Raw genomic sequence first — 143,785 nt, 5'->3', positions numbered from 1 at the left:
GCACCTGTCATTGTATTCACCCATTGAATGGAAAATTATTCTGAGCCCATTCCTCTGAATAGTGGGAGAAAGACAGGATTTTCACCAACCAGCCACGACGCCATCTCTTATCTTTGACCCTCCCATGAACTAAGTTGACCTTATCCACCCTTTGCGTGCTCATCTGCGTGTTTGGATTATTTTGACCCCAGATTTATTGCCAAAATTTGCTGAGACTACAACTGTATGAATTTTCATTTGGTTTTAATTGTTTTCTTGTCATCCGGACAATTCTGCAGGGTTGAAGCTAACAAATCTTGTCTGAAAAAAGCATGACAATGCCCTGCACACCTCTTCGGCTCCATTGTAAATATTATTTTGGGTTAGGTTTTCATTTTAATTTTGTAAAAAAAAATGTTTTTCCATCTTAAGAAATGGACTGTCAGCATATGTAATATGTTGTCCTAAACTTAAAAGAGTTGGGTCAATTGGAATGACTCTGGTGTCTATATTGAGACAGAGAAGATACCATTTCAAAGTCCAGGCCTCACTTGTCCTTTGACTGAAGCATTTGCTTCGATGCCTTTACACAGACACAGTCTCAATCTTAAAGACACAGTCTCAATCTTAAAGATACAAGGGCAACATTGTATTTCCTTGTGCCATGTCAGTGAAGTACGGGTGAGAGCCTTTTATTGAGATATTTGCCAATACGGGTGCCAAATGAAATCGGCACTGAGCCAAAAGCCAGCCAGCCTACACACTGAAGCTGTGGTTGCAATGGGATGGTTCACTTCTCAATCCCATATCCCCCCCAAAACACTTATTTGTTTGAAATTTGACTTGACATGTCACTATATTCTATGCTGCCAGTCAATTTCCTGCTTTCCTCAGTGAAACATCTCAGAAGCAGTTCATTTTACAACATTACACTGTTGATCAATGACAACAGCAACTATCAAAAGGGAATGAAAGTGTATTTTTATTATCAGTTTATCTGAGCATCATTCATTAATAGATTTAAGGGTAATGACTATTTAATGTAACTGTAGTATTGTGTTTGTAAAAAAAAAAAAAAATCGGTGAGTTGTGTTTGATGACTCGTGGACTACCAGTGAAGTCAGCATTTCAGTGTTAATATATTGAATTGTTTTTTAAAGATTATTTTTGCGACAGCAACAGCAACAAAGAGTCATTATAAATGTTCATTTTAGCATCACTTGTCTTCTGTTCCTTTATTCTCCTCCACCTCTACTCTCTGTCTCATTGGAGTGAAAGGTCCTGAGTTGATTAAAGTGCATGCGATATGCTCACGGAAAAGTTCATTTTCTAAATGGGGTGCTGAATCTTAGCTTATGAGGTAGTCCATTAACAATTAATATGACAATACTCTCCAAATCATGACCGGTTTTATTGTGCATGTTCTGTCTGAGTGCTGTTCTAGTTGTTGTTCAAAGTCTTGAGTAAAAGCCAAAGCGAGCATCTAAGCTAATTTGTAGTTCTAGTACAGTGGCGTGTGGGCAGAATGTTGTAGTGTTATCTGTTTTGTGAAGCTGTGAAGTTCTTCACAGGCCAGAACCAGTTTGGGAAGTTCAATTAATCTTTCCTTGATTTTTTTGCATCCTCTCTTCTTGCCTCCTTCTCAAAACTCATTGGAGAAGGTCAGAAGGGGGACCGGGGACCTTCTCCAAAATAGTTGAGAAGCTCCTGAGTGGGGCAGCGGTCAAAGGCACTGCATCTCAGTGCTAGAGGCATCACTACAGACCCTGGTTTGATTCCAGGCTGTATCACATCCGGCTGTGATTGGAGTCCCATAGAGCGGTGCACAATTGGCGCAGGGCCGTCCGGGTTAGGGTTTGGCCGGGGTAGGCCGTCATTGTAAATAAGAATTTGTTTTGAACTGACTTGAGTGGTTAAATAATAGGTTAAATAAAAAATAAAGGAGGTAAGGAGATAGGACACGAAGAGGATTCGCGGAAAGACAATTGGGATAGAGTCATAATCCATCTTTGTCCCTCCAACATCATTCCTCCTGCACCATGGGACATCCTCCATTAACAATAACTTCTAAAACCAGAGTATAACAGTAATTGATTTATAAAGCGTTTTTCATTACATCTCAAAGTGCTAATTGTTACAGGCGCTTGAAGATTTTATAAGACAACACAGAACAAGGAGGGGTCTACTTGGAAGGCCAATCCTGTATAGGTGCATTTTGAGGTCAGATTTGAAAGAGCCATGTTCCCTTGAGGTGGACGGCGGGGAGCACATTCCAGATGCGAGGATATGTGGTCTAAAATGGCTAGCCGCTAGCTTTTCTCATAGGTCAACCTGGCACAATAGGCCACTATGCTGAGGATGACCAGCTGAGAACATAATTATATCCGGTAACAGAATAACGAAACAACGGAGCAGTGACCTTACAGGGTAGAGCCACCATCCAATCACATTTGTTAAACCGGTGAACTTGTCCACCAGAGGGTTATTATAAAACCTCCAACTTCAAGGTAAGTGTTTGAAACCCTTGCCTTAGTCTAAAAGGTGGAGTGTCACAATAAAAATGTCATGATGCTTCTTTATGGGCTACTTACTCAAATTTCAAAAGGCACGTTTTGCATATATGACTAAATTCAAAGTTGTTGCTTACCATTTCACATGCATCCATGTGCTTTTACAGAGAAGAAAACATGGAGGATTCTACATCAGTTTTGTTGACGTTGAGGTAGAGGATATTTTCCTGGCACCACTCTGCCAGGGCCCTCACCTCCTCCCTTTAGTCTGTCTCGTTATTGTTGGTAATCAGGCCTACTACTGTTGTCGTCTGCAAAGTTGATGATTGTTACCGGTTAGAAATATGTGCTGGGCTGGTCATACTTAGGCCAACCTGGCTCAATTAGCCAATATGCAATGAGAAAAGCTAGCCATTTTAGACCACAGGTCTAAACCTCGGTCTAAGCAAAAGTTTGAGAGTACGGTCCCACTGAGTGTGTCTGGCCAGGTGGCTGAGCAACCTCCATGAATGAAAGATATTGGCTGTTCTGGTTACTTTGTAACTTTTATGTCTCATCCAATCTCTAAAGTTATACGAAAAGCTGAAATGAGCTTCCTTTTGTAAATTAAGCATTTGATGAAGGTGTTATTGGAAAGTCATTCAGTAACATGGCCTGGTAGTAATAACAGAAAACACTGAAACAGACGCACCGCACCGACAGATGTTTTCACCATGTGTGAAGACTAGAAAATAGCTGTCAAAAGCAGTACAGCAATATCTGGCTGAGGGGATACATTCAACAATCATTTAATCTAGGCCTTCAGAAAGTATTCACACCCCTTGACTTTTTCCACAGCCACAATTTAAAATGGATGATTAAATTGAGATTTTGTGTCACTTGCCTACCCCATAATGGCAAAGTGGAATTATGTTTTTAGATTATTTTTTTATTTTTACATATGAATTAAAAATGAAAATATAATCTATTTTAGTCAATAAGTATTCAACCCCTTTTCTTATGGCAAGTTCAGGAGTAAAAATGTGCTTAACAACTCACAAAATGAGTTGCACGGACTCACTCTGTTTGCAATAATAGTGTTAAACATGATTTTTGAATGACTACTTAATCTCTGTACCCCACACATACAATTTATCTGTAAGATCCCTCAGTCTAGCAGGAATTACAAACACAGATTCAACCACAAAGACCAGGGAAGTGCACCTATTGTTAGATGGGTAAAAACTAAAAAAAGCAAACATTGAATATCCCTTTGAGCATGGTGCAGTTATTAATTACATTTTGGATGGTGTCAATACACCTAGTCACTACAAAGATACAGGCGTCCTTCCTAACTCAGTTGCCGGAGAGGAAGGATTTCACTTAGGGATTTCACCATTAGGCCACTATATATGTGCAAACCGATCTCATGTGCTTAGGGCATAATATCAAGGAGAAGGTCTCCCCAACTCCCCACCTACACCCCATAAAGTTAAAGGAAGCAAGTGTGGTACCATATATTTCAAGACAGTCTTATCTGGATGTGTAGAAGCATTTGATTCCCTCTGTGGGAGAAGGTAGTGGTGGGCTAGAATGATAAAATCATGTTGTCAAGGTAACGGGTGGTACAGAGTACTTTAGAATGTCACACTGGGGATGCTCTTGCAAGGATTCAACTTGTAGACCTGGCAACTCCTAAACAACTCAAGATCTGCAATGCACCACCATCAGGGCGACCAGGTAAGTGCAAGCTGTGGTGATATTTTCTATTTAAATCAATCAAAATGTTCAAAACCCACGGCAAGGTGACTCGGGTCAAAGCTATTGCAAAGAATTATTGGTGCCCCCATTTGTGTCATTTCAAACCCTATCACTGCAGCACACAGCCAGATTCTTAAGATGGTACTGTCTTGCAACATGGTGAAAGGAAAATAAAGGTGGAGAAACTACTGCAGAATCAAGAGGCACCCCTTAACATGGCTCCTGATGTAACCATGGAAACCTTTATTTCATGGTTAGAGTGATTCTTTGCTGGAGTGCGATTGAACGGGTAGATATCTCTGCAGAGCCATTGTAATACATTATATTTTACATGGTTCTTCACAATACTTATTAAAATTATTCAAACTTGAGCTTCTGTCCAGATACAGTATTATATCATCATCCCTAATTGTCTTTATACATCCAAACTTGTCCTGAATTTATATCATTTTGATTGTTTAATATGAGCAATGTATGATGCTAAATATATGATACATGTGTGTTGCGCATAATGATAGTATGGTAACTTTCAGGCAAATCAATATGAGATTTTAAAAAACAACAGCCTAGTTCTAGGAGGTAACAGATAGCCTAACACACGCTAGACATACCGCACTGAACCACTGAGCTTGAGCAAATAAAAATGTAGACTTCATAGCAAAAAATAGGAATGACCCCATCTCTGATTGAACAACTGACTGTCAAGCACATGAGCCCGTCTCCTTTGCAATATACTCCAGTGCCATAGGGAGCACTATTTCGCTACATATGGATTCAAGTCAGATGTTCAATCTTCAGAAGAAGATTCTGATATCAGAAAAAATGCTTAAACGCTAACAAATAGTCTTCATATAACATGACTGCTTTATGTTCATAGTCGCTACAGTTCATTCTTATTTATTCTGAGATTATGACTAGTACAGGTTCCAGTTTGGTTACTAGCTAACATTAGCTACTTCCTTAAGACAATCGCAACATTCCATGTTGATTTTCAGGATGGCACTGTGGTGTATAAATGCCAAAGAATGGGACATGTGGCTGCTCAGTGTGAAGGAAAGGAAAGATGTGCAAAGTGTGGAGGGGAACATGATAACGGTGAATGTGGAAGCAATGTGAAGGTTATGTGCTGTAATTGTGGGGGAGAACACAGTGCAGGATTTGGTGGATGCCAGGTGCAGAGAGAGGCTAGAGAGACTCAGATATATAGGCTCAGTCATGACGTACAATATCATATGCAGCCTTATTCTAAAATTGATTAAATTAAATGTGTTTCTCATCAATCTACACACAATATCCCATAATAACAAAGTGAAAACAGGCTTTTATACATTTTTGTAAAGTCAAACAGAAATACCTTATTTACATAAGTATTCAGACCCTTTGCTATGAGACTTGAAATCGAGTTCCGGTTTATCCTGTTTCCATTGATCATCCTTGAGATGTTTCTACAACTTGATTGGAGTCCACCTGTGGTAAATTCTATTGATTGGACATGATTTGGAAAGGCACACACCTGTCTACATAAAGTCCCACAGTTGACAGTGCACATCAGAGTAAAAACCAAGCCATGAGGTCGAAAGAATTGTCCATAGAGCTCCGAGACAAGATTGTGTCGAGGCACAGATCTGGGGAAGGGAACCAAAACATTTCTGCAACATTGAAGGTTCCCAAGAACACAGTGGCCTCCATCCTTCTTAATTGGAAGTTTGCAACCACCAAGACTCTTCCTAGAGCTGGCCGCCCGGCCAAACTGAGCAATCGGGGGAGAAAGGCCTTGGTCAGGGAGGTGATCAAAAACCTGTTGGTTACTCTAACAGACCTCCAGATTTCCTCTGTGGAGATGGGAGAACCTTCCAGAAGAACAACCATCTCTGCAGCACTCCACCAATAAGGCCTTCATGGTAGAGTGGCCAGACGGAAATAAAAGGCACATGACAGCCAGCTTGGAGTTCGCCAAAAGGCACGTTAAGGACTCTCAGACCATGAGAAACAATATTCTCTTGACTGATGAAACCAAGATTGAACTCTTTAGCCTGAATGCCAAGTGTTTCATCTGGAGGAAACCTGGCACCATCCCTATGGTGAAGCATGGTGGTGGCAGCATCATGCTGTGGGAATGTTTTTCAGTGGCAGGGACTGTGAGACTAGTCAGGTTTGAGGGAAAGATGAACGGAGCAAAGTTAAGCCAGATACTTGATGAAAACTTGCTCCAGAGAGCTCAGGACCTCAGACTGGGGTGAAAGTTCACCTTCCAACAGGACAATGACCCTAAGTACACAGCCAAGACAATGCAGGAGTGGCTTCGGGACAAGTCTCTGAATGTCCTTGAGTGGCCCAGCCAGAGCCCGTACTTGAACCCGATCTAACATCTCTGGGGAGAACTGAAAATAGCTGTGCAGCGATGCTCCCCATCCAAACCAACAGCACTTGAGAGGATCTGCAGAGAAGAATGGAAGAAACTCCCCAAATACAGGTGTGCCAAGCTTGTAGCATCATACCCATTAAGACTCGAGGCTGTAATCGCTACCAAAGGTGCTTTAACAAAGTACTGAGTAAACGGTCTGAATACTTATGTTAATGTGATATTTAATTTGTTAATTTGTTTATTTTTTGCAAAAAAATCAAAACTGTTTTCACTTTGTCATTATGGGGCATTGTGTGTAGATTGATGAGGGGGAAAAAACTATTTAATCAATTTTAGAATAAGGCTGTAACGTAACAAAATGTGGAAAAAGTCAAGGTGTCTGAATACTTTTCAAATGCACTGTATAGCAGGGATAGGCAAAAAGATTCAGCTGTGGGACGATTTTTGTTAAAGCGGATCGTTACTGGGCCGGTCCATAACAAATTTACCCCAACTTAGCCCAATAAAAGATTGTAATAATAATTTCATGCCTTGATTACATTGAGACATGATCACATATCCCACTGGGCACAGACATTTAATTTCAACGTCTATTCTAAATTATTTCAACGTAATTTCATTGAAATTACGTGGAAACAACATTGATTCATCCAGTGTATGCCCGGTGGGATGTCTATTTTTATTTGTGGGTATACTTGGGAACAGAGTTACCCAAATACAATTTTTTTGTTGCTAAATTCCTGGTGATTTTAGTCTCTTTTTCTTTCTTCTAAAAACTAGAATCACATTCTTTTGTTTAAAAAATAATAAATAAATCAACTTTGGGGGGCCAAAACGACCTCTGATGTATAGGTATAACACCAGGTATGACATCATGAAATGCATTTATTCTAATGCTGTTCCAGGTGTATAAGACACCAAAAACAAAATGGATACAGTTATCCAACAGAAGTCTCTAGGACTGGGGTATGTCAGTAATTAAAATTGAATGTGAGGTGCATTTGTAAATTTGTGAATACGGCCCAGTACATTACTGGGGCCTAGCTTCCTGCCATCCAAGACCTCTATACCAGGCTGTCAGAGAAAGGCCCTAAAAATTGTCAAAAAGACTCCAGCCACCCTAGTCATAGACAGGGCGGCAGGTAGCCTAGTGGTTAGAGTGTTGAGCCAGTAACCGAAAGGTTGCTAGATCAAATCCCAAGCATTTCACTATTTTTCACCTGCTTCATTTCACCTGTTTTATTTGGTGCATGTGACAAATACAATTTGACTTGATTTGAAATGATATGACAGCTGGATATACGCCTTTACTTGTTTACAGGTAGGCTGCCTTGTCTGAAAGGGATGCCTGGAGAGAAGCTTCCTCATTTGCTGTTGAAGTACTGTGAGAGAATCGCTGCTCTTGGTGCATTTGCTGGGAAGACTGCCATTCATGTGCTGGGGAACGAATACAAGCCAGGAGAGTGGATAATAGTACGGTCCTCAACATCATGTTAAGCCATTAGCACTGTGTGGTAATCACTCTGCTATTATTGTGCAACTTTGTGTGTGAAAATAAGTGTTCAAGACATTCCATCGGGTGCGGTACTGCTCTGCTTTTGTGTCATTGTGCTAATGTTGTATGTCACCAACACCTGGTAGAAGGTAGTGATTACAGGTTACTGTGTCACAGCCCCATGAGGACTGGCCTCTGTACCACCCCACTGTTACGACTATCAACCTGGGCTTGCTCCCACACATTGCTGGACTTCTACAGGCCCATCAGCTCCCAGGAGGTGAGCTCCACAACAGGTTATTGTCCTGCTGAAAGGGGATTTCATCTCCCAGTGTCTGGTGGAAAGCAGACTGAACCAGGTTTTCCTCTAGGATTTTGCCTGTGCTTAGCTCAATTGTCTCTTTTTTATCCTGAAAAACTCCCCATTCCTTAACAATTACAAGCATACCCATAACGTGTGAAAAATGGCGCCGACAGAGGGCTGCCATGCTTCTAACTCTACAAGCATTTCGCTACACCCACAATAACATCTGCTAAACACGTGTATGTGACCAATTCAATTTGATTTGACATGATGCAGCCACCACTATGCTTGAAAATATGGAGAGTGTACTCAATAATGTGTTGTATTGGATTTGCTCCAAACATAACACTTTGTATTCTGGACAAAAAGTGTATTGCTTTGCCAATTTATTTGCAGTATTACTTTAATGCCTTGTTGCAAACAGGATGTTGTTGATCCATCCTCAGTTTTCTCCTATCACAGACATTAAACTCTGTAACTGTATTAAAGTCACCATTGGTCTCATGGTGAAATCCCTGAGTGGTTTCCTTCCTCTCCGGCAACTGAGTGAGGAAGGACGCCTGTACCTTTGTAGCGACTGGGTGGATTGAAGGGATATTCAATGTCTGCTTTTTTACATTTTTACCCATTTACCAATAGGTGCCCTTCTTTGTGAAACACTCCCTGGTCTTTGTGGCTGAATCTGTGTTTGAAAGTCACTGCTCGACTGAGGGACCTTACAGATAATTGTATGTGTGGGGTACAGAGATGAGGAATTCATGTTAAGCACTATTATTGCACACAGAGTGAGTCCATGCAACTTATTATGTTACCTTTTTATTTATTTTTGCCTTAACTTAATTAGGCTTGCCATAACAAAGGGGTTGAATAGTTATTGACTCAAGACATTTCAACTTTCATTTGGTATTAATTTGTAAACATTTCTAAAAACATAACCCCACTTTGATGTTATGGGGTACGGTGTGTAGGTCAGTGACAAATCTCAATTTAATACATTTTAAATTCAGGCTGTAACACAACAAAATGTGGAAAAAGTCAAGGGATGTGAATACTTTCTGAAGGCACTGTACTGTATACAGACACTGTAGATGACATGCAGACTTACAGTATTACAAGAGGTTAGTATTACTAAAGTCTTGTCACTCACTGTGTCCCACGCCGGAGGTTCCACAGACTGAGGAGAGCCGCCGCCTCCTGTCTCTACTGGTGCAGAGCCTTCTCATCCTCCAGAAAACATGTACAAGCTCTTCCTCCACTGCATCCAGGGGACGCACCACGACTCCCTCACTGGCAGGGTGGCCAAACTGCTCGCTGCTGGGGCCCTGACAGTGGCCACACTAACCCTAAGCACCAGGTTGACCCTCACCAAAGTCATGAGGGCCAACCTAAGGAAGTAACATTTGAGGACTTGGAGATCTGCACTTGGGAAAACATGTACACCATGATACAGACTGATTTCACTGATTTGATTATGTCATTCATTGCCTGGATCCTTTATAAAATGTATGAATTATAATGCCAAAAGGCACTACAAAATACAAAACCCTAAGATGATTAACCTTGGATACCTTGATTCATGGTAACCTATTGTATGTACAGTACAGTATGTTTGATCAGGTGAGGTGTTATCCAAGGCTTCATCCGGCAAGCCCACATTTTCTGCACTTTTAGCTCTCTTTGTCTTAAAAATATATAATTCCTCACTTTCACATGAGGAATACGTCTTATTGAGCAAGGGACGCTGTTGAATGTACTAATCTTTTGCCAACCTGTCAATATAGTGACGTCAATCAACGTTGTGTGAAATGTTGCTGACAATTTCCCACGTCAAATCATCATTTCAGGTTTTGCTAGAAACTTGCTCACATGTTGTGCAGATAAGTATTTGACTTGTTTCAAGAGAAATGTTCCATTTTTCTTCATAATTTTTTGTTTTTTATATTTTTGTACAGATAACCATATACATATGTTAGAGATTATAGTATTTAATTTGTGGTTTTATCAGGCTTGTGGCAAAGATTTTCTTCATGTGGTCAAGTTATGCTTGGCGGTAAAGACATCCCTTTTCTTTTCATTATCCACTCAGGGTCGGGGGGACACGTGTAGCGAGTTTGATTGACAGCGTCAGTGGGCGTTTACTAACTTGGTTAATTTGGGTAACATCCTTCTTTCTATTTACAAGTTCACTCACTGGCACCAAGTCTTGGTAAGTAAATACCCCTAACATGTTGACTACTTCGGTGTTATTATAGTGTTAGTGTAGCCTCGTTTGCTAATATAAGATTTGCCTACTAACAGTAGATTAGCGCACTGCTAGTTAACCTTAGCTGCTTCCTGTCCAGGCAAGCTAGCTGGTTTGTAGGCTTGCAAAAAAGGACATACATTTCTTTAAACCTACATCCATTCTACAAAATATATTCATAGCATTGATGTTGTGTGGCTACCAGGCATTTGTCCGACCTACATTAGCTGTCATACTTTGTAAGCTAACGTTAATTTAGCTGGCTACATTATAATGGTCGGCCAATTAGCCATCTAACCAGCTGTCGTTGGTTTAACATTTTTTTTTAAGTATCATTCGCTGGGGTATCTAATTTAGGATAATTTTACTTTTTTTAAGCAGACCAGCCAATTTGGATACGTAAAAATTGTCTGGAAGGCATTTTATTGGCAAGGCGTCATTGGGTGAAATATTTGCAGTGGGTGTGTCCTCATGTGTCAACACTGAGTCATTAGCCTACACTGTTAGGTTTCCGTTATTCTTGAGATTGCCATATGCTTTCCATTATGGGTATTTATGACTCTATTAATGAATAATTAGGGCTATTTCAAACTACTTTAGAAACGAATACGTTTTTAATCTGTTTTTTTCCCTTCTACAGGTTGACAAATTCAATTAAATTGATTTAATTAAAGATGTTTCTGGCCAAAAGACTCATTGGTGGCATTCTTGATGTTGTAAGGTAAGGATCTGGCTATAGTACTAAGGACCTCTTCTAAATCATTTGCACTTATTATGTATAAACAATGTTTATACATAATGTAGTTAGTAGTGTTTTCTGGGCTTTGCCGAATGGGAAGGGGGTTGAGGCTTTTTAGGTTGTGTGGGTGCAAGTGGAATGAAAGTTGTCTAATCTCAGGACTTTGGCACTGCTTAAATTGGTTCTATCATTGCATAGACTTTCAGGTATGGATAATATATTCTCACTGTGCTGTTTTAATCAATTTGGAATCAAGAGAGAATACAAGGTGTTAATTGTTTAAGCTAAGTTGGACAGGAGCATGATTCTTCAGCTAGTAGTCACTGCAGCTATTACCACTGACCAAGTCAATCAATGCCTCTATATCTCTGCATTGCTATCACTCTTAGGAATGCTACCCAGTGACTAACCTATTCATCTCCACTGTGTCCCCTTCAGCAATATTGATCCAGCTGCTTTTGTGCCCTCTGACCCAGTGAGTGGCATTGCTATTTCATAATTTATCACCAGAATACACAGTTGTTATGGATAATTTCCTAACGTTATCCTGCAGCCTGCACCACGAAGGCCACTTGCATATGCAGAGCAGAGTGAGAGTGATGAGGAAAGACAGTTTCGCAAAGTCTTCCAGCAGTTGGCTGGAGATGTGAGTACGATATTTCCTTGCTACTACTCCCTCACCATATTCCTATTTTGGTTTAACTTCATAGTACCTCTGTAAAAGTAAACACCTTGTGGCAACCATACACCTTGCCATTAAAAAGGCACCGTGACTGCTGAAATGCCTTTGGTGCAGGATGATCTTCATTTAATGGCTCAAATTCACTACTGAATACTGTGAATAGATGCACTATGCATGCTATGCTTCAATGTTGGGAATAATTCAAATGAATAACTTTTCCTTCAGGACATGGAGGTGAGTCCCATCGAACTGATGAACATCCTGAATAGAATTATTTCCAAACGTAAGTCAGGGTTCTATTCTGTCTATTTCTGCCTGGATGTACACGCTTGCGTGCTTTAAGCAAGTCTCTACGTATGCCTGTTTATTGACAATCCTTTTCTATACTAGAAAGCCATGTTTGAGATGTAATATTCTTGATGAATTTCTCAGTGAGGCTGATATGTATTTGTGAATGAGTAAGGGGATGATACGCTGAGTGATCTGGCTGCTTTTTAATTTCAGATGGTGACTTAAAGACAGACTGGTTTAGCTTAGAGTCCTGCAGGAGCATGGTGGCAGTCATGGATGTATCCTTCCTGTCATGGATGTATCCTTCCTGTCATGACCTGTTTGTGGTGGAGGTCAGGGTCCAGGCTGTGACTTAACAAAATGTGGAAAAAGTGAAGGTGTATGAATACTTTCCGAAAGCACTGTAAGCGTCAGGTTTTTGTTAACCTTAACTCTGTTGCTGAGTGACAGCACTGGAAAGCTTGGATTTCATGAGTTCAAACACCTTTGGAACAATATCAAGAAATGGCAGGTGAGTATTTAATTTCCACCAGCTTGGTTAAAAACTATTTGTCTCATTATTTCTTGATTTGAATAATGAAGTAGTTTGAGAGTATTAGCACTATTAGAAAGTATGATAATGTGTAACCATGGAAATTGAATCAAATAAGTATTATACTACATAAATGTGTTTCAAAATAAAGGTTTTTGTTTTGTTTTCAGGGTGTGTATAAGACTTATGACACTGATGGCTCTGGGGTTATTGGTGCAGATGAGCTTCCCAACGCTTTCAGCGTTGCAGGTTAGAGATATCATACAGCACAGAAAGATTTATATCACTGTTTGGCAGACACTTGTTACAGCTCATATGTTCTTATAACATTGCACTGTGATATGAATACATTTTGAATGTCAAAACTTTTTAAGTGGTGTTTGAGATTGTAATCCTCTGTTTCCAGCTTCATAGTTAAATGTTTAGATATCAGCATTTCAGTTTTGACCAAGGATATAAAACCTAAATATGTATGTCTATGGTTTGGACCCAGGCTTCCGCCTCAACGACCAGTTGTTCCAGATGATCATCCGCAGATACAGCGAAGAGAATGGGGACCTGGACTTTGACAATTACATTGGCTGTCTTGTGAGACTGGATGCTATGTGTCGTAAGTCTGATTCCCTGCTCATTTCCATATCGTCGTCATGGTAGGGGTTCTTTTAGCTCTGTATAGAGTTTAAATATAGAAACCATATGCATTAACCTTTTGGTACATGTGTCAGCACAACTAATGGTACTCCGTTTGAAAATAATGGGGTACATAATCATTGGAATATTTTATTGGCAGTTTTCTCTATTCAAAAGTCAGTTGCACATCTGAGCTATCTTTTTTTGCAGGTGCATGGTAACAGTTGATAAGAAACCTGCACACTGCTCTTGATAGAGCCTTGTTGACCTCAAGGCCTTCATTAGAGCTGCCATTTGAATAGAGAAAACAGCTTTGCCAATAAAATATTCCAATGATTATGTACCCCATTATTTTCAAAGGAGTACCATCTGTTGTATTTTCCTGATTTCAGGTGCCTTCAACACCTTAGACAAGGATAACGATGGAACCATCAAGGTCAACATTCAAGAGGTAAGCATGTCACACTTACAAGCTGTACCAATGAGATGGTATTCTGAATGTAATTAGCCTAGCAAAGCTACTTTGGTTTTTGGCATCACTGTACAATGTGTTCCTATCACACAAGAGGTCAAAACCCACCATTGTACAGGGTTGATGTCAAACAATTGTTTTAATTTGTTTCTTTGCAGTGGCTCCAGTTGACCATGTATTCCTGAGCTTAGGACATGCCTACAGGTGTTTACAAAACCACTCCATTTCTATCTACTTGATGCTGTGCTTTAGACCACTCCATGGACCCCCTGTGCCAGTCCCCCAGTGTATGCAGGTTTCCATACATTATTTGCAACCTACACAATGTGAATACAGCTTTTTCATACAACAAAGGGGGAGTTGTAGACTAACGTGGGAACTAAAACCTGCACACACAGTGGTTCTATGGGCTGACACTGAGAACCTCTGGGCCACTCGATGCTGGTCTTGCATTCAACCAAGAGTATCTGCTTGTTTTCCTTTTGAATTGAAGAAAAGACAGCATTCACCTTTGTAGAGGTTCTTTCCAATAGCTCTCAAAAGGTAATCATTTACCAATCATTTTTAAGCCAGTTCTGAAAGTCTATAACTATGACATACATGGTGTCGCTACACATAATTGGTAACTGTTGCCATAAGTCACTGAAATGACCTGTGTAATTTTGTATGGAATTAAAGTAATCCTAACAATGTAGTGCTTGTGTTATTTCAACACCTCAAGCGTACTCATCTACAAAGTTGTATCAGTCATATGTACAGGATAAACATGGTATACCCTGTCCAATGAAATGCTTACTTACAGGTTCCTTCAACAATAAAAAAATAATACGAACATAAAGTAAATGGCTCAATAGAATAAGAATTTTAGCATAATACAGGAAGGCACAATTTAGAGTCCAATATTTACAAGTGTTTAAAAATTGTGCGGTATTTAGCAATAACATATCTGGTAGAGTGAATGTATGTGCGTGCTGAAGTGCAGGTGGTCAGCCCAGTTGAAGTGTTCGGCAGTCTATATCGGACTTCATGCTCCGATACCATATGCCCGACAGTAAGGGAGTGAACAGCTCATGGCTGGGGTGTGTGGGGTCCTTGATGATGCTGCGGGCTTTCGTTTGAGTAATGTTAGATGTCCTGGATGGCTAACATTTCATCAGTTTGTTTCACCCATGCTCTGGGAATACTGGTTGTGTTTACCTGATGGCTGGATTAATACATGTATCACCCGTCGTGGTTACCTTGACCACTGTTTCTTCATTATGATGAAAAGCTTATTAGCTACTTCTATATTACGTTTTTTTTAGGTGCTTGGGAAAGTTAACTAAGTGATTCCGTGCTTTTGTCATTTCAACGTATGATTTCAACAGCGCCATAGCTCACGCATTGTGGTCAGTCGCAGGACTTCTCATTCCAGAAAAAACACGTACTGAGCTTGCGTACAAACTAGCGCGAGACATCGGACTGTGGCTAGCTAACTACGAAGTTTTCGGACTAATCGCAGAAATCACAACCTTTCTTTCCCTCAAAGGTAAAACTGTAATGCAAAGCAATATTACAAATATCTAGCCTATTTTGGTGTTATTTTTCAGTCTCGTAAAATGAATGAAGAGGCGACATTGCGTGCGCAAACGTTTGCTAGCTACAATCTTGTTAAGACGTGACTAGCTAACATAGCTAGCTAGCTTACTTGTTCACGAAAAAAACGCCCAAAATGTGAACAATGAGCAGTAACGGCATTTTGGATGTTAAGGCATTGTTTTTAAAAAGTCCAAATATGTTACCATATTGCAGTTACTAACCGGTTTCGCCGCTATCGCATAGATAACATCCTAGTTAGCTAGTTAACTAACAAGTACGTTTTTTGGGTATGGGTAAGTTAACGTGAACTAATGTAGCTAGCTAGCAGTCTAGCCCGTAAACCGAGCTAAATCAAGAGAGCACTGACTGCTGTCTGACGATGATGATGATGATGATGATGATACTCGGGTTGCGTCTGTCTTCTTGGCAAGACAGGCTGATGACTGGTCAACAAAGGGATTGCGCTAGACTTTGACAGCTGTGCAAGTAATTTATAGGGTGCAAGGTTTGTATTCATGATTCTGTCATGCAATGTTGTGATTGGGGGAACCAAATTGAATTCAATTAACTAGCTAATGAGTACAGACGCTCATTTGCGGGCACACTTTACTGTAGCTGAATTTAGATGCACTTGCTGATTTTCTTTATCTTATCCACCTTATTATATTATCAATCAACAATTACTCAAATTGTTATTTTGTAATCTGATATTTGTATTCAGTATCAAATGTTTCCTTTTAGTTGTACGCTGTTGGGTATGTGATAGAGGTCCAGTGATGTATTATTATGAGTTACATTTTTGGCTCCAGAAGAGCTAGTAGTATCCCTACTAGGAGGACTGAAGGCAGAGACCAGCGAGAAAGAAGCAGACCAGAGAGATAAGAGGTATTGTGGAAGATGTCTGCCTCGCACTTCTTCAATGAGGACAGTGTCACGCGGTTCAAAAAGAGAAAAGCTCGCTTTACCTTCAGTGAGGTCCACATCCTCCTAGATGAAGTGAAGAAGAATCGGCACATCGTTGTCGGTATGTACCTCTGTACCCTGCAGCACTTCATGTTGATGTGATGATAAAAATAAAAAAATTGTTTAAAACTTTATCCCAATTTGGGTGTCATCCCAGGCTCATGCCTGTGTTTCTTTTCAGAATATAGACACGTGGTCATGCTTTAATTTTGCAGAGGCACAGTAACTCTTGTCTTATGCTCAAGTACCGGCTCCTCTTAGACACCAGTATGTATGGCCAAACAAACACCAGCATTTGATCCTTTTCTTATTAATTGTCCCTCTGACTCTTACAGGGAAGTTTAACCGCGGTGTACCAACGGATGTGAAGAAGCGCGTGTGGGCGGAGATCACAGCCAGTGTGAATGAGATCGGGGAGAGCCAGCGTGAGGTCATCGAGATCATCAAGAAGTGGTCCGACCTCAAGTGCGACACCAAGCGTAAGGTGGCCGCCATGCGGTCGGGGGCCAACTTCAAGGGGATCAACTCGCGGCTGTCCCGCGACCTCAGCCCCACAGAGAACATTGTGCATCAGATTTTGGAGCTGGATGGAAAGCGAAGCCGGGTGCCAGGTCTCCATTATGGGGCTTTCAAGGAGGGAGATGATGATGAAGGACCAGAGGAGGAGGACGAGGAAGAGGACATGGCGGGGATACACAGTTACCCCAATGAAGGAATAGACGTCTCGATGCCACCACCCTCCACGCTTTCCTCGGCAATGCCCATGTCCTTTTCCATGGGGATGCCCATGCCAGGCCCTGGCCACACACCCATACCCCCGGTTCAACCCAAAGATGACCATTCTATGCCAACCTACAGTGGCTCGTCCAGTGAGTTATCTAATTTGAAACTGGAAGGGTCTGAGTTGTTCAATTTATACACCACACACAACTTTCAAGGTGAGGGTTTATCGAGGGTGCATATTCACATATTAGATTTTCTGTTGCAGGAGATTCTTCACATCCCTCTTACGAAATGCAGTACGAGATACCCACTGGTGAAGGTAACTGCGTTGACCCAACATTCAACTCGCTTTATTTGTCTATAGGGTCCGATTTGTCTGGTATTGCAGTACTAGAAATACGCTTGTAAAATACTGCCGGATGTGTGGTATACGGGCTGGGAATTGCCAGGGACCTCACGATACGATATCACAATACTTAGGTGCTGATACGATATGTATTGCGATTCGATGTTCCAAACATATTGCTCACCATACAGTGCCTTCAGAAAGTATTCAGACCCCCTTGACTTTTTCCACATTGTATTTACAGCCTGCATTTTAATTGGATTCAATTGAGACACAACACATCACTGAGTACCACTAAATATTTTAAAGCATGGTGGTGGCTGCATCATATTATGGGTATGATTGACATTGGCAAGGACTAGGGATTTAAAAAAAATATATAAATTTAGATAACACAAAAAAAAGGGAATAGAGCTAAGCACAGGCAAAATCCTAGAGGAAAACCTGTTTGTCTGCTTCCCAACAGACACTGGGAGACAAATTCACCTTTCAACAGGACAACCTAAAACACAAGGCCAAATATACACTGGAGTTGCTTACCAAGACGACATTGAATCTTCCTGAGTGGCCTAGTTACAGTTTACTTAAATCGGCTTAAATCTATGGCAATACTTAAATGGCTTTGTAGCAAGGATCAACATCCACCTTGACAGAGCTTGAATAATTTAAAAAATAATTTGCAAATATTGTACAATTCAGGTGTGCAAAGCTCTGTTACTTACTCAGAAAGACTCAGCTGTAATCACTGCCAAAAGTGATTTTAACATGTATTGACTCTGGGTGTGAATACCCAGTTATTTCTGTATTTAATTTAATACATTTGCAAAATATATATATATTTTTTTGCTTTGTCATGGGGTATTGTGTATAGATGGATGACAAAAAAACAACTTTATCAATTTTGAATTCAGGCTATAATCAGGTGGAATAAGTAGAGGGATATGAATATTTTCTGAAGGCACTATATTACATGTCTGCTGCAGAGGGACAAAAGCCATGAGAAAACTGTTTTTATCAGTCATGGAAATAAGCTCTGAAAACCTATTTTAAAAGATGGAGAACAAGCTATGAATACAAAATACCGGAGTTTTGGTGCAGTTACAGCCAACTAGAGCAAAAATATTGCGACAATGTCAATACGATATTGTAAAAATGTATATCCTGATGTGTAACTATCGATTTCTCCCCCCATCACTATGTGGTATGTGTAACCTCAAACACACGCACAAGTTCAGTGTCACCTCTTGCCTTTCCCTAGACACTGAGAACCAGTTTGGGCAGACAGATGACGAGCGTCAGGACGAGCTGCCCCCTTCTACCTCACAGACGTCCAGCCTCACAGAGGACAACCAGGGGAGCGGCGGCGGACCACACCCCTCCACAGGCACCCAGCCCTCGCCCTCATCGTTTTCCGCCGCACCACCTACAGCAGGCCAGCCACCTCGGAACGCCAGGGAGAGCATGTTGCAGAGTGCCTCGCTGAGCATTCAGGAGCAGCACGCCACCAACACCGCGCTAGAGACGGTGTCGCGCTCCCTGGAACTGCTGTCCGAGTCAGTGCAGCAGCTGGCCGAGACGCAGCAGGAGTTTGTGCGCGAGTCGCTGCAGCTGCAGAGGGAGACGATGCACATACTCCGAGACTTCACCAGTGGGGCCCTGGCCCTCATGCATGACAAGCTCAATGGACGTCCGGCCCTATAGCCCAGACAATGCTGCACTATCTGCCCCTCCTGTGGAGCTGGACGGGTGTGTTCCTTTACACTGGGTACAAGGTTGTTCCATTTCTTTCATTGAGTCATTTACTCCAGACATTTTTAGTGGGTTGTGTTCCGAGTTACTGTATTTTATAGGAGTAACCCTACTGTCTGCGTAAATGTTTAAATTATGAACTGTGTGTTATCCCGCCAAGGGAAATACAGAAACTCAAAGCAGAATTAGGGGTTTCTTGCACAAATTAAGAGCCTATTTGTTTCTTCCCCCATTTCTCAGATCATTAAAATGGAGTCTAGTTTAAGGCTCAGAGAGATTCTAAAACTTGCCTAATTTTAGAGTGCGGTAATAATGTAATGTTTCCTAAAGTGTCCTGTTGTATCATGTTGAAAACAGGTTCTATCTGATAAACATGTTAGAGCGATAAGGCCCCGTCATTTGTAAAGGTGTGCATACTTATTGAGATTATGGACTGATTTCTGTATGTTCCTTTTTTTATGTGAGACAGTTTTAAACTAATTCTCCTTTTGTCTACTATGTTGATGTAGTCTCCTTATGTACTATTGTACGGAGATATTGTAGAACATGTAAATAAATATGATTGATAACTGCTGTAAACTGACTTTAAATTGCTCTTATTATACAGTAGGACCTTGGAGATACAAACACATTGGGAATGAAAGTCATTCAGAACCCTTAAATGTCTAACTTTCCAATAGCGTAGGTTCATAAAGGTGCCGGCAAATGCCTCGCTTACCCAAATGTCTGTATTGTACATTGCTCTGTTACACATTTGTGAAGTCATTAGCACAGTATACATGATGCCAATTTTGGCTTCAAGACGTAGGCAATTGGAGAAAATTTGACAAACTGACTTGTTGGAAAGGTGGCTATCCTATGTCGGTGTGCTACGATGAAAGTCACTGAGTTCTTCAGTAAGGCCATTATATTACCAATGTTTGTCTATGGAGATTGCATGGCTGTGTGCTCAATTTTATACACCTGTCAGCAAAGGGTGTGGCTGAAATAGCAGAAGGGGTGTCCACATAAACTATATATAGAAAAGTATCTTTATGCGCATTTGCCATTCACTTAAAATCCATATGGACAATTTCGATTGCATATTTGTTTTTTTTATCCTTAAGCCAGACACTGGTCTTTAGCACATGTTGGCAATGTTTAAAAGGCAAAAGTCCTTTACTTTGTTATTGCCCATTCGGTTGAATGGTCAGTCCTTAACTCCGGTCAGTCTAACTCTTAGGTTTGTATCTTTGACATTCTACTGTACATAAAAGCCAACCACATGCACCTCTGTGTGTACAAGTCATGTGCGGGTGCGAGTCGGACTGTTACCAAGGGAGAGAGCAGTGTTGCCAATTTAGCGACTTTGTTGCAATATTTAGCAAGTATTCAGACCCCTCTTGCTACACATTATCCCAAAAAAATCGACTGGCGACAAATCTAGCGACTTTTTCTGGTGTTATTGGAGACTTTTGGAGACTGACGTGAAAGCACATATCGTTCTTACTCTTCTCAACAAGCAGCGAGTGCTGCCGTGGGCCCCACCCCTGTCCCAAAGCACTCACAGGCAGCCCAGTCCTCGCGCAGCAGTCCCTCCCAGCTGCAGTCAGAGCAGGAGATGTTCACCCCTCTGCGTCTAGACTGCAAATGAATTGCACATGTGGGAAGCCGCAGCTGGCTGATCCCGCCCTGGCTTACATCCAGGGTGGGATGTAAATGTCAAATGTTCTTTGGTCTAAACTAAATCACTGCATTTGACTCACACAGCCTCAGTCACTTACTCACCTTGTCCAATGTGTGTGTGTGTGCGCCTCTCTGTGACATAAACTAAACATCTAGCTGGCTAGCTCATCATGTCTCAGTCTAAACTATACACTCAAAAATACAGAAAGGAGTGGGAATCAAACCCTGAATTCAAAGGCTGGTTGAAGCCGTTAATTGGAGATGATACACGGGCATACTGCCTGTATTGTAAGGCTGATTTCTACTCAAAAAATTCTCAAAAGGCAAACAAAGCATTATAACAGTTCCTGTGGATAGGGACTGACGATGCCTCTTATGACGGGGATTAACAATGGGGTCCATAAAGTGCTGGAGGAGGAGTATGGCCTCAAATATCTGGTTCTTATTCGCTGTGTGTGCCACTCTCTGCAGCTTGCTGTAAGTCATGCTTCCAATGACACCATCCCCCGTAGTGTGGAGTACTTGGTACAAGAGACTTATAACTGGTTCAGTGTCTCCAAAGCACTGGGGGGCCTACAAGGCCATATATGAGACCAACTGTGGGGAGAAACCTTTACAGATAACCAAGGTGTGTGCCACACGTTGGCTCTCCATCGAACCGGTGGTTCATGCATTTTGGACCAGTGGGAGGCTGCATTTCGCAGTCACCAAGTCCAGTGAACACTGCCACATGGCTGAGGTTTTATACTCCATGTACAGTGATCTTCAAAACATATTGTATCTGACTTTTTTGAAGTCAGTGCTGGGTGAGGTACAGTAGTGCTGGGTGAGGTACAGTAGTGCTGGGTGAGGTACAGTTGGCCATCAAGGCTTTTGAGGGAGAGCAAGTAGATCCTCTTAAGCTACTTGACAGCTTGGTTAGCCTGATCAAGTCTGTGAGCAGCAGGGTGCTGAATCCACTGGCAAATGTTGATGTACTCAAAGGGCCAATAGATGGATACCTCAGTCCCAAACCGTACCTTGGTTACCTTTTTGAATCAAAGGCAGCTGAGCTCCACCTTGCGCCTGAGGAGGAAAACAATGTCCGAAAGAGGTGTGTAGCCTTCACCATCTCCTTCACTAATGAGTTGAGAGTGAGACTGCCGGGCAACTTCGAAGCATTGCAGTACATGTCAGTTTTCAATGTGGAGGAAACTCTAAAGCACAATAAGAGCCCTGGAGAAATAGAAAAAAATAGCCAAGCTCCTTGGCTACTCCCCTGCAGAGATAGACAAGATTGTCCAGCAATGGCGTGCCATCCATCTTAGTAAATGGAATAAGACAAAAAACACACTGGGCTTCTGGAGTGAGATTTGGAAGTTCAGGGATGCAGCTGATATCAACCCATTTCATGAACTTTCCATGGCTGCTGTGTTTGTGTTGTCCTTGCCACACTCAAATGCTGAAGTCGAGAGTCTTCAGCCAGATGAGTGTGGTAAAAAGCAAACTTAGAAATCGGATGTCCTTGCATACCCTTAACTCCATCCTGTACATTCAATATGGACTGAAGATGTCTGGTGAGGCTTGCTATGAGCACCAGCTGCCTGATAATGTTTTGCAGCTTTTTGGCACATCAGCTGCTTACTCATTTAAGTCAGCTCCCTCAGTTGCTGAACCTGCCATAGAGAGCCTTGACCAAAATTACGATGACCCACTCTTTCTGTGAGCCAGCACAGCCTGTGTGTGTGTGTGGAGGGGGGGTCTGGAGAAGAAAAAAACAATTAACCTGAATTAGGGCCAGACTAGTTACCATGATTTTCTCACATTGCCATTGACATTTTTTTCTATTGTCTCTTTTTGGTCCATTTTGATTGTATACAAAACAATGTAAAAAATGTTATGATTAAAAATGTTTTACTGTTTACTGTGACTTGTTGTAGGCGCCGAAGTGGTCATAAGGTTAAACACCAAATGTAACAAAAAAATTAAAAAAAAAAAAAAGTAACTCCGCCAGAGTGTCTCTTTTGGGTCACTTTTGCCAGTCCCAAGCCTGGATAAAGGAGGAGGGTTGGAATTGTGACATAAAAAAAAGAAGAATCAACAGAAGAAAGTTCATTTGTAGTTCTAAACATATTTAGGGTATTTTTTCCCACTTTTTGTCTCTCCCATGACGCTATTCCTCTCTCCTACAGTGTCCATCACAATTACATGTACGTGGACATTTATGCAAATTAGGTGATGACGTCATTTAACAACTTCTAGCGACTTTTAGGACAGCCAATAGCTACTTTCCTTACTGAGGAGTTGGCAACACTGGGAGAGAGGAGAGTGCAAAGTAGCCTACAGTGGGGCAAAAAAGTATTTAGTCAGCCACCAATTGTGCAAGTTCTCCCACTTAAAAAGATGAGAGAGGCCTGTAATTTTCATCATAGGTACACTTCAACTATGACAGACACAATTAGAAAAAAAAATCCAGAAAATCACATTGTAGGATTTTTAATGAATTAATTTGCAAATTGTGGTGGAAAATAAGTATTTGGTCACCTACAAACAAGCAAGATTTCTGGCTCTCACAGACCTGTAACTTCTTCTTTAAGAGGCTCCTCTGTCCTCCACTCGTTACCTGTATTAATGGCACCTGTTTGAACTTGTTATCAGTATAAAAGACACCTGTCCACAACCTCAAACAGTCACACTCCAAACTCCACTATGGCCAAGACCAAAGAGCTGTCAAAGGACACCAGAAACAAAATTGTAGACCTGCACCAGGCTGGGAAGACTGAATCTGCAATAGGTAAGCAGCTTGGTTTGAAGAAATCAACTGTGGGAGCAATTATTAGGAAATGGAAGACATACAAGACCACTGATAATCTCCCTTGATCTGGGGCTCCACTTAAGATCTCACCCCGTGGGGTCAAAATGAACACAAGAACGGTGAGCAAAAATCCCAGAACCACATGGGGGGACCTAGTGAATGACCTGCAGAAAGCTGGGACCAAAGTAACAAAGCCTACCATCAGCAAGGGCATTGAAGATGAAACGTGGCTGGGTCTTTCAGCATGACAATGATCCCAAACACACCGCCCGGGCAACGAAGGAGTGGCTTCGTAAGAAGCATTTCAAGGTCCTGGAGTGGCCTAGCCAGTCTCCAGATCTCAACCCCATAGAAAATCTTTGGAGGGAGTTGAAAGTCTGTGTTGCCCAGCTCCAAAACATCACTGGAGGAGATCTGCATGGAGGAATGGGCCAAAATACCAGCAACAGTGTGTGGAAACCTTGTGAAGACTTACAGAAAACGTTTGACCTCTGTCATTGCCAACCAAGGGTATATAACAAAGTATTGAGATAAACTTTTGTTATTGACCAAATACTTAATTTCCACCATTATTTGCAAATAAATTCATTAAAAATCCTACAATGTGATTTTCTGGATTTTTCCCCCTCATTTTGTCGGTCATAGTTGAAGTGTACCTATGATGAAAATTACAGGCCTCTCTCATCTTTTTAAGTGGGAGAACTTGCACAATTGGTGGCTGACTAAATACTTTTGCCCCACTGTATATACAGGGCTGGGGAGGGAAGGATTACATGTATTCTGAAACATTTAAGGGATTACAAAAAGAAAAACGGTAACTGTAATCCGTTACAGCAAAAATCTTGTAATCAGATTACAGATACTTTTGAAAAACTGGATGATTACTTTTAAATTCAGAAAGGATGTTTGTGAAAAAAACAACGATTTGACACTGTTCTCAATGACATTCAAATCAGCATTGAAAAAAGGCACAAATTTAAGTTTGTTCCACCTGAGCGAGTCTGACCACAAAATCAGGGACCACTATGATGATACACCACATGTGTTTGATGGAGAGCAGGAATATACTTTTTTAGGCTACAGTCCAAGCTATGTCTTCCAATTGTGCTATTGCTGTCAGCATCCAAAGATTATCCAATTTGAATAAACAAATTGGTAAAAATGACAGTAGTCCTGTAGTCTACGGCGATACGGATATCACTTATAATTTATTTATTTCTACATTGCGCATTGATGTGAATCACACTGCTACTCTCATTTTGCTATTTGCTCTTTACGGATTGTGGATGGCTGTTCACAAATCTAAATGTGTATTTCAAACCAATAATGGTTGAATTCAAGAAGTTTAAGCTGCCTATCAATCATTGTTTTTGAAACCAGTGGACAGCCAGTGAAAAAGGCGCTCTTGCAACAGCTGCATAGTGCGGATCCAAGCCTATGGAATAAAAGTGGGGCTAATATTGCTCAATCTAATTCATGCTGCTAAAAAAAAATTATCCATAGGCCTAATGGATACATGCTCAAACTTGCACACTTTTTATAGAATTAAAAAGGGGCAATCTGTAGTTGCTACATCCATTGGACTTATCTCCATTGATTCTTGAAGAATATAACTTAAATGCCTCATGAGCTTAGTTCAACTGTCAGTCACACACCATGAGAACCCAAAATATAAGCGTGTTTTTCTTCAATGTTTATAAACATTGTAAATGTAAACAAACACTGTATAGCCTCATAACATGGTTAAAACAATAATGTTAATATCATGGATGGTCAGTCCTTGCATCCATAGCTCTGTCTATTAATCTGAGAGTGGTTACATCCCACAGCTTTTTACCAAAACAGAGGCGGGTCAACCATTTTGTTTTATCTGTAAATGTGCCCTTTAAACAGCTGCATATCGTCAAGTTATCAAAGTGTCACCAACAAAAAAGGTCAATAATAGGCCTATAGCAAATGCAGCATATGGCATTCATTTTTCACATGTAAATAGCACTTTTCAGGAGTGCTCAAAGCATGCCATTCCATGAGCGCATTATTTATTTTTCAACTCGAATCAAATGAGCCCAATCAGTCCTCCAAAATCATAAACAACAGGGTAGGGCTGGCTAATAAGTCCTTAGTTTTGGGGTCATGCTCAGGTAAAACAGGCTAATCTATACTTCCATCTTTCCAAGTCCTATTCTTGAAGATCAAGGGGTATAACGTTTATTGGAATGAATAGAATTCTGAGCATCAGACCATAGCATCAGACCAAACATTACTCACTCTCCCCACAGGTGTGATTACTACCTCTGAGGGTTTAGAGCTTGAGGTAGTCACCTCATACAAGTACATTGGAGTATGGCTAGACGGTACAGTGTCCATCTTTCAGCACATATCAAAGCTGATTCAGATGACCATCCTACCCATGCTAGATTACGGAGACATAATTAATAGATTGGCAGGTATGCTCTCGAGCAGCTAGATGTTCTCTCCCATTTTTGGCCATCAGATTTGCCACCAATACTCCTTATAGGACACATCACTGCACGCTATACTCCTCTATAAACTGGCCATCTCTGTATACCCGTCGCAAGACCCACTCCCCCCTATCTGAGATATCAACTGCAGCCCTCATCCTCCACATACAACACCCGTTCTGCAAGTCACATTCTGTTAAAGGTCCCCAAAGCACACACATCCCTGGGTGGCTCGTCTTTTCAGTTCGCTGCAGCTAGGGACTGAAATGAGCTGCAACAAACACTCCAACTGGACAGTTATCTCAATCTCTTCATTCAAAGACTCAATCATTGACACTCTTACTGACAGTTGTGGCTGCTTTGCATGATGCATTGTTGTCTCTACCTTTTTGCTGTTGTCTGTGCACAATAATGTTTGTACCATGTTTTGTGCTGCTGCCATGTTGTGTTGCTACCATGCTGTGTTGTCATGTGTTGCTGCCATGCTGTGTTGTTGTCTTAGGTCTCTTGTTGTGATGTGTTTTATTTAAAAAAATATTTAAAAATGTATCCCAGCCCCCATCCCCGCAGGAGGTCTTTTGCCTTTTGGTAGGCTGTCATTGTAAATAAGAATTTGTTATTAACTGACTTGCCTAGTTAAATAAAAGTTTAAATAAATAAAAACCAACCCATGAAGTAACATTTTACATCCATAAACACTACTGTTCAAAAGTTTGGGGTCACTTAGTTTCTAGCTATTTTGCCAGAAACGAAGTTCTTAGTTTCTGGCCATTTTGAGCCTGTAATCAAACCCACAAATGCTGATGCTCCAGATACTCAACTAGTCTAAAGGCCAGTTTTATTGCTTCATTAAATCAGGACAACAGTTTTCAGCTGTGTTAACATAATTGCAAAAGGGTTTTCTAATGATCAATTAGCTTTTTAAAACGATAAACTTGGATTAGCTAACACAACGTGCCATTGGAACACAGGAGTGATGGTTGCTGTTAATGGGCCTCTGTACGCCTAGGTAGATATTCCTTTTTTTTTTTTTTAAATCACAAAAAAAAATCTGCCATTTCCAGCTACAATAGTCATTTACAACAAATTTCTGATCAATTTGATGTTATTTTAAATGGACAAAAAAATATGCTTTCATTTAAAAAACAAGGACATTTCTAAGTGACCCCAAACATTTGAATGGTAGTGTATGGCCAGCTATGTAAACTTTACCATTGATTTATCCTGCAATAGATGTCATTCAATTGATAGCATACAGTTTTTTCTTCTTCTAATGCCCCTTAAGGGGAAAGTAATCTAAAAGTAATGGAATGTAATCCGATTACGTTAATGAGTTTGGGTAATCCAAAAGTTACATTACTGATTACAATTTCAGACAGGTAACTAACGGATTACATTTAGAAAGAAACATATCCAACCCTGCCAACATTTTGATCGACGACAACACTAACTAGAGCTGGGTCAATAAACAGAAAATGACGGACAGTGACTTTGCCATCCTCTTACCGAAGTAATTTTGTGGCATTGCGTGACAACATTTTAATTTACCCAGCACACTGTGCACCAGTGTAATGATCATGCTATTTAATCAGCTTCTTGATATGCCACACCTGTTAGGTGGATGGATTATCTTGGCAAATGAGAAATGCTCACCAACAGGGATGTAAACAAATTTGTGCACAGAATTTGACAAATAAGCTTTTTGTGCATATGGAACATTTATGGGACATTTTATTTCAGCTCATGAAACCAACACTTTACATATTGCGTTTTTATTTTGTGTATTTTAATGTCTTACTTTGGACTGGATAAAGTCAGTCGAGCCCTCCTGTTTAGCTACCTTGCTTTGAAGTATAGCCATTTTATACCTTATTCATTGAATGAGGGAATAATTTTATTAGAATTTTTTGTTGTATGCTAATGTTACAGCATAATACCTCCAGGAGAGCTACTGGGTGTGCAGACTTTTGTTCCAGCCCTACACCAACACACCAGATTCTACAACTCAACAGAACCTTGTTAAGCAGACTCCGATGTGTTTGAGTAGTGCTGGATCAAAAGGCTGCATACCCAGTGGCCTAGCTCTCCAAATAGAGTTGACCACATGTTTTATACAGGAACACTGCTGTATATTTTACTAAGGCATTTTTCCGACAGTGGTACTGATATGGTATGGAGTATCATTACACTAAGCTGGTATTGATATCGAAGCCAAAATTCTGAACACGAGTTTGATCTAGCTAATGATCAGCCCATTGGGGTAGCCTAAACAAATAAAGATGGGCAACCCCATGCTTCAGCCATCTATAGCCTAGCCACTATGCTACTACATCCATTAGGCTACAGGATTATGCTCATTGCTAAAATAGCACACCAGCCTGATAATATGAGCCATCTAGGCTATAGCCCTAAAAATGCAACTTTTTGCCAACACGGGCTGATTCTTGGAGAGGAATATTAGCAGGTGTGTGGTGCGCGGAGACCCCAAAATTGGTATTCAATTGCACTCCAAAAGGCATTAAAAAGCTCTTAAATTCATGGGACCTGTAAGTAAGCCTTGTCCGAGCCAGAACGGCTCATAGGGCAGTTGCGATTTTCCTGATTCTGTAGCATGAAGCAGCTTAATGCACAAGTACACACCCTGGACAGGACTTTAGTCTATTACAGGGCCTAGTTTTAGTTTTCATGCTCACCTTTAATTCAAGATTTAAATCTGATTAACTTCAGAGTTCTCTTTATTTTGCACATTGTTGAATACTTGATGAAAACAGAATGGGGAGACATACCTGTCAAACTTGGCACACAGAGCGTACAATACTGCTTATTTGAACATAGGAAAACTCAGGGGGAATACCTTTAATGCAGAAAGTAACAGACTCCAACCGCTTCTGTCCTTCAAAAGAAACCCTTACTAATGGACCCCCGTGCCACCCTCCACTCTGAGGGGCTCAGGGACTGAAGCTGTCCACCAGGTGTTTAGAGTTCCATGGACCTGCGTTGTTGGACAGGAACTGCTGGTTGACCACGGTCTTGGCATTCTGGTAGGAGTGAGCCTCCACCTGCAACAACAAGGTTCCACAAATCATTCACCACAGACTACATATATCAATGGCTCACATTCATACCTTCAAAAGAAAAAGTCAAATCGTCAGTCAAATAATCCAGCATTACATGATAAATGACACATCCCTGCCAATTATAAATATGTTCATTCAAACTGGGAGTAGCTTATACAATTCAGGTTACATTTTCAATGATTAGCAATTAACACACACACATACTTTGGCACTGTGGTACGTGGGGAGATCCTGTAGGCAGCGGTATCCTCCCAGAGTTGCAATTTTGCGGAAGTTACTGTAGAGGGCCCTCTTGCACAGCCTGCTGGAGAAGCCAGAGCCACTCACAAACGGGGAACTGAGGGACAGAGAGAAGACTAAAAACATTACCATCCCTGAGGTACCAAAGAAAACTCTCACCACAATGCAGATGTCTAAAGTACTAATCTATATCTAGTAAGTAGTAGAATGTAAGATTGCACCCTACTGTGTCCTTTGCCCTGATATAACCAACATCCCAGGCCCCAGGACCTGCTCTGCTCTGACATACCGGTCCACAGTGAAGCCATTGGTGCTGTCTAGGACCTCGATGCTGGTGTCCCCGAGGCACCAGTTGATGCTGAGGTCTGTGCAGTGGGCAGGGCTGAGTGGAGGCCCCACCCCCTCACTGCTGAGGAAGAAAATCTGCTTCCTGCTGAATGGCGGGGCCAGCAGCTCCTCCCAGCCCCCCTCGCCCAGGCGCTTGTTGATCGTCTCCGACACCTTCTCCGAGTACTGGCTGGAGTCACCTGAATAATAGAGACCAGTATATCTAAGTTTTTCATTTCTGTGGGTCTTTCTTTTTTCAATTTTAAAGCCATTGGCTTTTTTCAGTTGCAAAATGTTTACCCAGCACCACACTGGTGATGTACAGTGGTTGGACGAAGTGGCTAAGCAGCGCGCCCTGAATCCCAGTGACAGTCCAGCGGCACAGCTTGTCGCTGTCGGACATGCAGCAGACACGGGCGCCCCACACACTGGGGTGGAGGAAGGCCACAGGAATCAGGGAGCCCTTGGCGTGGCACTGCAGCTTCAGAGAGGAGTAGCTGCTGCTCAGAGACTTCCTGTGGGGAGACAGATAAGAGTATGTACAGGACATAGTTAAAAGAGATGGTGGGGGGAATCGATACATTAGAGTATCAAGAGAGAATTGATATATTGTCAAATAATATTACTCCAAGTAACGATCATCTTAGGTCTTCCTATAAATAATGGGGCCGACGTGTGACATTTGGATTAAAAATTCTAAATGGTTTGAAACAAAAAATTATTTTCATGCAGTTCCACATGTATACTTAGAGAAGTAAAAGTGAATATATGCAAATTGACCCATGACTCACCTATCCAACAATATAGGCCTAGGACTATACAGAGCCTTCAGAAAGTATTCATACCCCTTGACTTTTTCCACATTTTGTTGTGTTACCGCTTGAATTTAAAATGGATTAAATGTACATTGTGTGTCACTGGCCTACAAACAATATCCCTAATGTCATAGAGGAAATATGTTTTTAGAAATGTTTACAAAGTAATTAAAAATGAAAAGCTGAAATACCTTGAGTCAATAAGTATTCAACCCCTTTGTTATGGCAAGCCTAAATAAGTTCAGGAGTAAACATTTGCTTAACAAGTAACATAAGTTGCATGGACTCACTCTGTGTGCAATAAGTGTTTAACATGATTACCTCATCTCTGTACCCCACACATACAATTATTTGTGCGGTTCCTCCGTCAAGCAGTGAATTTCAAACACAGATTCAAACACAAATGCTTCCCAATCCCACGCAAAGGTCACCTATTGGTAGATGGGTAAAAATAAAAAGCAGACATTGACACCATGCCAAATATACACTGGAGTTGCTTACCAACATTGAATGTTTTTGAGTGGCCTAGTTAAAGTTTTGAATGAAATCAGATTGAAAAATCAATGGCAAGTCTTGAAAATGGCTGTCTAGCAATGATTAACAACCAAATTGACAGAGCTTGAACAATTTTTTAAAGAATAATGTATGAATATTGTACAATCCAGGTGTACAAAGCTCTAAGAGACTTACCCAGAAAGACTCACAGCTGTAATCGCTGCCAAAGGCGATTGTAACATGTATGGAATCATGGGTGGGAATACTTATGTCAATTATAAATGTCTGTATTTCACTTCAATACATTTGCAAAAATGTCTAAAAACATGTTTTCACTTTGTCATTATGGAGTATTGTGTGTAGATGGGTGAGAAAAAAAACAATTTAATACATTGAGTTCAGGCTGTAACAACATGGGGAATATGTCAATGGGTATGAATACTTTCTGAAGCAAGGACTTCCAGGGACTTTTTCAAGAACTTCATTTTAATTATCAAGGACCTCAATATATTCAATTGTGTCATTTATATAATTGTACATATAGGGCCTAATATAGAACCCCCCCGCCCACAAAGTGTAAAATAAAAAGTATGCCATTACCACTTTTTTTTGCCAAGACATTGATATTCAATTTATTATTACATTCTAAAATATGAGAATAATGTGGACATTGCCTGACTAAATAGATTTTTCTCTAGCCTATGTGGCCAACGCAGGCACAAGTAATAAAGCCAAGCATAGCGGTAGCATTAATTTCACCATCGTTGTTTTTATATTGGGAAGGTGACCAAAACCCAGGTTAATTTTTTAATAGAAGGATTTGTATTGGAAAGCCAAGTTGACGCCAACATTAGAAGTTATCGTCCTCAAAATAACAGCACCACCCTTAAATTGAAGTGAAGGAAACACATCTCTCACAAAATCTGATAGAAAATTAAGGGAGCAGGGAGCAGGAGAACTTATAAATTGGCTACAATAACAACAAGGACTTTTCACGCACCAAGTTGAGGAAATGTCTGATTTTCAGGGTCAGCCTATTCCAGTACTTGATTTTCTGAGCTCCACATTCAAGTAGGCTACTTTAAGGCCCTTGTATTGTTAAAATTGCAGGTCTAACGTGGAAGACATGTATTTGTCATGTTATTTCATTACCAGATCATATTGTGAATAAGGCCACTAGGCCATGTAATTTGTTGTCATTATATCCTGAAAAATGTATAGGAATAGCATTGGGTGTTGCGCAATAGCCTATCCTACAAAATGAAGCACTGCAGACTGTCCAATCCGAGGCACAAATACATATGAAAATATGAATTTGTTACCGTAACGCTTTCCTTTTAAATCTAATGAGATCCTGCTGTAAATCAAGCAGACTACAGATGATCAACATCAATTCACTAGGGATATAGATCAACGTGGATCCAATCACAACGGTCTTCACCGGAGTAACGCATGATACACCAAAATATTCTGGACATTACTCGTGAATACCTTTTTTCCAGCACTTAGGCTGTTGTTGCATCGCTTGCGCTATCACAACAGCTCTTTGTCACTTGACTGTCATTAAGAAAATTCCTTCCTGGAGCAGATGATGTGTGAAAATATCAAGGCGTAACTAACCAGCTGGAATCAAGTGCCTGCACATCCAACAAGTATTATGCATAATTATTTAAGGATCAAGGTACGGTAACTTTTTCGGTTAGAAGCATTCGATTTTGTATTTGTGTGCCCATGAAAACTGTTTTCACCCCGTAACATAAGTAGACACAAAATGTTAGGTCAGTGGGAAGGAAACCCTGTTCCTGGACAGCCACAGGATTTTGTTCCAACTAGGTACCACACCTGACCGACTGAGATAATTGATCAGTTCAGTGATTGCCTAAGTTCAACACACCTGGTCTTCCAGGTCTGTTAAACCAAAAACATCAGGGCCAGGGTTGCCTACCCCTATGTTAGGTAGTTACACTGCATTTCTGAGATCTCCATACAAAAGAAACTGACAGCTAGATCCAGGATTCTTACAAGGTTCAAGTTCAATGTCCAATTTAGCTGATTAATGCCTAATATGATATAAGGACAACTTACACTGCCATAAACACAAGTACAGAAAATGTTTTATGTCACAATGTTTAACAAATCTTTCAAGACACCAACCATGATAACAGGTTAAACTCATGAATTGTATTGACTATAGTTATGATCCCCTTTATATCTTAATGTAATGACATGATTTTTTTTTTTTTGCAGATTATTATAAATGACTTATCAGCAGCTGTAACAAGTTGTACTGTGTAGGAAATTGTCACTGGTACACTAGCTTATAGAAAGACCCACATATACAGTACCCAAAAATGTATACACACGCACTTTGACGTGAACAACACACTTACATGAGGATGCACTGAGCGGCGCCTTTTGGTGTCTGGTTGGTGTAGAGGTGCAGGTAAATCTGGGGCTTGAGCTGGAGCAGGTGACTGTCGGAGGTGCTCTGGTAGATGGAGCGTTCCTTGTGCTTGGGGTCGTGGCTGAAGAACAGCAGCAGCTGCTTGAACAAATACCTGTACATAAAAAAAGGAATATTAACATTATTTCCTGATATCCAGTAATAATGGCAGCGCTGAACTCAAAAAGAGAAGACAATGGATTATCAGAGGGATCCTATTAGGGTTGTGTTCATTAGGGCACAAAGGAAAACGGAACAGAAAAATTAGCGTTTCAAATTGGACAAGTCCAAGTAATCCCTCCCTGTTTCAGTTTGTTTATTCCATTTGGTGCCTAATGAACACGACCAGGATGTAGTCTACCTTTGGAGAGCCCGTCTGGCGATGACGATGGCATGACAGTCATGCACCACGGTGCCACTGAAGCAAAGCCAGCCGCTGTAGCTCGACTGGCCTGTGCCCAATGCCACCACCTCATAGCGCTCACAGGACTGGCCCCCGGTGTCAATCACCTCTGAGGATACACCAACAATACACCCCATAAACACACACTGTTGATGTAAGATTAGGCTGAACAGTGTTTCACACTGAGTATACATTTACCCAATGTGAAAAATGCAGTGGGTCATATTTTGGGGTGAATTCTTATTTTGGGTCTGGAATGAAACCTATAGTGAGCAGTATGGGAGAACTCACCTCTCTCTAGGACAAAGGCAGCCAGGTGGCTTTTGCAGCTATGGAACTCTGGACACTCCCTCAGGAGGCGCTCAAACCTCTCGCTGCACACTGCTGCCATTCGATGTTTATGCCAGTCTGTGTAACCTACTGGAAACACAGCTAGAGGAGATGTTCATTAAATTCTTTCTAAAGTGTGCTTAAAGGAATACTTCTGGATTTTGGCAACGAGGCTCTTCATCTAGCTACTTAACTAGAGTCAGATGAACTCGTGGATAACATTATTATGTCTCTGTGTCCAGTATGAAGGAAGTTAGAGATTTCGCGAGCCAATGCTAACTGGCGTTAGCGCAATCGTTGGAAGTCTATGAGTATCTGATAGCATACAGATACCCATAGACTTCCAGTGTTAGCGCAACTACCTCTAACATCCTTCATACTGGACACAGATACATAAAAATGGTATCCACAATTTAATCTGATTATGGGGAAGTAGATAAAGGGCCCCATTGCCAAAATCCTGAAGTATCTCTTTAACTATGTGTGCCTTTACAGAGAAAGTAGCCTGTTCCCTCAATTTTATTTATCCAGGAAGTCCCATTGAGGTCAGAAGACCTATTTTACAAGGGACACTTGGCCCCTCACCCACCTCCAACCCGCTTGCTTCTCTTGGGGCTGCTCTCCAGGTTGTCCAACTGGTCCAGGACCCCTTGTTTGAGGAAGCTGATGTCCCCCTCGGACCGGGGCGGTGTGCCTGGGAGAGAGTACCCGTCACAGTCATCGCTAAAATCCTCCAGGTCAGCTGGCATCAACCTGTGGCCCTGCAGAGGGAGCCTGGGGGAAGATGACCTCTGGACAGGCATGCAGTCTTCTGTCAGCAACGGCCCCAGCAGGTTTGGGGTCCTGGAACCACCACCATCAATACATAGGGTTTTGTCGAAGCCCAGAGGGTCATCGACATTACAGTCGAAATCTCGCCCCATGGCCCCACCACTGCTGCTGATCCGGTGGTGCATCCCCATACCGGGCTCGCCCTCTGAGGGAAAACGCTTCAGCAGAGAGGCCGCCATTCTCGGCAGCCGCTTGTTCACAACGTTATGGTCCACCATTGTATGAGACCTGCTGTAGACTGAAAGGTAACGCCCAAAATACTTAACACATCAGCCAAGTTAGCACAGGATTTCTCTGACTACAGCCCTATATATGATCAATGCACGATGAATGCCCATATAACGAAAGTGAGCTAGGTCGGAACTGTTATTAATCGTCCTTGGACATTACAGGAACCACAGCAAAAAAACGAACTAGCAACGTTAAGTTAGTGAAGCAAGATAGGTCGAAATGTTCTCTATACTGAATTTGCAAGCCAAACGATTCACCTGACCTTATCCAACAGGTTAGTGAATTTGTAAGCTAAACTATTTACCTGTCCTTCTTATCCAGCAGGATAAACTCACTTTCGTGATATGCCAAGAGTTCTGTAATGACAAGTTGTGACAAGCCTTGTTTGGCTTCCTAATGCATAGCAACCGTCAATCTTTCAATTAATTAGTGACATAGCGTTACTTTCACATTAAAGGTTCTAGCTGTGAACATAAAACTTAAATTGTTACCGTCACCCCGAAATGTCAATTGAAGGTTGACGTTCCCTCGATGGATTTGGACACGAGCAGAAGCTTCTGACGTGTTTGGGATAAAACAATAGTGTTGCTGTTTAGCTAACGTTACACACAGCTACAATCTTGATGGTGAGTCGTCGTTGAAGGGGAAATGTCATGTTCTACTTCATATTCATCATCTCCACCCCATCAACATATGAAAATTGCGCGTTTCTATATTCAATACAATAACTTTTTTCTCTTTGTGTTTGTTTGTCTAGAAATGTAGGCTCCTGCATGCAGTGGAACTGGGTTATTGCTAGATGGCATACATCTTGTCAAGTAGAATTGTTTTGCATTTTAGCAAACCTTAACTCTTTTCCTAACATTAACCCAATTCTCCTCACCTATTACGTTAATTCTCCTAACCTGCTACGAGTTGTGAATTCTGACATAAGATGTATCCCATGCCAATCATTTAGGCTGGCCTGTATGGAGTGGCATCTCTGGCATGTGTTTGAATTTGCAGGCAAGTGGTGTACAAAATCTAAATGCATGCCGATGCAAATACATTGATTGGTTAATTTATTGATTATGGTTATATTTGTATTTATTATGGATCCCCATTCAGCAGCTACTCTTCCTGGGGTCCAGCAAAATTAAGGCACGTCACAATACATTCACAGATTTCACAACACACTTGTGCCTTCAGGCCCCTACTCCATCACGAGCACATATCTACAGTACTTAAATCCATGTGTATGTATGTGTGTGTATAGCATGCATGTTATCGTGTGTGTATGCATGTGTCTGTGCCTATGTTTGTGTTGCTTCATAGTCCCTGCTGTTTCATAAGGTGTATTTTTATGTTTTTTTTTTAAATCAAATTTTACTGCTTGCATCAGTTACTTGAATAGAATAGAGTTCCATGTAGTCATGGCTCTATGTAGTACTGTGCGCCTCCCATAGTCTGCTCTGGACTTGGGGACTGTGAAGACCTCTTGTGGCATGTCTTGTGTGGTATGCATGGGTGTCCGAGCTGTGCGTCAGCAGTTCAAACAGACAGCTCGGTGCATTCAACATGTCAATACCTCTCATAAAAAACAAGTAGTGATGAAGTCAATCTCTCCTCCACTTTGAGCCAGGAGAGATTGAAATGCATATTATTAATATTAGCTCTCTGTGTACATCCAAGGGCCAGCCGTGCTACCCTGTTCTGAGCCAATTGCAACTTTCCTAAGTCCTTTTTTGTGGCACCTGACCACACGACTGAACGGTAGTCCAGGTGTGACAAAACTAGGGCCAGTAGTACCTGCCTTGTTGATAGTGCTGTTAAGAAGGTAGAGCAGCATTTTATTATTGATATACTTCTCCCCATTTTAGCTGCTGTTGTATCAATGTGTTTTGATCATGACAGTTTAAAATCCAGGGTTACTCCAAGCAGTTTAGTCATCTCAACTTGCTCAATGTACTCACTCATATGTCTTTATGTACATATTCTTTATCCCCTTACACTTGTGTCTATAAGGTAGTAGTTTTGGAATTGTTAGCTAGATTACTTGTTGGTTATTACTGCATTGTCGGAACTAGAAGCACAAGCATTTCGCTACACTCGCATTAACATCTGCTAACCATGTGTATGTGACAAATAAAATTGGATTTGATTTGAATTTCCACATGATTTATTACAGGATTTAGTTGAGGTTTAGGGTTTAGTCAATGATTTGTCCCAAATACAATGCTTTTAGTTTTATAAATATTTATGACTAATTTATTCCTTGCCACCCACTCACCCTAAAGATAACTGCAACTCTTTGGTAAGTGTTGCAGTCATTTCAGTCGCTGTAGTAGCTGACATGTATAGAGTTGAGTCATACACATATATAGAAACACTGGCTATACTCAACCAGTGTGGCATGTCATTAGTAAAGATTGAAAAAAGTAATTGGCCTGGACAGCTGCACTGGGAAATTCCTGATTCTACCTGGATTATGTTGGAAAGGCTTCCTTTAAAGAACACCTTCTGTGTTCTGTTAGACCGGTAACTCTTTATTCACAATATAGTGTCCATGCTGAAATTCTGTTGTCAATTTGTTTACTTGAAATAGCATTGTATCTGGCCAAACACAATGGTCCCCCGGATATTTGAGCTAGTAAAGTAGGCTTTACTATTCTTGGGGAGCGGACTGACTTTTGCTTCCCTCCAAGCCTGAGGGCACAGACATTCTAGTAGGCTTAAATTGAAAATATGGCAAGTAGGAGTGACAATATTTTCCATCCAAGTTGTTAGACCTCGGGGGCTTGTCATTGTTGATAGACACTAATAATTTTCTCACCTCTTCCACACTCACTTTACAGAATGCAAAATTACAATGCTTGTCTTTCATAATTTGGTCAGATATACATGGATGTGTAGTGTCAGCATTTGTTGCTGGAATGGCATGGCTCAGTTTGCTAATCTTACCAATGAAAAAATCATTAAAGTAGTTTGCAATATCAGTTGGTTCTGTGATGATTCAATGAGTTTGCCTTTTTCCCCAAAATTTAAGGTGCTCAAGCATTTTACTATCATTCTTTGTCATTTATCTTTGTTTCATAGTGTATTTTCTTATTTTTATTCAGTTTAGTCACATGATTTCTCAATTTGCAGTATGTTTGCCAATCGGTTGTGCAGCATGACTTATTTGCCATTCCTTTTGCCTCATCCCTCTCAGCCATAATTTTTTTTTAAATTCTTCATAAATCCATGGGGATTTAAGTTTTTAAAGTCATTTTCTTAATGGGTGCATGCTTATTAGTAACTGGAATAAGTAGTTTCATAAATGTGTCAAGTGCAGTGTCTGTTTGCTCCTCTTTACACACCACGGACCAACAGATATTCTTTACATCAACAACATAGGAATCACTACAAAACATATTGTATGACCTCTTATACACTATATTAGGCCCAACCTTTAGAACTTTGGTTTTCCTAGATATGGCTACTATATTGTGATCACTACATCCGATGGATTTGGATACTGCTTTCAAACAAATCTCTGCAGCATTAGTAATGATATGATCAATACATGTTGATGATTTCATTCCTGTACTGTTTGTTACTACCCTGGTAGGTTGATTGATAACCGGAACCAGGTTGCAGGCACTAGTTACAGTTTGAAGCTTTATCTTGAGTGGGCAGCCTGATGAAGGCCGGTCGATTTATTTAAATCACCCAGAAAGTTAACCTCTTATTCTACGTTGTGAATGTCTTAGAGGTCGACCGAATATGATTTTTCAACACCGATTATTGGAAGACCAAAAAAGCCGATACCGATTAATCGGACGATTTAAAAATAAAATGTATTTGTAATAATGACAATTACAACAATACTGAATGAACACTTATTTTAACTTAATATAATACTTCAATAAAATCTATTTAGCCTAAAATAAATAATGAAACATGTTCAATTTGGTTTAAATAATGCAAAAACAAAGTGTTGGAGAAGAAAGTAAAAGTGCAATATGTGCCATGTAAGAAAGCTAACGTTTAAGTTCCTTGCTCAGAACATGAGAACATATGAAAGCTGGTGGTTCCTTTTAACATGAGTCTTCAATGTTCCCAGGTAAGAAGTTTTAGGTTGTAGTTATTATAGGAATTATAGGACTATTTCTCTCTATGCCATTTGTATTTCATTAACCTTTGACAATTGAATGTTGTTATAGACACTTTAGTATTGCCAGTGTAACAGTATAGTTTCCTTCCCTCTCCTCACTCCTCCCTGGGCTCGAACTAGGAACACATCGACAACAGCCACCCTCGAAGCAGCGTAACCCATGCAGAGCAAGGGGAACAACCACTCCAAGTCTCAGAGTGAGTGACGTTTGAAACGCTATTAGCGCGCACCCCGCTAACTAGCTAGCCATTTCACATCAGTTACACAAGCCTAATCTCGGGAGATGATAGGCTTGAAGTCATAAACAGCGCAATGCTTGACGCACAACGAAGAGCTGCTGACAAAACGCAACAGTGCTGTTTGAATGAATGCTTACGAGCCTGCTGGTGCCTACCACCACTCAGTCAGACTGCTCTATCAAATAATAGACTTAGTTATAACATAATAACACACAGAAATACAAGCCTTGGGTCATTAATATGGTCGAATCCGGAAACTATCATCTCGAAAACAAGACGTTTATTCTTTCAGTGAAATGGGAACCGTTCTGTATTTTAGCTAAGGGGTGGCATCCATTAGTCTAAATATTTGTGTTACATTGCACAACCTTCAATGTTATGTCATAATTACGTAAAATTCTGGCAAATTACGCGGCCCAAACTGTTGCATATACACTGATTCTGCACAATTTCACCTGGTTAATATTGCCTGCTAACCTGGATTTCTTTTTGCTAAATATGCAAGTTTAAAAATATATACTTCTGTGTATTGATTTTAAGAAAGGCATTGATGTTCATGGTTAGGTACACATTGGAGCAGTCTCCTCGTGGAGTGCAATGGAGGCAGGTGGTTAGAGCATTGGACTAGTTAACTGTAAGGTTGCAAGATTGAATCCCCCGAGCTGACAAGGTGAAAATCTGTCGTTCTGCCCCTGAACGAGGCAGTTAACCCACCGTTCCTAGGCCGTCATTGAAAATATGAATGTGTTCTTAACTGACTTGCCTAGTTAAATAAAGATTTAAATAAAGGTGTAAAACCCAAAAAATCTGATTTGTTAGGAAAACTTGAAATCGGCCCTAATTAATCGGCCATTCCGATTAATCGGTCGACCTCTAGAATGTGTCATAAGATTTGTATTTAAGCAGTAGATACATTGTTTGTTTATAGGTTGCATGTGATTTTGTGGCCCATGCCATATACTGCCTGTCAAGGCAGGGGTGAAGATGACATAACATCGTCTGCACACTAGAGGGCAGCAAAGTAGCTACGTAAATTAGCGGCCTGAGCTGCAGTGTCGGCTCTTCTGCAAGAGTGTAGGTTTTCATTTCAGCAATCACCCCATCAAAAGATTAAGAAACTATATAAACAATTTGAAAATGGTGCTGAATGTTGCAGCCTCTACACAAGCATTTTAACACACATTGGCCCCAATTAAAAGCAACCTACAAAAACAGGTTCACTGTTATATCCAACTCTAGCTCACAGTTTGCCTTTGTGGCGAACAACCAGGCCTCATGCTAAATTCCTGGAAATCATTTTTGTCATTTGTTCCTTAAGTTAATTATCAACTTCAAGTCAGTCAATTAGTCTTAACTATTAGAAATAGGAGCCCCCCCCACACACAGCGGCAGTTAACACAGCCTTGCCTTGTTTTACAGCTCTTGCCCGTCTCAGTGGGCTAGTAAACAGCAGCCGGGGCTGGCTTATGGGGGGGGAGGGAGGAGTAGTATAGCATGGATGGTGCGGTCTGGAGGATGTGGTGGTGGGGGTTTCTATTCCTAATAGCTGAGGGGAGGGGGAGTCTAATGGGGGGCTGACAGGGGACTCTGAATGTGCAGCTGTATTCATCACTGTTGTTGGATCCCTTCTCCTTTAATTTTAGTAAGATAACTCAAGCCAGAGTGTAAACATGTCTGTTCCTGGATGGCATGTTTATATAAAGCAACACACGAATGAAATACGGCTTGACAACCTTGGCATCGGTATTCTAGCCTTTTTACATCTCCGATCAGAGTAGTGAGACAGAGATTCATGACTTGTTCTCCTAATCTGGATTGAGAAAATATTTTCAATACTTATTTACTTTGAACATGTTATGGGTTCTAAATGGAGGGTTCCTTCCTGCCAACAAATGATACTAAATGTTAAATTCCTTCCAATTTCCCTGAAAAAATGCACTACTCTGGTTTTGCTGATAGCATTATGGGGCCCGGCCTCATTCAATGAAGGGATTAAATGATGTCCCTATTCAGCCAAGTCAAACATGCAGCAGGAGGTAATGTCTGCACTGGCATAACAAATGTACAACCTTTATAGTCACAGGAAGAATCAAAAAACATTGGTGAGGGCCATTGCAACCTGAACCTAAGATATGTTACATTAACTTTACCATTCCAAGACAACGTTGTGTGTGTGTGTGTGCTCGTAGATTTCCAGTTGACCTCTCAAAAGAAGGTTGCCACTGGGCTATAGAGTTAACTGACATCTGGTGAAAAGAGTTGTGGATTTAGAGAGGCCAAAAGAAAAGTAAAATTGACTGATCGATTTCTCCTCATGTACCCTCCCCCGTTTCTTTTAGCCCCTGTTGACCTCTGCCCTTTTCTTTCTTCTCATTTCACCCCCACCTGTTCCTGTTCCCTTGTCCCTCCTGCCCCGCCTTTCATCTCCCATCTGCCAGAGTAGCTCCAGGAGGAGAGTGAGGGATATGGGGAGTGAGGGATCTGAGGAGCGAGGGACAGGAGGAGAGGGAAGGATATGAAGAGGAAAGGATATGAGGAGAGAGGGAGAGATATGAGGAGCGAGGGACAGGAGGAGAGGGAAGGATATGAGGAGAGAGGGAGAGATGAGGAGCGAGGGACAGGAGGATAGAGGTAGGGATAGGGGAAGCGAGGGACTGGAGGATAGAGGCAGGGATATGGGGAGCAAGGGAGGGATATGGGGAGCGAGGGACAGGAGGAGAGAGAGAGGGAGGGAGGGATATAGGGAGGGAGGGATATGGGGAGAGAGGAATATGGGGAGTGAGGGACAGGAGGAGAGAGGGAGGGAAATGGGGAGAGAGGGATATGAGGAGCGAGGGAAAGCAGGATAGAGGGAGGGATATGGGGAGCGAGGGACAGGAGGAGAGGTAGAAGTGAAAACTGGCAGATCTCGCTATAGTCTTATCCTGTATTAAATGATCATCATGCTACCACATGAAACAAAGAGGATTGTGAGTCACATTGTAAAATTGATTTCTGTTCCTCAAGCTGATAAACCATTTAATGTTATGTATTTCACTGCATTTGTTTATGATAACAATTATATACAGGAAGTGATTTGTCTGGAAGTTTAGACTTTTTGGAAACGGATAGTTTAGGATAAAAATATTTAAAGACAGGGAGGGATATCAATGTATTTAGCCATTGTTTTCTTGGACATGGCAGATGCAAAATGAAAAGACTAGAGACTTGCACATCCATGCCTCAAACACACAAATTACCCTTATTGATACACGCCTTACAATATCTGACAATGGAGATATTCTTATTGGGGTTGGGGATTGTGGCCCGCAAAGGACCTTGTATTACAGTATCATAAGACATGTCCTTACACACACATGAAAAATAGCTATAACATCACATAGACACACACATACTTACCCTACATACACTTAACCCACATGCTTGCACATGAGCAGCATATCAATGAGCACAACCTACCACACCCAGCCACATGCTCCAGCACAACCCCCACCCCTCCTTTTGTCCCGTCCCACAGTCAGACTGCAGTCTGGGGGTAGGGAGGTAGGAGTAGTGCCCAGAACAGCCTGGCTTTTCCCCTGAGGGTCTGGGGAACTTGGCCTGATTCTCTCCCAACTCTCCCGCTCTCCCTTTAGGGAAAGGGTCTCTGGGCAGCTGTATTGTGAACCAGGCAGATGCTTGTCCTTTTGATGGGAGGGCAGGGGTAACTCTGTGAATCCTCTTCCCAGGTTCCCATGCCCCATGGCAGGCTTGTGTCACACCCCTTGAGGGGATACAAATGAAACAGCACCAGAGAGGGAGCGAGACCAGGCACACAGTCCATCTGCTCCTTGACACAAAGACCTCTCAGATATACCTATAGATATGCACAGCATTGGTCCACATATAAAGACAACAGGTATGCTAACTTACTGGGGAACAGAGTGTGATATTGAAATAAGAATCTTTGACCTACTACTACTGTATATGATGAAAATGTAGCTATAAAACAGGGTATGAGAGAGTGAAATAGAACCATCATTACTGTATGTGAAGACAGTAGGATTATGTAATAACCAGAGAAATAATAACCAGGAAAACAATATAGAAATGGTTATGGTAATGTATTAAAAGCTGGAGTTAAAGACACAACTGGAAGCCTAACTTGTATTCCTAGAACTACAAAACACTAGGAACACCTTCCTTTGTTTGCCCTCAGAACAGCTTCAATTAATTGGGGCATGGACTCTGCAAGGTGTTAAAAGCGTTCCACAGAGATGCTGGCCCATGTTGACTATAATGCTTCCCCCAGTTATGTCAAGTTGGCTGGTAGTGGATCTCTACTACTATCTCTATGAATAGCTTGTTCCATCTCATCCCACAGATGGTCAGTTGGCTTGAGATCTGGTGACTGGGTAGGCCAATGCAGTAAGTTGAATTTACTGTCATGTAAGTGTATCCATTCCTGGACAATCCTATCCTTGTGGCATTGGGCATTATCCTGCTGAAGAAATCAATTTGCAGATGGATATACTACTGCCATGAAGGGATGCACCTGATTGGTAATGTTCAGATATCTATAGCATAGATCAAAGTAGGCTAGTCTTATCTGGTTAATATCCAGCACTAGTTTTGGGGCTTTTTTAGGAGGTAGTTACTATGTTTTAAGGCATTGGCAGCTAATCTTTATTAAATAACCATAACATTTGACATATACTTACTGTACAAAACATTAGCAACACCTGCTCTTTCATAGACTGACCAGGTTAATCCAGGTGAAAGCTATGATCCCTTATTGATTTCATTGTTAAATACACTACAGTTTGTGTAAATCAAATCTAATTTTATTTGTCACATGCGTCGAATACAACAGGTGTAGACCTTACAGTGAAATGCTTACTTACAAGCCCTTAACCAACAATGCAGTTTGGAGAAAATGCCTAAAAAATAAAATAAATAAATAAAAGTAACAAATAATTCAAGAGCAGCAGCAAAATAACAATAGCGAGGCTATATACAGGGGGTACCGGTATAGAGTCAATGTGCGAGGGCACCGGTTAGTCGAGGTAATATGTACATTAAGGTAAAGGTATTAAAGTGACTATACATAGATAAGACAGTATCAGCAGTGTAAAAGAGGAGGAGGGGGGGCAATACAAATAGTCTGGGTAGCCATTGCATTAGATGTTCAGGAGTCTTATGACTTGGGGGTAGAAGCCACTTGGACCAAGACTTGGCGCTCCGGGTACTGCTTGCTGTGCGGTAGCAGAGAGAACAGTCTATGACTAGGGTGGCTGGAGTCTTTTTGACAATTTAGGGCCTTCCTCTGACACCGCCTGTTATAGAGATCCTGGATGGCAGGAAGCTTGGCCCCAGTGATGTACTAGGCCGTACGCAACTACCCTCTGTAGTGCTTTGCGGTCGGAGGCCGAGTAGGTGCCATACCAGGCAGTGATGCAACCCATCAGGATGCTCTCTGGTGCAGCTGTACAACCTTTTGAGGATTTGAGGACCCATGCCAAATCTTTTCAGTCTAGGTTAGGAATAGGTGCCCTCTTCACGACTATCTTGGTGTGCTTGGACCATGATAGTTTGTTGGTTATGTGGATGCCAAGAATGGGTTGTGCTCGGTCCTCCTTTTCCTGTAGTTCACAATTATCTCCTTTGTCTTAATCACTTTGAGGGAGAGGTTGTTCTTGCACCACACGGTCAGGTCTGTGACCTCCTTCAAATAGGCTGTCTCGTTGTTGTCGGGGATCAGGCCTACCACTGTTGTGTCATCGGCAAACTTAATGATGGTGTTGGAGTCGTGCCTGGTCGTGCAGTCAGGAGTGAACCGGGAGTACAGGAGAGGATTGAGCACGCACCCCTGAGGGGCCCCCGTGTTGAGGATCAGCGTGGAGGATGTGTTGTTACCTACCCTTACCACCTGGAGGGTGGCCTGTCAGCAAGTCCAGGATCCAGTTGCAGAGGGAGGTGTTTAGTCCCAGGGTCCTTAGCTTAGTGATGAGCTTTGAGGGCACTATGGTGTTGAGCTTGAGCTGTACTCAATGAATGGCATTCTCACATAGTTGGTCCTTTTGTCCAGGTGTGAAAGGGCAGTGTGGGGTGCAATAGAGATCGCATCATCTGTGGATCTGTTGGGGCGGTATGCAAATTGGAGTGGGTCTACGGTTTCTGGGATAATGGTGTTGATGTGAGCCATGAGCAGCCTTTCAAATCCTTTCATGGCTACAGACGTGAGTGTTATGGGTCGGTAGTCATTTAGGCAGGATGCCTTAGTCTTCTTGGGCACAGGGACTATGGTGGTCTGCTTGAAACATGTTGGTATTACACTCCGATAGGGAAAGGTTGACAATTGTTAGTGAAGACACTTGCCAGTTGATCAGCACATGCTCTGAGTATACGTCCTGGTAATCCGTCCGTGAATGTTGACCTGTTTAATGCTGAAGGTAAAAATCTGTTATTCTGCCCCTGAACAAGGCAGTTAACTCACTGTTCCTAGGCCATCATCGAAAATAAGAGTTTGTTCTTAACTGACTTGCCTAGTTAAATTAAGGTAAAATAAATAAAAATATTGGCTGCGGAGAGAGTGATCGCACAGTTGTCCGGAACAGCTGATGCTCTCATGCATATTTCAGTGTTACTTGCCTCAAAGCGAGCATAGAAGTAATTTAGCTCGTCTGGTAGGCTTGTGTCACTGTGCTTCCCTTAGTAGTCTGTGGCTGTGCTTCCCTTAGTAGTCTGTAATAGTTTGCAAGCCCTGCCACATCTGACGAGCGTTGGTGCTGGTGTATTACAATTCGATCTTAGTCCTGTATTGATGCTTTGCCTCCTTGATGGTTCATCGGAGGGCATAGCGGGGTTTCTTATAAGCTTCCGGGTTAGAGTCCTGCTCCTTGAAAGTGGCAGCTCTACCCTTTAGCGGATGTTGCCTGTAATCCATGGCTTCTGGTTGGGGTATGTACAGTTGAAGGTGGAAGTTTACATACATTTAGGTTGGAGTCATTAAAACTAGTTTTTCAACCACTCCACAAATTTCTTGTTCACAAACTATAGTTTTGGCAAGTCGGTTAGGACATCTACTTTGTGCATGACACAAGTCATTTTTCCAACAATTATTTACAGACAGATTTTTTCACTTATAATTCACTGTATCACAATTCCAGTGGGTCAGAAGTTTACTTATACTAAGTTGACTGTACCTTTAAACAGCTTGGAAAAATCCAGAAAATTATGTCATGGCTTGAGAAGCTTCTGATAGGCTAATTGACATCATTTGAGTCAATTGGAGGTGTACCTGTGGATGTATTTCAAGGCCTACCTTCAAACTCAGTGCCTCTTTGCTTGACATCATGGGAAAGTCTAAACAAATCAGCCAAGACCTCAGAAAAACAATTGTAGACCTCCACAAGTCTGGTTCATCATTGGGAGCAATTTCCAAACACCTGAAGGTACCACGTTCATCTGTACAAACAATAGTACGCAAGTATAAACACCATGGGACCATGCAGCCGTCATACCACTCAGGAAGGAGACACATTCTGTCTCCTAGAGATGAATGTATTTTGGTGTGAAAAGTGCAAATCAATCCCAGAACAACAGCAAAGGACATTGTGAAGACGCTGGAGGAAACGGGTACAAAAGTTTCTATATCCACAGTAAAACAAGTCCTATATCGACATAACCTGATAGGCTGCTCAGCAAGGATGAAGCCACTGCTCCAAAATCGCCATAAAAAAGCCAGACTACGGTTTGCAACTGCACATGGGGACAAAGATCGTAATTTTCAGAGAAATATTCTCTGGTCTGATGAAACAAAAATAAAACTGTTTGGCCATAATGGCCATCGTTATGTTTGGAGGGAAAAGGGGGAGGCTTGCAAGCCGAAGAACACCATCCCAACCATGAAGCACGGGGGTGGCAGAATCATGTTGTGGGGGTGCTTTGCTGCAGGAGGGACTGGTGTCAGGTGTGGTCTGCACAACCCAGAGGGTGGTCTGCACAACGCATCACCGGGGGCGAACTACCTGCCATCCAGGACATCTACAACACTCGATGTCACAGGAAGGCAAAAAAAGATCATCAAGGACAATAACCACCCAAGCCACTATCTGTTTACCCCGCTTCCATCCAAAAGGCGAGGTCAGTACAGGTGCATCAAAGCTGGGACAGAGAGATTGAAAAACAGCTTATATCTCAAGGCCATCAGATTGCATGAACAGCCATCACTAGCACAGAGAGGCGGCTGCCACTAATAATGCCACTTCAAGAATGTGTACATATCTCACATTACGTATCTCATGTATATACTTTATCCTACACTATCTATTGCATCTGAGCCGCTCTGTCACTGCTCATCCATATATTTTATATATTCTTATCCCATTCCTTTACTAGATTGTGTGTGTTAAGTTTTGTGGAATTTGTTAGATATTAGGTTTTGTTGTGGAGTTGTTAGATATTACCTATTAGATACTGCTGCACTGTCAGATCTAGAAGCATAAGCTTTTCGCTACACTCACAATAACATCTGCTAACCATGTCTGTGATTAATACATTTTGATTTGATTGATTTGAAAGGAGGATACCTAGTCAGTTGTACAACTGAACACCTTCAACTGAAATGTCTTCTGCATTTAACCCAGGGTCATCCTAATGCTTTGTACACTCAGTGTATACCATTTAGCAGACGCTTTTATGCAAAGCGACTTAGTCATGGGTGCATACAATTTACGTCCCGGGAATCGAACCCACTATCCTGGCGGTGGAGCATGGCACTTGCAACAACTGAGCGACAAAGGACCTTTTTAAGTTTTTAATATTTATTTCTGATGAACATGTCTTTATATTTCTATGCCGTTGAGGACTCCTTTCAGTATGCTACATCTGTTGACTGATCTGTGCCCAACTTCACGGATTGACGTGAATTAGTGTTGTAAGCATAGAAGTGTGCCAGGGATAATGTGCGGTTCATTGACGCCACGCGCCCCTCGCTCGTTAGAATATTAATGTGCAAGCGAACAGCAGTGGCCCTTCCCCCTCTAAATCACACACACACTTTAGAGTGAAGCAATTTTTATGCCTCTGCTTGAAAGGGTTTGTTCTCAATAAACTGGTTACTTCAACATCTCTGCGCAATTTCTAAGAACAAATGAGTCTATTCTCTGTATAAAACGCACTCGGCTACACATATTATTGGTAGGAGATTATATAGTAGGCTAATAGTTAAATTGACTATATAGTCCAACATCCCATAGTAACTGTTTCAATATTAAGGTTATTGAAGTGCATGGTCTAAAGTAACGTATAGCTAAACTAGCCCACTGGGCACAGACGTCAGTTTTTGTTTTATTTGGTTGAGTTGTCAAACAACGTGAAATCGACCAAAAATGTCACCCTGTCATTGGATTTAGGTTAAAAGTTGCATGACAAAAATACGAAATTCCCTTACTTTGATGACTTTTTAATAAATCAGTTTCCCACGTTGATTGAACGGCATCACATTTAATTGTTTTGTTGAAATTACATTGATTCAACCTGTTTTTGCCCAGTGGCGGGCTACTGCCACTCAATATTTAGCAAATGTCCAATGTTAATAGACGCTATTGGGCAGATGATCAGTATTGATAGCCTGTGGTATGCATTTGAATAATTCACCCCCCTAATACAGTTTATGAAATAATGATGTAGGCCTATAGGCTATACTGGCAAAAGGCCCATGCACGACAGATGCTGGAAATACCACCGTTGGTACCCCCTAAATCAATATGCATTAAGAAAGTAGTGCGCAGTTGGGGAGGATGGTTCGAGAAAACAATAGTGTGTGGGGACACCGCACCGTAGACCATGTGCCATTGATTACCATACAGCTGTTCGCATGGAGTTCACACAAAGGCAACTGCCATGATATCCAAAACTCTAGCGCGAGTGCCCTCCACAATTCAACCAGTTAACAATAGACCCCCGAATATCCCCGAGGCGCACAATGAAAGGTCTTATCCGTAACCTGTCTGCTTTTGTCGGCTAGCACGCGTCTGAGCAATTATTTTGGGACTGAAGGGCAGACCATGCAATTCTTCCATACAGCCCTTCCATACAGCCTTCAGATCGATATTTAGCCTACCAAAAAAACAATAAGGGCAATGAATTATTATGCCAACGTTTTGTGAAAAAAACTTATTTGGAATATAAATTATAAGCCTAAGTATATAGGCTGTATCAAATAATAGGTTATAACCACCTATAACCACAAATGTAGCCTAGTCCGTCAGGTGATACTGTCTATCAATTAATAAACAATTTATTTAATACCAGTAGGCTAAAGTTCTTACATTAACAACTTTCTCTTTACATGTTTCCAATTTTGTATTTATTTTTTTTATGTCTGATAGAAGTTGAATAATTAAATATGTAGGTCTAAACATGCCGTTTTAGATGCAGTTGTCATTCTATTTCCATAGGCTAGCTAGCCCACAACTCCAAATTAGTGGACATTTGGCTATTCGTATTACTGTATAAAATTCATCTTGATCCAATCACACTTTAAATATGATTATGTTCGAAGTATAGGCCTTGTGCCTTCAAATTTTGCTGACAAATTTAATCAGCACCAAATACACACGCATCCCACATCTAATGGTTGTCCCTTGGGTCTTTCCCTGTCCCGCCTCCTAACGCGCGAAGGGGGCGCATCAGGGGTATAAAAGCCAAATCAATCTCATTCAGCACCAGAACCAAAACAAGTGAATACCACGACAAGGGAAAAGGGAAGAGCGATAACTTTTAATGCATTTTCACACTTATTTTATGGTGTGACTGCAAGGATATTTTTCTACAGCTTTAGGTATTTGATTTTTTGGGGAATAAGCGCGTGTCACTTCTATTGGACACAACGAATGCATACACCTGCGGATTGTTGTATAGCTACCAACCAAACAATTGACATAAATGGCCTCACTACCCTTTAGATGTGTCTTGGCTTTGGTTGTAATGCAAGTGGTAAGTACGAAACGTAACAATAAGGAACCGTTCAATATTGCCTTGCTTTACACACAGCTTAAATATGATTTCTAATGTCCAATTCGTTCTTCTCTTGGCAGGTATCGTCCTCTGGAGTGTTCGAGCTGAAAGTCCATTCGTTCAACACTGCCCACCGCATATGCAGAAGGCATAGAGACTGCCACATATTTTTCCGAATTTGTCTAAAACACTCGGAGGACGTTATCCATGCGGAGCCACCATGCACGTTTGGAACAGGACACACCAACGTCATCCGCGCAGATCAGACCTCGATTTCCAGCAGCGCTCCAATTAGAATACCGTTCCATTTCAAGTGGCCGGTAAATAACCGTTTATACATAAATATGAAATGTTAGACATGGAAATATAAATTAAGTTACTGTATATCATTATTGCGTAAACTTTAACCCAGGATTTACCTCTATTCCAGGGAACATTTTCACTGATAATTGAAGCATGGAACGCAGAAACCCCTACAGAATACACAGGTAAGGTGTTGTTGCTTTAGACATATTATAGCCTTTAACAGCCTACCTAAGTTCAAACATTCGGTATGTCAATAGGCTACTAAAATACACATGTTATTGTATATTTCAGACAACCAAAACAACCTTGTCAGCCGCTTGGCAACCAGAAGAAGACTGGCCATCGGCGAGGACTGGTCTCAAGACGTCCACTTCGGGGAGCAGAGCGAGCTGCGCTACTCCTACCACGTATTCTGTGACGAGTACTACTTTGGCGATAGCTGCGCCGAGTACTGCAGACCCCGCGACGACACTTTGGGCCACTACACCTGTGACGAGGAGGGGAACAAACACTGTCTGGAGGGCTGGAAGGGCAACTACTGTTCTGATCGTAAGTACAATCGAGTTAACGTCAATGACTACGTTACTGTCCAGACTCAGATGCTGTCAACCAGTTTGGACGGACTGCACTGTATAGGCCTATTGCGGATGGACTGCACAGTGCACGCAATTATGAATTGATCAATGAGGCTAATGTTATAGTTGGCATTCTCCTTGGTGAAACACAATTAATAATTTTTCACAGGGACAGCATATAGGCAGCATTTAGGCCTGAATGATTGGTGACAATAATTATTACATACAGGCCTAATCACAATAATTATTACACATAGGTCTACACAATCACACCAACAATGAAGCATGTGCAACACTTTAACTCACCCTTGTTTTATGAACATGTTTGTCAAGTTATTTCTAAATTAAGATTACGTCTCCCTAAAAGGATTTCACTTGAATCCTTTAACCAGCCGTTCTACTATTTTAGACAGGCATAATTGCAGGAGTCTTAAAGGGGCAAACTGCAGTAACTACATCCATTTTGTACCTATTGATTCTTGAAGAATATAACTTATAAATGCCCCATGAGCTTAGATCAACTGTCGTATCCCATCAGAAACCAAAATATCCCCTTTGTTTTACTCCAATGTTTGCAAACAAAGTAAATGTAAACAAACACTGTATAGCCTAAAAAAAATGGATGGTCAGTCCTTGCTTTTATAGCTTAGTCTATGGATTTGAGAGTGCTCCATTTTGGTGAAACAGTGGCAGGGAGTAGCTTTGTTATTGTTTTAACTGCTGATTGCTTGTGGAGTTCGAATGCTTGTGGAGTTCAATCTGCCTTTTGTTCCCCTGTAACAAAGGGAGAAAGAACCGTGACTGCCAGGGACACATGTTGGAGATGCTGTGTGTTGCGGGTGTGCGTGAGGCAGAGGGAGAAAAGAACTGGCTTCTGTTCCTGCGGTTGTGTGCTCACCAGCTGCTTGGTTTAATACTTAAACAGTTGAAGTCTGAGACGGGGCTGGGGAGGGGGGTGAGACGGTGTTGGGTGTCTGAGTGTGTGCATGTTCTGTGATATAAAGCGCAGGGAGGGGTGCCCAATCTGCCCATTCATTGTAATCACCCTCCCATCTCTCCCCTCCTCCCTCCAGCCATCTGCTCGGCGGACTGCAGCGAGAGGCACGGCTACTGCGAGGCCCCTGGGGACTGCAAGTGCAGGATGGGCTGGCAGGGGCCCTCATGCAATGAGTGTGTGCGTTACCCAGGCTGCCTCCACGGCACCTGCGGCCAGCCATGGCAGTGTGACTGCAAGGAGGGTTGGGGCGGCCTCTTCTGTGACCAGGACCTCAACTACTGCACCAACCACCGGCCATGTGCCAACGATGCCACCTGCACCAACACAGGCCAGGGCAGCTACACCTGTACCTGCCGCCCGGGCTACAGCGGCACCAACTGTGAGCTGGAGACCAACGAGTGTGACAGCAACCCCTGCAAGAACGGCGGCAGCTGCAATGTGAGTAATATTTCTGCTTGCAGGAAATAGGGGTTGTTCAATATTGGCTAGTTTAATTGTATGTTAAACAAACTTATTTTAATTAATTTGGAATGCCATGTTTAATTTTTTTAACTTAATTGTCCATTTGAGGGTAAAATGGAAATGTATCCTTGACACTAACACAGTGTAACAAACACATTCTAGTAATAAATATGTTCAAATAAGACAATGTCAGAAACATGATCAGCCAAAGCCCAGTCTAGGTGTCTCTAACATCCATATTCTCGACAGTACTCAAAAATACTCTCATGACAATACTCTCTCTCTTTAGGACCTGGAGAACGACTACTCGTGCACCTGCCCCCAGGGCTTCTATGGGAAGAACTGTGAGATCATTGCCATGACGTGTGCCGACGGGCCTTGCTTCAACGGGGGCACCTGCATGGAGACGCCAACGGGGGGCTATACCTGCCGTTGCCCTCCCACATACACCGGCTCCAACTGCGAGAAGAAACTAGACCGCTGCAGCAACAGCCCATGTCTGAATGGTGAGTCTGACTGTAGTGTATTAAGTTCAAGTAGTTTACTTTTTTTTTTTTTTTTTTTTTTTACATTTGCAAGTATTAAAGTGCAACTGAAGGCAATAAACAGCTTATCTGAAAAAAAGCCAGTGGCATCGATGTTATTCAGAAACATTTATTCCAGTGTCAAAATTGACTACAAAGTGTAAATAGTATAATTTTGTTCATAAAGTCAGTCTTGTCTAAAACAGAGTTTTGTAAGTGAGTTCGTCATGACTCACTTGAGGGTTGGGTTTTGATTTCGACAATGCTCTCTTGACCACAAACAAAGGATTCAAAGCAGCGGTGAGTGCGCTCTATTCAATTCTACAGCAGAACACAGACGGTGAGACAGACCTGCCTATCAACGCAGCGGATCTGACTCTGTTTACATAAAACAAAACGTCACACATTTTTTAAAACGTGGTAAGATCATAAACAGTTCAGTCATATGTGCTCAAGTGCCAAAAGTAGGATAAAAACAGCAGGCAGGTTCCTTGTTTTAACAGGCGGATTGCACCGGGATAAAATCTATTTTTGAACCTGGTAGTGGAGGTCTTGATGCTCCTCTATCTCCGCCTAGAATAGATGGTAGCTGGGAGAACAGTGCACTGGCTGCATGGCTAGGGTACCGTGCTGTCTTTTGGCCTCTAGTGTGGAATCTGTCAGCATAGATGGCCTCGATGGAGGGGAGGGCAGTGCCAATGATTTTCTCTGCATTGAACACTACCCTCTGTCTTGTGTGTTGGTTTTACCATACCACACAGTGATGGATCCTGCCAGGATGCTCTCTACCCTGACTCTGTAGAAGTTGACTAGAGTGCCTGTGCTCATGCCAAACTTCCTCAGTCGCCTCAGGAATTAGAGGCATTTGTGTTGGCTGACCATGTCAGATCGGACGAGATGGTTAGGCCCAGGAACTTAAAACAGTTCACCTGCTCCAAATAAATGTGGAGCAGGTGAAAGTGGATGGAGAGGAGCTTGTCTTGGTTCTGATGACCTCTATTGGTTCAAGTATGCACCTGCTGGTAGTACTTGCTAATGAAGTACTGGACTTGGCTGGTTGAACAATTAATTAATACATGTTTTCAAAGTATATCAATGCACACAACCTAAGCTCATCTTCCTGGAGAAAGTCAATAAAATGTTATTCTCGGAAACACAGAACTAAAATCTTGTGTAATTGCATCAGAGGGTTGATTAAGTTCTGGGGGAGGTGTGTTAAAAACATACTAGAACGAGAAGCGTAAGCTCCACTCCCTCTCTGCAGGTTTGGGGAAAGTCTATGGGCCAAATGTCCCCTCCCCTTCTGAAATTCGAAAGATGCGAGCACCTGCGAAATTGTGATTTGTCCAAATGATTAGTGACATGGGAACAAAAGTTCCTCGTTAGTCATTGCATCCCAATCTGTTGACAGAATCATGTTATTTTGATAAAGACAGAAGTCATGAAGTGGCAACAGTGTGATATCCCATGTACCCCATCTTGTACTACTTCAGAATGTGGTAGGCTGCAGTGTACTAAGTGGAGCCGTGTCATATGTTGTCTTTTAGGTGGTGAGTGTCTAGACCTGGGTCAGAGTGTGCTATGCCGCTGCCGCTCTGGGTTTACCGGTGCCAACTGCCAGATCAACATCGATGACTGTGCCTCAGTACCCTGCCAGAATGCTGGCACCTGCCAGGACAACGTGGATGACTACACATGCTCGTGCACGTTGGGCTACGCCGGCAAGAACTGCAGTGTGCGTTCGGACGCCTGTGGCCGCGGTGCCAGCGCCCAGCCCTGCCAGAATGGCGGCACCTGCTTCACCCACTTCACGGGTCCTGTGTGTCAGTGTCCGACAGGTTTCATGGGACCTAGCTGTGAGTTCACGCTGCAGCTCAGCTTCCAGCCCGCTTCCCAAATGACAAATAAGCCTTCCTCCGCCACCCTCACCGCCTCTTGCATCCTGGCGTTACTTGCCCTTGGCCTAGTGGCGGGCATCGTGGTGCTGCGGCGGCACCGGCTGCGTAATAGGAAGCAACTGAGCGACACAGCAGTGTTTAACGACCTAGAGACCGTGATCAACCATTTCCCTAGCGAGAGAGAGGCTTTCCTGGGGCCCAGTGGTCTGTTCAAGATCAGCAATAGCGACCCGCGCCTCAGCTTGGCATCGCTTGTATCGCTGAGCTCCCCAGACGACAGGACAGGCCGGGGACTTGGGGGTGAGCACCGTTCTCTCTCCCCTGGACAGGACTACCTCTGGAGGGGGGAGAGTGGGGCTGGGCTAAGATGAGCCACTGGTCTGGACTCAAGAAGGACAGAAAGAGGATACAGGACAGCCACTCACCTGGGAAGGGAGGGCGGGACAGAAATAGGGAGGAAGAACAGGGGATCGTCAGCACTTCATTTTTCTCTTTTTATGAAATGATAAGTGAATGAAGAAAAGGACAAATGCTACGAATGGTTGGATTCCTGTCATCATTTTTACGTTACAAATTTAAACAAACAAAGAAAACAACATGTTGGAAAACAACCTCTCGTCATGAAGAACAACAGTAAGTGACCTCTTGAAGTTCGAGAACTTTAGGAAATCTCCTCAGAGAAAGGTCTTCCACGTCAAATAACCCAAAGAGACGACTACCAATACCACATGACCACTTACGTTGGACACTGACCTATTTATTATTGCCCTTGCTGCAACACAGTCATATTCACCAAATGACTCGAAGAACCATTTAAACCAAATACAGGAAGACTTAATTCTCGGACCTGTATGTTTTTGGAACACCAGCGCATAATAATGACTTATCAATGACCTTCAAGGAGAGGATATATTTTCTGGATTGACTTCACTGTGTTTTTGTTTGTTTGCACATTTCACCAGAACTCTAATTTGAGCAATTCCAAAAGATAAAACATATTTTTGTCATTGAAAAATGTACTGTGATTTCTTCTAACATACATACATCAGTCGGTATACCATCATTTTATTTGTTATTTATTTATTGTGTAAAATGTTTGTCAAATCTTCACCTTTTTTGCCACAAATCCAGAGATATATTTATGTGATCCTAAATGACCAACCTGTAATGGATGTTCTGCATCTTTGTGTGTTGCTGTGTATTCTAAAAAGCCCATGAATACTCCAGGAAGAAACACAAAATTGATTTATGACCTGAAATCAATGAACATGTAACTTTGATACACAGATCTTGACATAAGTATTGCTGTTTCTGAAGAACAGCCAGTGTAATTTTATGTTCATGCCAAAGTTTGTGTTTAGTCTGGCATTTGCTCTCAAAAAAATGTTTTGTTGTTGTGTTTGTAATGTGTTGAATAAAGATTATAAAATCATCAGCTTTTCTAGCCTATGGATTATCAACATACAGTACGTTGGCCATATGATATAGGATTAAATGTTATTCAGTTAAAATAGTTGTTTTCATAGTGGTTTATGTAAGACAATATAGTAGAAACAAGCACTGTTTTCATAAGAAAATACAAATTGGGCATTAACTAGTATTTCACCGACTCTCAAACCTGAATCTGTGGCCCCATTCTTCCTTGCTGTCCTCACTATCAGAGGGTATGATCCTAACTGCTTTATTAGGCTACTTTCACCCATAGAATGTCCCTGTGTCCATTTGCCTGTGAATGTTAGTGGATATGTTGGCAAAAACATTGACCAAGGCCATCATTTTACATGTCTTCCATTTAGCAGGATATTGCCCTGTAAAGTAACCTAACTGCACAACGTTGCCCTGGGGAAACAAAAATCTATATCTTTTTTTGTATACACTATATATACAAAAGTATGTGGACAGTCCTTCAAATGAGTGCATTTGGCTATTTCAGTCACACCCGTTGCTGACAAGTGTATGAAATCGAACACACGGCCATGCAATCTCCACAGACAAACATTGGCAGTATAATTGCCTTACTGAAGAGCTCAGTGACTTCCAATGTGGCACCGTCATAGGATGCCACCTTTCCAACAAGTCAGTTTGTTAAATTTCTGCCCTGCTAGAGCTGCCCCGGTCAACTGTAAGTGCTGCTATTGTGAAGTGGAAACATCTAGGAGCAACAACAGCTCAGTCGCGAAGGGGTAGGCCACACAAGCTCACAGAACGGGACCACCCAGTGCAGAAGCGCATAAAAATCGTGTTCCAAACTGCCTCTGGAAGCAACGTCAGCACAAGAACTGTTCGGGAGCTTCATGAAATGGTTTCCATGGCCAAGCAGCCGCACACAGTGGTGTAATGCTCGCCGCCATTGGACTCTGGAGCAGTGGAAAGGCTCTCTCTGGAGTGATGAATCAGAGTGCGACGTATGTTTGTTGTTGTTGAAAGCTGTTGAACACTGAAACTGGAACTAAAGACCTCGTTTTAAAAGCTGAGTGTTTTTATATACTTTTATTTCATTTTGAATCCTACGGCTCTGTTGGGCTAAATTGCTGTGAGCGCTGCTATCTGTCCTGGGATCCTGCCAGATTCCGTACAGGGGAAACGAAGTACAGGAGATGCGAAAGCCCAGCTAGCCTAGCTGGCTCGGCAGTCTCAAATGGAGGCCGCTATTGAATGTTTCCAGCGTTGCAGGAGCTGTGTTTACTTTGCTTTGTTCTGGGACAATGTGGACCGTGCTGACTTTCAATGTAGCAACTGCTTGCTTGCAGAGGACTACAGGAGCGAAGTAGCTACTCTTAGCAAGCAAGTAGCAAACCTACATAAGCTACTGGGGAACCCACGCCCACCTACTTTTCCTTTTTCTTCCACCCCAGTAGCCGGACGCCGCTCTGGTCTAGTGGAAGTTGAACCGCCGTGTCAGCTCCCCACAGCCGACTGGCCGGTGCTAGGCAGGGTTCCTACCCCGACGGGGTCTCCCACTTCCCTGGAGAACAGAGCTGATCTTGACCCAACCAACCAGCCATGGAGGTATGTCACCTGCCGTGGAAGTCAAGGAAGTCGCCCTCTGGCAACGGGGTCTCCATGGAGATGTTGAGCCCGGAACTGACACAGACCAGAAACAGCTTTGCCGCCCTGGATCCAGAGGTTCTGGCGCCTTTGTCCTTTGTGGCTTCCCAAACAAGATTGGATCCGGAGGTACCTGCGTCTTCGTCCTCGGCTCGGTCTCCCTCTCTGGTGGCTTCTTCGGGTTTAGATCCTCAAAGCTCCCAGCCTCACCAGACTGTGAGGCTGCCTGAGAGACCGGCCCATTCAACATCACCAGCTGTCATTATAGGCAGCTCTATGGTGAGAAACATCTCGGTCACCAAGGCAAAAACCCTGTGCTACCCAGGAGCACGAGTTCAGGACTTAACAAGGCTGCTTCCGAGTGTTCTACCACAGATGCCGGGAGCTGACACTGTCGTAGTCCATTTGGGGTCAAACGACATCAGGAGGGCTAGCTCGGAACATTTGAAATTGATTTTAAAGAACTGATTTTAGCATTAAAAGACTCCAAAAAACAGCCAATAATTTCAGGTCCAGTACTGTAGCTCTGCTGGAGTCACTTTTATTGATAACTTTGACATCTTCTGTAAACAGAAGATACTCTACAAGAATGACTGAGTCCATCCAAATCATCTTGGCTCCTGGACTCTGTCCACACATTTCAAGGCTGTGTTGAAACAATGACTTGTAAATGATCCAAGACCAGCTCAGTTAATCCCTACCATTGTGACAGTGAGTCCTCATAATGCTGTATCAAATATACAGTACATGATATTAGGGGCATTGGCAAACACAATGTAAGTAATTTAATTGATGTACCCCCAATTGCACCGAATAGATCTGTTTATCCCACAGCTATTGTAAGCAGTAATCATGAGCCTATAAACCAGAGTTGCACTGAGGCAATGTGCAATAGTTGGAAGACCACTTAGTGCAGGGTGACCTGCATAATCTGCTCCAATGTAAATAACATGAGAAAGTCTACCTCTGATAAGCTTCCCAGAAGCTTGAAAACAATCAAGCGACCCAGAAAAGTGCTAAAAATAGCCCATATTAACATATGTAGCCTAAGAAACAAGGTTCATGAAGTCAATAACTTGCTTGTAACAGATGACATTCATATTCTATCTCTGAAACTCACTTGGATAATACCTTTGATGATACAGTGGTAGCAATACATGGTTATTTAAAGAAAAGACAGAAATGCCAACGGAGGCGGTGTTGCGGTCTATATTCAGAACCACATTCCTGTAAAGCTTAGATTCGATCTAATGTTAAATACTGTTGAAGTAATATGGCTACAGGTTAATCTGCCTCACCTAAAGCCCATTCTTGTGGGAAGCTGCTATAGACCAAGTGCTAACAGTCAGTATCTGGGTAATATATGTGTGAAATGCATGATAATGCATGTGATATCAACATAGAAGTATATTTTCTGGGTGATTTAAATATTGACTGGCTATCATCAAGCTGCCCACTCAGGAAAACACTCAGTTAACCTACCAGGGTAGTTCAAACAGCACAGGAATTAAATCAACAACATGCAATTAAATCAACAACATGCATTGATCACATCTTTACTAACGCTGCAGATATTTGCTTTAAAGCAGTATCCAAATCCATAGGATGTAGTGATCACAATATAATAGCCATATCTAGGAAAACCAAAGTTCCAAAGGCTGGGCCTAATATACTGTATAAGAGGTCATACAAGAAGTTTTGTTGTGATTCATATGTTGATGATGTAAAGAATATTTGCTGGTCTGTGGTGTGTAATCAGGAGCAACCAGATGCTGCACTTGATCCCTTTATGAAACTACTTATTTCAGTTACTAATAAGCACACACCCATTAAGAAAATGACTGTAAAAACTGTTAAATCCCCTTGGATTGATGAGGAATTGAAAAATGATATGGTTGAGAGGAGTGCGGCAAAAGGTATGGCAATTAAGTCTGGCAAACATACTGCAAATTAAGAAATCATGTGACTAAACGAAAAGAAAAATAAACTACAATATGAAACAAAGATCAATTATATAAAGAATGATAGTAAAAAGCTTTGCGGCACCTTAAATTAAATTTTGGGGGAAAAAAGCCAACTCGGCTCCTTCATTCATTGAATCAGATGGGTCATTAATCACAAAGCCCACTGATATTGCAAACCACTTTAATGACTTTTCATTAGCAAGATAAGCAATCTTAGGGATGACATGCCAGCAACAAACGCTGACACTACACATCCAAGTATATCGGACCAAATTATGGAAGACATGAATTGTACTTTTGAATTCCGTAAAGTCAGTGTGGAAGAGGTGAAAAAATTATTGTTGTCTATCAACAATGACAAGCCACCGGGGTCGGACAATCTGAATGGAAAATTACTGAGGATAATATCAGATGATATTGCCACACCTATTTGCCACATCTTCAATTTAAGCCTACTTGAGAGCGTGTGACCTCAGGTCTGGAGGGAAGCTAAAGTCATTCCGCTACCTGAGAATAATAAAGCCCCCTTTACTGGCTAAAAGATACAATGATATTCCACAGTAAATAAATTGACAACAGAATTTCAGCATGGACACTCAACAAGCACAGTAATTACACAAATGACTGATGATTGGCTGAGAGAAATTTATGATAAAATTATTGTGGGGGCTGTCTTGTTAGACTTGTCAGTGCAGCTTTTGACATTATTGATCATAGTCTGCTGCTGGAAAAACTTGTGTGTCATGACTTTACACCCCCTGCTATAATGTGGATAAAGAGTTACTTGTCTAACATAACAAAGGGGGTGTTCTTTAATTGAAGCCTATCAAATATAATCCAGTTAGAATCAGGAATTCCCCAGGGTAGCTGTTTAGGTCCCTTGTATTTTTAAATTTTTACTAACGACATGCCACTGACTTTGAGTAAAGCCAGAGTGTCTATGTATGCGGATGACTCAACACTATACACGCCAGCTACTACAGCGACTGAAATGACTGCAACACTCAACAAAGAGCTGCAGTTTGTTTCAGAGTGGGTGGCAAGGAATAAGTTATCCCTAAATATTTTTTTAAAACTAAAAGCATTGTATTTGGAACAAAACACTCACTAAACCCTAAACCTCAACTAAATCTTGTAATAAATCATGTGGAAATTGAGCAAGTTGAGATGACTCAACTGCTTGGAGTAACCCTAGATTGTCAAAACATATTGATGCAGTGGTAGCTAAGATGGGGAGAAGTCTGTCTATAATAAAGCGATGCTCTGCCTTCTTAACAGCACTATCTATCAACAAGGCAGGTCCTACAGGCCCTAGTTTTGTCACACCTTGACTACTGTTCAGTCGTGTGGTCAGGTGCCACAATAAAGGACTAAGGAAAATTGCAATTGGCTCAGAACAGGGTAGCACAGCTGGTCCTTGGATGTACACAGAGAGCTAATATTAATAATATGCATGGCTGAAAGTGGAGGAGAGATTTACTTCATCACTTATTTTATTTATGAGAGGTATTGACATGTTAAATGCACCGAGCTGTCTGTCTAAACTACTGGCACACAGCTCGGACACACATACATACCCCACAAGACATGCCACAAGAGGCCCCTTCACAGTCCCCAAGTCCAGAACCGACTATGGGAGGCACACAGTACTACATAGAGCCATGGCTACATGGAACTCTATTCCACATCAAGTAACTGACGGAAGCAGTAAAATTGTATTTAAAAAAACAGATAAAGAAACCTTATAGAACAACGGGGACTGTGAAGCAACACAAACATTGGCACACACACACGATAACAGACACATGGATTTAGTACTGTAGATATGTGGTAGTGGTAGAGTAGGGGCCTGAGGGCACACAGAGTGTTGTGAAATCTGTGAATGTATGGTAATGTTTTAAAAATTATTTAAACTGCCTTAATTTCGCTGGACCCCAAGAAGAGTAGCTGCTGCTTTGTCAGCAGCTAATGGGGATCCATAATAAATACAAATCAAGCTTCACTATCTGGCAGTGCGGCGGACAAATCTGGGTTTGGTAGATGCCAGGAAATTGCTACCTGGCCCAATGCATAGTGTTAACTAAAAAGTTTGGTGGGGCTGTTTTTCATGGCTCGGGTTAGGTCTGAGGGAAATCTTAACGCTACAGCCTACAATGACATTCTGGACAATTCTGTGCTTCCAACTTTGTGGCAACAGTTTGGGGAAGGCCCTTTACTGTTTCAGCATGACAATGCCCCTGTGCACAAAGCGAGGTCCATACAGAAATTGTTTGTTGAGATCGGTGTGGAAGAACATAACTGTCCTGCACAATCGAACAACCCCATCAAACACCTTTGGGATGAATTGGAACGCTGATTGCAAACCAGGCCTAATCGTCAAAAATCATTGCCTCACTAATGCTCATGGCTGAATGGAAGCAAGTCCCCAGAGCAATGTTCCAACATCTAGTGGATATGGAATGCCGTTTGGGTCTTTGCATGTCAAAAAGATACACGTTAAATAACACTATGTAAACTATATGCAAATATTGGCCAATCACTATATGAAAAACATTCATCATCACCAACAAAAGACTAAGTCATGTCGAACCTTGAAAACACGAGACTGCTTTTTAAATTTTGCCAGCCATGTGCAACCACCTTTGAACCACCCGATCCTCCTGGGGTGGTTGTAAAGGTAGGATTAATTCTGGTATGTTAGGTAATACCTGGCAAAAGTCAACATTTAACCGGCACAACTACCTAGTAACGTTAGCGAGCTAATGATTGCAACAGCTACCGTGGGGTGCGCGAGTATGGGCGGCATCGATGATGCCGAGTGTCATTATTGTAACTTGTATAACGTTTTCACATGTCAGATTTCAAACGTTCAGGAGACGGAATAATGCTGGAGTCCAAAGGCGGCAAACCGGGAGAAGCTGGTTGATAACTGAGGGTTTGCCTGATCGCTGACCCTACCATCCGGCAGCTGAACAGGATATGTACATTTTCCCTATATCCATGTAGTACATGAGGACACAGTGCGAGCTTTGTAAGTGAGCTAGGTGTGAATCTATCTTGTGATTAAACATAGACTTATTGTAGGTTATTTTACTGATTTAAAGATCATGGACTATTTCCCTGTTTTATATTAGGATACGTTTTTATTAGATTTAAATAATGTTTCCATATCTCAGTATCTTTAGAGTATCCTGTGAGGTAGATCAAAGTATCCTATGGCTCAACAAATTGTTGAGCCACCAATTCAACCACACCATCTCTGTCCTCCATTGTCTTGGCAGCAATCCTTTTTTTGTAGGGGAACTAGCCTCCCTCCTCCTGTCTGTCTTAAAGGCCTCTACATTTGGGGGAATGTTGAGCATGCAGGTGGCCTTGGAGCAGTAAGTCAACTCTGTCATAAATCTGTGAAGTACTTGTCATTACCTCCTCTAACATAAGTATTTTTAATCAGTCCCCCCCCTAAATCAATACACATCACTATATTGTCCTTAACACTTATTTTAAATATACATACCGTCTCTAAACCATAACACGTTCAAATACTGTCTCAACTCTCTTGGGTTACTCGAAGCATTGGGGAACCACCCGGACAGCCTCCGAGCACTTTTTGTGGACTCCATAAAGCCTCCCACTGCCAGGGACCTGTTTAAAGTAACCTATTCCATACCTGGCGGCAACCGGCGGTGTTTGGAGAACGACACCATCTGCCACTGGTTCAACTGGCTGGCTGAGGTGCAAGGTAAAATAGTAAATTGTGATTTAAATATGTATTTTAAATGTTTTACTGTGTACTCCTCAGACAGAGAATGTCCTCCTCTAACAGTGGCGATGGTGTTGGAGTTTGCTACTGGGGCAACCGGTGGTGCCACCCCTGGAGTTTGAGGACACCCCGACCATCGAATTCCGCCACACAGCGCGAGGGCATCTCGCTGGGCAGCAGAAGAAGAAAAAGTTCCCAGAGGCAAACACGTATGCTGTGACACTAAGGCTCCCTCTTCATAGCACCTTCAATACCTTTAGGGAATTCATGACCTCCGGTATTGTGAATTCCCCACATTTCGGTGTTGCATAAAAACATTTTTACGATACATAATTGTATTTAGTAGCACTAAATTACAGTAGCAATTGAGTGTTGGAAAATGTAACTGCACATCAACATTTAAGCATTTATCTACTTACATCTGTTTTGTTTGTACAGTGCATTCGGAATGTATTCAGACCCCTTGACTTTTTCCACATTTTATTACGTTACAGCCTTCTTCAAAAAGATCTAGTTTTTAAAAAAACACTTTACTGACACTTCACTAATAACCAATATCCTTTGCTGATGTTGACTGAAGTACTGCTGCCATATTGCAGCCAACTCATCCAAATCTGATCATTTGATGTCCTTCATTAAGAACAAATTAACTTCAGCCATTATCATTTAATTAGAACTACATGAAATAAGGCTTCCCATCCACTGCATTAAGTGACAGCTCCACTTCTGGGAACTGCACCTTCGTAGTGACTTATCGAATTTCAAATGCATTGATCCAAGAACTAGATCCATTAGTCCTAGGCTCTCCAACCCTGTACCTGGAGAGCTACCCTCCTGTAGGTTTTCAATCCAACCCTGTTCCTGGAGAGCTACTGTAGGTTTACATCAGGGCTCTCCAACCCTGTTCCTGGAGAGCTACCCTCCTGTAGGTTTTCAATCCAACCCTGTTCCAGGAGAGCTACCCTCATTAACTTATTAAGCAGGTAATTATTAAAATCAGGTGCACTAGATTAGGGTCGGAGTGAACCTACAAGACAGTAGCTCTCCAGGAACAAGGTTAGGAGCCCTGCACTAGTCCATCTTCAACCACGTCATTTGAGCTGTCACAATGTGTCAACAATGTTATGTTACTAACTGTAATAGGTTGCTGTTAATCACAATTATATAAAATGTAACGGGGCGAACCACTATCTTCATCGTTTATTTTTTAAACTAAAGGGCGTTCTCAACACTGATTTATTTTAACAATTTATAAAAGTCCCATTTGGGCATTACAAAAATGTTAAGTTGTTTTAATGTCCATTCGGTTGTTTTGTTGTCTTCCCACAGCAGGCACGCTCTGAAGGCTCCAATCCAGTGCTTGCAGTAGGCCTCTCCTGGGTAGTGTTGTACTGAGTGGAAGACAAATATTGTGTCAGCAGATGGAATGCTGTGCTAAAGCGCCATAGAGCAAAATACAATAACCATATATCTTAACAGTACCTGACTCTCTCCAAATATGGCCAAACAGAATTGTACTGGAATGGGGAGGTACTTAACTTTTGTTAAGGCCACCTGTGTCTAAACTCTGGTCCCCATCCGTTTAGAGTAGAAAATGTCTATCGTACCTTTCTAGAGACCAAATCATACAGTGTGTGAAAGAGGGGGAATGTTACTATTATACATTTTATAATACTTTTATAAAAATTAACTGATTCAAAGGAACGAGTGGCGCTGAAGATATAGCGTCCAATCCCTCATCCCAGTAGGGGAGTATCAGGGGTGTATGTAGAAAGTCAGGTTGGAGTAGGAACGAGTGGCGCTGAAAGTATAACTGCCATAACCCTCTGTAGATTGTCAACTCCCAGGCTGCCTCTGGGGCCTTCCAATGGAATTATTGTCCGCAACAGTTCCATCTGTGTGTTGCTGATGGTGAATTGGATTTGTGGCACAATCACCCATTCCGACCAATAAAGAGCTGTGGCGCCAGTGGTTGGGGGAGCTGAGGTGGTGGTTGAATTTGGGGCGAACAAATCCCTTACTGCTGTCAGATTGGCCATCTGCATTGCCAGGGAACCCAAGATGAACAACTGCAGAGGTGACTGCCGTTGTTCAGTCCTCAGCCCATGGTGGTTCCACTGACTGGCAAACACAGCAAGATCTCTGTTCACCTGTGGCAGGAACACAAAGTGCAGTGCCCACAGGTGCACCTCATTGTTGATGTTGATGACCTGCTCCAAGAAGGTGAACAGGTCATGGTAAATGTTAGAGACTCCATGCCAGATGTCCCCCCCCCACAGCCGCTCTATCCTCTGGTTGTGAGTGCTACTTCCTCTGAGGGCACTTCCCCTCTCACCACCCCTGAACTGCTCCATAAAGGCACAGATAAGGTTGTTTTCACCACCCGATAACATCTCACCCGGAATGGTACTCCGTAGCTGGTGATTGCTGCTTCGAATGACTCCATGACTGTGGCAATCCTGTTGTTGTCAGAGGCCTTCAGAAACACAACACGTCTGCTGTAACCATCCACAGCACCATGGATAACAATCCTCAACCTAAAAAACAAGATACATTTGTTTCTTATAGTGACGCCATTCTGTTTTCATTGATATCAGCTCTCTGATCCTCTCATCCAGCTGAGCGTCTGACAACAGTGAGTAGGACCTGAAAAGCTGAAAATGACTAAAAACAAAAATAACACAAAAAGATACATCAATCAGGAATGTGATCAAATCTAGAGATCTCCCTCGTGTTGCAATTGCTTTATTCAATTACGATAACTTACCTCATGCGCCGCTTGACCACAGAGTGCGACACATTGAGAACATCTGCCATTTGTCTGATGGTCATGACAATCTATGAGGAACTCAAGCTGCTCCTTGATGTGATACAGCCTTCCCTCCAAAGGTATTTGTTAGGATACTGAAATAAAAATTACAATAGATAATTACAAAATACACTCCTAAAAACTTTAGGTTTAAAGACTAAGATCACCATATAGAATTTAGGAACAGCAGTATAGGCCAACCAAATGTTTTTTTTTCATTGATTGACTTGACACCGGAGACTTAACACAGGACAAGTAAAATGATACAATCTCAGCCTTTGCCACACATGCTGTACAAAAACATTGATACAAATGTAACAACTTGCCATCTTCGTAAGGTTCCCGTTGTTGGATGTCATTTGCCTGTTGTAGGAACTTCTCTGCAACAGCAATTAGATTGCTGGCCATCTCTTCATCAATCAAATGACCGCTTGCCCACCGAAGGCTCCGCAACATGGTCTCTAGCCTGAAAAATAGACCGCAGACCCGATGGGTCCAGTGACAATTTATCTGTGTGTAGTTAACAACCCCTAAAGTGTTCTCTTGTCTAAACTGCCAACTCTGAGCCTCCGACCTATGAAGACAACCATGCATAGACAGCCGATGCAGTTTTAACTAACGCACTTTAGCTACAAACTAGCTTTAAAAAAAGTATCTTCATTCAACATCGCTAGCTAACGTTACTGTACAGCAGTAACTAGTTACCGTGTTATAGATTCCATAATTCACGTTAGATTATGAACAATTAACTTTAGCTAGCTATCTTGAGTTCAGTTAAATATCAATGGCAGACAGATCTAACGTTAGCTAGGTAACGCCGTTGGTAGTTAGGTACCGTTAGTGTTATATTATGTCGTTCAATTATTGTGTGACGTGAAGTCATATTCAGGTCCTGATTGGTAAAGATGCTTATTTGACGTGTATCTTTTTGACACGCAAAGACCCAAACGGCGTTCCATAAGTGGAAAGCCTTCCCAGAAGAGTGGAGGCTGTGATAGCAGCAAAGGGGGGGACCAACTCCATATTAATGCCCATGATTTTGGAATGAGATGTTCAATGATGTCCAACATACTGTAATGAAACAGCAGGGAGCAGGTCTCGGACCCCCGGCGCGCTAACAACTGTGCCGCAAAAAACACCCGTGTCGTTACACTACTCCCTCCAAAGAGCGTCCTCGCGCTAGCTTGAGACTCTACGTTTTACAGGAACGCGCTCACCGGTCAAGCACACGCACTGTCGTGGATGCAAGGTTCGATCACTCCTGAAACCAGTGTAATGAAACAGCAGGGAGCAGGTCTCGAACCTTCGAGCACGAGGTCCGGCGCGCTATCGACTGTGCCGCAAAAGCATGCTTGTGCGGCACGAGTCGATTTCCGCGCCAGGGTCGTTACAATACTTTAGGTCATTGGATTGTTTACAGACAATCACAGATTGTCATGTGTTGGGTGGGAAGTCACAATCTCTGGAAGTCACCCTCAGAGTTTAGTCAGCAACACGTGACAACGGAGGGCGCTCTGAGCGAGCTGGGATTGACATAGGGAGTCGGACTCCATTTAGCTTGGGAACCAGTCAGACCAGATATGGCAGCCAACAGGGTCGGAAGGACGCACGCAGATGAAGTCCACTCGTCAGATTTGGGAACGTCTCCGGAACACGGAGGCAACCTTCAGAAGAGACAAGCTCGAGTTACTGTGAAATACAACAGAAAAGAGCTACAGAGGCGACTAGACGTGGAGAAATGGATAGACGACTGTTTGAACGAGCTGTACTTGGGCAAGGTAAGTGCCGTCGTACCCTCTTGGACCATTACAAGGGCCACACAAAAGCCCCGTTTAAACCTGTGTCTTGTACTTTTCCGCATTCCGATTGTGCCCACACTTTTATGCTTAACAAGTGCTTTGAGATTATGTCTAATGAAATGTGCTATAAATGTTTTTAATAATAAATTATTATTAGTATTTTTAGATCTTCCTGAAAACATCCGGAGGTACTCAGGCACACATTATCTGGATATCATACAGCTCTGGATGGTCAAACCATTTACTCATACTCATAACGGCCTCAGGTAGCACCATTAAATTATGGCATCAGTAATTGTCCTAAAATAAATACATTCATATTATTGTGAAAGAATATCTGTTAAATAAAATTGCATACAGGGAGACACTAGCTAATCCGGTCACAATGTGGATGGGTAAGAGAGACTTTTTAATACAATGGGTAGACGTGACATACCTTGATCAGATACTGATTGGATCATATCGATCAGATCATAAAACTCGCATGTCAGCGCAAAGTGTAAACAAGGCTAAAGTGTTGTGCATGTGCTCAGGCAGTAGGTTTCAGATAGTAAAGAGATTTTAGGTATATGGCAAGTTCTTAACTTTTTAATCAGGCAATACTATCTGAAAGTTTCCCTTCCTTTAAGAATGAGAACTTTGCTCTTTCACCTTTGCCTGAATCAATAGAATTGGGGAAAAGGCTTAACTTTAAGAAAAAAAGAGGCTTAAGCTTTGAGTTGGATATTCATGTAGAAAAGGCCTGTTAAGACACTGTACATGATACATGGATCTCAACATTACAGATGAACACTCCTGTGAGACACAAACAATGTAGAATAAATACTGTAGTGTATATCAACACAATAACTTGCACACTGTCGAAATTACAGAGGCATTTCTAAACCAACTCTTCTGTGTAGTCCTCCTTAACAGGGCTAAACAGACTTCCGTGTGCTATGAGATTTATATAAAAGGTGTATACAATATGGATGTTATGAGAGTGCACAGTCCATTAAAGGACTGGAGAAGGTTGAAGGTGCACTGTGGACTTAGGCTCCATCTGAAAATGGCACCCTATTCCCTATATAGTGCACTACTTTTGACCAGGGCTCTATGGGTAGTGCACTAGGGAATAACGTGCCATTCCGGATGTAGCCTAAGTCTTCAGCCACTGCAGAGACATGGTGGCTGGGGAATGCTAACTCACTGCCTTACATGGGCACTTGGAAAAAGGGAATGGAACAAGAATGAAGGATGAGAAACAGGAAGGAAGATGTGCAGAGAAGGGAGAGTACTCCAGGGCCAAGGGTGGGGCTAATGCGTGATGTGTGCAGAGAAGGGAGAGTACACCAGGGCCAAGGGTGGGGCTAATGGGTGATGGGGTTAATACTCCCTGAGGGGGGTAAACATACTGCAGCTGGCCATGTGACATCACTAGCTAGATGTTCTGCTCTCCTGGGAAGTTTGGGAACACATACTGCTTCCAGTTCTTGTCTGCATTTGAAATGACACCCTAGTCTGTATGTAGTGCACTACTTTTGACCAGAGCCCTATGGTCAAAAGTAGTGCACTATGTAGGGAATAGAGTGCCATTTTGGATACACCCTTTGTAACAATACTGCATTGGTATACTGTAGTACAGTACCAGTGTACAGCAGGAGACTCACCCCTATAGGGCGACAAATGCACCATGGTGGCCTGTGCCGGATCTCAGCTGAGCATTTGATCAGTAGATCAATAACCGTCACCAACAACAGGGGAACCAGTCCGATCATTTTAGGGACTGTCTTCAAAATCCAACCCACCAGAAGTTGAATGTGTGCCAGGCAGGCAGTGTGATTCTTCAGAGGACAGAGAGAGGAGACTGATCTTCTATTGGTCTGTAGCTCGGTTCTGACTTGCCAGCCAACTGATCCAGTTGGATACACGGCCAGTGTTGTTATTATCCAACCATAAGCCCTCTGAATGAATCCTGTCAACTGTTCCATTTGGAAATGACATGTAGTAGGACTCAAAGCTCAACTTAATATATACAGACATAACTCAAACTTTTGCATAAGTCATGTATTGAGATTTGCACAAGCTTTTCCACTCTAATAATATACAGTATACGTGTGTGTTTTTAATGTGTTTGTGTTTTGCAGGAGGAAGACATGCCAGACGAGGTAAACATTGATGACCTGATAGATCTACCTAGCAATGAGGAGCGAGTGAAAAAGTTAAAGGTAGGCCCCGCCCACCCAAAGTTGTTCTGAACATGTACTCAGACCAACCTGACTTTGCCACAGAATTTAACTACTGGAATTTTGATACAATGATTTCTCTTCTCTAAACTCTGTTCATCATCAGGAGATCCTTCAGACATGCAGCAACAACACTGAGGTATGTTTTACCATCATTTATAATGATATGGAAGAATGATGCATATTAAGTCATACATTTTTATTTAGTCTCTGTACACACACACACACACACACACACACTGAATTGGCCTCCAATAGGAGGCAGTGGTGTCTGACACCTTCCATTGTCACGCCACATGCCCTACAATGGCCGTCTGTCCTGGTCTTCTCTCGCTCTTCTCTCCTCCCTCTCCTTTCTCTTCTCTTTCCCTCTGTTCCCTGCTACAGGACCTCTTTTGACAAAGGACAGGGCCCACAGTGGCTTGCTTAGGCACACACACACACACACACACACACACACACACACACACACACACACACACACACACACACACACACACGAGGAGGCTGGTGGGAGGAGCTATAGGAGGACGGGCTCATTGTAATGCCTGGAATGGAATAGAGGGAATGGTATTAAACACATCAAACATATGGAAACCACATGATTGACTCTGTTCCTTTATGCTATTACAATGAGCATATCCTCCTATAACTCCTCCCACCAGCCTCCACTGAGACACACACACACACACACATGTTGGACACATGTTGGTTTCAAATCAATATCACAAAAGATTGAAGAACACTAAGTGCTGGTTTCCTAGACACGGATTAAGCCAAAATGTCCCAATGAACATGCTTTTTAGTCTAGGACTGGGCTTAAATCCAGGTGTTCTAGAGACCAAACCTAGAGTGACTGGGGTTGAGGCTTCAGAGTCCTCCATTTTCAGTCTTCCCCTCTTATTTCTGTCTATGTAGTATCTAATGTGAAGGGGAAAAATATAAAACATTAGCTATATGATGCTACTGTGTGTCCCTCCCTGCCAGACCTTCATCGGCGAGCTGTTGGTCAAGCTGGAAGGCCTTCACAAGCAGGAGGAGCTGGCTACAGAGGGCATCGAACACCCCTCCCTTTGCAACCACCCCCAGCACCGCCATGAGCCGTACCACTTCAACGACCCCCACTGCCCCCGCACCCACACCCACACCCACACCCACCAGACCCTCTGACCTCACCACACAGCTGACCTCTGACTAGGGGTGTAAAATTCTTTCCCAAAATTACCTGGTTTTCCATAAATTCCTGTTGGAATATTTCTGGAATCAGGAGGGAATAAGCAGGTAGGAAATCCTCCAACTGTTCCCGGTAATCTTCCAATCGGGATTGCTGAAAAAGCTGGGAATTTGGGGAACGTTTCTGGAATTTTGTTTCCCAGCAACCCCATTTCATCCATTGCCCCCTCCCCCAAAACACCCTCGGACCACCCTCGGACTCGATTCACACACTGATCTTAACATGTCACATGAACAACATCTGTTGCCATGTTGTCCAGGCACTTGGGATCACATCCCACTGGGCCCACTTTGTCATTTCAACATGGAGAATTGGGTATTTGCTAGATATGTTGATCAATGAGCTTTCAAACCATTTTGAAAAAGACAGCCAAAAGTTTGAATTCCCATCTAAAAGCACAACCAAATTTATTTAGTTTAGTTTATTTGTCACCTTTTTAACAATTTAAAAGCACAACAAAGCTAAAATAGTTTATTTATAAAACAACTTAATGTGTTATCATTGTGCTTCATTTAATAGCCCAACCATATGACCTGAATTCCAGTTGATTACATTAAAGTACATGGTGCAAGTCATCAATGCCATTTGAGATTCTGTGCAGATTATTATAGTAATTGTGGAGATTGTCTATTTTTAGTTGAATCCTGGGCTGAATTTAAATAATAGCTCTTGATCACTTCCCAAATGCTATACAGGCCTAAATAGCCTCATTGATGATATATGATTGATAAAGTATAGTTACATATTTGCATGTTGCGCAAATCCATTTTTCTGGACACCGGATGAAGTAGGCCTAAATATTTATTTTTCATTTTGTTAAAGAGATACTTTATTTTGGCAATGAGGCCTTTTTATCTACAGTACTTCCTCAGAGTCAGATGAACTTGTGGATACCATTTTTATGTCTCTGCGGGCAGTTTGAAGGTAGTTAGCAACTTCCTTCATGATATCCACGAGTTCATCTGACTCTGGTGAAGTACTGTAGATAAAATCCCAAAGTATCACTTTAAGACATTCCAGGACTGGACTTGTCCAGAGTAGATAAATTACTTTTTCATCTTTCTATTTGTAAAATACTAAAGACATTTTCGGTCCATTTTTCAAAAGAAAATGTTATCTAGAATAAAAAACATAAAATCTGTAGACTGATCAACTCTAGTACTGTAGGAGGTGCTGTCCAGCCTATTGTTTTTTTCTTATAGTGGATATTACATTGAAGATCTGTTGTTGTTTTCAAAGGTACAAATTCAACAGATTTTATTCAAGGTTTCTCTGTTGAAATCCTGTGGTTGAAATGTTACACTCGAAAGAAATGCTATGTTTTTTCCACATAGATTCCACTTCACAATATGTTAACAAATTACATTGAAACAATGTTGATTTAAGCAGTTTGTGCCCAGTGGGATATCGATCAGGTCACTTCTGAGTAATGTATGTCTGAGTTGCATCCATCAAGTAAATTCATTCTTGAGTACTTAATTATTTATTGTTGTCAGCACAAGAAATGAGGATGGGATGAGATGTACAGTTGAAGTCGGAAGTTTACATACATTTAAGTTGGAGTCATTAAAACTCATTTTTCAACCACTCCACAAATTTCTTGTTAAGAAACTATAGTTTTGGCAAGTCGGTTAGGACATCTACGTTGTGCATGACACAAGTCATTTTTCCAACAACTGTTTACAGATGTGTTATTTCACTTATAATTCACTGTATCATAATTCCATTGGGTCAAAAGTTTACATACACTAAGTTGACTATGCCTTTAAACAGCTTAGAACATTCCAGAAAATGATGTCATGGCTTTAGAAGCTTCTGATAGGTTAATTGACATCATTTGAGTCAATTGGAGGTGTACCTGTGGCTTTATTTCAAGGTCTACCTTCAAGCTCAGTGCTTCTTTGATGTGCAAACAATAGTACGCAAGTATAAACACCATGGGACCACGCAGCCGTCATACCACTCAGGAAGGAGATGCGTTCTGTCTCCTAGAGATGAACGTACTTTGGTGCGAAAAGTGCAAATCAATCCCAGAACAACAGCAAAGGACCTTGTGAAGATACTGGAGGAAACAGGTACAAAAGTATCTATATCCACAATAAAACGAGTCCTATATTAACACAACCTGAAAGGCCGCTCATCAAGGAAGAAGCCACTGCTCCAAAACCGCCATAAAAAAGGCAGACTACGGTTTGCAACTGCACATGGGGACAAAGATCGTACTTTTTGGAGAAATGTCCTGATGGTCTGATGAAACAAAAATAGAACTGTTTGACGATAATGACCATTGTTATGTTTGGAGAAAAAAGGGGGAGGTTTGCAAGCCGAACGCACCATCCCAACCGTGAAGCATGGGTGTGGCAATATCATGTTGTAGGGGTGCTTTGCTGCAGGAGTGACTGGTGCACTTCACAAAATATATGGCATCACGAGGAAGTGAAATTATGTGGCTATATTGAAGTAAAATCTCAAGACATCAGTCAGGAAATCTTGGTTGCAAATGGGTCTTCCAAATGGACAATGACCCCCAAGCATACTTCCAAAGATGTGGCAAATGGCTTAAGGACAACAAAGTCAAGGTATTGGAGTGGTCATCACAAAGCCCTGACCTCAATCCCATAGAAAATTTGTGGGCAGAACTCAAAAAGCATGTGCGCGCAAGGAGGCCTACAAATCTGACTCCGTTACACCAGCTCTGTCAGGAGGAATGGGCCAAAATTCACCCAACTTATTGTGGGAAGCTTGTGGAAGGCTACCTGAAAGGTTTGACCCAAGTTAAACAATTTAAAGGTAATGCTACCAAATACTAATTGAGTGTATGTAAACTTCTGACCCACTGGGAATGTGATGAAATAAATGAAAGCTGAAATAAATAATTCTCTCCACTATTATTCTGTCATTTCACATTCTTAAAATAAAGTGGTGATCCTAACTGACCTAAAACAGGGAATTTGTACTAGGATTAACTGTCAGGAATTGTGGAAAACTGAGTTTAAATGTATTTGGCTAAAGTGTACGTAAACTTCAGACTTCAACTGTATCTCTGAGAAGGCCTGGCTTAATGGCCCACCAAGCCCGTAGGGGGCCAGAGAGGCAGAGAAAAACATTCATCAGCTTTATTTTTTTTTACCACAGGAGGCTGCTCTCAATGTTCAAAATACACCAGAGAGCATCATTTTGCCACAAAGGATCAATAGTTTCTTTAAAAAAAAAAAACAGTTATATCACAAGCACATAGGTAACTGCCAGAATAAAAGGAAATATCAACATAAAGTGTCTTATTAATAGGTTGTTGGGCCACCACGAGCTACCAGAACAGCTTCAATGCACCTTTTCCAAATACAATAGTTTGGAATGCAAATAACGACTGCTGAAAAGAAAACACATTCTTTGGAACCAGTATACTTTTTTTTCCCTAAACTCCCTTTTTGAGAGACCAGCAGTACTGTTTTTCGAAGTAGCTCATCTTGAGATATTGCCTCCTATGAGTGCATCGGGCCATCACCCGTGAGTAGCCTGTGGAGTCATCTTCATCATTGGGTGAGTCACTTTACCACTGGAAAGTTTATTTAGTAGCCAACTGCAGTGGTGTAAAGTACTTAAGTCGTTTTTGGAGGTATCTGTACTTTACTATTTATATTTTTTACTGCTTTTACTTTTACTTTACTACATTCCCAAAGAAAATTATGTACTTTTTACTCCATACATTTCCCCTGACACCTAAAAGTACTCGTTACATTTCGAATGCTTAGCTAGACAGGAAAATGGTCCTATTCACGCACTTATCCCTGGTCTTCCTCTGATCTGGAAGACTCACTAAACAAACATGCTTTGTTTATAATTGATGTCTGAGTGTACCCCAGGCTATCCACATAGTGAAGACATGAAAACTATGAAATAACACATGGAATTGCGTAGTAGTCAAACAAGTGTTTAACAAATCTAAATATATTTTAGTTTCTTCAAAGTAGCCACCCTTTACCTTGATGACAGCTTTGGACACTTGGCATTCTCTCAATCAGCTTCACCTGGAATGCTTTTCCAACAGTCTTGAGAAAGAGTTTCCACATATGCTGAGCACTTGTTGGCTGCTTTTCCTTCACTCTGTGGTCCAACTCATCCTATACCATCTCAATTGGGTTGAGGTTGGGTGATTGTGGAGGCCAGGTCATTCGATGCAGAACTCAATCACTCTCATTGGTCAAATACCCCTTACACAGCCTGGAGGTGTGTTTTGGGTCATTGTCCTGTTGAAAAACAATTGATAGTCCCACTAAGTGTAAACCAGATGGGATGGCGTATCGCTGCAGAATTCTGTGGTAGCCACCTATTCTGCGTCTCACAAAGACACGGCGGTTGGAACCAGAAATCTCAAATTTGCACCCGTCAGACCAAAGGACAGATTTCCACCGGTCTAATGTCCATTGCTGGTGTTTCTTGGCCAAAGCAAGTCTCTTCTTCTTATTGGTGTCCTTTAGTAGTAGTTTCTTTGCAGCAATTTGACCATGATTTCATGCCGTCACCTCGGAACAGTTGATGTTGAGATGTGTTTGTTACTCTGAAGCATTTATGCGGTCTGCAATTTCTGAGGCTTGTAACTCTAATGAACCTCTGCAGCAGAGGTAACTCTGGTTATTCCTTTCATGTGGCGGTCTAAATGAGAGCCAGTTTCATCATAGCGCTTGAAGTTTTCCGTATTGACTGACCTTCATGTTTTAAAGTACCTATTAAGGATCGGACCCTTTAAAAAAAAAAAAAGTGAAATATGACACACCCATATTCTTGATACCATTTGAATGGAAACACTGAAGTTTGTGGAAATGTGAAATTAATGTAGGAGGATATAAAACATTAGATCTGGTAAAAGATAATAGAAAGGAAAAAACATCTTTATTTTGTTTTTTTTCTCATAATCTTTGAAACGCAAGAGAAAGGCCATAATGTACTATTCCAGGATAGGTGCAATTTAGATTTTGGCCACTAGATGTCAGCAGTGTACTTGCAAAGTTTGATTCAATGAACCATTACATTTCTGTTCACCTCCTGTAGAGGTGTTTTAAAGTAATGATGGACTGTCATTTCTCTTTGCTTATTTGAGCTGTTCTTGACATAATATGGACTTGGTCTTTTACCAAATAGGGCTATCTTCTGTATACCGCCCCTACCTTGTCACAACACAACTGATTGGCTCAAATGCATTAAGAACGAAAGTAATTCCACAAATTATCTTTTAACGAGGCACACCTTAATTGAAATGCATTCCAGGCGACTACCTCATGAAGCTGGTTGAGAGAATGCCAAGAGTGTGCAAAGCTGTCAAGGCAAAGGGTGGCTACTTTTAAGAATGTATTTTGATTTGTCTAACACTTTTTTTGGTTACTAAATTATTCTGTATGTGTTATTTCATTGTTTTCATGTCTTCACTACAATGTAGAAAATAGTAAAAATAAAGAAAAATCCTTGAATGAGCAGGTGTGTCCAAACTTTTGACTTGTACTGTGTGTATGTGTGTGTGTGTGTGTGTGTATATATACATATATATATATATGTGTGTATATATACATATATATATATATATATATATATATATATATATATATACACACATACACACACACACACAGTGGGGCAAAAAGGTATTTAGTCAGCCACCAATTGTGCAAGTTCTCCCAGAGAGAGAGAGAGAGGCCTGTAATTTTCATCATAGGTACACTTCAACTATGACAGACAAAATGAGGAAAAAAAATCCAGAAAATCACATTGTAGGATTTTTTATGAATTTATTTGCAAATTATGGTGGAAAATAAGTATTTGGTCACCTACAAACAAGCAAGATTTATGGCTCTCACAGACCTGTAACTTCATCTTTAAGAGGCTCCTCTGTCCTCCACCCGTTACCTGTATTAATGGCACCTGTTTGAACTTGTTATCAGTATAAAAGACACCTGTCCACAACCTCAAACAGTCACACTCCAAACTCCACTATGGCCAAGACCAAAGAGCTGTCAAAGGACACCAGAAACAAAATTGTAGACCTGCACCAGGCTGGGAAGACTGAATCTGCAATAGGTAAGCAGCTTGGTTTGAAGAAATCAACTGTGGGAGCAATTATTAGGAAATGGAAGACATACAAGACCTCTGATAATCTCCCTCGATCTGGGGCTCCACGCAAGATCTCACCCTGTGGGGTCAAAATAATCACAAGAACAGTGAGCAAAAATTCCAGAACCACACGGGGGGACCTAGTGAATGACCTGCAGAGAGCTGGGACCAAAGTAACAAAGCCTACCATCAGTAACACACTACGCCGCCAGCGACTCAAATCCTGCAGTGCCAGATGTGTCCCCCTGCTTAAGCCAGTACATGTCCAGGCCCGTCTGAAGTTTGCTAGAGAGCATTTGGATGATCCAGAAGAAGATTGGGAGAATGTCATATGGTCAGATGAAACCGATATAACAGATATAACTTTTTGATAAAAACTCAACTCGTCGTGTTTGGAGGACAAAGAATGCTGAGTTGCATTCAAAGAACACCATACCCACTGTGAAGCATGGGGGTGAAAACATCATGCTTTGGGGCTGTTTTTCTGCAAAGGGACCAGGACGACGGATCTGTGTAAAGGAAAGAATGAATGGGGCCATGTATCGTGAGATTTTGAGTGAAAACCTCCTTCCATCAGCAAGGGCATTGAAGATGAAACGTGGCTGGGTCTTTCAAATCAAATCAAATCAAATTGATTTATATATCCCTTCGTACATCAGCTGATATCTCAAAGTGCTGTACAGAAACCCAGCCGAAAACCCCAAACAGCAAGCAATGCAGGTGTAGAAGCACGGTGGCTAGGAAAAACTCCCTAGAAAGGTCAAAACCTAGGAAGAAACCTAGAGAGGAACCAGGCTATGTGGGGTGGCCAGTCCTCTTCTAGCTGTGCCGGGTCGGGTGGAGATTATAACAGAACATGGCCAAGATGTTCAAATGTTCATAAATGACCAGCACGGTCAAATAATAATAATCACAGGCAGAACAGTTGAAACTGGAGCTGCAGCACGGCCAGGTGGACTGGGGACAGCAAGGAGTCATCATGCCAGGTAGTCCTGAGGCATGGTCCTAGGCCTCAGGTCCTCCGAGAGAGAAAGAAAGAGAGAATTAGAGAGAGAACACTTAAATTCACACAGGACACCGAATAGGACAGGAGAAGTACTCCAGATATAACAAACTGACCCTAGCCCCCCGACACATAAACTACTGCAGCATAAATACTGGAGGCTGAGACAGGAGGGGTCAGGAGACACTGTGCCCCATCCGAGGACACCCCCGGACAAGGCCAAACAGGAAGGATATAACCCCACCCACTTTGCCAAAGCACAGCCCCCACACCACTAGAGGGATAGACACACCACTAGAGGGATAGACACAGACAATCTGTAAATAGCACAGCCAACTACCTCATCCCCATATTGCTATTTACCCTCTTGCTCTTTTGCAACCCAGTATCTCTACTTGCACATCATCTGTACAACTATCGCTTTTGTAGAGTCAAATCAAATCCAACTTAATTCAAAGCACATTCAATGGACACTTTACATGTGTTTTAGGTTAGGGCATACTGAGACTCTACAGATGAAAATTCTATGGAAGTCGGACACCTCAATTTAATATATTTGGATATTAACGCTAAAAACAAAATCCAGGACCTTGATTTAACAGGCAGTTCAAATATTGTCTTTGTATGATTGCTAGACACTGGTCTGAGACAGCTTGGTTCTTCAATTAAATACAACTATATTTACCCAATCAGGGGCAATTAAGAAAGCCATAGCCAGATTATATCAACATCCTCAACTAATACAAACAACAGATATCACCTGTCGCAATTACATCCCCCTTTCTGTTGGTTATATAGGAAATGAGTGATGGTCCACAATTCCACCACTAGAGGGCACAGGAGGACAGAATGGATCCCTGGTGGTCCAAGAGTTGGAAGTCACTGCTTTTGAAGTTTGCATGGAATCTATTAGTATTGACATGCTTAAATCGTAAGTAAAGGTTTCTAAGCAAAGCAACCATCTTAAGAAATGTAACTAGTATCTTTGAATATGAGCTAAATATCAGTTCTAGATGTCTGACTCCTGACGCACTGTGGGCCTCAAAATACTTTGGATTTGTTATTGAAGATATGAAACACACCAGCCCATTATCTGTTCACATGATCTCTTCGACATCTATATTACAAACAGTTTTTGACATTTTCCAGAATATTGTATATGTTAGACTGACCGCATGTTGAGGCAGTGCAGGCGATTGTTTAAGTGCTTCATAGAGTACATTTGCTTGGAAGCCATTGAAGATACTCTCTGTTACTCAGGTCAATTCAGAATGTAAAAGCACCACACACTTATCAACTGAAGCTCAGACATTAATACAACACACACACACACACACACACACACACACACACACACACACACACACACACACACACACACACACACACACACACACACACACACACACACACACACACACACAGTTTCCTCAGGAAAAAGCATAATTGTCAGCTACAATACAACCAGTCAGGAAACTGGGTGAGCACAGTGCTGTCCTGAGCAACAGTGGAGATACACACACAGTGGATGACATTCCACTGAGACACTGCACAAGGTAAGAGGAATTAAGAATTTATCTTATTAAGGTGCACCTCTGATTGCTGTGCCTCTTGCCGTCCTTTCTCTAAATCTTTAAAGCCGATACAATAATGCATATAGCTTTGCATTACCGTTGTGATGGTGTGTTCTGGTTTGCTCTAAAATACTGTCTCTGAGAGTTCATGAGATATCAAAACGTTTGATTGAGAAGGATACCCTACTGTAGTCTGTCTGTCATAAGTATTATATTGTATCTTCAGGAAGTCCTTTAGACTTATAGCTCATAAAGTCTACCTTGTTACAAGGAAATAAAACATTAAGTGTATGCCACTGTGGATTGTTTTGCTGGTCTTCAGAAACAGGTAGATGTTTGTTTACAATCATCTATGGTCTATGCTATATGTACTTGAAAATAACAAGGTAATACTTTGTACTATTTGGTACTACAATTTGGTAACTAAATCCTAGGATTTGGTACATACAGGGTCATAATTAACAATTTCAATGTAGGCCTTTTCAGACACTGACAAGGTTTCCAAGGAACAAAAAGGGAAAAACAAGTTTTATAATCAATATGATATATTTCTAGACAGGGCTAGCAATTCAATTATTTTCATATACCTTTAATGTTTCCATTTACCAGGACTTTAAGACTAGTTACTATGTTTATTTCTAGAGATTAACCACTGTGTTCCACTTTATAATAAGTGTGGCTATAATACCTATACCTGTGCATTATACAGTAGTGTATGAGGACACATTGTTACATAGTAGTCTACAGTACTTAGTGCAATTACATACAGCAAACTAGTGTCCCAGGCAGCCAAGCACTAAAACCACTTGACCCAATCAATTCTTTCACCGTGAATTTAGGGAGGAATTTTAAGTGATTTCATCAAGACCGATGTTATATCAAGTTGTTTAAATACTTAAGTGCTTTAGTGAAACAAAATAATGTAGCCAGCCACAGACAGACACCGCTTTTTATTTCCTGAGTTAAAAAGAGGGACTTTACATCAAATCTCCTCATAGAGTGGATATTAATTCATGTGCAACGTCATTTCCTCCCCAATATTTTATTTCAATAATTAAAATAAGACAACTAGACTTAGCTTTTAAGTATTACCTACTAAAGAATTTCAAAGTAAAACTGATAAAATGGATTTTAACACACTTGTGTGAAACCCCATGCCATAATCTTCCCCCGGGGTAACTGGCCCCCCCGGAGTGGGCCAGTTACCCATACACATGTTCTACTGTCGGTAACTTGAGAACGCTGCTGGGTAATCGTCTGTGTTTGTATTTAATCGCTGAGTAAAGCCTATACAGAATAGCCTCATTGCAACAGTTCTTATGCTATTAGAATATTCTGTAGGTCCTCAATTACAACGTTACTCTCTCATTCATTCTGGTTTTAGCTGTTCTGTTCAACCTTTTCCAGCCCACACTCATATTGAGCTCTTGGTATTGCTAGCCTAACTATGATCTGTGATCTCTTTCTCTGTTCTAACTAAGTGGCCTTGTGTCCTTGCAGTATTTGATCCCTGAGCACAAGCATCATGCCCATCCTTAAAAACCTTCCAGGGAGGACCAGGAGTAATCATGGGAACAGTGAACTCATCCTGCCCAGGTTAAACATGGGCCTGAGTCCCTTCGAGGAGGTGAACCTGGAGGAGGAGAGGAATGAGGGCGACCCCCCCATTTTGGTGGGCCGTGGAGCAAAATCCCTCCAGTGCAGGTTGTCGCGAGATGGGGAAGAGGAGGAGAATGAGGTGAACATAGAGAAGCACGGCACCCCTAAAGGAGGAAGACCCCTGAGGGGGACTCTGGAGCGACTGTGCGGCTCTTCCCCCCTGAAGACCCTGGGGAAGTTGGGTAAGGGGCTGCGTATGTCGGGGTGCAGCGTGTGGGGGACCAGCCCATCCCTGCGAAGCCCCACGGACCCCCACTCGCCCCCGCCAGAGAAAGAGAAGAGGAAGGGCATCCGCAGGAGCTCAGAGGAGATCATGACCCTGCTACGGTAAGTGGGATGGAGGTTGTTGATCTAGGATCATATGCCTTTTAGATCATAATGAATAAGATTGCATGGACAGGGAGAACCATTTCCACTCTGAGACGCTTTATAAATACAGGTCCAGAGCCACAGATTAACATAAATGTAATGTCTCTCTATATATACAGTGCCAATAGAAAGTCTACACCCCCTTTAAGTTTTTTCACATTCTGCTGCCTTAAAATGTAATCTTAAAAGGGATTCAATTAATTTGTTTCTACAGATCTACACAACCTAGTCGACATTTTCAAAGTGAAAGAAAGTTTTTCTAAATTATTATTATTATTATTATTATTATTATTTTTACATAGATGTCTTGACACCCCAGAGTTAATACCTGCATAAATATTTGTGTAATTGTCTCTCTGAAAAATAAAACCCTATCCTAGGGTTAGGTTTTCAGAAGACTGAGGCGGGTTTTCTTCTAACTTGGGCTTTGCTCCTTTCATATTTATTTTGATCCTGACAAACTCCCCAGTCTCTGCCGATGACAATAGATACATTTTAGATACAATTTTAAGGCCGCAAAATGTGAAAAAAGTCAAAGGGGGTGTAGACTTTCTTTAGGCACTGTAATATGACTAAATTAGACACTATTTTGTAGCACTGTGATAGCTGTAACGAAATGACGGAAATGCTCACAGCATATAGCATAATCATTTCCTAATTGGTTATGGAATGTAAAAATTCACCATGTTTACGTGTGGAACTCCCTTTGTTTGCTAATGCTATCTTGTGTACCTAAGCATTGAGTGAATGGCACTACGTATAACCGGGACATTGTTTTCACTTTGACTGTTGCAGCCAGGGAAAGACAGCCATCAAAAATTCCAATCTGGATTGCTTAGAGCAGGGATGGGCAACTTTGATGGGGGTTGGGGCCACAAAAAATCAGAACTCATCATGATGGGCCGCAGTTTCTAACAGGTCTGTGTACCCACATCCATACCCACATCCATACCCACATCCATACCCACATCCATACCCACATCCATACCCACATTCATACCCACATCCATACCCATACCCATCCATACCCACATCCATACCCACATCCATACCCACATCCATACCCACATTCATACCCACATCCATACCCACATTCATACCCACATCCATACCCACATCCATACCCACATCCATACCCACATCCATACCCACATTCATACCCACATCCATACCCACATCCATACCCACATTCATACCCACATCCATACCCACATTCATACCCACATCCAACCCACATCCATACCCACATCCATACCCACATCCATACCCACATCCAACCCACATCCATACCCACATCCATACCCACATCCATACCCACATCCAACCCACATCCATACCCCACATCCATACCCACATCCATACCCACATCCAACCCACATCCATACCCATCCATCCATATCCATACCCACATCCAACCCACATCCAACCCACATCCATACCCACATCCATACCCACATCCAACCCACATCCATACCCACATCAAACCCACAATTGACTATCAGTGACTGACATAATGAGAAACTGCTGATGCACAACCAAATGTCGAAATGGCACCTTGTGTGTTCTACTATTCTAACTATTCTACTATTCTTAGTTGAGACCCTGATTGAGTTCCTGGGAAATTTGGAAATTTAACTGAGGGCCTTCAAAAGGGGGGCTGTGGCCCCCAGTTGCCCATCCCTGGCTGAGAGCTATAAGCACCTCTCAAGCATTTAAATATCTGCTTATTTTTAGCATATGGTAGGCTGGATATGGTAGTCACCTGTTAGCATTGACCCTTACAGTATTTGATAACACGTATGTATCCCATTCCATTTATATTTGAGATGGAACCTTAATTCCCACACAATATCTCTGACTCTGGGAATCCACACATAGCTCTTCTCTCTCTTCAATGCCATACTGTGAGGTTGACAGCGTAACAAGCCATAATATAGTTCCTATTCTCTCCTGATGGTTCTCTTCTGCTTCTAGATTTGCAGGGCGGCGGAAGCAGACACAGCGTAGAGAGAGCCTGCCCTGCGGGGACCTGGGCATTGACAGCGAGGATGAGTCTCGCCGCCGGCCCTCCTTCCTCAGGATGGTCAATCTTAGCAAACTGAAGAGGGAGTCCCTGTCGGACCACAACTCCCAGGAGGCCGAGAAGGAGCTGGAGGAGGAAGAGCCAGTGGTCAAACCTAGGGAACCACTCTCAGGTATACAAGGCACTCCAAAACAAACCAATCAAGTGGGGAGATATGGTATGTGTTCTGCTGGTCCAGCCAATCACAGGGCACATAATCTGAAACCTCTGAATCATGTAAGGATCAATGCAGGTTACCTCTGTCTGTGGCATGTCAGTCAGCATTGTACGTTTCAGTGTTCACATTACGAGTCCAACCTCACTTGAGTCTATTAAGTTGGAAACTCAGGAATTTCTTGGTCAGCTCCTGCAGTACTTCCTCCACCAATCCCACGCTGGTCTCTAATGAGCTGTGAGTGGTCCCCAGATCCCCCCAGTCATCGGGTTCAATCAGCACCAGACTATGAAAGCAGGAAATGACTGCACTTCCTCCCACTGCTGATCCCTTCAGATAAAACTTAATCCAGGGCTACTGTTCACAGAGCTCCGTAGGGAGCAAAGCAGACAAGGGACAGTCAAAGTATAGTATATAGCATGCCCAGAAAAAAAATTGCAGAACTCCACAAGTCTGGTTCATCCTTGGGAGCAATTTCCAAACGCACATTCATCTGTACAATCAATAGTGCGCAAGTAAAAACACCATGGGACCACGCGACCGCCATACCGCTCAGGAAGGAGAAGCGTTCTGTCTCCTAGAAATGAACGTACTTTGGTGCGAAAAGTGCAAAGCAATCCCAGAACAACAGCAAAGGACCCTGTGAAGATGCTGGTGGAAACAGGTACAAAAGTATCTATATCCACAGTAAAAACGAGTCCTATATCGACATAACCTGAAATGCTGATCAGCAAGGAAGAAGCCACTGCTCCAAAACCATCATAAAAAAGGCAGACTACGGTTTGCAACTGCACATGGGGACAAAGATCGTACCTTCGGAGAGATATCCTCTGGTCTGATGAAACAAAAATAGAACTGTTTGGCAAAAATGACCAGGTTGGTGAGGTTGGACTCGATTTGTTTGGAGTAAAAAGGGGGAGGCTTGCAACCCGAAGAACACCATCCAAACCGTGAAGCACGGGGGTGGCAGCAACATGTTGTGGGGGTGCTTTGCTGCAGGAGGGAGGGAGTGGTGCACTTCACAAAATAGATTACATTTTAAGGAAGTAAAATGATGTGGATATATTGAAGCAACATCTCAAGACATCAGTCAGGAAGTTAAATCTTGGTCGCAAATGGGTCTTCCAAATGCACAATGACCCCAAGCATACTTCCAAAGTTGTGGCAAAATTGCTAAAGGACAACAGTCATGGTATTGGACTGGCCATCACAAAGCCCTGACCTCAATCCTATAGAACATTTGTGGGCAGAACTGAAAAAGTGTGTGCATACAAACCTGACTCAGTTACACCAGCTCTGTCAGGTGGAATAGCCCAAAATTCACCCAACTTATTGTGGGAAGCTTGTGGAAGGCTACCCGAAACGTTAGACCCAAGTTAAACAATTTAAAGGTAATGCTACCAAATACTAATTGAGTGTATGTGAACTTCTGACCCACTGGGAATGTGATGAAAGAATTGAAAGCTGAAATAAATAATTCTCTCCACTATTATTCTGACATTTCACATTCTTAAAGTAAAGTGGTGATCCTAACTGACCTAAGACAGCAAATATTTACTCTGATTAAATATCAGCAATTGTGAAAAACTGAGGTTAAATGTATTTGGCTAATGTGTATGTAAACTTCCAACTTTAACCGTCTCAGCACCCTTCAGTATGTCAATGTTGAAAACATGTACTTTTTCTCCTCACTTACCCCACCCGTTCCTACACATATGGCAATACTCTGTACAAACCAATATACTAAACAGTTTGAAAGGGATTCCTCTATCTGTCCTTTCCTCTCTTCCCTCAGTGCTGGAGATCCTACAGCTGGTCAACCAGAGGGACCTCCTCCTGGCTGACACACACATCCAGGAGCTGGAGCACGAGTGCGAGCTACTGGCCTTCCTGCCACATCCCTCCACGCCTCCATCCACACCCCCCGGAGTGACCCCTCCTGGGTCCTTCGACAACCCCTCCAGTCCCAACGCTTCACGGGACGCCAGCAGGCGCAAGGCCAAGGATGTGGAGCTGCTGTATGAGGCCCTGCAGAAGGAGATGTGGGACGTGGTGAGGGAGTCCCTCCGCCAGCCAACGGCCGGGCCCAACCTGGGACTGGTGGTGCTGGTCATTCAGCAGGAGGAGCAGGCTGACATTTCCCAGGCCCAGAGAGAAGAGACCCAGACCCAGCCCTTAAGGGAGGGCCTCCAGCCCCATCATAGCCAGAGGCCGCGTCAGCTCAAGCTGAAATGGCGGCAGGCGGTGGCGGAGGCGGCAGACTGGAGCCTGCCGCAGCAGGTGGACACTCAGGCGGGGCAACTGGCCTCATACCTGGAGAGGTTAAGGGGACGCATGGTGGACGACCTGGACGCGGCACGGCGGAACGTGGTGTCGGTCTACCCGGAGGAGTTCCAGGCCTTCCAGGTGTATGTACATAGCTACCACCGGGCGGTGGCCAGACGCCTGAAAATCATTACCAGCTCCCAGCTTCAGATCACTGACGTCTACTCTATGCTGGACTGGTTCTACAACATCTACAACAGGTCAGTGTCAGAAGTCATAACATAACAACATTAAATGCACTCTTAGAAAATAAGGTACTACCTAGAACCATAAAGGGTTATTTAATTGTCCCCTTAGGAAAACCCTATGGAAATGGTTGCGCTTGAGCATATCAATTTTGTCAAGTCGCCTTTCAAAGTGTGTTACATTATGTGGATAAACATTTTCAGACTTGTGCCTACATGTCGACTGCATGAACTGCATGAACCACGTGATCAAAGGTTATGATGTTTTGACTGTAGTCAACTGAAAGTTCCGGCCGTTTCTCTTCATCAACTTCATCCTGCAGCCATCACCTGCATTGTTGGAGGCTCTATTGTCAACCAATCATCGGGGTGTTTTTGTTAGACCCGCGTGAAAGTCCATTGGTATACATTGGATATATACAAATTAATGATATATATTTTTTCGCATCAAGTTTTTATTATTTCTATTAATGTATTTAAAAACTCCCACCCCCCATCCGGCAATCTTATAGCATATGTAAAATCAATCATTAGATAAACAAAAATAAATTAATACAAATACATGAAATAGTAGAATAATGAATGAATAATACTCAATAATACATTACATTACATACATCAAAAAGAGTTACAAATCATAGAAACTCATTCATGGATGTACAGGTACTTTGGACAATAGTTCAGAAATGAATGTGATATTTGAGACCTCTCTCTCATCAATTGATTGTACAATGTACACAATGTGGCAGGATAGCCTAGTGGTTAGAGCGTTGGATTAGTAACCGGAAGGTTGCAAGTTCAAACCCCCGAGCTGACAAGGTACAAATCTGTCGTTCTGCCCCTGAATAGGCAGTTAACCCACTGTTCCTAGGCTGTCATTGAATAAGAAGTTGTTCTTAACTGACTTGCCTAGTTAAATAAAGGTCAAATAAAATAAAAACATATGATTTCAGTTTGTGATTGTGTGATCTGGGGGTTAGAGACATGCTTATTTTCATATTATAAAGAAACATTTTCACAAACAATGGCAACTACGTTGACACTAACATGTTCATCTAAGCCTTGCTGTAGGAAAACCACAACAGTGTCTGACATTTTCGGGTGTTTCAGATGCACCTCCCCTGACTGCTCTTGTCGACATTCGTCTACAGTCGGCTACGTTAGCCTTACAACTCAAACGCGCCCATTATCAATTTTTGGTTCCAGTGGAACACTTTCATCAATACAATGTTATACGTCCTTAGTAGAACCTGTTTCACCACCAAAGGGTTCACCTATGGGGACAAAAATATATATTTTTTAAATAAGAGTGTAAGATAAGAACATCAAGGAAGTCCATGTACGTGAATATTAACATAGATCTTTACAGGTATTAGTTCAGATCTGAAATGTGAGACTTGACTGGATAGTGACACATAGTATTTCTTCCTCACTCTCCCTCTCGTCTTTTTTAAGGGATGTCCTGGGCACCGTTGGCATGAAAACCCCAATTAACTACTCCCGACTGGAACCCCTACTGCACCAAGACACAGTGGACCAACTGGAACAGGACTGCCTGAACACTGTCAGGGTAAAATCACATTGCTTTTAAACTGCAATTCAACCTCATATTCATTATCTCCAGCACCATACTAGTGTCTACATGTGTGAAAATGGCGCATTTCTATGATCTGTGGTTAAAAAGACAAGGTCATAAAAAATGCTTCTCTTTTACATCACAGGGATAGGATTAAAAGTAAGAAAAACTGTTAGCTTTTCAAAACCTGTTTCTAGTCACTTTACCTTGCATTCATGTACATATCTACCTCAAATACCTCATACCCCTGCACATTGATCTGGTACTGCTACTCCCTGTATATAGCTCCACATTGATCTGGTACTGGTACTAACCTGTATATAGCTCCACATTGATCTGGTACTGGTACTCCCTGTATATAGCTCCATATTGATCTGGTACTGGTACTCCCTGTATATAGCTCCACATTGATCTGGTACTGGTACTCCCTGTATATAGCTCCATATTGATCTGGTACTGGTACTCCCTGTATATAGCTCCACATTGATCTGGTACTGGTACTCCTGTATATAGCTCCATATTGATCTGGTACTGGTACTCCTGTATATAGCTCCACTTGATCTGGTACTGGTACTCCCTGTATATAGCTCCACATTGATCTGGTACTGGTACTCCCTGTATATAGCTCCACATTGATCTGGTACTGGTACTCCCTGTATATAGCTCCACATTGATCTGGTACTGGTACTCCCTGTATATAGCTCCACATTGATCTGGTACTGGTACTCCCTGTATATAGCTCCACATTGATCTGGTACTGGTACTCCCTGTATATAGCTCCATATTGATCTGGTACTGGTACTCCTGTATATAGCTCCACATTGATCTGGTACTGGTTCTCCCTGTATATAGCTCCACATTGATCTGGTACTGGTACTCCCTGTATATAGCTCCACATTGATCTGGTACTGGTACTCCCTGTATATAGCTCCACATTGATCTGGTACTGGTACTCCTGTATATAGCTCCACATTGATCTGGTACTGGTACTCCCTGTATATAGCTCCACATTGATCTGGTACTGGTACTCCCTGTATATAGCTCCATATGGATCTGGTACTGGTACTCCCTGTATATAGCTCCACATTGATCTGGTACTGGTACTCCCTGTATATAGCTCCACATTGATCTGGTACTGGTACTCCCTGTATATAGCTCCACATTGATCTGGTACTGGTACTCCCTGTATATAGCTCCACATTGATCTGGTACTGGTACTCCCTGTATATAGCTCCACATTGATCTGGTACTGGTACTCCCTGTATATAGCTCCACATTGATCTGGTACTGGTACTCCCTGTATATAGCTCCACATTGATCTGGTACTGGTACTCCTGTATATAGCTCCACATTGATCTGGTACTGGTACTCCCTGTATATAGCTCCACATTGATCTGGTACTGGTACTCCCTGTATATAGCTCCACATTGATCTGGTACTGGTACTCCCTGTATATAGCTCCACATTGATCTGGTACTGGTTCTCCCTGTATATAGCTCCATTCTTGTGCATTTTATTCCTCTTGTGCTACTATTTTCTTTTTATTATACATTTTAACTCTGCCTTGTTGGGAAGGGCTCGTAAGCAAGCATTTCAAGTCTTCACCCATTGTACTTGGCCCGTGTGACAAATAACATTTTATTTAATTTTATTTGGAGGGTATTTTCTTGCTCCCCAAGTCACCGCAAATCACATACAGTAGTGTTTGAAAATCATTGTTTTAACTTTCGATGATATCATCAGGTAGAACCTTTTAACTGTATATATCTTTCTACAAAACATAGAAATTTGCCATTTTCACATCTGTAGAGACTGGTAATTGTGATGGCGATAATGAAAATTAGGTTGAAAAGGGGGGAAAAATCCCACCTACTGAGGTAATGGTTCTGGCACTAATCTAATGGTACTGAAACTTCCCATACTTGTTTCTTGGGTAGGCAATGGACTTTATGGTTGTGTGTGTTCTGTTTATCGCAGGAGAAGGTGTCCACAGAGCTCACTCAGGTTCTGGATGAGGAGGAGAGGCGGTGGGCCCAAACGCTGCACATAGAGGAGTACCAGTCCAGTCTGGCCCGCTCTGTCATCCAGGTCTGTCACACTATCACTCAGAGACACTACTGCACAGTAGATCTGTAGGTCACCATTGGACATTGTGGCAAACAACTCAAAGACATTTGTAAATCTCCCATTAATATTGGAGTGACCTATTTTGGGTGGTTGGATTTTGAAGTTCCTGCTCTGATCAGTATCTGTGTGTGGTTGTTACAGAGACTAAAGGTAGACCTGGACAGATCCACAGCTGTAAGCCCGTTTCTGGGGGCCAGGGTGGCCCGCTGCAATCTCAATGGACTGTCTGACTTCCTATATAGGTGAGGAGAAGATGTGTTTATAAAGACATGGACATTGAGTTCAGTCAACAACCTCAATGTGAATCAATATATGGATTTAATTTGATCATGTTACTATGTCCAGTTTCCAGAGAAAGGTGGAGATGTTCCATGAGACCCAGGCTGAGTTTGGGGACCGGGGCGATGGATACGTCTCCAGGACCATCTCTCTGGTCAACTGCTGCCCGCCTCTCAGGTAGATACCCAGACAGAGAAGTCATCTCCCGTGGCATCTGTGTTAACTGATGCTCCAATCAAATGCTTATCAAAAATGTGTATTTTTCAGTTGGTGAAGTGGTAAATGGGACCAGAGCGTCTCCAGTTAGCTAGTTAACATTGCTTAGAATTAGTTGGCAATCTTGTTAAAGTTGACAAGTAAAATTGTATTTGTCACATGCGCCAAATACAACAAGTGCAGACTTTACCGTGAAAAGCTTGCTTACGAGCCCTTTCCCAACAATGTAGTTAAAAAGTAGGACAATTAGCAAATAGATAAAAAAGAAAATATTAACACAATAAAATAACAATAACGAGGCTATATACAAGGAGTAGTGGTACCAGTGTCAGTATACTGGGTTGCGAGGTAGTTGGAGTGATTGATTGAGGTAATATATACATGTAGGTTTTGTTAGGTGATTGATTGATTGAAGTACTATGCACATGTAGGTAGGGGTAAAAGCAGAAAGTCTGGGTAGTTAGTTGATTAACTGTATAGCAGTCTTATGGATTTGGGGTAGAGGCTGTTAAGCAGTCTTTTGGTCCAAGACTTGACTTTCCGGTACCGGAAGATTTATAGGGCCTTCCTCTGACACCGCTTGGTATAGAAGTCCTGGATGACAGGACTTCTAGTGATGTACTGGGCCATACGCACTACCCTTTGATGCGCCTTGCGGTCGGATGCCGAGCAGTTGCCATGCCAAGCGGTGATGCAGCCAGTCAAGATGCTCTCAATGGTGCAGCTTCAGAACTTTTCAAGGATCTGAGGGCCCATGCCAAATCTCTTTAGCCTCCTGAGGGGGAAGAGGCATTGTTGTGTCCTCTTCACGACTGTGTTGTGTTTGCACCATGGTATGTCCTTAGTGATGTGGACACAGAGGAACTTGGCGCTCCACCGTCGTGTCGTCGGCAAACTTAGTGATGGGGTTGGAGTCGTGTGCGGCCACACAGTCGTGGGTGAACAGGGAGTACAGGTGGGAGCTAAGGACGGGGGGACCCAGTGTTGAGGGTCAGTGTGGCAGATGTGTTTTTGCCTACCCTCGTCAGAAAGTCCAGTATCCAATTGCAGATTGAGGTGATTGATCCCAGGATCCTTAGTTTAGTGAAGAGTTTGGAGGGCACTATGTAGTCAGTGAAGAGCATTCTCACATACGTAGGTGTTCCTTTTGTCCAGGTGGGGAAGGGCAGTGTGGAGTGCAATAGAGATTGCATCAACTGTGGATCTGTTGGGGCGGTATGCGAATTGTGGGTCCAAGGTGTCTGGGATGATGGTGTTGATGTGAGCCACGACCACACTTTCAAAGCATTTCATGGCTACATATGTGAGTGCTATGGGTCGATAGTCATTTAGACAGGTTACCTTGGCGTTCTTGGGCACGTGGAATATGGTGGTCTGCTTGAAACATATGTAAGACTGTAAGACCCATATGGGAGAGGTTGAAAATGTCTGTGAAGACGCATGCCAGTTGGTCAGCGCATGCTCTGAGTACCCATCCTGGTAATCCGTCTGGCCCTGCGGCCGCATCAGATGAGCGTCAGAGCCGGTGTAGTAGGATTTGATCTTTGTATTGACATTTTGCCTGTTTGATGGTTCGTCGGTCGTAAGGGGATTTCTTATAAGCATCCGAATTTGTGACCTTCTCCTTGAAAGCCGGAGCTCTAGCCTTTAGTTCAGTGCAAATGTTGCCTGTAATCTTGGCTTTTGGTTAGGGTATGCACGTACTGTCACTGTGGGGACTACATCGTTGATGCACTTATTATTGAAGCCGATGACTGATGTGGTAAACTCCTCAATGCCATCGGGTGAATCCTGGAACATGTTCCAATCTGTGCTAACGGAACTGTCCTGTAGCTCAGCGTCCGCTTCATCGGATCACTTCCGTATTGAGCATAATACTGGTACTTCCTGTTTGAGTTTTTGCTTGTAAGCAGGAATTAAGAGGATGGAGTTATGGTCAGATTTGCCAAATGTAGAGTGAGGTCTAGCTTTGCATGCACCACTGTGTGTAGAGTTTTTTTCTCACTCTATTTGCACAGGAGACATGCTGGTAGAAATTTGTTAAAACAGATTTCAGTTTCCCTGCATTAAAATCCCCGGGCCATTAGGAGCGCCGCATCTTCTTGTTTGCTTCTGGCCCTATAAAGCTTGTTGTGTGTGGTCTAGTGCCAGCATAGGGCTGTTGTGGTAAATAGACAGCTACAAAAAATATAGATGAAAACTGTCTTGGTAAATAGTGTTGTATGCAGCTTATCATGAGGAATTTTAACTCTGGCAAGCAGAACCTTCAGACTTGCACCAACTGCACCAACTGTTGTTGACAAAGGGACAAATAGATCACATGGTCAAATGATGTTATCCACATTATTAAGGTTGTAAATGGTTCAAACGGGTTTTCCAAGTCAGAAATACAAGTTTCAGATCATTCTTACACTACCTGAACTCACCAACAGTGTTTGCATTCCACTTTTTGTGTAGATCCTTTGTACAGCGTTGCAGGCAGTGTGACCCACAGAGCAATGAGGAGTCCACACAGAGAGCTAACTCCTCCCTGGACAGGATTGTTAACCAATCAGTGAGGGTTCTGACGGAAAGACTATTTGAGCACATCAGGGTGAGGCAATGTGCTTTTTAAATGTGTCCTCCTTTGGTAGGGTGCAAAAAATATTTTCCTTACAATTTATTGACACAAAACATACATTTATCTTAAAATCCCTTCCCCAATACACAATTTGTCAATTCCACACTCATATATGACTGATCAAACACAAACACACATGCTCTAACGTTTACACAGATGTGCATTTTGCAATAGGAGCATAATGTTCATCACTTCATGTGGGTCAAAGCTGTGTATTTCTGTTCCAGCCGTTCTTTGACAAGCTGGTGAAAAGGAAGTGGCTAAACAACACTGAGGCCTTTGAAGCCATTGAAGCAAGCGTCAAACAACACTTCAAGAAGTTCAGAAGAATGGACTGCCCACCTTATCAGGTCTCCACCAATGACCACATAACTAACACATGATAACATGTTGCACAAAATACATGCAATAAATATTTGCCATTTCTATCCCAATATATTTAGTTTATCAACAGTTACAGTGCCTTTGGAAAGTATTCAGACCCTTTGACTTTTTCCACATTTTGCTAGGTTACAGCCTTATTCTAAAATTGATTCAATTGTTTTTTCCCCCCTCATCAACCTACACACAATACCCCATAATGACAAAGCAAAAACAGGTTTTTAGAAATTTTTGCTAATTTATAGCAAATGAAAAACGTATAACACATTTACATAAATATTCAGAACCTTTACTCAGTACTATGTTGAAGCAACTCTGGCGGCGATTACAGCCCCGAGTGTTCTTGGGTATGACGCAACAAGCTTGGCACACCAGTATTTGGGGAGGCAGGGTAGCCTAGTGGTTAGAGTGTTGGACTAGTAACCGGAAGGTTGCAAGTTTGAATCCCCGAGCTGACAAGGTACTCTACCATAAAGGCCTGACAAATCTGTCATTCTGCCCCTGAACAGGCAGTTAACCCACTGTTCCTAGGCAGTCATTGAAAATAATTGCTCCGTTCATCGTTGCCTCAATCCTGACTAGTCTCCCAGTCCCTGCTGCTGAAAAACAGCATAATTATGCCACCACCATTATTCACAGTAGGGATGGTGCCAGGTTTCCTCCAGATGTGACACTTGGCATTCAGGCCAAGAGTTCAATCTTGGTTTCATCAGACCAGAGAATATTGTTTCTCATGGTCTGCGGGTCTTTTGGTGCCTTTTGTCAAACTCCAAGCGGGCTGTCATGTGCCTTTTACTGAGGAGTGGCTTCCATCTGGCCGCTCTACCATAAAGGCCTGATTGGTGGAGTGCTGCAGAGATGGTTGTCCTTCTGGAAGGTTCTCCCATCTCCACAGAGGAACTCTAGAGCTCTGTCAGAGTGACCATCCGGTTCTTGGTCACCTCTCTGACCATGGCCCTTCTCCCCCTATTGCTCAGTTTGGCAGCGCGGCCAGCTCTAGGAAGAGTCTTGGTGGTTCTACTTCTTCCATTTTAGAATGATTGAGGCCACCGTGTTCTTGGGGACCTTCAATGCTGCAGAAATGTTTTGGTACCCTTCCACGGATCTGTGCCTTGACACAATCCTGTCTCGGTGCTCTACGGGCAATTCCTTCGATCTCATGGATTGGTTTTTGCTCTGACATGCAATGTCAACTGTGTGACCTTATATAGACAGGCGTGTGACTTTCCTAATCATGTCCAATCAATTGAATTTACCACAGGTGAACTCCAATCAAGTTGTAGAAACATCTCAAGGATGATCAATGGGAACAGGATGCATCTGAGCTCAATTTCTAGTCTCATAGCAAAGGGTCTGAATACTTATGTAAATATGTTTTTTCGGTTCCAAAATTTCTAAAAACCTGTTTTCTCTTTGCCATTATGGGGTATTGTGTGTAGATTGCTGAGGATTCTTTATTTATTTTTTCATCCATTTTAGAATAAGGCTGTAACATAATGAAATGTAGAAAAAGTCAAGGGGTCTGAATACTTTCTGAAGGCACTGTATGTTATGATTGAGGGACTGAATGGTTGAGTGGTTGACTGTTTGATTGACAGATACTGGTGGGGGAGATACACAGGCGGGTTTTGGTGGAGTATTTGCGTGCGATCATGCGAGGACGGGTCATCTGCACATCATCGAAGATGAGGAAGAGGATGGCATTCCGACTGCAGGACGAGGCCAAGCAGCTCAAAGGGCTCTTTAAAGACCTGGTCAGTCATCCCTCTGATTTACGGTCGTAATGACCATAAACAACTACAGTTTAAGTCGGAAGTTTACATACACTTAGGTTGGAGTCATTAAAACTTGGTTTTCAACCACTCCACAAATGTCTTGTTAAAAAAACTATAGTTTTGTCAAGTTGGTTAGGACATCTACTTTTTGCATGACACAAGTAATTTTACCAACAATTGTTTACAGACAGATTATTTCACTTATAATTCACTGTATCACAATTACAGTGGGTCAGATGTTTACAAACATTAAGTTGACTGTGCCTTTAAACAGCTTGGAAAATTCCAGAAAATTATGTCATGGTTTTAGAAGCTTCTGATAGGCTAATTGACATAATTTGAGTCAATTGGAGGTGTACCTGTAGATGTATTTCAAGGCTTACCTTCAAACTCAGTGCCTCTTTGCTTGACATCGTGGGAAAATCAAAAGAAATCAGCCAAGACCTCAATAAAAAAATTGTAGACCTCCACACGTCTGGTTCAGCCTTGGGAGCAATTTCCAAACGCCTGAAGGTACCACGTTCATCTGTACAAACAATAGTACGGAAGTATAAACCACATGTGACCGTCATACCGCTCAGGAAGGAGACACGTTCTGTCTCCTAGAGATGAATGTACTTTGGTGCGAAAAGTGCAAATCAATCCCAGAACAACAGCAAAGGACCTTGTGAAGATGCGGGAGGAAACAGGTACAAAAGTATCCATATCCACAGTAAAACGAGTCCTATATCGACATAACCTGAAAGGCTGCTCAGCAGCATGTCCTCTGGTCTGATGAAACAAAAATAGAACTGTTTGACTATAATGACCATTGTTATATTTGGAGGAAAAAGGGGGAGGCTTGCAAGCCGAAGAATACCATCCCAACCGTGAAGCATGGGGGTGGCAGCATCATGTTGTGGTGGTGCTTGCTGCAGGAGGGAGGGAGTGGTGCCCTTCACAAAATAAATGGCATCATGAGGAAGTAAAATGATGTGGATATATTGAAGCAACATCTCAAGACATCAGTCAGGAAGTTAAAGCTTGGTCGTAAATGGGTCTTCGAAATGGACAATGACCCCAAGCATACTTCCAAAGTTGTGGCAAAATGGCTTAAGGACAACAAAGTCAAGGTATTGGAGTGGCCATCACAAAGCCCTGACCTCAATCCCATATCAAATTTGTGGGCAGCACTGAAAAAGCATGTGCGAGCAAGGAGACATACAAACTCATCCAGTTACACCAGTTCTGTCTGGAGGAATGGGCCAAATTCACCCAACTTATTGTGGGAAGCTTGTGGAAGGCTGCCCAAAACGTGTGACCCAAGTTAAACAATTTAAAGGTAATGCTACCAAATACTAATTGAGTGTATGTAAACTTCTGACCCTCTGGGAATGTGATTAAATAAATAAAAGCTGAAATAAATCATTCTCTCTTCTATTATATTGACATTTCACATTCTTAAAATAAAGTGGTGATCCCAACTGACCTAAGACAGGGAATTTTTACTAGGATTAAATGTCAGGAATTGTTTCAGAAAATGATGGATTGAACCTATCTGTTGATGGCTGATGGACAATGAGATGATTGACCTTTGTACTTATGCAACTCGTCCATATCAATTGTTTTACAAATGTTTATAATTACTTATCTTACATAATATTTCCTCTTTCAGGAGTCAGGATCCTCTTGGCTGGACAGTGTCCTCACTCACCTGGCTGACATCATTCTCCTGGAGGACACTCCGTCCATCCAGATGGAGGTTGCTGTTCTGGTGAAAGAGTTTCCTGACATACGGTAAGGGTTTTCATCATTTTGGGGAATACAGTATTGCGCAATGTTTTGAAAGTCCAGAGTTGGAAAACAATGAACAAATTTGGCAAATGTCGTTCATTGGTCACCATTTCCTATATACGCTATGCCACAGTACCCAGAACCTACATGCCACGGTGCAGTTTCACAAAGTGCTATTTCTGACATCTGGACAAAGGTAGCCGAATTTAAGTCCACGTATAGACTTTCTGTTGACACAATAGGTCAAAACAAGGGAAAAAAGCATGGGAACATACCATTATTAACCTTTTTCACTCCTGCCTGTATACAAGTTGAAAATGGCAAATTTGGGCACTGATAAACGACTAAATTGGAACGCAGTGTCTGTAAAATAACAAACTATACATGACGTCAGAGGTCTGGCTCTGAGTTCTTATGGCTGCAACCCCGTTAACGGGATGATATGACAACAGCCAGTGAATGTGCAGGGTGCCAAATTCAAAACAACAGAAATCTCATAATTAAAATTCCTCAAACATACATGTATTTTATACCGTTTTAAAAGTAATCTTTTTGTTAATCCCACCACAGTGTCCGATTTCAAATATGCTTTACAGCAAAAGCACCACAAACGAATATGTTAGGTCACCACCAAGCCACAGAATAAACACAGCCATTTTTCCAGCCAAAGATAGGAGTCACAAAAAGCACAAATAGAGATAAAATTAATCACTAACCTTTGATGATCTTCATCAGATGACACTCATAGGACTTCATGTTACACAATACATGTATGTTTTGTTTGATAAAGTTCATATTTATATCAAAATATCTTGAGTTTACATTGGCGCGTTACGTTCACTAGTTCCAAAAACATCCAATGATTTTGCATAGCCACATCGATTCAACAGCAATACTCATCATAAATGTAGATGATAATACAAGTTATACACGTGGAATTATAGATATACCTCTCCTTAATGCAACTGCTGTGTCAGATTTCAAAAAAACCTTACGGAAAAAGCATACCATGCAATAATCTGAGACTGCGCTCAGAAATATAATACAATTAGCCACCATGTTGGTCAACAGAAACCAGAAATTACATGCTAAATATTCCCTTACCTTTGATGATCTTCATCAGAATGCACTCCCAGGAATCCCTGGTCCACAATAAATGCTTGATTTGTTCGATAATGTCCATTATTTATGTCCAATTAGCTACTTTTGTTAGCGCGTTTGGTACATCTATCCAAACGCTCGTGCATTTCTTCGGACAAAAACTTCAAAAAGTTATATTACAGGTCGAAGAAACATTTCAAACTAAGTACAGAATCAATCATTAGGATGTTTTTATCATAAATCTTTAATAAAGTTCCAACCGGAGAATTCCTTTGTGTCTTGAGTAGGAATGGAATGCAAGTCGATATCATGTGGAATGCACGTGACCAGGAAATGACTCTCTGCCAGTAAGCTGACTCATTCAGCTCTTATTCAGTCCCACAACACAGTAGAATCCTCATTCAAGTTTCTAAAGACGGTTGACATCTAGTGGAAGCCATAGGAAGTGCAACTTCATTCATATCCCAATGTGATTTCAATTGGGCCTGGATTGAAAACCACCAACCTCACTTACTGTTTGGATTTCTTCTCAGGTTTTTGCCTGCCATTAGAGTTCTGTTTTACTCACAGACATCATTCAAACAGTTTTAGAAACTTCAGAGTGTTTTCTATCCAATACTACTAATAATATGCATATATGAGCAACTGAGACTGAGGAGCAGGCCATTTACTCTGGGCACCTCTGGGCACTTTTCATCCAAGCTACTCAATAGTGCCACTGCAGCCATACGAAGTTTTATCAACGCTGTATGGGTTTTGACTGATAGCCGGTCTGAACATGATCACCTTGCGCGACAAGAAGTTACCCCCATCCCTCCCACTAATTGGGCAACTTTTGCAAATGTTTTGTTGCCTGAGTGAGGGAAATGCTGTAAATTAAGAGGACTATAATAAATACCGCTTTGATTTCATACAAGCAAGCCAAACACCCATGAGTCCAAATGTGCACTTCACATTTCCATATCATAAAACTCAAGTCATATACAGCGTCAATGTTTATGATCATTATGTTTGATGTACAGTTACAAGATGACATGGCGTCATACCCTGGTTTGTTCTGAACAGAATTAATACATATGTTTGTCTATTGTGAAGAAAATTAGCACGGAACAAGCACTAACATGATCTGATTCCCTGAATTGCATTGTGAAAGCCTAACGCTGTAATATTGTATTTTATAACCTAGCTAGTCATGTTGGCAATAGAACAAGCTTAAAAATGATGCCCACCTGGCCCAGATTGTCACGCCCTGGTCAAAGTATTTTGTGTTTATTTTTATGTATTTGGTCAGGCCAGGGTGTGGCATGGGGTTTTTGTAATTGTGGTGTGTTTGTCTTGGGGTTTTGGTGGTGGTATTGGGATTGTAGCTTAGTGGGTTGTCTAGCAAGGTCTATGGCTGTCTGGAGTGGTTCTCAATCAGAGCCAGGTGCTTATCGTTGTCTCTGATTGGGAACCATATTTAGGCAGCCATATTCTTTGAGTTTGTCGTGGGTGATTGTCCTTAGTGTCCTATGTGTACTCGTTGTTAGTTTGCACCAGATAGGCTGTTTCGGTTTCGTTTATTGTTTTTTTGTAAGTTCGTGTTTCTTTGGTATATTAAACATGGATCGCAATCGACACGCTGCAGTTTGGTCCGACTCTCTTTCATCACCACTAGAAAACCGTTACAGAATCACCCACCACCAACGGACCAAGCGGCGTGTCAACAGGCAGGAGCAGCCGAAAAAGGAGATGCTTACCAAGGATTTCTGGTCATGGGAGGAGATCTTCGACGGGAGAGGACCCTGGGCTAAACCAGGGGAGTGTAGCCGCCCAAAGGAGCAACAGGAGAAGAGGCAACAGAGGCAGCAGCAGCAGGAGCAGCAGCAGCTACAGTGGGAGAGGTTGCACCACCTGGAGTTATGGACATGGGAGGAGGAATTGGACGGTAAAGGACCCTGGAATGAGCCTGGAGATTATTGTCGCCCCAAAGCCGAGCTGGAGGCAGCAAAAGCAGAGAGGCGGCATTATGAGGAGCTAGCACGGCAGAGCGGATGGAAGCCCGAGAGTCAGCCCCAAAATTTCTTGGGGGGCTTACAGGGAGTATGGCTATGCCAGGTAGGAGACCTGCGCAAACTCCCTGTGCTTACCGGGGGCTGGAGAGACCGGGCAGGCACCGTGTTATGCTGTGGAGCGCACGGTGTCTCCAGTGCGGGTGCACAGCCCGGTTCGGTATATTCCAGCTCCGCGTATCGGCCGGGCTAGATTGAGCGTCGAGCCAAATGCCATGAAGCCGGCTCTACGCATCTGGTCCCCAGTGCGTCTCCTTGGGCCGGCTTACATGGCACCAGCCTTGCGCTCGGTGTCTCCGGTTCGCCTGCATAGCCCAGTGCAGGCTATTCCACCTCGCCGCACTGGCAGGGCAACCGGGAGCATTCAACCAGGTAAGGTTGGGCAGGCTCGGTGCTCAAGAGCCCCAGTGCGCCTGCACGGTCCGGTCTATCCAGTACCACCTCCACACCCCAGCCCTCCGGTAGCAGCTCCCCGCACCAGGCTTCCTGTGCGTGTCCTCGATCCAGTACCACCAGTTCCAGCACCACGCACCAGGCCTTCAGTGTGCCTCGCCTGTTCAGCGCAGCCAGCGCTTTTCTCCTCTCCTGCGCTGCTGGAGTCTCCCGCCTGTTTAGCGCAGCCAGAGCCTTCCTCCTCTACAGCGCTGCCGGAGCCTCCCGCCTGTTTAGCGCAGCCAGAGCCTTTCTCCTCTCCTGCGCTGCCGGAGTCTCCCGCCTGTTTAGCGCAGCCAGAGCCTTCCTCCGACACAGCGCTGCAGGAGTCTCCCGCCTGTTCAGCGCAGCCAGAGCTGCCAGTCTGCATGAAGCAGCCAGAGCTGTCAGTCTGCATGGAGCAGTCAGAGCTGTCAGTCTGCATGGAGCAGCCAGAGCTGTCAGTCTGCATGAAGCAGCCAGTCTACATGGAGCAGCCAGAGCTGTCAGTCTACATGAAGCAGCCCGAGCTGCCAGTCTGCATGAAGCAGCCAGTCTACATGGAGCAGCCAGAGCTGTCAGTCCGCATGGAGCAGCCAGAGCTGTCAGTCCGCATGGAGCAGCCAGAGCTGTCAGTCTGCATGGAGCAGCCAGAGCTGTCAGTCCGCATGGAGCAACCAGAGCTGTCAGTCTACATGAAGCAGCCCGAGCTGCCAGTCTGCATGAAGCAGCCAGTCTACATAGAGCAGCCAGAGCTGCCAGTCTGCATGAAGCAGCCAGAGCTGTCAGTCTGCATGGAGCAGTCAGAGCTGTCAGTCTGCATGGAGGAGCCAGAGCTGTCAGTCTACAGGAAGCAGCCCGAGCTGCCAGTCTGCATGAAGCAGTCAGTCTACATGGAGCAGCCAGAGCTGTCAGTCCGCATGGAGCAGCCAGAGCTGTCAGTCTACATGAAGCAGCCCGAGCTGCCAGTCTGCATGAAGCAGCCAGTCTACATGGAGCAGCCAGAGCTGTCAGTCTGCATGAAGCAGCCAGAGCTGTCAGTCTGCATGGAGCAGCCAGTCTGCATGGAGCAGCCAGTCTGCACGGAGCTGTCAGTCTGCACGGAGCTGTCAGTCTGCACGGAGCTGTCAGTCTGTAAGGAGCTGCCAGTCTGCAAGGAGCTGCCAGTCAGCACGGAGCCGCCAGAGCGGTCAGTCTGTAAGAAGCCGCCAGAGCTGTCAGCCTATATGGAGCAGCTAGTGCCGCCAGTCTGCCCAGCGCCGCCAGTGCCCCCAGTCTGCCCAGCATCGCCAGTCTGCCCAGCATCGTCATCAGTCTGCCCAGCATCGCCAGTCTGCCCAGCATCGCCAGTCTGCCCAGCATCGCCAGTCTGCCCAGCATCGCCAGTCTGCCCAGCACCGCCAGTCTGCCCAGCGTCGTCAGTCTGCCCAGCGTCGTCAGTCTGCCCAGCACCGCCAGTCTGCCCAGCACCGCCAGTCTGCCCAGCGTCGCCAGTCTGCCCGGCGCCGCCAGTCTGCCCGGCGCCGCCAGTCTGCCCGGCGCCGCCGGTCTGCCCAGCATCGCCAGTCTGCCAGACTCTTCCAGATCTGCCAGTCAACCAGACTCTTCCAGATCTGCCAGTCAACCAGACTCTTCCAGATCTGCCAGTCAACCAGACTCTTCCAGATCTGCCAGTCAACCAGACTCTTCCAGATCTGCCAGTCAACCAGACTCTTCCAGATCTGCCAGTCAGCCAGGATCTGCCAGTCAGCCAGGATCTGCTGAAACCACCAGCCAGCCAGGAGCTGGTAGATCTATCTACCTGCCTGAGCTTCCTCTCACTCCTGAGCTTCCTCTCACTCCTGAGCTTCCTCTCACTCCTGAGCTTCCTCTCACTCCTGAGCTTCCTCTCACTCCTGAGCTTCCTCTCACTCCTGAGCTTCCTCTCACTCCTGAGCTTTCTCTCACTCCCGAGCTTCCCCTCAGTCCCGAGCTGCCTCGGTCCCGAGCTGTCCTTCAGTCCCGATCTGTTCCTCAGTCCAGTGGGGTTCTGGGTGAGGACTACTAGGCCATGGTCGGCGGCGAGGGTGGACTATCCAGGGACGAAGGGAGAGGGGACTAAGACATTAAAGGAGTGGGGTCCACGTCCCGCGCCGGAGCCGCCACCATGGACAGACGCCCACCCGGACCCTCCCTATTGTTTTGAGGTGCGTTCGGGAGTCCGCACCTTAGGGGGGGGGTTCTGTCACGCCCTGGTCAAAGTATTTTGTGTTTATTTTTATGTATTTGGTCAGGCCAGGGTGTGGCATGGGGTTTTTGTAATTGTGGTGTGTTTGTCTTGGGGTTTTGGTGGTGGTATTGGGATTGTAGCTTAGTGGGTTGTCTAGCAAGGTCTATGGCTGTCTGGAGTGGTTCTCAATCAGAGCCAGGTGCTTATCGTTGTCTCTGATTGGGAACCATATTTAGGCAGCCATATTCTTTGAGTTTGTCGTGGGTGATTGTCCTTAGTGTCCTATGTGTACTCGTTGTTAGTTTGCACCAGATAGGCTGTTTCGGTTTCGTTTATTGTTTTTTTGTAAGTTCGTGTTTCTTTGGTATATTAAACATGGATCGCAATCGACACGCTGCAGTTTGGTCCGACTCTCTTTCATCACCACTAGAAAACCGTTACACAGATAGCAATTTATATGGACTGTTCTTGGATTGCATAAACAACAACAGTAATTGTGTGAGTGCTGGGATGCAGGGTTGTGTTCCAAACAAAAAACCTCCAAGTGTGCTTTCTGTAGTTCCTCAACTGCATAGCTAGTAGTGCTGAAAAAACACCTTATAGTTGAAGAGTCTACTTTGAGTCGTGAAAGTGCATTAAAATGACTTAGGAACTGTGAACACTTTGGAGAGGTGTGTGGCCACTCTCACTCAAACCCTTGTAATTCGTTTTGGCTTATGTTGCACCTACCCCACATTTTCCAGGAATATTCCTATCATATTACTGAATGTATCCAGAGTATTGTGAGATTTCGTTATCAACAAATGCGACGAAAGTACAGTAAATGTAAAATGCACATAAAATCATTGGATTCATTATTGTGTCAGGTGAACTGTTGCGTCCTCACCTTTGTCCTAATAATTTTTCCATAATTTTCAAACGGTTTCCTACCATGGTTGTGCATGTGCATTTCATATGTATTCTGTAAGAAACATTTCAATTTAGTCCATATAGGTTGAGTGTACTGGCTTTATTCTTGGAGAGGACCAAGGGGCTGTTTTGAGTGGCAAAGGCTGGAGGGCCCCACAAGGTCCCAGGCCCCTCGTTGTTTGTGTGTTTTGTGGGGTCAGCTAAGGGCTGGCTAGCTGGCAGCGTACCCAATGTGTGACGCATGACCTGTGGCCAGGCAGACAGGAAGCTGCTGCAGAGTACTTCCTGTTCCTGCCACCCTGTGAGAGACAGTCTGGTGCCACGCTCTGGAATCAAAGGAGGGAGCTGGAGCAGGTCAAGACAACCTGGACACATGTTAACTCACTCAGGCACAAGGAGTCTCTGCAAGCATCACTCTTTTTTTTTTGTTACTAGCCGCCTGTATTTTCATAGATCAAAGTCTGCCGTCTACCACTGGGACACCCCCAAATGTCTATTTGGGGTGAAATATAATTGAAAAAATTATCAATAGATCAACTGAACATAATAAGTCATGGCCCTTTGCTCTACAACATGATTGAATCATGAAGCTACCTGAAACCACACTAACATCGGTCTCCATCTTCCCTATCTTTCCTTTCTCTTCCTCCCTTCATCCTACCGCAGGAAGAAGCACATCTCCACCCTGCTAAATGTGCGGGGGATGATACGTCAGGCAGAGCGCCAAGAGATCTTGAACGTGGTCCGAGACTTTGAGAGCAGCAACAGCTCTACCCTGCCATGCAGGGATCATGCCCTCTTCTCGGACATCCCTGTCACCTCCGAGGTACATTGCATCAACCTGGGCCTCATCCGTGTTGCCATGACCGTCGCCAACTGGTTCTCAGAGGCCCGGCTTCGACGACACCGTAAGAGAAGCACCAGGAACAGAACCACGCTGCCACCGGAACAACTGAAAGAGGACAAGGATATGGATTATGATTGACTTCAAGGAAATCGTATGGAGTTGATGCACATTAAGTGTTTGGTAGAACAGAGGCTCGCTCACCCGTAATTCTGTATCTATGACTACATGATACTGATGGAGCTTTAAGTTCGAATTGTTTGGATTTCTGCTTTAAATAAGAGAGGTAGATGTTTGTTGATGACGACACTTCGAAGAGTACTCAATCTTAAATTCTGTCATATTACTGTATGTGCTGCGACTACTACAATGGGGCAGAATCACAAACTACTGTGAAAGTTACTACTACTGATAAGAAATGCAAAGTCCCCATAGAAACATGAAATTAAATGTTTTTAATTCACCTGTAAATGATCTTCCCACTCATTTACAGACATTTGAATGGATAGCGATAAGAAGAACTTGACATCAGGTACCACAGATACAAGCCCATCTACTGTACTTCAAGCTCAGATTTTTCTTCATGTTTAGAATCATTTTGTAGACCTCATTGGGTAACACTTTACAGTAAGGTGTAATTGTATACATTTATAAGTAGTTAATAAACTGCTTAAAGATAGCTTACATGACTGCACAATTTTAACCAATGTGTTATAACTGTTTTAACTAACCACTAATGGTTTATAAAATACTTATAAACCTTTAGTAAATCATTTTAAGTACACCTTAATGTAAAGTGTTACCGATTTAAATACATTCTCTGGTACTTTAGAATACCTTTTAGCCAGTAGTTCTGAAAGGACAATTCATGAGCCAAAAGTGGTCCCCAGAAATTGCACACTGTCACATACAGTATGCGCAGATATGTGCACTACGTCATTTCTCTCACTCTCAAATCAAATCAAATCAAATTAAATTTTATTTGTCACATACACATGGTTAGCAGATGTTAATGCGAGTGTAGCGAAATGCTTGTGCTTCTAGTTCCGACAATTCAGTAATAACCAACAAGTAATCTAACTAACAATTCCAAAACTACTGTCTTATGCACAGTGTAAGGGGATAAGAATATGTACATAGAGATATATGAATGAGTGATGGTACAGAGCAGCATAGGCAAGATACAGTAGATGGTATTGAGTACAGTATATACATATGAGATGAGTATGTAAACAAAGTGGCATAGTTAAAGTGGCTAGTGATTCATGTAATTACATAAGGATGCAGTAGATGATATAGAGTACAGTATATACGTATACATATGAGATGAATAATGTAGGGTATGTAAACATTATATTAGGTAGCATTGTTTAAAGTGGCTAGTGATATATTTTACATCATTTCCCATCAATTCCCATTATTAAAGTGGCTGGAGTTGAGTCAGTGTGTTGGCAGCGGCCACTCAGTGTTAGTGGTTGCTGTTTAACAGTCTGATGGCCTTGAGATAGAAGCTGTTTTTCAGTCTCTCGGTCCCAGCTTTGATGCACCTGTACTGACCTCGTCTCTCTCTCTCTCGCTGTCTCTCTCGCTCTCTCACTCTCTCTCTCTCTCTCTCTCTCGCTCTCTCTCTCTCTCGCTCTCTCTCGCTCTCTCACTCTCTCTCTCTCGCTCTCTCTCGCTCTCTCTCTCGCGCTCTCTCTCTCGCACTCTCTCTCTCTCGCTCTCTCTCTCGCAAGATGTCACTCAAGCTCATTTGTCTAGAACTCAAATTGCTAGGGGCTAGCTCATGTAGGGAAAATGGCACAGCAGTCACTTTCAAAGTAGCGATGTCATCATAGCCGCGGGAAGTAGGGTGCTGAGGGTGCTGCAGCACTAGGGTTTCATTTTTTCACGCTATTTTACAAACGTGCCATCTCAAGAATAAATCATTATTCTCCCGGGTAACCTGGTATTTCCTGCCAAAACAGTATGTGTAATTCAAAAGCATTATAAAACATATACAGTGCCTTCGGAAAGTATTCAGACCCCTTGCCTTTTCCCACATTTGGTTACGTTACAGCCTTATTCTAAAACTGATATAATAAAACAATTTCCTGAGCAATAACACAATACCCCATAATGACAAAGTGAAAAAACGGGTTTTAAGAATTTACATAAGTATTCAGACCCTATTGCTATGAAACTTGAAATTGAGCTCAGGTACATCCTGTTTCCATTGATCATCCTCGAGATGTTTCTACAACTTGATTGGCGTCCACCTGTGATACATTAAATTATTGCACATGATTTGGAAAGTAACACGCCTGTCTATATAAGGTCCGCAGTTGAAAGTGGATGTCACAGCAAAAACCAAGCCATGAGGTCGAAGGAATTGTCCGTAGAGCTCTGAGGCACAGATCTGGGGAAGGGTACCAAAACATTTCTGCAGCATTGAAGGTCCCCAAGAACACAGTGGCCTCCATCATTCTTAAATGAAGTTTGGAACCACCAAGACTCTTCCTAAACTGAGCAATCGGGGGAGAAGGGCCTTGGTCAGGGAGGTATAGGATTAGCCCCCTTTTTCAATTTTTGCCTAAAATGACATACCCAGATCTAACTGCCTGTAGCTCAGGCCCTGAAGGAAGGATATGCATATTCTTGATACCACTTGAAAGGAAACACTTTGAGGTTTATGGAAATGTGAAAGGAATGTAGTAGAATATAACACAATAGATCTGGTGAAAGATAATTAAAAGAAAAAAACAACCGTTCTTGTGTATTTTTTTGTACCATCATTTGAAATGCAAAAGAAAGGCCATAATGTGTTATTCCAGCCCAGGTGCAATTTAGACAATTTGGCCACTAGATGGCATCAGTGTATGTGCAATGTTTTAGACTGATCCCACGAACCATTGCATTTCTGTTCAAAATGTTGCATCAAGGCGCCCAAATGTGCCTAATTTGTTTATATGTCTATGTCCTGGAAAATGTTCTTGTTACTTACAACCTCATGCTAATCGCATTAGCCTATGTTAGCTCAACCGTCCCGTGGAAGGGACACCGATCCTGAAGAAGTTCTAGTAGGTGTCTTGGATACTGCACACATTTTATCTGGTCTTTACCTACAGTGTCTTCAGAAAGCATTTAAACCCCTTGATTCTTCCCACATTTTGTTACGTTACAGCCTTATTCTAAAATTGATTCAAATGTTTTTTTCCCTCATCAATCTACACACAATTCCCCATAATGACAGAGCAAACACTGTTTTTTAGACATTTTTGCAAATGTATGAAAAATACAAAAAGGAAATATAACATTTACATAAGTATTCAGACACTTTACTCAGTACTTTGTTGCAGCACCTTTGGCAGCGATTACAGCCTCGAGTCTTCTTGGGTATGACGCAACAAGCTTGGCACACCTATATTTGGGGAGTTTCTCCCATTCTTCTCTGCAGATCCTCTCAAGCTCTGTCTGGTTGGATAAGGAGCGTTACTGCCACGCTATTTTCAGGTCTCTCCGGAGATGTTCGATCGGGTTCAAATCCGAGCTCTGGCTGGGCCACTCCTGCATTGTCTTGGCTGTGTGCTTAGGGTCGTTGTCCTGTTGGAAGGTGAACATTCGCCCAAGTATGAGATCCTGAGTGCTCTGGAGTAGGATTTCATCAAGGATCTCTCTGTTCTTTGCTCCGTTCATCTTTTCCTCGACGCTGACTAGTCTCCCAGTCCCTGCCGCCGAAAAACATCCCCACAACATGACGCTGCCAACACCATGCTTCACCGTAGGGATGTGCTAGGTTTCCTCCAGATGTGACGCTTGGCATTCAGGCCAAAGTGTTCAATCTTGGTTTCATCAGACCAGAGAATCTTGTTTCTCATGGTCTGAGAGTCTTTAAATGCTGTTTGGCAAAGTCCAAGCGGGCTGTCATGTGCCTTTTACTGAGGAGTGGCTTCCATTTGGCCACTCTACCATAAAGGCATGATTGGTGGAGTGCTGCAGAGATGATTGTCTTTCTGGAAGGTTCTCCCATCTCCACAGAGGAACTCTGAGCTCTGTCAGAGTGACCATCGGGCTCTTGGTCACCTCCCTGACCAAGGCCCTTGGCCTGGCGGCCAGCTCTAGGAAGAGTCTTGGTGGTTCCAAACTTCTTCCATTTAATTCCACTGTGTTCTTTGGGACCTTCAATTCTGCAGAAATGTTTTGGTTCCCTTCACACAGTCCTGTCTCGGAGTTCCTTTGATCTCAAGGCTTGGTTTTTGCTCTGACATGCACTGTCAACTGTGGGACCTTATATAGACAGGTGTGTGCATTTCCAAATCATGTCCAATCAATTGGTGGTCTGTTGTCCTTCTGAAAGGTTCTCCCATCTACACAGAGGAACTCTGGAGCTCTGATTGAGTGTCCATCCGGTTCTTTGTCACCTCCCTGACCTAGGCCCTTCTCCCGATTGCTCAGCTCTAGGAAGAGTCTTGGTGGTTCCAAACTTCTTCCATTTAAGAATGATGGAACTAATGTGTTCTTGGGGACTTTCGATGCTGCCGACATTTGTTGGTACCCTTCCCCAGATCTGTGCCTCAGAGCTCTATGGACAATTCCTTCGACCTCAACATAATCCTGTCTCGGAGCTCTATGGCAGTTCCTTCAACCTCATGGCTTGGTTTTTGCTCTGACATGCACTGTCAACTGTGGGACCTTCTATAGACAGGTGTGTGCCCTTCCAAATCATGTCCAATCAATTGAATTGACCACATGTGGACTCCAATCAAGTTGTAGAAACTTCTCAAGGATGATCAATGGATACAGGTTGCATCTGAGCTGAATTGTGTAGTCTCATAGCAAAGGGTCTGAATACTTATGTAACTAAGTGATTTTTATTTATTTTTTTGTAATATATTAGCAAACATTTCTAAAAACCTGTTTTCGCTTCCTCATGATGGCTTATTGTGTGGATCACTTTCCGAAGGCAAAGTATTCAGACCCCTTGACTTTTTGACTTTTTCCACATTTTGTTAAGTTACAGCCTTATTCTAAGCCTTATTCTAAATATATATATATATATATGGGTCTGAATACTTTTTACTCAGGGGTCTGAATACTTTCCGAAGGCACTGTATATATATATATATATATATACATACTTCCTCATGAAGCTGGTTGAGAGAATGCCAAGCGTGTGCGAAGTTGTCATCAAGGCAAACGGTGGCAACTTTGAAGAATCTAAAATCTCAAATATATTTTTGATTTGTTTAACACTTTTTTGGTTACTACATGATTCCATATGTGTTATTTCAACGTATTGATGTCTTCACTATTATTCTACAATGTGGAAAATAGTAAAAATAAAGAAAAACCCTGGAATGAGTAGCTGTGTCCTAATTTTTGTCTGGTACTTAAATGTGTGTGGTTTACATGGATTGTAAATGTTTTGAACACACTGTGAATGGACATATGATATATTCTGTTGCCACAGAGTAAATCGATTGGGTGTCAGAGTAAATAATCCCCAATTGATTTTGTGGATTGAACTAACTTCTCATTTAGTGGGTGGGGGGGAGCATTTATTTGATCATATAGAAGTACCTACTGTATTTTTAGCCACATATGGGAGCAAACTAATCTTTAAAGGTGTAATCCGCAGTTGAAACAACAACAAAGCCATTTCCCCGGTGAAATGCTAAGGTATGGGGCTGGAGAAATGTAACCACTCTCAAATTCATAGACAGAGCTTAACATGCAAGGACGGATCATCCATGATACCAACATTATAGTTTGAAGCATGTTTTGAGGCTATACAGTGTTTGTTTACATTTACCTTGTTTACAAACATTGGAGTAAAACAAGCTTATATTTTCGGGTTCTGATGCCGTAGGACAGTTTAACTAAGCTAATGAGACATAAGTTATATTCTTCAAGAATCAATGGGTACATATCAGTAATATATAAGTACAAAAATGTATGTAGCAACTGCAGATTGCCCCTTTAAAATATAAAATGTCCTGTGCTTAGAAGCATCTGTTTGATGACGGAAAGGTGGTGCCCTGCCCAAGGGAGGAGTGCTGAACATCTTCAAAACAGCAGTGTTGAACAATACAAACCAAAGGGCCGTCTGACAAACTGATATAGTGTCTGACGCAGGATATATATTTGAGCACCTACAGTATATATACACCTCTGTTGTTTGTCTCTCTGTATGCGTGTTATGGCAGCCATGTCCAATTGGGCTCCACTGTAGCTCTTGTATGGACATAGCTGCAGAGAGAAACTGAAGGGTTGTACCTCCAGAGTTGACTGAAGGGATGTTTTGCAGTAAACAAAGGCTTCCTGTTGTCCACCACCAAGGTGGCAAACGGATGCTTATATTGGAGCCAAGTTTACACCACACACTAGGAGGGAACTTCCTTTTCACTGGTCGGAGAACAGGTTCAGCCACAGCGGATCTTTATGTTTGATAAATGCTCATGGGCTGTTCAAAACAAAGTAATGCGACCTCAGTATGGGTTCTGTACTGTGTGTTCCCTTCACACACTCCCTATATTGGACTGTATCTCAAAAAGCATGTTACTTCTCACTACATGTAACTTTCCATGGGGAAATTACAACACATGGCAACCAATATAATATGCAGATAAGATGATTCACATAAACATCTGGGTTTTTCAATGCTTGCCAACAGTGCAGTGTGCCACTTCACCTGCATGGTCACCAGCATAAGTCCAAACAAGCCTCTTTATGTAGCAGCTTGATAAACAGGTACACCCTCTGGGCAGGTCCCTACCCCATATTTCACTCCTGACAGTGCCAAGCAGAGTTACATTTTTATAATATTTGGTGTTACTCAGCCAGGGATTGAACTCCCAACCTTCCAAACTCAGCACAGATACTCTAACCACAAGGCCACTGAGCTCCTAGGGTAGGGTGCACAATTCCGGCAACTTTACCAAAATCCTGGCTGGAAGATTCCTGGACTCAGGAGGGAATAAGAGGGAATCCTCCAACCAGTAATTCTGGAAAATGTTGGAATTTTGGGAAGGTTACCGGATTTTCCTCTTGAGAAAAACACACAAAAAAGTGCAAAAAGTAACCTAAATATTTTAAATAGTCAGTATGCGGAAGATAACATAAAACAAGTTACTAATACTAAGCTTGCGATTGCAGCGTCAGTGCAAGAATACATTTAAAACAGGAAATGTCCTCCTACATTGACCTAAGATAAATAATAGACAAGACTTTTGCTCACAATTAAAAGATTTTAAGCTTTGATCAAAGCTTCAACTCAGCCAGTCCATGTTGATTGGGGCTAACATTTTAGCTGTAGCCATATTAACTTCTATGCTAACCCTGTTGAAACATTTAAAGTGTACCGATCCCTGTGAGGCCAGGCTATTTGTTTAGGAAAGCACATTGTTTCATCCATTTAGGCAAGTCTTGTGAACACATTGAAGGACAGGAAGTAAATCAATTGAAGTTTGGCACTGCTTTAAATGTTGAGCTTGGCTGGCTGACTCAAACTCCTATGGATATCTAACGGCATCATCAGACATCCTTTAATATACTTAGAAGACTACTGACACGGATGCCACCAGTGTGTATTTCAGGCAAGGACCAACTGTTCTGGCAGAGGCAGTCAGGTGGGGGCAGAAGCTAAACAAGCTCATGTACATGGAGGTTGCCCCTGATCAGGCCCTTTAATGGTGGAACAGCAACAGAACATCACAATGAAGTCCCTGGGAAGCACTACCCAGCTTCCTCCTAATTAATACAGGCCAGCACTGGAAAACACATTGGACGTTAATCACCAACAATCCACTGTTTGTTTTTGGAACAAGGCATCCTCAACCGCCTCCCCCTCTCTTTTTCCGCTCAATCGATTATATTTTTAATGGTTTGGTTCCTCTATTTTTTTTGTTTTTGTTTGTTTACACTGGAGTGCCTTGGCTGTTTTGAGGAGAGAAGGTTTTGTTCCCAGGTCTGGTTCATTCCAGATTGGCCCAGTCTGGAGCACAGCAGCCCTCTATTCACATTGATTATAAATACAAGCTTCTGGTCTGGATGCGCCTCAGGGTTGTGTCCCCTCTCTTTTTCTCTCCTAGTAGGTGACGTCCCAGCAGGGCAGGGGCTTGGCATTGACTGCTTACAGATTGCACAACAACATCCCTATAAATTCCCATCACAATGCAGGCTGCAATAACACGCCATGGCACATGCAGACAGAGAGGAAGACTCAATATAACCTCATGTCCTCTCCCACATATACTGTATATGCCTCATCCACGTCTGTCAGTATGTCTACCCACTTCAATCAAAACAATGCGGCATTTCGTCAAACCTGATGGGATATCCTGATTTGTTATCACAGTGAATCCATCAGGTGACTCTTTATTAAGCCTCGTAAGAGACGTATGGTTCAGCACCCTGTGAACTAAGAATAAGACTCAGGGTGCTTCTGAAATGGCACCCTACCCAGCTAGCACATTTGGTTACTTGGTAGTTATGGGAACGTACGTTTTTCGTTTCCCATTGGTTCTGGGAATGAAGCCATACGTTTCCTGATCTGTAAAATGGAAAGCTTTTAAAACGTTGTAAGAACGGAAGTGAAAATTTCACGTGTTATGGGAAGATAGATTTTTTTGCTTGCAGGGTGGTTCTGAAAAAATTATACTATGGTACTCTGAAAGTTTTCCTGGGAGGTTTTATTAACGTTCCGAGAACGGAGATTCTAGGTTATTTTTGAGGTTTTTGAATAACTGAATGTTTCAATAAGACTTTTAGTAACACTGCTAGTTTAGCTGTTTTGAAATCTAAGCACATATAGAACACATGGAATTGAATTTGCTTAGACATTAATCATGCAAACATTTTTCTTTTTAATTGTGAGAAGGTAGCAGTGAGATTTGAACCTATGATTTACAGTTTTTTTAATCATTGGAATTAGTCCACTGCGCCAGCAGGATGGAAGTAGCATGCCATGTTTTTTAAACATACAAAGCTGTTCATTTTTGTCTATTAAAACAGACCCAATTTCAAAGGAAACAAGCACTCATTAAGATCAGGTGTGGCCAAGGCACCTGAACACACTTAACAAGATAGATGATAGAGAGCGTTTTGTTGATGCTGAGAACGGAATGTATATGTTTTTCAATAACAATCTTACATGCTGACCAAACCTCCTGCGTTACGTGTTTGAGTGTTGCAAAAATAAATGTACTGTACACATACATGTTATTCAATCATTTCATCTAAACTGCTTGTGTGTGTCCATGGTGACTGCTTAGCCAGGTGCTAAACTCAGCAAACATGCACCTGTGGAACGGTCATTAAGACACTAACATCTTACAGACAGTAGGAAATTAAGGTCACAGTTATGAAAACTTAGGACACCAAAGAGGCCTTTCTACTGACTGAAAAATGCCAAAGGAAAGATGCCCAGGGTCCCTGCTCATCTGCGTGAATGTGCCTTAGGCATGCTGCAAGGAGGCATGACGACTGCAGATGTGGCCAGGGCAATACATTGCAATGTCCATACTGTGAGACGCCTAAGACCTGGCCTGGTGGTGCCAGAATAACAACCTATCCCTCAACGTAACCAAGACTAAGTGGACTACAGGAAAAGGAGCACCAAGTGGACTACAGGAAAAGGAGCACCGAGCACGCCCCCATTCTCATCGACGGGGCTGTAGCGGAGCAGGTTGAGAACTTCATGTTCCTTGGTGTCCACATCAACAACAAACTAGAATGGTCCAAACACACCAAGACAGTCATGAAGAGGGCACGACAAAGCCTATTCACCCTCAGGAAACTAAATAGATTAGGCATTTGTCCTGAGATCCTCAAAAGTTCTACAGCTGCAACATTGAGAGAATCCTGACCGGTTGCATCACTGCCTGGTACGGCAATTGCTCGACTTCCGACCGCAAGGCACTTCAGAGGGTAGTGCGTACGGCCCAGTACATCACTGGGGCAAAGCTGCCTGCCATCCAGGACCTCTACACCAGGCGGTGTCAGAGGAAGGCCCTAAAAATGGTCAAAGTCCCCAGCCACCCCAGTCATAGACTGTTCTCTCTACTACCGCAAGCAGTACCGGAGTGCCAAGTCTAGAACAAAAACTGAACAGGTAATCAAATGGTTACCCGGACTATTTGCATTGTGTGCCTCCCCCAACCCCTCTTTTACGCTGCTGCTACTCTCTGTTTATCTTATATGCATAGTCACTTTAACTATACATTCATGTACATACTACCTCAATTGTGGCCACACCAGATACTGACTGTTACTTTTGATTTTGACCCCCCCTTTGTTCAGGGACACATTATTCCATTTCTGTTAGTCACATGTCTGTGGAACTTGTTCAGTTTATGTCTCAGTTGTTGAATCTTGTTATGTTCATACAAATATTTACAGATGTTAAGTTTGCTGAAAATAACGCATTTGCCAGTGAGAGGACATTTTTTTTCCCCCCGAGTTTATTTTAGACTCTTGATGCGCTGCAAGTCCCGCCTCTACCATTTACTCATTCGTTTTTAGGAGCATACTAACCCACATGGGTGATTGAAAGATTAACGATGTCCACACTCCAGTCCAGTTGGTGATGTAATGCACCTTAAAGGGTGGCCAACTGGCATATTTATTTAAATGTACCTTTATTTCAACAGGGAGTCCAATTCAGAACAAGGTCTCTTTTACAAGGTTGCCCTGCATTTTACAATTTACACATTTTATAGAATACAAACAACAGCTAATACACAAACATCAAAAATACAATCATAGATAACATCTACATCTCTCAGATGCCAGGTCTTCTATCAATATCCTAAATGTTGTGGGAAGGTTGTATGCAAAAATAACCACACTCTCACCAAGCTCCAAGAAACACATGGTTCTCTGAACGTTATGTGCTAGCTGGGTATTCCCTATATAGTGGACTATGTTTGACCAGGGGCCATATGGCTTTGGTGGACCACTCACCCTGGTAGTGTAAGTGTGCACTGTAAATTATCACCCTTGACTAGAAGCAGAGAAGCAGATGTACATTTTTGTTCACGGGGCATCCTGAGATAACCTTGATAAAATCTAAACTGACATAGAAGTCTTATGCAGATGTTCGCTATAAGACTAAATCAGGTAAAAACGTGCCTGTGTTTGTGTCATGAAATGCACAAAAATAAATATTAATTGTGAAAACGGATCAAAACCAATATGAGAACATACAGAAGAAGAAGGAAGATGAAAATAAACTCAAGGTGTAAAAATTAAATAATTGCTTTACTCTGTTAACAAAGAGTTAACATTTTTGCCCACACAAGATATATTTTGTCTTGAGGGCAATTCATAATCCGGACAAAGTGATAGAGATTGACAATATAAAAAATTATAATACAATCCCCCGAAACACAACACTAAATTGACAAAAGTATATGTCCCTATACAGTGCATTTGGAAAGTATTCAGACCTCTTGACTTTTTCAACATTGTGTTACGTTACAGCCTTATGCTAAAATTGATTAAATAAATAAAAAATCTTCATCAATCTACACACAATACCCAATAATGACAAAGTGAAAACGGGTTTTTACGTGTTTTTTTGCAAATGTATTATAAATAAAAACAGAAGTATTCAGACCCTTTGCTATGAGACTTGAAATTGAGCTCAGGTGCATTCTGTTTCCATTGATCATTCTTGAGAAGTTTCTACAACTTGATTGGAGTCCACCTGTGGTAAATTCAATTGATTGGACATGATTTGGAAAGGCACACAACTGTCTATATAACGTCCTACAATTGACAGTGCATGTCAGAGCAAAAACCAAGCCATGAAGTTGAAGGAACTGTCTGTAGAGCTACAAGACAGGACTGTGTCGAGGCACAGATCTGGGTAAGGGTACTAAAAAATGTCGGCAGCATCGAAGGTCCCCAAGAACACATTAGCTTCCATCATTCTTAAATGGAAGAAGTTTGGAACCACCAAGACTCTTCCTAGAGCTGAGCAATCGGGAGAAGGGCCTAGGTCAGGGAGGTGACAAAGAACCGGATGGTCACTCTAACAGAGCTCCAGAGTTCCTCTGTGGAGATGGGAGAACCTTCCAGAAGGACAACCATCTCAGCAGCACTCCATCAATCAGGCCTTTATGGTTGAGTGGCCAGATGGAAGCCACTCCTCAGTAAAGGGCACATGACAGAGTTTGCCAAAAGGCACCTAAAGAACTCTCAAACCATGAGAAACAAAATGATGTGGTCTGATGAATCTTTTTCTGTGGCAGGGACTGGGAGACTCATCAAGATCGAGGGAAAGATGAATGGAGCAAAGTACAGAGAGATCAGGACGTCAGACTGGGGCGAAGGTTCACCTTCCATCAGGACAAGCACACAGCCAAGACAATGTAGGAGTGGCTTCGGGACAGGTCTCGAGTGGCCCAGCCAGAGCCCGGACTTGAACCCGATCTAACATCTCTGGAGACCTGAAATTAGCTTTGCAGCGACACTCATCATCCAACCTGACAGAGCTTGTGAGGATCTGCAGAGAAGAATGGGAGAAACTCCCCAAATACAGATGTGCCAAGCTTGTAGCGTCATACCCAAGAAGACTTGAGGCTGTAATCGACTGCCAAAGGTGCTTCAACAAACTACTGAGTAAAGGGTCTGAATACTTATGTCAATGTGATATTTACGGGGCGGGGGGTTGTGATAGATTTGCAAAAATGTGTAGAAACCTGTTTTGCTTTGTCATTACGGGGTATTGTGTGTAGATTGATCGGGGGAAAACAATTTCATATATTTTAGAATAAGGCTAGTAAAAAAAGTCAAATGGTCTGAATACTTTCTGAATGTACTGTAACTATTTGGTTGGGTCTGAACTTGCATGATGTCACGGACACTGTAAACATCCAAAGCGGCTGGGATATTTTTTTTCCTTTGTGTAAATTGTTTTGACATTTGAATAATAGTGAGAAAAAAAGGGGGATGCTTTATTCGTCATGTGTGCGTATGCAGCTGTCTTTATTTACGTGATCACTTCCCCTGCCCTTCGAGACCTGGCTGCCATACAGGAGCACTATCTACACTCATCACACACAGGACAGGACACCTTACCTCACTTTCATAATGGAAACAGGGGCACAAATGCATAGAAATAAAGTACAATCTATTCTACAATTATACATTTCCATGCCCAAAGTGGGGTGGCAGGCTAGCCTAGTGGTTACAGCGTTGGACTAGTAACTGGAAGGTTGCAAGTTCAAACCCCTGAGCTGAAAAGGTACAAATCTGTCGCTCTGCCCCTGAACAGGCGGTTAACCCACTGTTCCTAGGCTGTCATTGAAAATAATAATATGTTCTTAACTGACTTGCCTAGTTAAATATAGGTAGAAAGTACTCAATAGGTGCCAACACTGTCTATTGCTTTATGTGTGTTCAACTCTTAATATTTTCTATATTTTATTTGAACAGACAGGGCAGTGACAGGAGACGTCGGAGAGATACAGTATACCAAAGAAATGGTGGGACCAGGATAGATCACACATGGACACATTTTATGTTCACTATATATACAAAAGTATAAGGACACCCCTTCAAGTTAGTGGATTTGGCTATTTCAGCCACACCTGGTGCTGACAGGTGTATAAAGCACACAGCCATGCAATCTCCATAGACACACAATGGCCTACTGAAGAGCTCAGTGACTTTCAACGTGGCATCGTCATATGATGCCACCTTTCCAACAAGTCAGTTCGTCCAATTTCCGCCCTGCTAGACCTGCCCAGGTCAACTGTAAGTGCTGTTATTGTGAAATGAAACGTCTAGGAGCAACAACTGCTCAGCTGCGAAGTGGTAGGCCACACAAAATCACAGAACATGACCGCCGAGTGCTGAAGCGTGTAGTGTGTAAAATCATCGGTCTTCGGTTGCAACACTCACTAATGAGTTCCAAACTGCTTTTGGAAGCAAGGTCAGCACAATAACTGTTAGTCGGGAGCTTCATGAAATTGGTTTCCATGGCCGAGCAGCCGCACACAAGCCTAAGATCACCATGCGCAATGCCAAGCATTGGCTGGAGTGGTGTAAAGCTTGCCGCTATTGAACTCTGGAGCAGTGGAAACGCGTTCTTTGGAATCATGAATCATGCTTCACCATCTAGCCGTCCAACGGATTAATCTGGGTTTGGCTAATGCCAGGAGAACGCTAACTGCCCCAATGCAGAGTGCCAACTGTAAAGTTTGGTGAAGGAGGAATAATGGTCTGGGGCTGGTTTTCATGATTTCAACCCCAATAAGGTTGTTAAAATGTCATATTAAATTCAGTAAAAATTAACCACAATTGTAATACAGATAACTTCCGATCTAGGTTTCCCTTTTTACCGGTCAGGAAATGTTTGGCTTCATTCACAGAACCAAGGGGAAACCAAAAAACATATGTTCCCACAACTCCCAAGGAACCAAATATGCTAACTGAATTTCTAGTTTCTCTCACACACACACACACACACACACACACACACACACACACACACACACACACACACACACACACACACACACACACATGACACACACACACATGAACGCACGCACACACACAGACGAGTGCGCGCACACACATACACACACACACACACACACACACACACACACACACACACACACACACACACACACACACACACACACACACACACAGAGAGAGAGAGAAGGATGAAGCACTGCTTGTGTGTGTGTGTGTGTGTGTGTGTGTGTGTGTGTGTGTGTGTGTGTGTGTGTGTGTGTGTGTGTGTGTATGTGTGTGTGCGCACTGTCTGTGTGTGCACGTGCGCGCTGCGTTCATGTGTGTGTGTGTGTGTGTGTGTGTGTATGTGTGTGTATGTGTGTGTGCGCGCACTCGTCTGTGTGTGCACGTGCGCGCTGCGTTCATGTGTGTGTGTGTGTGTGTGTGTGTGTGAGAGAAACTAGAAATTCAGTTAGCATATTTGGTTCCTTGGGAGTTGTGGGAACATATGTTTTTTGGTTTCCCCTTGGTTCTGTGAATGAAGCCAAACATTTCCTGACCGGTAAAAAGGGAAAACGTTTTTTTTAACATTCTGAGAATGGAAGTGAACATTTTGCCTGTTCTGGGAATGTTATTTTTGGGTTTCAGAGAGGTTCTGAGAACGTTTTACTATGGTTTCCTGAACATTTTCCAGGGATGTTTTAATTAAGGTTCTGAGAATGGAAATTATAGGTTATTTGAAGGTAATTAAATAATGTTCTGAGAACATTCTCTAAATGTTGTGAATGTTTTGAACAAAATGTAGAGCGTTTTTACTAACACTGCTAGCTTAGTTTGGGTTAACTGTTTTGAACTCCGAGCACAGATAGGATGCTTGGAAATGAATTTGCTTAGGCGTAAATCATGCAGACACATTTCTATTTTTAATGTGGCACAGCATCATTGAGATTAAAACCTATGATCTTCTCTTTTCTATCAATGAGTCTACAAAGCTGTTCTTTTTAGTCTATTCAAACAGACCCCATTTCAAAGTAAACAAGCACTCGTTAAGATCACGTTTGGCCAATTATAGGGTGTAGCTAACACACCTGAAAAACACTTAACAAGATAGAGGCTAGAGAGAGTTTTGTTGGCGCTGAGAACAGTATGTATATGTTTTAAATAACATCCTTAGAATGTTATTTGAACGTTACTAATGTTTTCTTCCTGTTTTTATGGAAAGTTTTCTTAATGTTCCGAGAACATGACTTTAAATAGAACCATATTTTGAACATAATGTTTCTGCCACTGTATCTTATGACCAAAAAGAGCTTCAAGGTATCAGGACAGCGATTACTCATCTCGTACTGGAAGAAGACTTTTTCTTTAATGAATCGGACGCGAAGGATTTACTTCAGGCACCCGACAAGGCCCTCATCCCTGTCATTCGTGGGAGAAAGAGATGGAGATATCGGGGACGTAGGTCGGGGTGCCTTGTAAGGATCTGACGGTGAGAGGGTAATCTGCCTTTACCATCGGTCCAATTAGCCAATGTACAATCATTGGATAATAAAATAGACGAACGACGATCATGTATAGCCTACCAACGGGACATTAAAAAACATAGTATCTTATGTTTCACCGAGTCACTGTATCGGCAGGATAGAACAGCTGTCTCTGGTAAGACAAGGGGTGACGGTCTATGCATATTTGTAAACAACAGCTGGTGCACAAAATCTAATGAAGTCTCAAGGTTTCGCTTGCCTGAGGTAGAGTGTCTCATGACAAGCTGTAGACAACACTATTTACCGAGAGAGATTTCATCTATATTCTTCGTAGCTGTCTATTTACCACCACAAACCAATGCTGGCACTAACACCGCACTCAATGAGCTGTATACGGCCATAAGCAAACAGGAAAACGCTCATCCAGAGGCGGCGCTCTTAGTGGCCGGGGACCTTAATGCAGGGAAAACTTAAATCCGTTTTACCTCATTTCTACCAGCATGTTAAATGTGCAACCAGATTGAAAAAAACTCTTGACCACATTTACTCCACAGAGACGCACATAGACGTGTACAAAGCTCTCCCTCGCCCTCCATTTGGCAAATCAGACCATTCTTGCGTACAAGCAAAAACTAAAGCAGGAAGCACCAGTGACTCGGTCAGTAAGAAAGTGGTCAGATGAAGCAGATGCTAAGCTGTAGGACTGTTTTGCTAGCACACCTGTAGCACTAACGTCTGTAGCCATGAAGTGCTTTGAAAGGCTGGTCATGAATCACATCAACACCATTATTTCTGAAACCGTAGACCCACTCCAATTTGCATACCGCCCCAACAGATCCACAGATGATGCAATATCTATTACACTCCACACTGCCCTTTACCCACCTGGACAAAAGGAACACCTACATGAGAATGCTATTCCTTGACTACAGGTCAGCATTTAACACCATAGTGCCCTCAACGCTCATCCCTAAGCTAAAGACACTGGGACTGAAAACCTCCCTCTGCAACTGGATCCTGGACTTCCTGATGGGTCGCCCCCAGGTGGTAAGGTAACAACACATTTGCCACATCCGCCACACCCTCAGGGGTGTGTGCTCAGTCCCCTCCTGTCCTCCCTGTTCACTTATGACTGCATGGCCAGGCACGACTCCAACACCATCATTAAGTTTGCCGATGACACAACAGTGGTAGGCCTGATCACCAATAACGATGAGAAAACCTATAGGGAGGAAGTCAGAGACCTGGCCGTGTGGTGGCAGGATAACAACCTCTCCCTCAACAATATCAAGACAAAGGAGATGAAGCGGTACCGGAGCGCCATGTCTAGGTCCAAAAGGCTTCTAGCCCCAGGCCATAAGACTCCTGAACAGCTAATCAAATGGCTACCGAGACTATTTGAATTGTTGTTGTCCCCCCCTTTTACGCTGCTGCTACTATCTGTTTATCTATGCATAGTCACTCCTATCCCTACCTACATGTACGTATTACCTCAATTACCTCGACTAACCGGTGCCCTGCATATTGACCATGTACCGGTACCCCCTGTATATAGCCCCACTACTGTTATTTTACTGCTGCTCTAATTATTTGTTACTTTTTATTTTTATTTTTTACTTTATCTATTTTTTACTCAACATTTATTTTTCTTAAAACTGCATTGTTAGTTAAGGGCTTGTAAGTAAGTATTTCACTGTAAGGTAATACCTGTTGTATTCTGGGCATGTGACAAATACAATTTATTTGATGAGGAAACCTGCTGAAAACGTTATGCTAAAGTACTGAAATTCCCACAGAAGGACGTTGTTTCTTAACATTCTCTGAACTATTTGAGATCATTCCCAATGACAAACCAATTGGACAACGTTAAATGTACCCATGTTTGAACGTTTTTGGAAACATTCTGTTTAAGTAATGAAATACCAAGAAAATATTGTTATGTGCTGAGAATGAACTATCCTGCACCATTACCAGAACATTGTGGGAAGGTTGTATGCTAAATAACCATAAGAAAACCATGCTCTCACTAAGCTCTAAGGGGAGGGAGGGAGAAAAAGAGAGAGAGAGAGAGAGAGAGGAAACCCTCCAAAACAACTTCAGGGGAAAAAAGGTCTATTAATAGAGTGAGACAGTGAGTGATTGTGCTGTCAGATCTTTAATGGAAAACAGGGTGGACAAACGGACATCCTCATTGGCTGTGTATTCATTATGGATTATAAGGGGAAGTCCATGGGCCATGCTAGGTGGCTGTAGATTGATATTGTGATATTCTCTGTCATATATGCGATTATGCGAGTCGTAATAATAGCAGTCTAGTCACAATACGTTGAGACCCTCTTCATTAATCTCATGAACTCAACGACAAAAGTTGCTCGGAGATTTGTGTTTGTTGATGTGAGCTCGATAATTACGCTGTAGAAAAATGTTGATTTAAATTGTGATTTAATTTATCATTTATAAATATGACACTCCTAATACAGCAAACGTGTCTGTATTGCGAAATGTCTGTATTACCCTCTTCTTACCTCTCCTTAATGTGACCTTTATTTTAAAGCTGCTTTTGGCAGAGTGTCTGAGCAAATGGAGCTAATAGCTATAGACAAAGCGAACGATAAAGACAGACAACAACTAAGAGGCCTCCCCCACTGGGTTTAGTTTTTTCATTCACCTGCTACCAAAAAAATATGTTTCTGCAGAACAACAAATGTATTGGCGCGACCTGATCCCAGGAAAGGAAACTACTTTGCATGGTAAGAAAGAAGTCTGGAGCACAAACAATGGTGCCTCTCGTGAAATATGGCAACGGGGCCTCACCTTTGGCTCTTTGTGCTTTTCCCCCCCTGCCTTATTTACGTAAGCAAGGCTGTGTTCCCTGCTCTCTCGTACCCGATCAGGAAGAGGCGTTGCAGGAAGCACAAACCTGTGGTAGAATCCAGGGTAAACTCACAGCATTAGAACCCCAGTGTGATCCTTATCACAGATCTTAGAGCACCATGCACTCGGCTTGCCACTTCCCCCTCCTGGTGAGACACGTGCTGACCTTTGGACCTCCTTGGTGCCCTCTCTAAAGTCAGCCAATGTGGTACTACTACTGGGTCGTATTTATTAGGGCACACCGTAGCAAAAAAAATTGCAACAGAAAATGAAAATGACTGTTTCTTATTGGACAGGTTCAACAATAGCCCCCTTCTTCAGTCTGTTGTCTTCTGTTTGGTGCCTAATGAATATGACCCTGGACTCCCTATCAGATGTTATTGTCAAAACGTAGACTATATATAGAGTTGTGGTTTAGTTGTAAAACCCACTATTGTGAGTCAACATAATTATTGTTGAACATCCAGTACATCAAGACAGTCCCTAAATCATAAGATTGGATAGGATAGGGCAGTACGTAGCCGCGGGAGGTAGGGGTGCAGAGGGTGCTGCAGCAACCCATGAAAAATAAATATATACATATAAACAATAAAGCTGTCAGGTTTGTACCTGTCGACTTTTCATCCCCATGAAGAAAAACAATGTACAATACAGTAATTGAGTACATTGAGACATCAAGTGGTTTGTGATGATGTGGCTCAGTTGGTAGAGCATGGCACTTGCAATGCTAGGGTTGTGGGTTTGATTCCCATGGGGGACCAGTATGAAAACGTATGCACTCACTCTGTAAGTTGCTCTGGATAACAGTGTCTACTAAAATGGATAAGGAGTGAATCGACTATTTCAGTTTTCACATAGAAATAAGTTACATTTGCAAAGTATTTCAAGAAACTGGAAAACATACACTACCGTTCAAAAGTTTGGGGTCACTTAGAAATGTCCTTGTTTTTGAAAGAAAATAAAAAGATTTTCCATTAAAATAACATCAAATTGATCAGAAATACAGTGTAGACATTGTTTATGTTGTAAATGACTATTGTAGCTGGAAACAACAGATTTTTTATTCAAAATCATTAAACGTCTTCCGTTTCCAGATACAATAGTCATTTACAACATTTAATGTCGTTAATGTCTACAATGTATTTCTGATTAATTTGATGTTATTTTAATGGACATAAAATCAGCTTTTCATTCAAAAACAAGGACATTTCTAAGTGACCCAAACTTTTGAACGGTAGTGTATATCAAGCAAGTATTTTTATATTCTACAAGCATTATCAGATTAACCTTTTTGCACAGATAATTATCACACTCAAGTAAAAAATGCTGGTAAACACTAAATACATTTAGTTAAACCAGTCCTGTATTAGTGGGCCGATAAATCAAATGAAATCTAATGTTATTGGTCACATACACATGGTTAGCAGATGTAGCAGATGTAGCGAAATGCTTATGCTTCTAGATCCGACCGTGCAGCAGTATCTAAAAGGTAATATCTAATAATTCCACAACAAAACCTAATATCTAACAAATTCCACAACAAAACCTAATACACACAATCTAGTAAAGGAATGGGATAAGAATATATAAGTCTAAAATATTTGGATGAGCAGTGACACAGCGGCTAAGATGCAATAGATAGTAAAGAATAGATAGACTCAGCAAAAAAAGAAGCGTTCTCTCACTGTCAACTATGTTTATTTTCAGCAAACTTTACATGTGTAAATATTTGTATGAACATAACAAGATTCAACAACTGAGACTTAAACTGAACATGTTCCACAGACATGTGACTAACAGAAATGGAATAATGTGTCCCTGAACAAAGGGGGGAGCAAAGTAACAGTCAGTATCTGACTGCATTAGGTACCTCAGTGTACTGCATTAGGTACTGCAGTGCATCTCCTCCTCATGGACTGCACCAGATTTGCCAGTTCTTGCTGTGAGATGTTGCCCCACTCTTCCACCAAGACACCTGCAAGTTCCCGGACATTTCTGGGGGGAATGGCCCTAGCCCTCACCCTCCATTCCAACAGGTCCCAGATGTGCTCAATGGGATTGAGATCTGGGCTCTTCGCTGGCCATGGCAGAACACTGACATCCCTGTCTTGTAGGAAATCACGCACAGAATGAGCAGTATGGTTGGTGGCATTGTGATGCTAGAGGGTCATGTCAGGATGAGCCTGCAGGAAGGGTACCACATTAGGGAGGAGGATGTCTTCCCGGTAACGCACAGCATTGAGATTGCCTGCAATGACAACAAGCTCAGTCCGATGATGCTGTGACACACTGCCCCAGACCATGACGGGCCCTCCACCTCCAAATCGATCCCGCTCCAGAGTACAGGCCTCGGTGTAGCGCTCATTCCTTCGACGATAAATGCGAATCTGACTATCACCCCTGGTGAGACAAAACCGTGACTCGTCAGTCACTTTTGCCAGTCCTGTCTGGTCCAGCGATGGTGGGTTTGTGCCCATAGGCGACATTGTTGTCGTTGATGTCTGGTGAGGACCTGCCTTATGACAGGCTTACAAGGCCTCAGTCCAGCCTCTCTCATTCTATTGCAGACAGTCTGAGCACTGACGGAGGGATTGTGCGTTCCTGGTGTAACTCAGGCAGTTGTTGTTGCCATCCTGTACCGATCCTGTGCAGGTGTTGTTAAACGTGGCCGGCCACTGCGAGGACGATCAACTGTCCGTCCTGTCTCCTTGCAGCGCTGTCTTAGGTGTCTCACAGTACATACATTTAAATGTATTGCCCTGACCACATCTGCAGTCCTCATGCCTCCTTGCAGCATGCCTAAGGCATGTTCACACAGATGAGCAGGAACGCTGGGCATCTTTCTTTTGGTGTTTTTCAGAGTCAGTAGTAAGGCCTCATTAGTGTCCTAAGTTTTCATAACTGTGACCTTAATTGCCTACCGTCTGTAAGCTGTTAGTGTCTTAATGACCGTTCCACAGGTGCATGTTCATTAATTGTTTATGGTTCATTGAACAAGCATGGGAAACAATGTTTAAACCTTTTACAATGAAGATCTGTGAAGTTATTAGGATTTTTACGAAATATCTTTGAAAGACAGGGTCCTGAAAAAGGGATGTTTCTTTTTTTGCTGAGTTTGTGAGATGAGTAATGCGAGATATGTAAACATTCTTAAAGTGGCATTATTAAAGTGACTCGTGTTCCATTTATTCAAGAGGTCAATGATATCACGTCTGTAGGTACGCAGCCCCCTCTCTGTGCTAGTGTTGGCTGTTTTACAATCTGATGGCCTTGAGATAGAAGCTGTTTTTCATTCTATCTGTCCCAGCTTTTATGCACTTGTACTGACCTTGCCTTCTCGATGGAAACGGGGTGAACAGATAGTGGCTTGGGTGGTTATTGTCCTTGATGATCTTTTTTTCCCCTTCCTGTGACATCGGGTGTTGTAGATGTCCTCTAGCGCAGGTAGTTTGCCCCCGGTGATGCGTTGTGCAGACCACACCACCCTCTGGAGAGCCCTGCGGTTGTGTGCGGTGCAGTTACCATTCCAGGTGGTGATATAGCCCGACAGGATGATCTCAATTGTGCACTTGTAAAAGTTAATGGGGGTTTTCGGTGACAAGCCTCCTGAGGTTGAAGAGGTGCTGTGCGTGGACCATTTCAGTTTGTCAGTGACATGTACAACGAGGAACTTAAAACTTTCCACCTTCTCCACTGCTGTCCTGTCGATGTGGATAGTGGGGTGCTCCCTTTGCTGTTTCCTGAAGTCCACAATCATCTCATTTGTTTTGCTGACATTGAGTGTGAGGTTATTTTCCTGACACGACACTCCGAGGGCCCTCACCACCTCAAACTTGATGATTGAGTTGGAGCCATGCATGGCCACGCAGTTGTGGGTGAACAGGAAGTACAGGAGGGGGCTGAGAACGCACCCATGTGGGGCCCCAGTGTTGAGGGACAGCAGAGTGGAGATGTTGGTTCCTACCTTCACTACCTGGAGGTGGCCTGTCAGGAAGTCCAGGACCCAGTTGCACAGGTTGGGGTTGAGACCCAGGTTGAGATCTAGTCCGCGACAGGGCTGGTTTTCTTTTTGTAATCTGTGGTGGTCTGTAGACCCTGCCACATACGTCTCATGTTTGAGCCATTGAATTGCGACTCACTTTGTCTCTATACTGACGCTTTGCTTGTTTGATTGCCTTATGGAGGGAGTAACTACACTGTTTGTATTTTGCCATTTTTCCAGTCACCTTGCCAGGATTAAATGCGGTGGTACGTGCTTTCAGTTTTGAGCGAATGCTGCCATCAATCCACGCTTGCTGGTTAGGGAAGGTTTTAATAGTCAGAGTGTGTACAACATCTCCTATACACTTCCTTATAAACTCGCTCACCGTGTCAGCGTATACGTCAATGTTATTGTCTGAGGCTACCCGGAACATATCCCAGTCCATGTGAGAGAAGCAATCTTGAAGTGTGGAGTCCGATTGGTCAGACCAGCATTGGATAGAACTAAGCACGGGCGCTTCCTGTTTCAGTTTCTGCCTATAGTAGGGGAGCAATAAGATGGAGTCATGGTCAGATTTGCCAAAAGGAGGGCTGGGGAGGGCCTTGTATGCATCGCGGAAGTTAGAGTAGCAATGGTTGAGCGTGTTAGTCGCTTGTGTATTGCAATCGATATGCTGATAGAATTTAAGTAGTCTTGTTCTCAAATTAGCTTTGTTAAAATCCTCAGCTACAATAAATGCAGCCTCGGGTTATTTGGTTTTCAGTTTGCATAAAGTCCAGTGAAGTTCCTTGATGAATATACACAGCTGTGACGATAACCGAGTAGAGTTCTCTTGGGAGAAAATACGGTTGGCATTTGATTGTGAGGAATTCTAGGTCAGGTGAACAAAAGGACTTGAGTTATTGTATGTTGTTACAATTACACCATGAGTCGTTAATCATGAAACATTCACCCCCGCCCTTCTTCTTACCGGAGAGATGTTTGTTCCTGTCAACGCGATGTACTGAAAATCCGGTTGGCTGTACGGACTCCGACAGCATGTCCCCAGCTAGCCATGTCTCCGTGAAACAGAATATGTTACAATCCTGGATATCTCTTTGGAAAGCAACTCTTGTCCTAATTTCATTGACTTTGTTAACTAGGAACTGGACTTTAGAGTAATATACTCAAAAGCGGTGGACGGTGTGCGCACACTGGAAGCACCCTCTCCTCCGGCGGCATTATTTTGGGTCGGCCTCTGGAATCAATTCAAATGTCCTGGGAGGTGTAGACAAAGGATCCGTTTGGGAAAGTCGTATTCTTGGTCGTAGTGCTGGTTGTGCTTGTAAATTGACATCTCTCTGATATCCAATAGTTCTTCCCAGCTGTATGTAATAACACTTAAGGTTTTCTGGGCTAACAATGTAAGAAATAATACATTAAAAAAACAAAATACTGCACAGTTTCCTAGGGACTAGAAGCGAAGCTGCCATCTCTATCGGCGCTGTTATTGCCAGATCTACTAATATAGACGTCTTTAGCGCGGGTATATTTTTAAGCAACCCCCCCCCCCCGCAGGGGTTATATGGTGTTGGGTTCTGAGAATATGAAATTGACTTATTCATGTCACTGAGGTTTAGAGGGTCTACACCAGGCTACAGGCTATCTGTAGGAGGAAGGTATATAGTGTGTGCAATTAAGCTTGGAATCTACTGAGTGTAGGGAAAGCGATCACATGTGGCAGGCATTGATAAGGGGAGAGAGCCATGGATTAATGATGAGTGGGGGTCGAGATCAGGTCAGGTTAAGTTAAGGGAGAAATACAAGTTTATGGCCCGTATTACTTAGTTTCCTGCTTAAGCAATAAAGATACGATGTTTGTTCAGATGTGTAGGAGGAGACTCAGCATAGAGAAACGGTTAAATATCAGTGCTTGTGTGAACAATGTCTTTGTCTAATTGCAGCTGTGTTGACCCTCTGGGAAGAATAGACTTGGGTTAATCTTTTATAGCGTCCGTTGAGTTTTTACTCTGAGAATTAGAACCTATCAATGGGCAGGCAACAACAATAAAAGTCTAGACTAAAATCATTCCAAACCTGATTTAAAATGCATTTGCTGTGTACGAAATGGATGGCTTCAGGACCATGTGGGCCATTGCTCAGAGAGTAGCTGCCAGCCTGTGCAACTTTTCTGTCATTTTTAGAAAGCAGAGGGCAGTGACCGGGCCATTTGCTTTGCCGGTCAGTTGTTTGGGCAGTGCACCGAGTGCTTTGAATTTGATGTTGGCATTTGAACTTGGCCTTTATTGCTATTAAAAGATAGGTTTTGATAGCTGTAAGCTTAATAGTTATTTTCATTTTTTCGCACAGTAGGCTAGTGAAATTTGGTTTCATGTACACCTATTGGTATGAAAATAAACAACTTGACAACTTGGTATTTAAAGAATTTCCTCAAAACACATGTCTTGTTTTTGGCTTCAAAGACAACAATTATAGACTATAACAAATGTGCATTGTCATGCAGTGACAGAACAATAATTGAGATAATAGCGTTGGCTACTACACTGCTCCAAAAAATAAAGGGAACACTTAAACAACACAATGTAACTCCAAGTCAATCACACTTCTGTGAAATCAAACTGTCCACTTAGGAAGCAACACTGATTGACAATCAATTTCACATGCTGTTGTGCAAATGGAATAGACAACAGGTGGAAATTATAGGCAATTAGCAAGACACCAACAATAAAGGAGTGGTTCTGTAGGTGGTGACCACAGACCACTTCTCAATTCCTATGCTTCCTGGCTGATGTTTTGGTCACTTTTGAATGCTGGCGGTGCTTTCACTCTAGTGGTAGCATGAGACGGAGTCTACAACCCACACAAGTGGCTCAGGTAGTGCAGCTCATCCAGGATGGCACATCAATGCGAGCTGTGGCAATAAGGTTTGCTGTGTCTGTCAGCATAGTGTCCAGAGCATGGAGGCGCTACCAGGAGACAGGCCAGTACATCAGGAGACGTGGAGGAGGCCGTAGGAGGGCAACAACCCAGCAGCAGGACCGCTACCTCCGCCTTTGTGCAAGGAGGAGCAGGAGGAGCACTGCCAGAGCCCTGCAAAATGACCTCCAGCAGGCCACAAATGTGTCTGCTCAAACGGTCAGAAACAGACTCCGTGAGGGTGGTATGAGGGACCGACGTCCACAGGTGGGGGTTGTGCTTACAGCCCAACACCGTGCAGGACGTTTGGCATTTGCCGGAGAACACCAAGATTGGCAAATTCGCCACTGGCGCCCTGTGCTCTTCACAGATGAAAGCAGGTTCACACTGAGCACATGTGACAGACGTGACAGAGTCTGGAGATGCCGTGGAGAACGTTCTGTTGCCTGCAACATCCTCCAGCATGACCGGTTTGGCGATGCGTCAGTCATGGTGTGGGGGTGTGGGGTGGCATTTCTTTGGGGGCCTGCACAGCCCTCCATGTGCTCGCCAGAGGTAGCCTGACTGCCATTAGGTACCGAGATGCTATCCTCAGACCCCTTGTGAGACCATATGCTGGTGCGGTTGGCCCTGGGTTCATCCTAATGCAAGACAATGCTAGACCTCATGTGGCTGGAGTGTGTCAGCAGTTCCTGCAAGAGGAAGGCATTGATGCTATGGACTGGCCCGCCCGTTCCCCAGACCTGAATCCAATTGAGCACATCTGGGACATCATGTCTCGCCCCATCCACCAACGCCACGTTGCACCACAGACTGTCCAGGAGTTGGCAGATGCTTTAGTCCAGGTCTGGGAGGAGATCCCTCAGGAGACCAACCGCCACCTCATCAGGAGCATGCCCAGGTGTTGTAGGGAGGTCATACAGGCACGTGGAGGCCACACACACTACTGAGCCTCATTTTGACTTGTTTTAAGGACATTACATCAAAGTTGGATCAGCCTGTAGTGTGGTTTTCCACTTTAATTTTGAGTGTGACTCCAAATCCAGACCTCCATGGATTGATAAATTGATTTCCATTGATCATTTTTGTGTGATTTTGTTGTCAGCACATTCAACTATGTAAAGAAAAAAGTATTTAATAAGAATATTTCATTCATTCAGATCTAGGATGTGTTATTTTAGTGTTCCCTTTATTTATTTGAGCAGTGTAGTAAAAAGAAATGACTGAAGTATGTTGATACAGTTCTTATACATGTGTAATTGACAAAAAAATCTAAAGAATTTTGAAAAACGGGGGTGATAAGTTTTGTCAAATGTTTTGCTATTTTCGACTTTTGACTTTTGACTTTCTATGAAATCATATTGCAAATGGACAAAACATATTCCTTATGGACAAGTAAAAAAAAATATAAAATGATGATGATAATAAAATATGACTGAAGTTTGTTGATACAGTTCTTATACATGTGTAATTGACCAAAACAATCGAAAGAATTTCGAAAATCCGGGGTGATAAGTTTTGTCAAATTTTTTGCTATTTTCGACTTTTGACTTTTGACTTTGTATGAAATTATATTGCAAATGGACTAAACATATGCCTTATGGACAAGTATTTTTTTGTATTTGCATTTTTTTTTACAAATTATGATAATACAATTTGACAAAAGTATGTTCATACAGTTCTTATACATGTGTAATTGACAAAAAAATCGAAAGAATTTCGAAAAATGGTCCAGAAAGCACTTTTCTAAGGGGGTGATACGTTTTTGAAAAATGTTCACATTTTCAACATTTTACTCTTGGGTCTTGACTTGTGTTACATTTGCAATATGAAAAATTACGGTGGAGCGCATCTATTGGCTTTTTGCAGTGTTACACTTGGTATTTGCCATATGGCATTTGCAATCAACTTTGAATGAAAGACGTCCAATTGAGTGGTATTGGACATTGTGTATATGTTTCGTATGGTGCCAATATGTTCCCATTCATTTTTGTCAATTTCAGGGGGGTGTTCCCTTACATAAGTACTCAGACCATTTATTCAGTACTTTGTTGAAGAACCTTTTGCAGCAATTACAGTCTTGTGTCTTCTTGGGTATGACACTACAATCTTGGCACTCCTGTATTTGGGGAGTTTCTCCCATTCTTCTCTGCAGATCCTCTCAAGCTCTGTCAGATTGAATGGGAGTGTCGCTCCACAGCTATTTTCAGGTCTCTCCAGAGATGTTTGATTGGATTCATGTCTGGGCTCTGGCTGGGCCACTCAAGGACATTCAGAGATTTGTCCCGAAGCCACTCCTGCGTTGTCTTGGCAGTGTGCCGTGACCAAGGCCCTTCCCCCCTGATTGCTCAGTTTGGCCAGCCGGCCTGCACTAGGAAGAGTCTTGGTGGTTCCAAACTTCTTCCATTTAAGGCCACTGTGTTCTTGGGGACCATCAATGCTGCATAATTCTTTTGGTACCCTTCCCCAGATCTGTGCCTCGACACAACCCTGTCTCGGTGCTCTACGGACATTTCCTTTGAACTAATGGCTTGGTTTTTGCTCTGACATGCACTGTTAACTGTGGGACCTTATATAGACAGATGTGTGCCTTCCCAAATCATGTCCAATCAATTTAATTTTCCACAGTTGGACTCCAATCAAGTTGTAGAAACATCTCAAGGATGGTCAACGTTAACAGGTTGCAACTGAGCTTAATTTCGAGTCTCATAGCAAAGGGTCTGAATACTTATGCAAATAAGGTATTTCAGTTTTTTTATTTTTTATTCATAACTTTGCAAAAATGTCTAAAAACCTGTTTTTGCTTTGACATTATGGGGTTTTGTGTGTATATATGAGGGGGGAAAGAATTTAATTGATTTTAGAATAAGGCTGTAACGTAACAAAATGTGGAAAATGTCAAGGAGTATGATTTACTTTCCGAACGCACTGTATGTGGTACATTTTCATAACTCTTAGTACAAAACTCCAAACTGGTCACACGTAAGGCAGCCAAGCTTTCATTAAAAACCTGTCATTGTGCATTCATTTGGATTGTAAACATCTCTCACCAAACTACCATGGATTGAAAATATAAGTTGTGAAATGTAATGAGAACATTGGTTTAATCACCGAAACAAAAAATAATGATATATTTTCAAGTAGTTTTAACTACCAGTTAATCCAATAGCAAACAATGCAAGATACACGTTTGAAATCGCTCTTAGAAGTGCTGAAAGTAACATGCTACAGTACTATACATTACAGTTTTCACTTTAGGCAATACACTTACATTACCAAACAAAATGTACAGAAAATCTATAATTTCCATAATATCTATGCAATGTGTAATCGAAGGTGATTTCAATGAAGACATCCTCTACAATCACTCATGCAAAAAAAAAAAAAATTCAGATATAATTGCAACATATAGGTGTACTGCCTGTAGTCAAATGTGAGAAATTAAATGAAACGAATGTCACAACTAATTAAATGAATGTCACAGTGAATGTCATTGTTTATGCACCGCGGGAAAAACCTTTTGGCATGTTGAATCCAAGTTTGAGGTTGTGTGCCTCATCCATGGCCAGAAGTAGGGTGGCACGCTCATGGTGATCGTAAACACATTCCACCTCTGTGCTGAAAAAATAGGGTTGAGGAAAGGAATGTATGGGGGCAGGTATAGGGTCAAGAATTGGGGAAGGGCCTTAAACCATTCTTGAAAAACCTCTGCATGGTGGAACCTGACACTGTCCCACACAATGACATAGGTGACAACCTTCACCTTGACAGGCCTGCTCAATTTAATTGAGAAACACAATGGGGTGCACAGCATTACAGGATCCAAGTAATGGCCTACGTGCTACGATACCATCGTCAGTGATGGCTGTGCACATGGAGATGCTTCTCCCACGTTGTCCAGTCACAAGGACGGTCGCCCGCTTACCAATGAGGTTCCGCCCACGGCGCTGAGTTTTGGTCATTTTGAAGCCTGCTTCATCAACAAAGATATACTTGTGATGGTTCACAGCAGCATCAAGCACCATCATCCTCTAAAAAATATATTTTGATTAGTTCATTTTTACAATATAGATCCAATATGTTATTGTGAAGTAACATGTGCATCATAGTAACTGTAATACAGTATATAGTGCTGTACCTGAACATACTTGGCCAGCAATTGTTTCACCAGGTCGTTGTTTCTCTCAAAAGGTACCAGGTAAATGTGTTTCGAAGATACCTGGTGCCGCCTCAAAAGGCGGGATGATTGTTGGTAGGCTGATGGATGCCACATCGGCAAAGATGTCATCGTTCTCCTCAATGGCCTGCTTTATTTCGGACAGCCGTATGTCATTCCTGGCCCTCACCCTTTCAACCACTGCTGGACGGTCAGCACACGGCCACCACCATAGGGTCCTCTATTACTTCTGAGGGTAGGACAGAGTATACAGTCAATAAATCATACTGTAAGAATACTGTAACATGTTCCGTGAATTTACACGCATTATAATGTCATTTAGTGTAAATGTAATGGTGAAGCATAGTATATATCCTGCAGACTTATCTGTTTTCTTGGTGAAATGTTTCCATGATCGAATTGACAGTTGATCTTGTCAGACTGAGGTAAACTGATCTGTCAGCCTCTGCCATGGTAAGGCCTCTTTTTACCACATGGTCAACAACGATGGCTCGGAATTCATTAGACACAACAGTTCCCTCTCTCTTATGTCCACATCTTTGACGGGGCCCATGCCCATCTCGCTGACGGGCCCCTTGTCTACAAGCTCTTTGATTTCTTCCTCTCCCTTGCTATCTATCCTGCTCTATCTATATTCACACACACCCTTTTATATGGTGAACATATTGGGGTTATCACTATGTGAAATCAATTAGCAATAACGAGTAGTCATTATGTATGCTTATCAGGTATCATGCATGTAATTTAGATGTATATACTTAACAAAATCAAAATCCATTTATAGTAGACAAACCAGTTTAAGATCTATAGGTTTATCAAACGGTGAAGTGATTAAACCTTAAGCGCAGTTGGATTAAGTGATGGTCAGATGTATTTAAACAAATGAAAAGAGAATCATATGAAAAGTACTGTGACCATTGCATTGTGAAAGGCAATAACTTTATATGAAAGGTATTTCTAGATTAGGTTTGGTGAAAAGGTTACTGTGTGATTTTGTTACAACACACTAGTACCATCTGCTGGAAGCTTTAAAGCACTGCAGGGTTGTGCCCCTGCTGGGTAGACCAAGGGCTTGTTTAAAAACATCCTTCCTTCCATCCTTTCACCCTTCCTTGAAGTAATCACCTATCTAACATCAAGATTTCCACTACATTAATTTCACCAATTCACATTAGCTCAAGGGAGGAAGGAAGGGAGGAAAGATGCATATTGTGTGTATTTGAACAAGGCCCATACATGAATAGGAAAGGATCCCAATCTACTTGGTTGCTCTAGCATCAATATGACCAAACTCATGGGTTAGTATGTGCTGATAGTATATGTGTTAATAGACAATGCTGCATATAGACAGGATTTACGTCCCAAATGGCACCCTATTCCCTATATAGTGCACTACTTTTGACCAGAGCACAGGGTCAGCCACAGCAGCTCTGCTGGATGGAGAGCAATTTAGAGTTAAGTGCTTTACTCAAGGGCACAATAGCATTGATTTGTATGGTTTCAGGGAAATTCTTAGGATTTGGGATGTAAACTTGTATCCCTCCATTTAGTATGATATGTTACGTTACGAATGGAATTGCAGTTGTACAATATAATCTGAATTAGAGTACGTGTTATCATATGTTTTACCCGTCATACAATATAATCTGAATTAGAGTACGTGTTATCATACGTTTTACCCATCATACAATATAATCTGAATTAGAGTACGTGTTTTCATGCGTTTTACCCATCATACAATATAATCTGAATTAGAGTACGTGTTATCATACGTTTTACCCATCATACAATATAATCTGAATTAGAGTACGTGTTATCATACGTCTTACCCATCATACAATATCAGATGAATTGGACGTAGCTTGTTTCTTTATTAGAATTTGTGATAAAGACAAAGTTCAGCAGAATTTATGTTGCAGCTTAAGAGAACTAATGACAAAGTTTAGTAGAATTTACGTAGCAGGTTTGGATAAATAACGCAGCAGGTTAAGAGATTTAGGTTAAGGTTAGGAAATGGGTTAGCTTAGAGTTCCAGTAAATTCCAGTAACTTTCCCCAAATTCTGTTTGGAGGAATTTTGCAACCCTATGACTGAGATACTGTTAGATCCTATTTTTACCCCATTGCACCCCCACCCAAATCAAAATTCTCAACAACAAAGGCTGGCCTATATTTGCTCAAATCAAAATATCAACATTGTTGTTACAAAGGCTGCTTAACTGTTATAACCATGTAATTACACATTGCTACATAGTCTACCCTCAGCAGTGGCTTATAACACATACCATTTGTGTTTTTATATATGATTTAGATGTGCAAACATTTGAATTCCTTTATTTCTTATACACTTTAATATTAGGGTATACACTTTAGGCCTAGTCCTGATTTTATCTGCAACATAGTTGTAACTAGGCTAGTCCAAGTCTACAATACCAAAAGTGATGTCCAATTAACTCTCCCTTTTGGAATAAGTTATTCATATAATCTTCATATCATAAAAAATGGCCAGGCTCCCGATTTGACTAGAGAAGGTATATTGGTCGATCTGTAGGCTAGCCTACAATAATCCCAATGTGTGCACCTGCTCTGGAGTGATGGCTTTGGTTGGGAGAATACCTTAAAAATGGATTGATGCATTGGAGAGCGTGGCGGGGTGTTTGTTTATCTAAATACTGGCTTAGGCTATAGCTAACCAATCAGAATAGCACCGATCGTAATGTACTGTAACGGTTTGGATACAAATGCAAGAACAAATAGGCTACATAAATGATGCAGTAGGCCTATAATACATATCGAAGATGGGTCAGTGATTTAAACACGCTCATTCCCTCTGCAGTTTTGGATAGGTTTATTTTACGCTCAAGTTTACGCTCATAAAATAGGCAGTGCGTTTTCGGTCGGTGGATGTGTCAGTAAGCGTCTTTGACGGGAGAATTGGCGCATCTCACGGAGCAGCCACCAGGACAATCGGGTTATGAACGATTCGGCCTTTTTGCAAAAATACGCTGTTTTCCCGTGGAGTGATGCAATCACCGTTGGTTGCATGCAGGACAGCGATGGGCCATTGGTAGATCATACAGTTGTATTATTATAAACGGGGACGCTCCTCCCGAAGCCATATTTGTTTTGTATGCCAAACTGAGGCAGGGGGTGGAGAGTCGCTACAGAAACATTGGGCTTTGGCCAAACATCACCCTGTATTAGTCCATAATTTACGTTTAGTCGTGGGTTGGCGTTCCTTTTCGTGCAAAATTTCCGAATTGAGCGAATTTCGCCAGAGAAATGCAGCTTGCTTGAGGACACCCCCGATATCGGTTGGCTGCTGCTGCCATGATTGGCAGAAGTCTCCTCTCGATCACTGCTTCGCGGGTTGGAGAAGAAGCAGATTGATTTGGACCTGGTCTCAACTGCGGAACTGCCGATGTCGGATGTTATTATCAGTGGAGCCTGATCCTGTAAATATTAGAAGCGCAAACAAAGAGTAATTCTGGAAAAACTCAGGGAAAATGTCTTCTCGTTCTGCGTTACCGTCTGGTAACGACAGGGGCACGGACCATGTAAGTGGAATTATTAGGCTATCCCCATAATTTGTGTGCATGCAGAAATTCTGCATCCTATGTGGATTATTGTTTTATGTCTCATAATATGGTGCCTTACATTCACCATATTTATTTGTAGCGCATAGTATATGGTGTGCATTTTGGTTGTTTGAAAAGGGAGCCAGTTTATGAGAGTGGATGGATATTTAGCATAGCAGGTTCTCTCAAAATGGGCCGTATCCTTGAACGTTTTAACGGCGAAAGAGATGATGGCAAAAGGCGAACAGACCGGGATGAGCCCATCCGCATACGATAACACTCAGTCAGTGGATATGCGCAGAAGCTTCATACTAACCGTCACCTATTTATAACGCTGTATAGATAGTGATGTCACGTACTGCCGGTGTATTCCAGCCGTTATGACTGGCATATTGTCGTACCCTATTAATAAAAACGAGAAAACTTCACAAGTCCGATTGATTTTAAGATAACTCTTTCGGATCATTGCATACAATGTTGTGCAAATGCAATTGATTGCTGCGTATAGCGGACTATACAGAGCTATCGGGTTAAACAGCGCAGCGCCATCCGCTACAGCCTCTAGCCAGTAGCAGTCGGGCCCGGACAAGCAACAATAGAGATTAGTAATAAACATAATCTATCTATCTACAGCGCCTTCGGAAAGTATTCAGACCCCTTGACTTTTTCCACATTTTGTTACATTATTCTAAAATGGATTAAATGAAAAATCCGCAATCTACACACAATACCCTATAATGACAAAGCAAAACAGGTTTTTAGACATTTTTGCAAATGTATAAAAAATATATACTGAAATATGACATTTACATAAGTATTCAGACCCTTTACTTAGTGCTTTGTTGAAGCACCTTCGACAGCGATTACAGCCTTGAGTCTACTTGGGTATGACACTACAAGCTTGGCACACCTATATTTGGGGAGTTTCTCCCATTCTTCCCTGCAGATCCTCTCAAACTCTGTCAGATTGGATGGGGAGCGTTGCTGCACAGCTATTTTCAGGTCTCACCAGAGATGTTTGATGGGTTCTAGTCCAGGCTTTGGCTAGGCCACTCAAGGACATTCAGAGAATTGTCCCAAAGCCACTCCTGCGTTGTCTTGGCTGTGTGCTTAGGGTCATTGTCCTGTTGGAAGGTGAACCTTCATCCCAGTCTGAGGTCCTGAGCGCTCTGGAGCAGGTTTTCATCAAGGATCTCTCTGTACTTTGCTCCATTCATCTTTCCCTAGATCCTAACAAATCTCCCAGTCCCTGCTGCTGAAAAACATCCCCACAGCATGACGCTGCAGCCACCATGCTTCACCGTAGGGATGGTGCTAGGTTTCCTCCAGCATTCAGGCCAAGAGTTCAATCTTAGTTTCATCAGACCAGAGAATCTTGTTTGTCATGGTTTGAGAGTCCTTTAAGTGCCTTTTGGCAAACTACAAGTGGGCAGTCATGTTCCTTTACTGAGGAGTCACTTCTGTCTGGCCACTCTACTATAAAGGCCTGATTTGTGGAGTGCTCCATAGATGGTTGTCCTTCTGGAAGGTTCTCCCATCTCCACAGAGGAACTCTGGAGCTCTGTCAGAGTGACCACCGGGTTCTTGCTCTAGGAAGAGTTCTGGTGGTTCCAAACTTCTTCCATTTAAGAATGAATGGAGGCCACTGTGTTCTTGGGGACCATCAATGCTGCCGAAATTTTGCGGTACCCTTCCCCGGATTTGTGCCTTGACACAATCCAGTCTATGAGCTCTATGGAAAATTCCTTTTACTTCATGGCTTGGTTTTTGCCCTGACATGTACAGTCAACTGTGGGACCTTATATAGACAGGTGTGTGCCTTTCCAAATCATGTTCAATCAATTTACCACAGGTGGACTCCAATCAAGTTGTAGAAACATCACAAGGTTGATCAATGGACACAGGATGCACCTGAGCTCAATTTCGAGTCTCATAGCAAAGGGTCTGAATACTTATGTAAATAAAGTATTTCTGTTTTAAATTTTTTATATATTTGCAGAAATGTCTAAACCTGTTCTTGATTTGTCATTACGGGGTATTGTGTGTAGATTGATGAGGAAAAGTTGTATTTAATCAATTTTAGAATAAGGCTGTAACATAACAAAATGTGGAATAGGGGAAGGGGCCTGAATACTTTCCAAATGCACTGTAGGCCTATCTAATTTGCTTAATGTACTATATGCACTTGTGTATGGGGGTTCCTCTTTAGATGTGATTCCATAAATGGTCATTTCTCTGCTGAAACGTGTTTGATGAAGCAATCTGTCATTATTACGAATCCCAAATGTTTGTGTGGTGACTGTGGTTGCATCCCAAATGGCACCCTATTCCCTATAAAGTGCACTACTTTTGACCAGAGCCCCATGGGCCTCTTCCTTATTTAGTGGAAATAAGCATTTCGCTACACTCGCAATAACATCTGCTAACCATGTGTATGTGACCAATAAAATTTGATTTGATTTGATACTTTTGACCAGATGGGGCCTATTCAAAAGTAATGCATTTTAAAGGGAATAGGTTGCCATTCAGGCAGAGAGCAGGAGGACATGCTGAGGGGATGGAAGTGTTAAGCCTCAGGCCTCGAGACCGGCCAGGGACCACTGTGCCTGCATCTGCTCTCTCTCTCGCTCACTCACTCTCTCTCTCTCTCTCTCTCTCTCTCGTGCTATCTCTCTCTCTGCCTCTCTCTCTCTGTCCACCTCTCTTTCTCTCTACCTCTCTCTCTCTGCCTCTCTCTCTCCCACCTCTCTCTCTCTCTCTCTCTCTCTCTCTCTCTCTCTCCACCTCTCTCTCTCCACCTCTCTCTCTCTCTCTCCACCTCTCTCTCTCTCTCTCCACCTCTCTCTCTCTGCCTCTCTCTCTCTCTCTCTCCACCTCTCTCTCTCTACCTCTCTCTCTCCACCTCTCTCTCTCTCACCTCTCTCCACCTCTCTCTCTCTCTGCCTCTCTCTCTCCACCTCTCTCTCTCTCTCTCTCTCTCTCCTCTCCACCTCTCCCTCTCTACCTCTCTCTCTCCACCTCTCTCTCTCTCTCTCTCTCTCTCTCTCCACCTCTCTCTCTCTCCACCTCTCTCTCTCTACCTCTCTCTCTCCACCTCTCTCTCTGCCTCTCTCTCTCTCTCTCTCTCTCCACCTCTCTCTCTCTACCTCTCTCTCTCCACCTCTCTCTCTCTCCACCTCTCTCCACCTCTCTCTCTCTGCCTCTCTCTCTCTCCACCTCTCTCTGTTTCTCTCTCTTTTCTCTCGCTCTCTTACTGGCATCTTATTCTCGTGTTTTTTTGGGCCCTGTTTCCTTTTGATCACATGACAATTTTTTTCTTATGCTCTGCTGCCTGCCTGAATGACTGAAAATTAGCCATGACTCAAGCTTTGGATTGGATCTTCACAGCACCTATTACTAAAGCTGTTGGGTTCTGGAATCGAGCACTTACTAGCATGTGATGCATTCCAGTCCTGGGTTCAAATTCTATTTGAAATCATTTCAAATACTTTAGCTGTGTTTGATTGAGCTTGCCTCTTGCAATAGAGCCAATAGAAAACTCCCAAAATTGCAAATCTTGCACAAATGGCACTCCAGGCAGTCTAAAACAAACACTCAAAATATTTGAAAGATTTCAAATAGTATTTGAACCCAGGTTTGATGTACACAAGCTCAGTATTTGTAGTGCTAGAAGTAACATCAGTGATCTTGGCATCTTGGCCTCTGACTAAGTATTTAACACGGACATTATGTGACTGGTCACCAGTGGTGTAAATGACTTAAGTAAAAATACTTTAAAATACTACTTAAGTCTTTTTGGGGCGTATCTGTACTTTACTATTTATATTTTTGACAGCATTTCCTCTTACATTCCTAAAGAAACGATGTACTTTTTACTCCATACATTTTCCCTGACAGCCAAAAGTAGTCGTTACATTTAGAATGCTCAGGCAGGGTAGCAATATGGTCCAATTCACACACCTATCAATATAACGCGTTGTCAAACCTAATACTTCTGATCTGGCGGACTCACTAAACACAAATACTGCGTTTGTAAATGATGTCTGAGTGTGCTTCTGTTTGTCCCTAAATTTAAAAAAAACATGAAAATGGTGCCATCTGGTTTGCTTAATATAGGAATTTTGATATATTGCATTTACTTGTGCTTTTTACTTTTACTCAAGTATGAC

General features: G+C 42.5%; 8 protein-coding genes and 1 long non-coding RNA gene across 24 annotated transcripts in view; 7 read left to right on the top strand and 2 right to left on the bottom strand.

The window, feature by feature from the left end:
• LOC112228397 (RNA-binding protein Nova-1) overlaps nt 1-1,198 on the top strand; it is a 28,442-nt gene extending 27,244 nt beyond the window's left edge. For both annotated transcript variants that reach the window (XM_024393685.2, XM_024393686.1), the window contains exon 4: nt 1-1,198. This exon is cut by the window's left edge and continues 7,350 nt beyond it. The gene's annotated coding sequence lies outside the window, so the exon portion shown is untranslated.
• Nucleotides 1,199-10,455: 9,257 nt separating this feature from the next.
• Nucleotides 10,456-14,675, top strand: LOC112228407 (calpain small subunit 1). Of its 3 annotated transcripts, none has more exons than XM_024393706.2 (11): nt 10,456-10,599; nt 11,276-11,356; nt 11,813-11,849; nt 11,928-12,020; nt 12,282-12,339; nt 12,561-12,645; nt 12,798-12,858; nt 13,050-13,128; nt 13,373-13,489; nt 13,902-13,960; nt 14,140-14,675. In XM_024393706.2, the coding sequence occupies exons 2-11, from the start codon at nt 11,310-11,312 to the stop codon at nt 14,164-14,166; spliced, it is 663 nt and encodes a 220-aa protein (XP_024249474.1). In that variant the 5' UTR covers nt 10,456-10,599; nt 11,276-11,309; the 3' UTR covers nt 14,167-14,675. The 3 variants fall into 3 exon arrangements, with proteins under 3 accessions (XP_024249474.1, XP_024249472.1, XP_024249473.1); XM_024393704.2 differs by having other exon boundaries at nt 12,792-12,858; XM_024393705.2 differs by lacking the exon at nt 10,456-10,599 and adding an exon at nt 10,626-11,184 and having other exon boundaries at nt 12,792-12,858.
• Nucleotides 14,676-15,116: 441 nt separating this feature from the next.
• Nucleotides 15,117-19,919, top strand: zgc:153990 (uncharacterized protein LOC768125 homolog). Of its 3 annotated transcripts, none has more exons than XM_024393692.2 (5): nt 15,117-15,509; nt 16,372-16,583; nt 16,858-17,391; nt 17,511-17,564; nt 18,850-19,919. In XM_024393692.2, the coding sequence occupies exons 2-5, from the start codon at nt 16,457-16,459 to the stop codon at nt 19,290-19,292; spliced, it is 1,158 nt and encodes a 385-aa protein (XP_024249460.1). In that variant the 5' UTR covers nt 15,117-15,509; nt 16,372-16,456; the 3' UTR covers nt 19,293-19,919. The 3 variants fall into 3 exon arrangements, with proteins under 3 accessions (XP_024249460.1, XP_024249459.1, XP_024249458.1); XM_024393691.2 differs by having other exon boundaries at nt 15,117-16,064; nt 16,369-16,583; XM_024393690.2 differs by having other exon boundaries at nt 15,120-15,509; nt 16,369-16,583.
• Nucleotides 19,920-28,978: 9,059 nt separating this feature from the next.
• Nucleotides 28,979-36,297, bottom strand: adad2 (adenosine deaminase domain containing 2). 3 transcript variants are annotated; one of them, XM_024393713.2, is made up of 9 exons: nt 35,945-36,297; nt 34,981-35,460; nt 34,353-34,493; nt 34,020-34,170; nt 33,606-33,773; nt 30,206-30,420; nt 29,868-30,105; nt 29,543-29,675; nt 28,979-29,320 (listed from the first exon to the last, which is right to left on the bottom strand). In XM_024393713.2, the coding sequence occupies exons 2-9, from the start codon at nt 35,438-35,440 to the stop codon at nt 29,210-29,212; spliced, it is 1,617 nt and encodes a 538-aa protein (XP_024249481.1). In that variant the 5' UTR covers nt 35,441-35,460; nt 35,945-36,297; the 3' UTR covers nt 28,979-29,209. The 3 variants fall into 3 exon arrangements, with proteins under 3 accessions (XP_024249481.1, XP_024249482.1, XP_024249480.1); XM_024393714.2 differs by lacking the exon at nt 35,945-36,297 and adding an exon at nt 35,758-35,926 and having other exon boundaries at nt 34,353-34,481; XM_024393712.2 differs by lacking the exon at nt 35,945-36,297 and adding an exon at nt 35,758-35,924.
• LOC112228411 (delta-like protein B) lies at nt 35,926-57,022 on the top strand. 2 transcript variants are annotated; one of them, XM_024393711.2, is made up of 7 exons: nt 35,926-36,079; nt 50,909-51,148; nt 51,259-51,316; nt 51,426-51,683; nt 52,783-53,144; nt 53,458-53,674; nt 55,240-57,022. In XM_024393711.2, the coding sequence occupies exons 1-7, from the start codon at nt 36,077-36,079 to the stop codon at nt 55,959-55,961; spliced, it is 1,860 nt and encodes a 619-aa protein (XP_024249479.1). In that variant the 5' UTR covers nt 35,926-36,076; the 3' UTR covers nt 55,962-57,022. The 2 variants fall into 2 exon arrangements, with proteins under 2 accessions (XP_024249479.1, XP_024249478.1); XM_024393710.2 differs by lacking the exon at nt 35,926-36,079 and adding an exon at nt 50,549-50,807.
• A 7,839-nt stretch (nt 57,023-64,861) lies between these two features.
• On the bottom strand, nt 64,862-67,261 carry LOC121841397. The gene is made up of 3 exons (XR_006080412.1): nt 67,130-67,261; nt 66,761-66,899; nt 64,862-65,973 (listed from the first exon to the last, which is right to left on the bottom strand). It is a non-coding gene; the product is annotated as an uncharacterized LOC121841397 (long non-coding RNA).
• A 1,334-nt stretch (nt 67,262-68,595) lies between these two features.
• LOC112228414 (protein phosphatase 1 regulatory subunit 14A) lies at nt 68,596-73,903 on the top strand. The gene is made up of 4 exons (XM_024393715.2): nt 68,596-68,949; nt 71,097-71,177; nt 71,302-71,334; nt 72,183-73,903. The coding sequence occupies exons 1-4, from the start codon at nt 68,752-68,754 to the stop codon at nt 72,363-72,365; spliced, it is 495 nt and encodes a 164-aa protein (XP_024249483.1). The 5' UTR covers nt 68,596-68,751; the 3' UTR covers nt 72,366-73,903.
• A 7,045-nt stretch (nt 73,904-80,948) lies between these two features.
• Nucleotides 80,949-106,618, top strand: exoc3l2a (exocyst complex component 3-like 2a). 2 transcript variants are annotated; one of them, XM_024393716.2, is made up of 13 exons: nt 80,949-81,090; nt 82,609-83,094; nt 85,111-85,331; nt 87,169-87,898; nt 89,339-89,453; nt 91,437-91,547; nt 91,728-91,828; nt 91,932-92,042; nt 94,539-94,674; nt 94,929-95,051; nt 96,681-96,836; nt 98,512-98,633; nt 105,978-106,618. In XM_024393716.2, the coding sequence occupies exons 2-13, from the start codon at nt 82,634-82,636 to the stop codon at nt 106,294-106,296; spliced, it is 2,706 nt and encodes a 901-aa protein (XP_024249484.1). In that variant the 5' UTR covers nt 80,949-81,090; nt 82,609-82,633; the 3' UTR covers nt 106,297-106,618. The 2 variants fall into 2 exon arrangements, with proteins under 2 accessions (XP_024249484.1, XP_024249485.1); XM_024393717.2 differs by lacking the exon at nt 80,949-81,090 and adding an exon at nt 83,932-84,054 and having other exon boundaries at nt 82,966-83,094.
• A 32,043-nt stretch (nt 106,619-138,661) lies between these two features.
• LOC112228416 (MAP/microtubule affinity-regulating kinase 4-like) overlaps nt 138,662-143,785 on the top strand; it is a 51,092-nt gene continuing 45,968 nt past the window's right edge. For all 7 annotated transcript variants that reach the window (XM_024393719.2, XM_042309667.1, XM_042309666.1 and 4 more), the window contains exon 1: nt 138,662-139,595. In XM_024393719.2, coding sequence (XP_024249487.2) covers nt 139,545-139,595 — 51 coding nt within the window. In that variant the 5' untranslated portion in view covers nt 138,662-139,544. The remainder of the gene's footprint in view (nt 139,596-143,785) is intronic.

The sequence above is a fragment of the Oncorhynchus tshawytscha genome, linkage group LG30 (assembly GCF_018296145.1).
Source record: "Oncorhynchus tshawytscha isolate Ot180627B linkage group LG30, Otsh_v2.0, whole genome shotgun sequence".
Taxonomy (NCBI): Eukaryota; Metazoa; Chordata; class Actinopteri; order Salmoniformes; family Salmonidae; genus Oncorhynchus; species Oncorhynchus tshawytscha.
The sequence above is the reverse complement of the archived record's forward strand: the minus strand, read 5'-3'. Positions and strand labels throughout refer to the sequence as shown.

What these genes read in the sequence shown, in the direction of transcription:
- LOC112228411 (XM_024393710.2), top strand. Translation starts at nt 50,757, where the DNA reads ATGGCCTCACTACCCTTTAGATGTGTCTTGGCTTTGGTTGTAATGCAA. An exon ending in CGTTCCATTTCAAGTGGCCG is followed by an intron (nt 51,149 to 51,258) that starts GTAAATAACCGT and finishes CCTCTATTCCAG; the next exon opens with GGAACATTTTCACTGATAAT. An exon ending in AACCCCTACAGAATACACAG is followed by an intron (nt 51,317 to 51,425) that starts GTAAGGTGTTGT and finishes TGTATATTTCAG; the next exon opens with ACAACCAAAACAACCTTGTC.
- exoc3l2a (XM_024393716.2), top strand. Translation starts at nt 82,634, where the DNA reads ATGCCCATCCTTAAAAACCTTCCAGGGAGGACCAGGAGTAATCATGGG. An exon ending in ACCTAGGGAACCACTCTCAG is followed by an intron (nt 85,332 to 87,168) that starts GTATACAAGGCA and finishes CTCTTCCCTCAG; the next exon opens with TGCTGGAGATCCTACAGCTG. An exon ending in ACTGCCTGAACACTGTCAGG is followed by an intron (nt 89,454 to 91,436) that starts GTAAAATCACAT and finishes TGTTTATCGCAG; the next exon opens with GAGAAGGTGTCCACAGAGCT.
- LOC112228407 (XM_024393704.2), top strand. Translation starts at nt 11,310, where the DNA reads ATGTTTCTGGCCAAAAGACTCATTGGTGGCATTCTTGATGTTGTAAG. An exon ending in CTTTTGTGCCCTCTGACCCA is followed by an intron (nt 11,850 to 11,927) that starts GTGAGTGGCATT and finishes GTTATCCTGCAG; the next exon opens with CCTGCACCACGAAGGCCACT. An exon ending in TCAAGGTCAACATTCAAGAG is followed by an intron (nt 13,961 to 14,139) that starts GTAAGCATGTCA and finishes GTTTCTTTGCAG; the next exon opens with TGGCTCCAGTTGACCATGTA.
- zgc:153990 (XM_024393692.2), top strand. Translation starts at nt 16,457, where the DNA reads ATGTCTGCCTCGCACTTCTTCAATGAGGACAGTGTCACGCGGTTCAAA. An exon ending in AACCTACAGTGGCTCGTCCA is followed by an intron (nt 17,392 to 17,510) that starts GTGAGTTATCTA and finishes TTTCTGTTGCAG; the next exon opens with GAGATTCTTCACATCCCTCT. An exon ending in CGAGATACCCACTGGTGAAG is followed by an intron (nt 17,565 to 18,849) that starts GTAACTGCGTTG and finishes GCCTTTCCCTAG; the next exon opens with ACACTGAGAACCAGTTTGGG.
- LOC112228414 (XM_024393715.2), top strand. Translation starts at nt 68,752, where the DNA reads ATGGCAGCCAACAGGGTCGGAAGGACGCACGCAGATGAAGTCCACTCG. An exon ending in ACGAGCTGTACTTGGGCAAG is followed by an intron (nt 68,950 to 71,096) that starts GTAAGTGCCGTC and finishes TGTGTTTTGCAG; the next exon opens with GAGGAAGACATGCCAGACGA. An exon ending in CATGCAGCAACAACACTGAG is followed by an intron (nt 71,335 to 72,182) that starts GTATGTTTTACC and finishes CCTCCCTGCCAG; the next exon opens with ACCTTCATCGGCGAGCTGTT.
- adad2 (XM_024393713.2), bottom strand. Translation starts at nt 35,440, where the DNA reads ATGGTGGACCATAACGTTGTGAACAAGCGGCTGCCGAGAATGGCGGCC. An exon ending in TGCCTTTGTCCTAGAGAGAG is followed by an intron (nt 34,171 to 34,352) that starts GTGAGTTCTCCC and finishes GTGTATCCTCAG; the next exon opens with AGGTGATTGACACCGGGGGC. An exon ending in GCCGCTCAGTGCATCCTCAT is followed by an intron (nt 30,421 to 33,605) that starts GTAAGTGTGTTG and finishes GTCTCCCCACAG; the next exon opens with GAAGTCTCTGAGCAGCAGCT.